The following is a 144,179-nucleotide window of genomic DNA, read 5'->3' on the forward strand; positions in this document are numbered from 1 at the left end:
CCAAATCGCCCAATACTCAAAACCCAAGCCAAATACATCCACAAGAACCTGAAGCAACCAATCCCAGCAAGAAAAACACACAAAACAACAACAAACAAGCAAGAACAAGGAAATCAAAGGCTTAGATTAGCCATGGTCATGCACTCACCTCTTTGCAGGAAGATTTGGACCAACAGCAACGAATCCTACACTCCCAACAACCTTCTAACACGTTCTTGGCGCTGGATCTTCACTCCCACAGCAAGATCTCACCAAAAACACCTTGAAATCCCACAAACTCTCTCAAGAACCTTTAGGAACTGTTTTCTCCTCTTTCTCTCACTCTCAAACGGCGAGACAAACACAAAAACACGACCCTAGGTCGTTTTCTCCCTTTAATATCTCGATTCAATGGTTTTCCCTAAACCAAACTGGTCCAAATCGATAATTAAATCAAACTGGTCAAACCAGAGAATATTGGTGTCGACCGACACCACCATGGTGTTGATCGACACCCATCCCAGAAAACCAATAATTGGTTCGCGGATGTTACAAATCTCCCCCACCAATATAGATTCGTCCTCGAATCTCGAATAACCATCAGCCAAGGACTCCCGTAAAACCGTCTCTACGGCCTGCACTCCTCCGACCGAACTACGAAAGGTCACCTCTAGGCGATAGAATCACGCTCCAGGCATTATTTGCTCTTAACTTTTGGACTTTCCTTTACTTAGAGGCCTAAACCTTGAGTTTTATTCGCTCCTCATCAGGCCGAAACCTGCATGCCATAATGTTGGCTCCTTATCAGGCCGAAGCGTGCATGCCATAATATATAAGGAAGTCCAATACTCGTCTCTCGGGTTGCCACCCTACAGCGCGCCCTCGAATCATCATCCGAAGTCGATATACCAACCATATTCCCAAGCCACAAAGTCTCAGAATATGGCAGTACTAGGAGAACCTAAGTCCCCCAAGAGTCACGAGCAAACAATTCTGAACACGTCTGAGTCCTATCCCTATCCATGTTCCCTTCCCGTGGTTCGCGTAAGACATCTCAATGCCCCACCAACCACATATCCCCTCACTGGAATACCTCATGACCTCACATGGATCATCTCACTTCCATAAGGCCAAACAAATGTCCTCAACAGGACCGTCACAAAGACCAAACAAATGTCCTAAATAGGACCGTCACAAAGACCAAACAAATGTCCTAAACAGGACCGTCACAAAGACCAAACAAATATCCTAAACAGGACCATCACAAAGACCATCTATCCCGAAGGACCGTCACAAAGACCATCTGTCCTGAAGGACCGTCACAAAGACCATCTGTCCCGAAGGACCGTCACAAAGACCATCTGTCCCGAAGGACTGTCACAAAAACCATCTGTCCCGAAGGACCGTCACAAAGACCATCTGTCCCGAAGGACCGTCACAAAGACCACACATCTGGCTAAACAGCCCGCCACAAAGGCCACACAATGACTAAAAAAGTCCGCCACTAAGGCCACATAAGCCCCTCCAAGGCTCTCTCCACTTAAATGAACAAATTTTAACTCACATAAAATTTTCCACTTTTACCACTTTCCACTTTTGCAAACTTTCCACTTTAGGAAACTTCTATTTCAGGAAACTTTCCTCCAAAAACCCCGCCTCACAGAAACTTTGTACCCCGAGCACCACCTCATCTTGTTACTTAGTCGCACAACCAACCACCCCAAGCGACCAAGTAAACAAGAGAGATGGGCTGGAATACTCCATTCCCGCTCCAGCCACGTATTACAGATGGGACCAGGCTAGACAAGCTCAAGTCGCGGCTTGCTTCTCATACCACTTCTTAAACCTTGCCTTCATCCTTGCCTCAGGATCCCAAGTCTGCTCCTCAACACCATCACAGTCCCAAAAGACTCTCATCAAAGGAATCTTCTTCTTCTGAAGTTCCTTAATCCTCCTCTCGAGAACCCTCACTGGTCTCGCCTCCAGAGTCATGTTAGGCTGAAGATCCTCGGGAATCTTAGCTAACAACTGATCATCCTCACAGGGACACTTCCTCAACATAGAAACATGGAAAACCTTATGGAATGCACGCATAACCTCAGGTAACTCCAGTCTATAAGCCACTGGTCCAACACGTTCAATCACTCTGAACGGACCCATATACCTCAGACTCAACTTAGTCTCAGTCAATGACCTGTTCGGACCCCGCAACATGGCCATCTTGAGGTACAATCTGTCTCCTATCTGAAACTCAAGATCTCTCCTCCTCCTATCGGCATAACTCCTCTGTCGATCCTAAGCCTCCTTCATGTTCAGCTTGAGAACCTGAATCTTCTCTGAGGTCTCCTGAACAAAATTTGCCCCGTAAATGCTCTCCCCCACCTGAGTCCAGCATAACGGTGTACGACACGACCTCCCATACAAAGCCTCATAGGGAGCCATCTTAATACTTGCCTGATAACTGTTGTTGTAAGCAAACTCTACCAAGCTCAAGTGATCCTCAGCAATCCAATACCCCACAGTGTCGATCGATGCCCAATTTGCTGGTGTCGACCGACACCAAGTGGTGTCGATCGACACTCCCTCTGCAATCGCGGTCCGCTCGAAGCCGAGAGTCGAATCTCGCTTCCAACCTCCTCCAAATCGCCCAATACTCAAAACCCAAGCCAAATACGTCCACAAGAACCTGAAGCAACCAATCCCAGCAAGAAAAACACATAAAACAACAACAAACAAGCAAGAACAAGGAAATCAAAGGCTTAGATTTGCCATGGTCATGCACTCACCTCTTTGCAGGAAGATTTGGACCAACAGCAACGAATCCTACACTCCCAACAACCTTCTAACACGTTCCAGGCCCTGGATCTTCACTCCCACAATAAGATCTCACCAAAAACACCTTGAAATCCCACAAACTCTCTCAAGAACCTTTAGGAACTGTTTTCTCCTCTTTCTCTCACTCTCAAACGGCGAGACAAACACAAAAACACGACCCTAGGTCGTTTTCTTCCTTTAATATCTCGGTTCAATGGTTTTCCCTAAATCAAACCGGTCTAAATCGATAATTAAATCAAACTGGTTGAACCAGAGAATATTGGTGTCGATCGACACCCATCCCAAAAAACTAATAATTGGTTCGCGGATGTTACAGTTTCTTAGAGTTCTTCTTGCTAGAGTTTTAAAGTTCTGAATCCTGATCATATTAATATTACAATTCTTCGTTTAATATGTCAACTTTGCACTATTTATGTGAATGTGAATCATGAACTTGTGAGAAACAGAGGAGTACAAGGTGTATATTTTCCAACAAATTTTAAAATCATTGTGAGAGGTAAGTTGCTCAGCTGTTACCATTCTGGAATCTTCATGGTTGAATTCAATTCATATCATGCTTAATTAAAGTATAGTTCAAATCTATCACAAAAACAAATTCATCCACAACGACATCGTAAAATACGAAGTCAGAACCAAAATTAAAACTAGACGACCTAACTAGGCACAACAATGCGTTCTTATGACCAACGTTATTTTTTTTTTTTAAAGAATTAAATAAACAAAAAGTCCAAAGAGAGGAAAGCACCTCTTCACAAACAACCATTCCCACAGGAACATAGTTTAAAGTTCTAAAATACTCAACTCAAATTTTCAATCGTTAGGCGCAATCTTACAAAGAAAGAAAAGCTAATAGCGATCTTAGGAGAAACAAACTACATCAACATTTTATAAATTTACTCACGCATCTTAATTGTTGTTTGTGGTGTGCAGGATTGTGACGTGGAATCATGGCAACAAGGAGGAGGATGATCTATGATCTTGGTTATTGTGTTATGGTTGTGTTTATATATTGCTGGAACCTTGTATATAAGTATGCTAGGTTATTAGATAAAATGGTTAGGAATAGTATCATGTTGGTGTTTATTGGAGTTGGTCATCAGTTATGTTATGTTTCCGCTGTAGATGTTGATTTGTTAATTATTAATTTATTATTTTGGTTATAATTAAAAATTAATGAGATATTTAATTATATTATTATTATTAAAATAAATGGATCGTGTTATTTCACAAATAACCAAAAGTGATCCTGAAGAAAGTAACGACCAAGCATTCTGATTCTGAGTCCATTGAACTGCACCCCAGAGGTAAGGTTTCGTAGCATTAAGTTGTTCTGAGAATCTTTGGCAGCAAAAATAGTTTGATTATCCCTATGGGATCAGGGGAGAATCTTACACAGACAGTGGAAGAGCAGGAGGAACAACTGACATATTTTATAATTATTAGCCAATTTTATAATTTTTCTCTCATTTAAAATTAGTTTATATAATAAGATTTTTGTTATTTCTCTCACAACCACTACCTCTAATAGCTATAAATTCCACATTTAACCATATATTTTAGATTTTTTCTTACCCTCTCTGGTCTAACCACGACGATAATTTTTTTAGTTTTTTTTTTATTTTTTCCAACTGTTATCTCAAAGTGCTAAATTTTTTTTTTCTTTTAATTTCTTCTTTTATAACGTAGTCAGATTTTGCTTTATAGAAAATTTGTACTAGCTTTTTTTTATTGTGTACTTAAATTGAACTATTTGCCATGGTAATTTTCAAATTCAAAGATTTGAACTAGTATCAATCAATCTTTTTTTTCTTTTTTTGAATGAATATAAAATTTTATTCACCAAAAAAACCATTTCTTACAACATGGTTATAAGTTTAATGAACAAAGAAGTTTTTGAGTTTCGAACAACCAGTTCTAAGTTCTACTGGAGAACCACAACACAAGGATGTCGGCATATTTCCTGTTTCCGGAGCGGAGGAGTAGCAGAAGTCTGTTTCTAATGGTTTTGTCGATTAACCGGTGAAGGCGAAGGGCAGAGATTGGGTCTTCACCGTGTCTACGGTTATTACGCTCTCTCCATATTGAGTGAATGGTTGTCTGAAAAGAGTATCTTAGAAAAAGCAGAGAGTGGCTGGCAAGCGAGGATCCTGAGATGAGTAGTTGAAGTTGATCCCAAACAGAAGTGGACTTTATATTTAGAAACTTTCAACAAATATTATTTGTCACACCAAATTTTCACTACAATGTTTAGAAATAAGCTGCCATACTTTAATACCTAGTCTTTATAAAATTTTAAATATTTAAAATACATATATTATATTTGTTTGTTATTTTGCTGTTGTTTTATTAAATTTTAAATTATATACCTATAACTATTTATTGAATTTACAGGACAATTTTAATGTTTATATATGATTTTAGATAAAATGATTAAGTTTTTTTTTGTTTTTTAATATAAATTTTACTATGTTATCTAAGTTTTGACCCGGAGTACACCGCTTGATTGTATTTTTATTTTTAATTTATCAATTACTCGTTTTATTGTTAGCATTTACTCGTTCTCTTTGTTATCCTTGTTTAGGAAATTGGAGATATTGTTTGTTTCGATTCTTGATTTTAAGCTAATATTATGTATATTTCTTCCATAAATGTAGAAAATATTAAATAGAAACTATTAATTAAGCCGAGATAATTTAGGAAAACTAACAGATTTTTTCTCTAAAGATCTATTAAAATAGGTTTGAAGATTTTTATGGGATTAAAAATTTAATGTGCAGAGTTGTTTGTGGAAAAATCGAAATGTATAAATGTTGTCCAGCTATTTATAGCAATAAACGTATCAAATTAGGTAGATTTAAATAGTTCCATTAATTGAGTTTCTACGAAATGTTATTTCAGAAAAATTGTTAGGAGTTAATATTGTAAATAAAACATATTAAATAAGCAAAACTTGAAAGGCATAAACCAAAATGTACTTCAAAAATAATAATATAGATTAACATAGTTTAATTTAGTAAAAGAATTTAGTAATTAGTTTTAACTAATTATATATCTGGTAAGAAATTGATATGAAATTTTGAACTCTAAGCCAACAATTTAACTATATATTCAAATATAATAACCAACACTTCAAAAAATCAACATTTACAAAATCTTCAATAAACCTTTTAAATCTAACCATATGTAAATCTAATATCACTAACCTTATTTTATAGAGGGGTGAATAAAGAGTTAGGGTTAACGAAGAGGTAGGGTGAATGAAGAACCAAGTATTGTCCACCCTCAAAACATTATTTGTATAATGTAAACATTATTTGTATAATGTGCCAATAAAAATTAGGGCCAAGCCAATGTGTCTCTCGAGTGTATCTCGAATGTATCTTGAGTGTAACTAATGAAGATAGGTTTCCTATATATGATTGACTCTCGATAAGGAATCTCACCTAAAAAAAGTGGGGAAATGCTCAAGGCCACTTAACCATGAACCATTTTTTAAGGCCAATTTCAAATATAATTTGATGGTTAAGGACCTTAAGGTTGTTTAATATGTCTCAAATATGTCTTATGCATGCTTTAAATCGATCCATTTCAATAACATTTCTCCCTCTTATATATTATTTAAATATCTGGCTTTGTATTGTTTTCTATATTTTTTTATAAGTTTTAAACTTTTGTTTGGTCTAAAATTTTAACTCTTCACCAACCGCTTTTGTTCAGTGTAAATTTAATTGGGATAATTGCATTTTTTACCTTTATTTGCATTTGAATGAAATCGTAGACCCTATATTCGATTTTCGAGAAACATAACCACTAAGGGTGATGAAATTACAGTTGACTCTCTTACAACCAAACAAAAAACAGAAGCCGAAATGACAGATGTAACCTGAGGAAGTCTGCAATAGATTTCTTTATGGTGGATTTCAAATTGATGTCGAATGGAAGACATAAAAATATGTCTACGCCTTAATTATAGTTTAAATTTTATATTTTAAAATTATAAAAAATAATTTGGTAAACCTATTGACCAAATAATAACCACATAGACTTCCTGCATTGAAATAAAATAAATTTACATATAAACTAGTCAAATTAAGGGAGGAAATGCTGATTAGGTTAAAATTATTTGATTTAGGGTTTGCTTAAGTAGACTTCTCTGCAGACTATTGGTGGTTGACTTTGTAATGTCATCAACTATTAATATTCTATTATTTTAATTTCACCGACAATTTAACCAAACCGATAGCTGAACCTAACTGAATGCGTACCGATTCTTTGATTTTAACCTAACCGGATAATTTAATTTAACCATATATATACTTCTCTCTCTAAGTCAACCCTAATTTTTTATGTGATCTCTCTCTCAAAAATTTCTCTCTCAAAAATTCCAATATTGTTGCTCTAAAAAATTCAGCTACATATACCCACAAAATATTTCGTGGTTACAAAGATAAATATGAAAACCCTAGATTCTCTTTTATTTTACTTGTCTCTCTCTCAAATATATCTTGGTTCTCCAAAAAAAAAAAAAAAAAAAAAAGTAGATCTAAAACTCCAATCTATCCTCTGTTTTCTCTCTTGTTTTTTTATTGAAGATGTTCTGCAAATGTGACTCTATGAATCTCCCTCCAGATCTGACCTTCATTCATATTCAAATCTAATCCCAAAGGTTTTGTTTTCATATCTACCTACCAAATCTAGGTTTTTAGTTTTATGTTGGTTGAATTTGGGTTCTACATGGGTTTTCTTATTTGGATATGAGAATTGTTATTGGGTAATCTGTTGGAAAAAGTTTAGTTCTTTCTTTTTCGAATTTGATCTCAACTTTTATTTGGATTTTTATGATTTAATTGCTTGAAGTCAGATTTTTTACCAAAGCTTGTTCTTGTCTTTAATTTTACAGGCAGAGGAGAAGATTAAACAGGAGATGGTGGAGGCCAAGAATTTTACAGCCGGAGGAGAAGATTAAACAGAAGATGGGACGGTGGAGCAGTGAAGGTGGAACAGAATTACCCAGAATATGTTTGTAAATAATTGAGATTTTGATTTTTTTATTTTATTATTAATTTAATTATTATAATAAATTATTTTTGTATTTTTTAAATAAAAAAATTGAGATTTGTAGTTTAAAGTACGATTTAGTTTTCCAGGAAGAAGTCTTCCAGATAAGTCTTCAGCATAATCATTACAAATATTAAATTGATTTGATTGATTTCCAGACGGTTCAGTTTCCCGTGCAGAAGTCTACCAGAGAAGTCGTCGACGTAATAAAAAATAAAATTTTTATAAAAATATGGCAGGTTTCTCTTCTAATTTGTCAAATTATCCAAAAACTGAAAAAAAAATCCTAGAAATTTGTAATTTCAATAAGATTTAGTGTAACAACTAATAGCTAAGAATACCCTTAATTGTAGTGTTAGAGACTGAAATCATTCACAGTTGGGTAATTCTTAAAAAGTTTATATATCACTTCATTTCATACTTATAATTGTAGAATTCTATATTCTTAGAAGAAGTCTTTTGGATAAGTCTTCAGCATAATCATTACAAATATTAAATTGATTTGATTGATTTGCAGACGGTTCAGTTTTCCGTGCAGAAGTCTGCCAGAGAAGTCGTCGACATAATCATTACAAATAAACCGGAATTGGTTTTCTAAAACCAGGATTATTATAATTATTATAATTTGTACCATATCTCGTTGAACTCTGTATTCTTCAACCCCGCCGCTTCATCTTCGCCGCCGTTTCATTTTCGAACTAAAAAATCAAAAAAATTCTTTTTATATTTTTAATTAAAGACTTTTTCAATTATACAGACTTCACACAGAACTCCCACACGTTGACTTCCAAAATAAGTCTAAGTTAATGACCTAACTGCCTAAGAAAACCAAAAACTTGATTTTTCTATATGTATAATATATAATCATTTCAAAAACATACAGAGGCAAGTACATATCATATATCAAAAAATACAACAAGAAAATCTTTAAAATTATTCACCCATTTGCAATAAATTGGTTTTCAAATTATGTAGACTTCATGTTGATGTCAACCTTGTAGACATAAATTGGCCTCTATGAAGATACTTTCCTTGAAATCTATTTTGTATGGTCTATTTTTGCAATTACAATTTAATAAAGCAGACATCGGATGAAGTCTACTAGGATAGTTGACTTCTTTTGTTGTCTTCCTTTGTTAATTTTTTGGTCAGTTTGCAATTAAAAACATAGTATAGAGTAGACTTCTTAGAAAGTTTCAACAAGTTAACTTCAATTACAGTCTACTCTGGTTATTTTTGCAATTGACCAAACCATTGACTTTGTAGTAGACTTCTAGCTAACAAGTAGACTTCATCTATCCGTTAACTAGAAAAGGTAAACTTCGTTGTCGTTAGTTTTGCAATTGACCAAGTATGTCTTTCGCCAAGTAGACTACATACGAAGTCTCCAGGAATGTTGACTTCGTTTGCAGTCTGTTGTGGTCATTTTTGGTGTTGACCAACATTTTAATTTTTTAATTAGTAGACTTCTTTTGCAGTCAACTAATTAATTTTATATCAATAATATTACGGTCAATGCTTAAATATTTTGGTCAATCCCAAAAATAATCACTATAGAAGTCTACTCTTTTATTATCATAAGAAGACTTAGTCCGGCAGTCATCACTAAAAAGTCAAGAATTTGGTCAATTGCAAAAATACACCTTAGTAGACTGCAAACGAAGTATCTGACGGAAAGATTATAATGCAGTCTGAATCATATTTTTTTGTTTTCAAATGAAATTAAGGAGACTGAAATAGGCTCGAAACTCGATAAATTTTTAATTGCAAAACTAACCACATAGTAGACTTTACATGATATTTTGACTGTTAGACTAACAAATGAAGTCTAATTTCACAAAAAAATCAAGAAAAATCACGAAATCTACCGGAAAATAACCTTATGGGTGGTTGTTTCGCAATATCAAGCAGCCAAGGACATCTTCTTTAGTCACCAAGGAAGAAACCCAACACCAATTTAATCACTATCCAAGAATCATGACATATAACAAGATGAACACACTTTCAAATTTTCTTGGATTAAAATAGAGAGGAGATGAAAGAAAATGAAGTTCTCATAGCATTAGATGTTATTTAAGCTCACAAATTCAGGTTGTTGAAGCATTAAGAGCTTCAAATTTGGTTGTTCATGGTTGTTGGAAAATTGATGGTGGTGGCACAACCGTAAATAAAAGAAAAAGATGAGGATATGGATGTAATAAACATTTTCGCAAGAAATTCAAATAAATTAGAAATAATGGTATTTTTGTGAATACAATAAACACATAAAGATTTAATTGGGAAAAAGTGGCAAATATTGGAGAGAAAAAAAAGTAGTCAGTTTTGCAATTGACTTAAATTAGGGGTCTAGTTTTGCAATCAGCCTAATTTTATTTTTCCTTGTTTGAGCAGTAAATTTCACCCCCAACTTTAAAACATACAAAGCGTGAGTATTGCCGTTTCAATTATTGGTCACTTTCAGAAAAATCAAAGATGTGAAACAAAAACCAAATTGAGAATCTTTTGCAAAAAATCGAACCTTTAAAACGTGATTTCATCCCTCTCTCTCTCTGTCTCTCTCTCTCTCTCTCTCTCTCTCTCACTGAAGCAGAGAAGCGCAAAGATGTCTTTTGGAGAGTTTGCGCCATTGAACGAGAAGTCTCTCGTAGAGTACATAAAAGCAACTCCTGCTCTCTCCTCCAAGATTGGTGGAGCTGCCGATGATGATTTGGTTATCAAAGAAGTTGGAGATGGCAATCTCAATTTCGTTTTCATCGTTGTCGGATCCTCTGGCTCTCTTGTCATCAAACAGGTTTTGTTTTGCTTCTTCTTATTTCATCAATCTAACCATTAATTATAGATTCGTATCTCTTTGCTTCACCCCAAACAAACCCTGGAAAAATATCTATGGATTAGGAATTTAGGGTTTATCTCTGTTGTCTGCAAATGCCTATCTTTGACCTAATTGTGATGAGATTGTCATTCAATTTGTCTCCCATATTTTAAGGGTTTTGCTTTACTTTCATCTAGAGGCTAAAATGAACAAGCTTTGACTTCCAAGTTTTGATTTTTCAAGAAGTCCTATTTATATATATGTGACAGGCACTTCCATATATTCGCTGTATCGGTGAGTCTTGGCCAATGACGAAAGAAAGAGCTTATTTTGAAGCAACAACTTTGAGAAAGCATGGATCTTTATCACCGGATCATGTTCCTGAAGTCTACCATTTTGACAGAACAATGGCTTTGATCGGAATGAGATACCTCGAGCCTCCTCATATCATTCTCCGCAAAGGACTCATTGCTGGAATTGAGTATCCGTTCCTTGCTGACCACATGTCTGATTACATGGCCAAAACTCTCTTCTTCACTTCGCTCCTCTTTCACGATACCACAGAGCACCGAAGAGCAGGTTCTTAACTCTTTACATGTTTTGATGTGGAATTATTACTATTCAACGTTTCTGTTGTTGCCTGAAAATGAGTGTATCTTTTGTGTTTGTGTAGTCACTGAATTTTGTGGTAATGTGGAGTTATGCCGATTAACGGAACAAGTTGTGTTTTCGGACCCATATAGAGTTTCCACTTTTAATCGTTGGACTTCACCTTATCTCGATGATGATGCCAAGGCTGTGCGTGAAGACAGTGCCCTGAAGCTCGAAGTTGCAGAGCTAAAATCCATGTATGTTTTTTGCCCATTTCCCCGGGATTTTTTCATTACAACTTGCTGTTATCTCTAAACCACCCCTTGTGTATTCTGTTGTTAGGTTCTGTGAAAGAGCTCAAGCTTTAATACATGGTGATCTTCACACTGGTTCTGTCATGGTTACTCAAGATTCGACACAAGTTATAGATCCAGAGTTTTCGTTTTATGGACCGATGGGTTTCGACATTGGAGCTTATCTTGGTAACTTGATACTAGCTTTCTTTGCACAAGATGGACATGCCGCTCAAGGAAATGATCGAAAAGTAAGCATTATATTCAGAATTCTGATTTCCAGTTTTTTTCTATCTTCTCATTGTCTACATGGTTGCAAGCACCTCGGTTTAAACCAAGCTAACTCTACAATACAGGAATACAAGAATTGGATCCTGAGAACCATTGAGCAAACTTGGGATCTGTTTCACAAAAGGTTTATTGCGCTATGGGATCAAAACAAAGATGGACCTGGTGAAGCATACCTTGCAGATATCTATAACGATGCCGAGGTTTTGCAGCTTGTTCAAGAAAACTACATGAAGAATTTGTTGCATGACTCACTCGGATTCGGCGCTGCAAAGATGATTAGGTGAGAGAATCTTACACCACGAGATTTCATTGTCGATCATATAAACTCGAAAATGTTGTTGACAGTGTTGTCTTGATATGTTGACAGGAGAATCGTGGGTGTGGCACATGTTGAGGACTTTGAATCGATTGAAGAAGATAAGGCAAGAGCGGTTTGCGAGAGAAGTGCACTCGAGTTTGGGAAGATGCTTCTCAAGGAAAGGAGAAAGTTTAAGTGTATCGGTGAAGTTGTTTCAGCAATTCAACAACAAATCTAAAAAGTCTTTTTATTTTGTTCTTCTTCTCAAGTACTTGAAAGCCTTGTTTTGATCTTGGTGGAGTTAATTGCCAAGAAAATTATCAAAATGCAATAATAAAATGGAGATTTTGAAAAGTAAAATGTAACACAAATTTTTAAATCCTTTGTGCCCCTATACTAAATACTGAATTTCTTGACTTTGAACGTTTAATTTAGTGGGTTTGTTTATGATGATGAAGATACCAAATAATGCATTTTGGTAAAATATATAAACAATGAAACTTTAAAGGTTATCTTACTTATCTTTATATAATTTGGCTTCTACAGTCTACTGGTTTACTGTTTGTGACCACTAATCAGCACCAATACCACGTGCACGGTCCAAGCTAGTGGCACAAGACATAAACCATTGCTTTAAAGCCAAACCTTAGCACAAGACATAAACCATTTCGATTCTTCTATAGTTGGAGACAAACATGAAATAAAAGAACAGTAGTTATAAATCATAATAAGGATCTTGTACCGTTGCATGCAATTAAATTAAATAATGGGTGATTTACTCAAATGTTATCCAAATTAGGTAATATTACCAGAATCTACAAACAAAGATTTTATTACTAGAATATTTCGGGTATTTTCAAAATACCCAGCATGCCTTTATTTTATGTTACCGAAAAAAACGTAATTACAAAAATGTCATTGCCTCGTCAGACGCCACGTCAAAAACGCTGACGTGTAACAATAACTCAGCCATAACGCGTTACAAAGGTATGTTGCGGCTGAGTTATAGGTATATTCCGGCTGAGCTATGGAAAAAAACATTTGAGTAAGAGCGGACGGCTGAGATAGAGCATAGCTCAGCCAAGCGTTACAGCTGACTTATTAAAATCTGGCTGACTTATCAAAATCTGGCTGAGTTAGAGCATAACTCAGCCAAGCGTTACGGCTGACTTATCAAAATCTAGCTGAGTTACGCTCTAACTCAGCCGTCCTGAGTTACGGCTGAGTTTTCACCCGATGGTTGAGTTGTTAAAATTTTGGCTGAGTTATCACTACGACACGGCTGAGTTACCATTTTCCGACTAGCTGAGTTATCGTACAACTCACCGTGATAGGCTGACTTATCGTACAACTCAGCCGTGATAGGCTGACTTATCGTACAACTCAGCCGAAATAGGCTGACTTATCGTACAACTCAGCCATTCGACGGCTGACTTAGTAGCAAAAGATTAATTACTAGAATGTTATTCAGTTACGACTGACTTATTAAACGATATGGCTGAGTTACATATTTTCAGTTGATGAAGCGGCTGAATTTGGCAGCAATTTTTTTGCTTTTTAATTACTGTAATGTTTTTCATGTTGTGACTTAGTTACAGTTTGTTTGATGGCTGAGTTTTATTTAGGCTGAGTTATTATTTGTTTGATGGCTGAATTGTCACGTCGGACGCAGCATCCATGTCAGCATTCCATGTCATCATTTTTTTCTCCGGAAATACGAAACGTCGTTCGACTCTTGTTCTTCAACTGGTTGATAAGTGAACTATTTACCTTCTTATTCTACTTGTTCTTCTACTTCTTCTTCACCTTGTTCTTCTACTTCTTCTTCACCTTCTTCTTCACCTTCTTCTTCATTTTTTTTCATAGATCCAGTTCCGGTTCTAGTTGTTTCCAGTAATTGGGTAAAGACACAGAGATATGTATTTAACACCGACCATAGAGGGTGTATAGTTGTGCAGATAGATGGAGGCACAACACACGATCATCTACGTCTCTGTGTAGAGTTTTCGGCAAAAGAGTCTACAGAAACTAGTGGAGCTAGAGGAAGTATGATTCGGCCAAGCAGTGACTCGAAAGTAGAATCTACATACGAAGTGTACGGTGGGGGATTTGAAGGCACTTGTTTTGATTATGGTAAGATCGTTGACAAAGAAAACCAAGAAGAAGAAGAAGTTGTCGAAGTAGCATCTGACGAAGAAGAAGACGATGAATTTTCAACCCGATATAATGTTTTCGACGACTCCGATATATCAGCCATTAAGGATTTATAAATCACTATAACTCAGCCATCACATGAATCGACGAGACCTTTCGTTTTCCCGTAAATATCATAACTCAGTCGTAAAGTCATATATATCAGCCATTTACTTTCATATTGTTTCTTGTGATAACTCAGCCATAAAACACTATAACTCAGCCGTAACATGAATTGACGAGACCTTTCGTTTTCCTGTAAATATCATAACTCAGCCGTCAAGTCATATATATCATTCATTTACTTTCAAATTGTTTCTTGTGATAACTCAGTCATAACTCACTATAACTCAGCCGTCACATGACCTTTCGTTTTCCCGTAAATATTATAACTCAGTCGTAAAGTCATATATATCATCCATTTACTTTCAGATTGTTATTTGTGATAATTCAGCCATAACTCACTATAACTCAGCCGTCACATGACCTTTCGTTTTCCCGTAATGATTATAACTCAGCCGTAAACCGATATTTTGGCGGGAAACCATCAGTTAACCTAATAATAGACATATTTCCATCCTAAATTTAACTTTTGGGTTATAATAATTTTAATATTCAATTGTTGGAGAAATACTTTTAGAAAAATAAAATTCTAAATTCGAATAATAATTATTTAATTATTTGCAATAATATCTTGTGATAAAAAACTCACTTGATGAATTTATTATGCGTGTGGATTTGAGCAGACACAGAATTAGTGATTTTTTGCGCTTCCCTAACAATACTTTTTGTGACATCGAGAGACGTTTTAATACTTATTAGGAATCTGACAGAACAAAAGACCCAAGAAAGAAAGAAGAATACGTTTTCATATTATTGAGAAGACCCCAACCCGACCAAACCGAACCGAACCGGAAATAATAGACATATTTCCATTCTAAATTTTAATTTTGAGTTATAATAATTTTAATATTCAATTGTTGGAGAAATACTTTTAAAAAAAAATTCTAAATTCGAATAATAATTATTTAATTATTTGCAATAATATCTTGTGATAAAAAGCTCACTTTATGAATTTATTATGCGTGTGGATTTGAGCAGACACAGAATTAGTGATTTTTCTAGCTTCCCTAAGAACACTTTTTGTGACATCGAGATACATTTTAATACTTATTAGGAATCTGATAGAACAAAAGACCTAGGAAAGAAAGAAGAATATGTTTTCATATTATTGAGAAGACCCTAAACGATAACTCAGCCATAATTTTACAATAACTCAGCCAACCCTCAAATTAGAATGACTAAATAACCGACCAAACCGAACCGAACCGGAAACTATTTTTTCCATTATTTTCGGTTAATTACGGTTATATTCGGCTTGCTATCGGTTATATTAAATTAATCGACCTAATTTGGATAACATTTGGATTATTTATGGTTATATATTCATCTAACCGACCCATAACCGGAAATAACCAAAAAGTAATTTCAAAATTTTTAAATTTTTAAATGGTTATCATATTAGTATATCCAAATTACCACCTTAAACCAAACACAATATAACCAAAACCAAACTGTTATATTAAAACCCATAATGTTAAAAATATGAACCCTAAACCTCAAACCCTAACCCTAACCCTAACCCTAACCATAACCCCTAAATGCCATGTTTTGAATGTTTTACACATTTTAGATCAGACTGTGTAAAAATCAATCTTTGTCTATAATTATTACTTTTTATTGCTTATAATGATTGTAATATTCATTTTTCATTCTATATTTTAATTATATTTCATAAGACAGCCGTTTTATGTTGATAACTCAGCCATATCAGTCAATTGTTTGAGAAATACTTTTATTAAAAAAAAAATTTAAAAACTAAAATTCAAATTTTGAATTCATTTTAAATAAAAAATCGCTAAAATCTTATTTATTACGCGTGTGGTTCTTAACAATAAACATAATTATTGTTTGCGTCTCCCCAACAACACTTTTAGTATTCTCGAGAAGGTATATAATAAATTAATATATCAATTGCATAACTCAGCCATAACTTTACTATAACTCAGCCAACCCTCAAATTAGAATGACTAAATAACCGACCAAACCGAACCGAACCAAAAAAAATAATTTTTCCAATTTGGTATTTTTGAATTGGTATGTTTGGTTAATTTCGGTTATATTCGGCTTACTATCGGTTATATTAGGCTAATCTACTTAATTACAAAATATTTTGAGTTATTTATGGTTATATATTAATCTAACTGACCCATAACCGGAAATAACCAAAAAAATTTTTAAACAATATTCAAATGGTAATAATATTAGTATATCCATATTACCACCTTAAACCAAACACATTAAAACACATTAGAACCAAAACCAAAAAAAAATAATGTTACTCATCTGAACCCTACATCTCAAACCCTAAACCCCAACTCTAACTCTAACCCCTAAACGTCATGTGTTGTATGTTTAACACATTCTGGTGAGAATGTGTAAAAATCAATCTTTCTCTATAATTATTACTTTTTATTGGTTATAATAATTGTAATATTCATATTTCAATTGTACATTTAAATATTTAGTTATAATAATATAAATTTACAAATATTTCATAAGTCAGCGGTGTAAGTATTATATGGCCTCAATTCAATATTATATAGAAAGATGGCAATTTGTATAAGCTGTGTTTCTTAATTAATTTATAGTTTTATACATACTCTATACAAGCACAACTAGCATGATGATGATACATACTCTATACAAGCACAACTAGCATGATGATGATATATGGAAGCAATTTAGGATCCCTACCGTAAAAAGTTAAACTAATGTTGTATAGGCACACAACTAATAGTCTTTTTTTTTTGACAATTGGCACACAACTTTTATTACCATATCTAGTCTGCTTGAATTCCTTAAGGTCCTCATATGACAGGCCTTGATAATCTTCAGGATACTGAACTCTGAACCAATGCAGACTTAGGAGCATACCAAAACCAAAAGGGAGACCTAGATTCGAAGAGCATAGGAGGATATGACGCAATTATTGATCCAAAGGAGGCGGAGGATATGGTGCCGAAAGTGAACCAAAATCTCAGTCTTCAGTTAGTTGACGCTAATAGGACTGAAGTGGAACTTCCCATCCACCTTAGACATGTACACCAAGACAGGCTGAAAAAGGAAAAGTAAGTAATTTTTAAGTGATTTACACAAACAAACAAATGATGAGCTGAGAGAAAAAGAACAAAACGCTGATATGAATATGGCTGTTTCACCAGGATTCTCAATATTCATATGATGAAAAAATATGTAAAAGAAGCAGGTGGTCAATGATGGAAGCTATGAAATACAGCTCTCGTATTTGTAACTAAAGTTGTCTTTGCTAAAGCCGCCATTAGAAGACTTGTCGGTTAATTGCAAAAATATGAAAGCAGATCGATGAAACTAACCTCAATTGACCTAAACGATCAGCTTAACAAAACATACCCTTCAGCCACGGAACATATTCTTCCAAACATTAGAAGAAAGTTAAGCAAATATTCATCGTTTCTGTGGAGTAAACAAAACAGAGTCAATAAGCAAAGTCCATCCAATCCGATCCATAAAGATTTAAAACAATAAGACGAAGAAGAAACAAAAGCAAAATATCTCAGTCTACTACACTACACTAAGGATTATTGAAACGAAATCACCTTAAGCGTTAAGTGTCTTCTTCTTCTACACCTTCAAAGTTCAAACCATTGCAGATCTGCACAACATAGAAGAAACCATCAACGTTAATTAACAAGAGTCTAAGAAATATAAACACTAAAAAAATTCTCAAACCAAATATTTAAACCCTAATAAAATCCCTAAAGTCTGAATTACATCGTTTCGTTATTATTCAAACCACGACCTGCAAATAGATATTAGAAGACAGTCAGTTAATCTGTAAGAGCCAAAATTGAAAACCCTAAAAATAAAAAATAAGTTTCAAACCCCAAAAGTAAACAACGCCAGCCCGCCTCCTCCTCCGCCTCCGAGCATCATCATATCAATCAATTGCGCCATATCCTCCTCCAGGTTATGAACAGTGGAAACTGTTTGATTTACCTTTTTTGACATAAAGTAGAAAAATTTAACTGTGCTGCTTCTGAAAAAAAACTGATTAATGACAGTGTAAAAAAAATGATGTATATTTTAATTTGCTGATGTGTATTTTTTTTTTATCTTTTTACTCAAAATCGAAAAATAAAATTCAAAGGGTAAATTGTAATTATCCAGAACACTAAACATTTGAATAATTTTCAAAATATTTATAGATATGAGTAATAAACCAACTTAACATTTGAATAATTCTTTCTTAAATAATCTGATTTAGTTATCTTTTTTGTTTCATCTTTTTGTAATTTTTCTTTACGAAACTATAAGTTTCTTTTGGTTTTATACTTGACTTATAACCATTATGTGAATGTTATTAAATATAACAAGCTTAAATAGGATCTAGAAGATTTATCATCGATCGACCGCACAAGTTGTTATACTTGACCAATCCAACGTCGTTGATACATGCATCCTCCGTCAAAACAGAGCATTCGCGGTGGAGTATCTTTTCAGGTGTATCCGAAACCAAAGCTGTCTTCTCCGATGTTGTTGGATCCATGGACATCATTCATCACACAGCAGAAGAACATCAGAGAAGTTTATGATTCCGTCTTTTTCCTCCGTTGTGCCTCTCATCAGTAGCCGATCCAGAAATTTTTTTTGTATGAGACACAAAATATCTATAATTAATAATAACAAAATTAATAAATAAATATTTAATAAATATAGCTATTTACTTCTAATGTATTTAAAATATGAAATTCAAAAGGTCATCAAACTTTTACAAAATATTATTTATATTAGTTTTAAATTATATTGTCCTTAACCGCATCAGCTCGATAATAGACTTATGCGACTCCCGCTACAATGAATGCCTAACAATGTGGTTCTCCACTCGATCATATACAAGATCTTTGACTATCGTTTTAACGCCACTATTTGTTTTAACGTTTTTTTGATGATAATTTATAAACTTAACGAAGTATTTATTATACAAAATTATTTTAATTGAATAATATTTTACATTCAAATAATAACAATAACAATAGTCTACATCTATTAGATATATTTAGAAAATTTTAGTTCCACAAATTTTCAGTTACAAATCACAAATTATATGTAATATTTTGAATTCACAAATCTAAATATATTGATTTTAATTCTAAAATATGAAATGAATTACAAAATAGATAATATATGTTTACTAAGTTACTATTAAATTAATGCTTGAAAAAATTTCGATAGTTAATTAATAAAAGTAAAAGTTAATGTACTGAAACCTAATAAAAGTTATTAAAAAAAAAACATCTTAGATCCGCTCTATCAAATTATCGACGTAGATCCGCTCCTGCCTCTCATCATAGAGCTTGGTCGTGGAACTGACGGAGATAGTAGTATCAATAAATGTCTTATTATGTACACTATCAATCTATCAATATCGGGTAAGTTCTAGTAATATATAAAGACTATGGCCGATTGATAACGACGGTATTGATAACGACGGTATTTTGTGGCTGTAGATATACAGTCCAATAGAAGGTCGTTGTAACTCATTTTATATTGTTTGAAATTGGAAATGTTGATGTGATGGATGGAATAAGCAATAATTTTGGATATATTTTAATTCGATAATTAAAAGTTTTGCTTCATTAATTCAATAAAAAAAATTAGGGGTTTGCCATCACAGCACAATCATGGTGACATCTTCGTATAACAGAATGATTTACAAAGCTTACAAGCAGTCTGGATGATCTAATCAAGCCACTCATTTTTTAATTACATTTAAGGGGTATAAAAAATAAAGATTAATGGCTTATTAAAGACGTCCAGACATATCGAATTATCTCTTAGGTTTAGTTTGTAACTTTGTATCTATCTCCATAATCCCCATAAGCATACAAAAGAGATGAATCCAATAACTCGTAAAATCAAAGAAAATAGTAGATATTCGATATAAAATTTATGAAAAAGATGGATCGATGAATAACAAGCATTCTATTTGCAAAAGCCTATCTTTAGAATCGATGAATTAAATCTTTTTTTTTGGTCTGCAAAATGTCATTTGCTTGCTAACAATTATTTTCATTTCTCACATTTAAGTTTTTTATCACGAAAACTTATGTAACCAAATATTAATGGAATAATTTGATAGTGTGTCCTAATTTTAAAATTAGAAGTAATTTGAAATCTACACTAAATTATTCAATTATTGGAAAATATCTTAATTAATGCACAAAATGACTTTTTGTCCTTAAATAACAACGAAATATATTTAAAAAAAAAAAATAATTTATTTTAAATGAGATAATTGTAATTTTAAAATTAATTTCAGATACTAATGAACTTATTTACTATTGATAACAATAACTATTAACTAAAAAATAATTTATAAAATCAAAATAAGATTAGCCAGAATATTTTTTTCTGGATTTATGTTAGTTAAAATTTTTTAGATAATGTTAGCTTAAATATAGGATTAAACTTTGTCTAACTTAGTTACATATTTAATTATTGAAACAACCCGACCCAATATTTTTTTTAATCCTAATATCTAGTGATCCCATACCGATGCAACCAATTCATGCCCAAAATCACATCATACAGCTCCACATGATTGATAACCAGATCTGCCGGCATCGACTACATCTCTAGCCCGTCCATAGACCTGGATAATCCTGCCTCCAGCAACCTTAACTTTACTGAACCGTTCTCCAGGATCTTCAAGAATGTTGCCCCTCTCGACACAATCTAGGGTAACGAAACAATGAGTAGCTCCGGAGTCGAACAACACATGAGATGGAAAAACTCCCACCAATAACCTACACAAACTTTATGCACTAAGAACCCTAACATTCATCATAGACAAACGTAAAATAAAAAAATAACAGAAAAACACAAAGTCAAGTTTAGAAATTATACCCGTGATCGCGTTAGAACTGGTTCCTCCCGCCTCCACTGTCGTGAATACACGCGGTGCCACTGGCAAAGGCAACATTGTATGTCCCGTCTGCTGCACTCCTGTCTGCATTGCCGCCACAGCCATCGGATGTAGCTTAGGACACGGCGATCAAAGATGCTCCGCCTCTCTACAGTGGTAAAACACTCGAGTCAATGGCGGTGCTGGCTGGTTGCCCCTTTGTGGAAAACTCGCCACCCTGTGCTCCAAACTCCCACACTAGAAGCATCTTGCACCACTAGACCCCGATCTCTGCATAGTATCAAAATTCCGCTTCTGCCCCTGCGCAGGCTTGCCGCCCTTGTTAGAAATAATATGAGACTGAGTCCGCTTCGGTTGCACCGGAGGACTGACCACCACTACCTGTGGCCTCAAGTCATCCTCTATCCCAGCTGCAGTCTCCACCAGCTGCTCTCGTAGCATAGCTCCTCACTCTGCACTGAATCCTCAAATCATCACGTAGAGCCAACAAGAACCTCCACACCTGAGCCGAATCTGGCTCCAAAGCCCGACCTGCATACCCCACAAGTCGACTGGACTCTGCGTCCAGCTCCCTCACAGTATGGTTACCATGAGTCAACCCCAAGAACCGCGTGATACGCCCAAATTTGAGGATCACTCAGCCGGATTAGAAAGGATAGAAACTCGCCAAAGTGCAAGGTGAAACAAGGGAGATTTGATGGATTGAGGGGTCGCACAACAGTTGTGGAAGGCTGCTGATATTCCCAACTCCAATGGATGCTAGATATGACTCACTAGTCCAGCAAGAGGATGTTGTTGCTTGGATGATCTCATGATCATATCATACCCCTCCTCTTGAAAAAGTTTCGTCCTCGAAACTGTAAGACCATGGGTTGGAAAGTATTGAAGTGATTCTGGTGGCTTCTCTTTGAGAGAATATATGAGTCCATATTGCATACCATGAAGCAGAAATGCACCCCTTTCTGTGAGACCTTTCTTTTTTCCTTCAAGATCCAAAACTTGCTCGTCTTACTTGACCAGAAGTGTACCGTTGACTTTTCTCTCTTTGTTGGTGCATTAGGTGAATCATCCATACTGCCAAGGTTGTTGATGAACATGCCTTCCTTTGCAGCTTCCTCACTCTGATATTTTCTGATCTCTTTCAGCCTTGGTTCCTCTGCTTCTGTTTTCTCACTCGATGAATTTATTATTTTCAACAGATTATCCTGAACTAGCAATTCCTTGCGCTCCTTTGGTGATGGTAACGAAACAAAAGCAGCTTCTTCTTCCTTAAAAACAAGAGACATCGTTTCTCGTTGGTAACTTGTCGTGACAGTAGACGCTCCATCAGTTGGTTTAGAAGTTCTCCTTAGAATATGATTTGAACCACGATGGTGATGGTGGGGAACAAATCGCTTCCTCAACATAGACTTCAATTCTGCCCAAGGGTCAATGGGGTGGTCTCCCTTTCTCCTCCTGCTTATCACCAACTGATCCCACCAAGTAATAGCATAATCACAAAATCCAGTGGCTGCAACTCGTACCTTCTTCATCTCACAATAGTTTTGACAACTTAAAGTTGACTCAATCTTTTTCTCCCACTCTAGATATGAATCTGGGTCGCTCTTGCCTTGAAAGGTAGGAATCTTCAACTTCCAAAAAACCCATGTTATCATCCACTCTTCCTCTTGCTTCTCTAGCACTTCTTGGTCTCATGTGACTCCCTCTTGAGGATTGACTACTGTAATAATCATCAGCCCTTGCTACTTTAGGTTGATCTATTTCTCTTCTATGATGCAACATTTGTGGTCGTCTCGGTTGTGCTTCCGCTTGAACTTCATCCAACCTTTTGTAGATGGCATTCATCTCAAACTTCCACGACTTTCACATCTCTCCCATAAGTGCTTGAAATTGTAGATTTGGAATCCCAAACACTCCATCTTCGATGATCCCATAATCTCGACAATCATTATACATTTTTTTTTCCTCTTTTTTTTTTGTTGTTTTTTTTTTCTTTCTTTTTTTTTTCTTTTTTCCTGTTTTTTTTTTTTTTTTTTTTTTTGTTTTGTTTGAAAGAAGATGAATAGATATAATATGAAAGAAAGAAAAAGATAGAAAAAGATAGAAGATGAAAAATAGATAGATGAGAAGATGAAACAGACAAATACCAGTTGAGTGGCTCTGATACCACTTGATACGCCCAAATTTGAGGATCACTCAGCCGGATTAGAAAGGATAGAAACTCGCCAAGGTGCAAGGTGTAACAAGGGAGATTTGATGGATTGAGAGGTCGCACAGCAGTTACGGAAGGCTGCTGATATTCCTAACTCCAATGGCTGCTAGATATGACTCACTAGTCCAGCAAGAGGAGGTTGTTGCTTGGATGATCTCATGATTATATGACTAAAACAAGCCCAAGAAAGCCCAAAATAATCACTTTATTTTGTTGTCAAAGAAGGATGACGAAAATGGAGTTCAACTCACCTAGGGAAGAGAAACATGCACCAAGGGTTGAATCTTTATTCAACTTACTATCTTTATTATCTTTTAGTTTCAAGAACAATTAATACTTGGCTTTGTTACCTAGTTTCTTATCAATATATAAACTCATGTAATCTCATTTGAGAATCATCAACCAATTTCCTTTTCATTTTATGAGTTTATCTCTTTGTGCTTTGTCTAAAATATTTCTTTGTTTTTGGTGTGTAATATCCAAGCAACAGCCTCCTTTTGCTGGACTAGCGTGTCATATCTAGCAGCGATTGGAGTTGGGAATATCAGCAGCGTTCCGCAACTGCTGTGCGACCCCTCAATCCAACAAATCTCCCTTGTTGCATTTTGCACCTTGGCGAGTTTCTATCATTTCTAATCCGGCTGAGTGATCCTCGAATTTTGGGCGTATCACCGCGCCTCCATACGATCAAGTGCCTCCTGCGGAAAATACTTGGCATTGAACTATCCCACAAAGTCCATCCAAGTCATCTCATGATGCACTCTCCGTTCTGTCACCGACCTCCACTAGACCCTCCCCCAAAAGGTAGTGCGCTGCCAAGTCTACCTGATATTGGTCGGGACACCGGAGCGACTGGAAGATATCTTCCATCCGCTCTCTCCACTCATCCATTGCACTCGGATCTGTGCCTCCTGGGAAAAATCCCGCACCCACATGTCGTAGCTGCACCAACATCGAACATACTGCACTCCAGCTATAGGTTGCACCACTGGACCTCGCCCACCAACCACTGGCGGCACTACTGGAACCTGCCCACAATCCACTAGTGGCACCACTGCTGGAAGCCGCAGTAAAACCTGAGCTAGCAAGCCCGCCAAGACATCCTCTCTACTTGGAACATTCTCCGCTTCAACCCCCACTCGCGGGGCAACACCGGTACTGACACCGGGCCCACCTGCCCTGCCAATACCACCAACAGCCTGGTCTCGAGATACACTACGATGAACCTGTGATTCTGCCACCTCCTCACTGGCCATGCTCTGGATCACATTCTCACTGACCTTAGGAACCTGTACCCGCCCACGCCCACGACCACAACCACGACCACGCCCGCGACCAGCAGCTCCCACACCTCTAACCATCTGTATCACCAAGAACAGAAGTCTAAGCAAACAAAACAACCCTAACTACACAAAGAACACAACTCACCGTGGAATCACAAAGTAGGCTCGAAGAGGATGTTCTAAGACTCCATGCCACACACAATTGACTAACTCACATAATCAATCAAAGCATGCAACCCCAACATCTACAGCACAAAACCTAGTGAACACTCAAACCTTGACCCATAAGGGCTCTGATATCAAACTGAAACAACCCGACCCGTTTTTTTTTTTAATCCTAATATCTAGTGATTCCATACTCACTAGCAACGTACCCCCAAACAACAATAACAACAGCGGATAACAAAATAATAAATCCAATAAAGAAATAACTTAACAACAATCCAATAGCAATCCAGAACATAAAACAAATCATAACCAACAATCATATCATCCGTTCTAGACCACTAAGTTCCACTTTAGCATCCTAACAAAGACACAAAGCAAACAATCGAGCCTCTAGAACATCCTCCTCTTCATCGCACTTTGCCTTTACCTGCGCCACAACACAAAAGAGAGGCATAAGTATTACCAGAAATACTTAGTGAGACAATCCTTCCATCTACTAGGCTATACACACAAGCAATAAGATCTCTCATGCCACAAACAATAACAATAAAACAAACCAGGAACATGCACAAAGCCACACAACATAAACCGGTCACTGCAGTAGGGTGTCGACCGATACCTGAAGGTGTCGACCGACACTGGTCATCTGGCTGACACCTGCTCGACACTCCCAAAAACCCTAACGGTGTCGACCGACATCTCCACATGGCGTCGACCAACGCTCGCTAAGTCCCCGAGTCGTCCTCGGGTTGGTGTCGACTGAAACCAATGCCGAGCAGCAATTCCCTACGATTAGAACCTCCGAATCTCGCCTCCAAGCTTCTCCTTTCCGTCCCAACGAACCCAAGAACGAATCCAAGCCTCCGGAGCTACGAAAAACTCACAAACAACCAAAAGAAACAACCACACAACACATAAAATCACAGAAACAGAGATCTTAGCTTAGATAAGTGATATGTGTATATTTTACATTCTTTCATCATGCATTCTTCATTCATTATGTTCTCTTAACTCACTATTTTGCATTGTTTTTCATCTCTTTTGCATAATATGCATATTTAGGTGGTCTTCGCATTGGTCTTGCATGCATCTTGCATATTGGAGTTATTTCATGTATTTTAGGAGATGTCCAAACCATCAAGAGCAAACAGAGAGCAGGAGAGCAGTCCAGCGGCTCGATCTACACTACCCAGCGTGACCCAATCTTCCACGTCTTTGATCGAGTCGAGTGAAGATTTTACTTTAAAATTCAGCCTTACCTGTCTCCATCAAAGTTGTAGAAAATTGAGTCATCTTTCCAATACCGTTGATTTCAAGCCAATCGGAGGAGTGTTTCAAAAGTTATCACCGTTTTAGTGGATGCACGTACGTTCTGAAATCCGACTCGACCTTCACACAAAGATGAGCTCCCACTCGATCGGACATGTTAGCAGCGACTCGACCAAGACGTCCCAGGAGGGCTCCTGAGCACCCTCTAGACGCGTCTCGATCAGCAGCTCCCAGACAACACATTTCAAGCAGCCTCTCGATCGATGTTTTCAAGCTGCCTCTCGATCTATGTTTTCAAGCTGCCTCTCGATCAATGATCTCAAGCTGCCTCTCGATCGATGATCTCAAGCTGCCACTCGATCTACCATCTCAAGCCGCCATTCGATCAAATTTTCCAGACTCCCACTCGATCGACACTCTCACGACGTGACTCGATCGACGCTCTTAAACCGACATCCTGGATTTGTTCTGAAGGCGCGTTCGAGAAGGGTTCCCGAACCGACGCTCTATCTTGTCGTTTTATGTTTTAGGGATTTCCATGTTTTACTATAAATACGTTTTGTTAAGTTTTTACTGAGACATCTCGTTTTTTTCCTTAAGGTTTACCTAGCCACCATTATACGTTCTCTGACTTTGTAATCCGACATCTGGGAGTTTATTGAGTATTTGCATTTGATTTCTTTTACAAGTTGTTCATCTCATTTTTATCTATCTAAGAATGCTTGTTTCAATGTTTTCTGGGTTTGCATCCTTGATGATGATTTTCGGATCTGAGTAGTGTGGTAGTTCTTGAGGATGGGATATATTAGGTGGAGGATCTTAGGATGTAGAGTGTTTAAGCTTTAATTTGTATGATCCCTTCTGGACTAGAGTTAGAAATACTAGTTTCTCTCTGATCAATTGGAGCTAGGTCTTAGACATTTCCACACCCAAAAGGTGTTTGATGAAATGTCTGGCCAACTAGTGTCAGAGATTTACGTTCCTAGCCTAAGAGATTAGTTGTCTAGGATGTTTGTTGACGTGAATGAACTTGTTTTTCATGCCATGCTTGATCATGTTTCTCTAGCGAGAGCTAGGTTTGGAAGTGGTTGAGTTTGAGTAGCTTCTGTCAAGAGATTGGATTAGCTAAGAAGTGATGTTCATTGTTTAGGGATAGTTTGCTTGTGGCATGTTAAACACTCTATAGACTAGGATACTCCACCGACATCAATTACCCCCATCCTTAGGACCTCTTTCCTTTTGATTTTTATTGCATTCCTGACACTGTTTCGATTCTTGTTGTTTAATTCTTGCTTAGACTCGTTTCTGTTTTCATTCATTTTCGCTTCTTGTCATGCATTTTCGTTTCTAGTTTTGTAACTCATTTCCGTTTTGTATTCTGATCATTTTAGGATTGTTAGAAAAACAATCTTTTTGAATTGGCTTAACTTGTGATTTCTTGATTGCATCCTGATTGCTAGCAACATCCCATTTGGATTGACACCTTCTGTACTACAACTGCATTAGGTTAATTGAGACCTGCTAGGATAGACACACAAAAATCCTATTATCAATAAGCCATGGTCATGCACTCACCTTTGCCAATCAATGAGAAAATCGACCAACCCACGACCAGAAACCTCCACAACAAGCTCCTTCCACGTCCTTAGCCTTAGATCTCACTTCCCAAGCACAAATATCTCAAAGAAAAGCAAGGAACCTCACAAAAACTTACTGGAAAGCTTCTCTTTCATTCTTTTTCTCTCTGCAACGAAACGGCTAAAGGATTAAGAAGAAGTCGACTTTTCCCATTTATAGTCGAGTTTAGGGCTTCCCCAAACTGACCACGTAAACCGGAGAATTAAAATTGAACCGATTTGACCAACCGCGAATGCTGTCGACCGACACCACAAGGAGTGTCGATCGACACCCCTACCAAAAATCAAATTATGAATTTTTCAGCTCTAAAAAATTATTTAAATTTGATTTGATTTTTAAAAATATTTATTTCACTAGATATTTTAAATTAAATACAACTTTTAAATATATATATAACTCACTAATTTTTGTCATTTTTGTTTGAAAAAGTGTAGTTATCAAATAATTATAACATTGAGTGTAATTTTCAAATTTCTTATATAATTTGGTATATTCTTAAAAATGTCCCAATATTAATAAAATACAAAATATATAATAATAACTTGTGATTATTATTATTATTATATTTTTCTCAGAGTAATCTGATAGAAATACAGAGCTAATGATGTGAATTAAATATGAAACAATAGATTATGTATTTATAATTGTAAAGATATATTTATTATATAGAGATTTATTTGTATTTATAAAGACATATTTATTTATTCCTAGAATATCTTCAAATCTTTGACTTTATTTAGTGATTAAAATTTTTTTAAGTGTTGTAAACTAGAGAATCGAATGAAGTAATTCTCTTGTTCTTATTATTGATAATCGAATAGATTACATATATATAGTAGAAGGCAAATCCTAAACCTAAACCGTCTATGATATGGCCATGGGCCTTACACATGGCCGATGGCCCTTACACAATAGGATAAGTAATGGGCCGGTTATGGAAGTCCACTCCAAGTGTTTTACAACACTCCCCCTTGGATGACATAACCGTGCCGATGCTGAGGGATCGATGCAATGTGCTTGGGGATGCTGCCTCATTAAAACCTTACCAGGAAAACCCAGTGGGACAAAACCGTGGTGAAGGAAAAAGAGTACAGCACACATCACTCCCCCTGTTCCAAGCATCACTCTAAGTCCTTAAGCCTCCGCATACCAATCTGGTGCATGAGCTTCTTGAATGTTGATGCCGGTAAAGATTTGGTGAAGATATCGGCTGAGTTGTCGCATGATTGAACTTGTACCACTTGAACTTCTCCGGCCTTTTGTAGTTCATGTGTGAAGAAGAACTTCGGTAAAATGTGCTTCATCCAATCTCCCTTGATGTATCCTTCCTTGAGCTGTGCGATGCAGGCCGTATTGTCTTCCTATATAACCGTTGCCTTCTTATCGTTGTCCATGCCACTATCGGTCCGAATGTGTTGAGTCATCGATCTCAACCAAACACACTCTCGGCTGGCTTCATGAATTGCTAAGATTTCCGCATGATTTGATGATGTGGCCACAATACTTTGCTTCATAGAACGCCATGATATCGTTGTACCACCGTGTGTAAAAACATAACCGGTTTGAGACCTTGAGTTATGTGGATCCGATAAATAACCTGCATCAGCAAAACCAACTAAACCTTCTTTGTTATGGTTAGTATAATATAAACCCAAATTTGTTGTCCCTTGTAGGTAACGAAATAAATGCTTAATTCCATTCCAGTGCCTTTGGGTCGGACAAGAACTAAATCTTGCTAGGAGGTTCACGGTAAAACATATGTCTGGTCTAGTGTGGCTAGCCAAGAACATTAACGCTCCTATAGCACTGAGGTATGGCACTTCAGGACCGAGAACTTCCTCATCGGCCTTCTTTGGACCAAATGGATCTTTATCCAAGTCAAGACTACTTACAACCATTGGGCTGGTCAATGGGTGAGCCTGGTCCATGTTAAACCTCTTGAGTACCTTTTCTGTATATGCCGTTTGATGCACAAGGATTCCATTATTTCCGTACTCAAGTTACAATCCCAAAAAGAATCTTGTCTTGCCTAGGTCTTTCATCTCGAATTTTTTCTTTAGATATTCGGCTGTTTGGGCGATTTCCCCAGAGGTCCCAAGGATGTTTAAATCATCCACATACACTGCTATAATAACAAATCCTTTGTTTGCAAACTTCTTTATAAATGTACATGGACTGATTAGGTCATTTTTATAGCCTTCTTTAGCTAAATATTCACTTAACCGGTTATACCACATTCGACCACTCTGTTTCAGTCCATAAAGGGATTTGTTCAGCCTAATGTAGTACTGTTCTCGAGAACCACTCTTATCTTTGAGCTCAAAACCCTCTGGTAATCTCATATATATTTCATTATCCAGTGGACCATATAAGTATGCGGTTACAACATCCATTAACCGCAAATCCAGTTTTTCTCTTATAGCCAGACTTATTAAGTACCTAAATGTTGTTGCATCCATCACAGGGGAGTATGTCTCCTCATAGTCTATTCCTGGTCTTTGAGAGAATCCTTGTGCTACAAGTCGTGCCTTATATCTCACGATTTCATTATTCTCATTTCTCTTTCTTACAAAAACACACTTATGTCCAACTGGCTTTATTTCAGGTGTTGTCCTTAAGATCGGACCAAACACACTTCTCTTCTTTAAAGAGTTTTACTCCACGTCAATGGCTTCTTTCCACTTTAGCCAATCTTTACTTTGAGTGCACTCTAATATATACGTGGGTTCATGATCCTCATTTATTTCAAGTGCTACCTTGTATACAAATATTTCATCGATGTCGACATCTTTACGGTTCCATTGAATTCCAGACATGATATAATTGATTGAGATATCATTATTATTAATACCTTCAGGACCTTGAGGTTCAGCGTCCCAAACCTCATTTGGTACCTTAGGATTTGCCGCGACCATGTCTGTATTTTTCTTAACCTCGGTTTCATTTGCACCTTTCTTAGATTTCCGAGGGTTCTTATCTTTGAAACCTAATGGTCTACCTCGTTTTAAACGTGGGTTAGACACTGTAGCAACTTGATTATTGTGTTCCTTCTGAACATCAATACGTACTGGTGCATTACAAGATGGTATGTACGATTTTGTTACTCTCTTTGGGTCAGCAAAGGAATCTGGCAATTGATTAGCTAGCTTTTGTAAATGAATAATCTTTTGAACCTCTGCATCACATGCTAGAGTTCGAGGATCTTGCCAATTTAAGGATGTTTGATTCCATGTTAATTCTTTAACCAGCTTGCTTGTCTCTCCACACAACATAGGAAATTTGGATTCTGTAAATTGACAGTCCGCGTATTTGGCCTTAAATAAATCTCCTGTAGTTGGCTCAAGATACTTAATAATGGTGGGAGACTCATATCCAACATATATTCCCATCGTCCTTTGAGGTCCCATCTTAGTTCTCTGTGGTGGAGCAATAGGTACATAAACGGCACACCCGAATGTTTTGAGATGGGATATGTCTGGCTCATGACCCGTTAATAGTTGGGATGGTGAATACTTATGTTCACTAGATGGCCTGATGCGTATAAGCTCTGCTGCATGTAAAACTGCGTGTCCCCAAGCCGACACAGGAAGCTTCGATCTCTTTAGCAATGGTCGAGCAATTAGTTGTATTCGTTTAATGAAGGATTCAGCTAATCCGTTTTGTGTATGGACATGTGCCACAGGATGTTCCAGACTCACCCCCATGGACATACAATAATCATTAAACTCTTGGGATGTAAATTCACCAGCATTGTCTAGATGTATAGTCTTAAGTTGAAAATCTGGAAAATGTGCTCTTAGTCTTATAATTTGAGCCAACAGTCGAGCAAATGCTAGGTTCCTTGTGGATAACAAGCAAACGTGTGACCATCTGATTGATGCATCGATCATAACCATAAAATATCTAAACGACCCACAAGGTGGGTGTATTGGTCCACATATATCACCTTGTATCCTTTCCAGAAAGTTTAAAGTCTCTTTAGTGACTTTTACTGGTGATGGCCTTATGATAAGTTTCCCTTGTGCACATGCTACAGACGTGAGATGTTTAGGGATAGCTTTTCTCTCTTTAAGAGTGTGCCCATTTGAATTCTTAATCAATTTATGCATCATGTTCGAACCCGGATGGCCAAGCCGGTCATGCCATAGAGTGAACTGTTCATTAAACATTTTATTCTTTGCCAAGTTAGCTTCTATCATGTTAATCTTAGCTTGGTATAAACCAGTGGCTGGTGCAGGTATAGTCTCTAGGACCTTCTTATGCCCATTCACAATTTCAGTAATGTATAGGAATTCTTTGTTTCCTTCACCCTTTGTTTCAACATGATAACCATTCAATCGAATGTCTTTAAAGCTCAATAAACTTCTTTTAGAGCTGGGTGAATACAAGGCATCACTTAGTTCAATATGTGTGCCATTAGGTAATAAGCTTGCTATACCCGCAATTGTACTAACATTGGCACTTTTCATTATGAGGTTTAGGCCTGGGCATAAAAACCGTACCCGAATACCCAACCCGGAACCCGACCCGAAAACCCGGGTTCGGGTTGGGTACGGGTTTGCCTATAAAACCCTATTGGGTTCTATTTTCTAATACATGTGGGTTCCGGTTAGGATCGGGTAATCCCCGATACCCGTTTGGGTACCCATTAAACCCGAACATATAAACATATTTATAATATTTATCATTAATATAATGCAATTACCCCAAAATTATGATTATAATTTTGAATATTTCATTTAGTTTTATACCTAAATATCAAAAATAATCAAAATATCTAAAATATTTTGTTATGTAAGTCAAAATTTAACTAAATTTATTTAAATTTAATTATATTTTTTCGGGTATCCGGTAGTTTGGGTACTAATCGGGTTCTAAAATTTGCAACCCAAACCGACCCGAACCCGATAGTACCCAAACCGAACCGAACCCATATATCTAAAAATACCAAATGAGTTCTATTTTTTTAAACCCGTTTACCCGAACCCGAATGGGTAATACCCGAACCCGAACGGGTTACCCGAATGCCCAGCCCTAATGAGGTTTATGAAATATCTTTTGTCTTTCAATATTGTGTGGCTGGATCCATTGTCCACCACTAGTACACTCATATCCTCAGCCATTTCTATAATGACAATAATTTTTGTTTTAATTTTCAATAAAACAAGCAAATATATATTGAAATAAAATCATTGAATTTAAACCAAAATAATTATCCAATACATAAACCGAAATTAAAACATAAAAGCATAGAAATTAAACCAAATCCATAATTAAAACTAGTTATCTTCTTTAAGGCAATCGGAAGTCTCATAGTCTAGTGAATCATCATTCTCACGGTCGAAGTCATCTTCACCATCGAGATGCACATAGTTGGCTTCTGGGTTTTCTTCAAAATCTCTTGTTATGCATCAATAAGATGTTTGGGTGTTCTGCAATTCTTGGCCCAATGGTTAGACATACCACATCGATGACAAACCGATTTAGCCTTGGATTGTGGTTTCAAGGACCCACAGCCCCTACCACCACGGCCACGGCCTCCACGGCCATAACCATCAAAACGGCTAGCTTGGTACTGTCCACGACCACCACGTCCTCTGCCACCACGGCCACGGCCATAGTGTCTTTCTCTGTGGACATAGTTGGTCTTCTTGGGCTCTTTAGGCTCTTGAGGGTTTTTCTTTGCTAAATCAACCTTGTGAGCTTCTGGTAACGGAGCTGTACCGGGAGGTCTCATTGCACTATTCATCATCAATAGCTCATTGTTCTGCTCAGCTAGCAGTAAACACGAGATTAGGTCTCCATAGGTTTTAAACCCCTTTTCACGGTACTGTTGCTGAAGCAGTATATTGTTAGTGTGAAAAGTAGAGAACGTTTTCTCTAGGAGCTCCTTCTCGGTCACCTCAGTACCACACAACCTAAGGAGTGAGACAATCCTAAAAAGCTCTGAGTTATACTCATCCACGAATTTGTAATCCTGGATCCTTAGGTTTTTCCAATCAAATGGAGCCTTTGGTAGGAGCACCGTCTGTTGGTGTCCGTATCTGCGTTTAAGCTCTGTCCAAAGGTCAAGAAGATTTTCTATGGTGAGGTACTGATTCTTGAGACTCTCAGCAAGGTGATGGCGCATATGCATAATGGCCTTGTACTTTACTTGTCAGTACAGTTAAAATCTTCCTCAATGCATTCAAACAAGTCCTTTGACTTTAGCATGATCTTAGTGTCCAATGCCCATTGCAAGTAATTGTCTCTAGAAGCATTCAAGGCGGCATAGTCTAAGTTGTTGAGCCTTGCCATCTGCATAACACAGAAATAGACAACCGATCATTAGCATGCGGTAATAATAGACCGATCCATGCAATAAATATTTAGGTCATGCGGTATTTGAGACCGAAACATACCTTAGGTCATGCGGTATTTGAGACCGAAACATGCCTTGCCTTTTGCTCATTATTTTTCGGTTTTGGTATGCATGGAAAACAAACAAAACTAGATAGAAACTAGCATGCAACAATTTCCTTTTATTAAGTAGTTTTGAGTTTTAGAAAATTTCCTTTTCTTAAATAGTTTTGAGTTTTAGAAATTTTCCTTTTCTTAAATAGTTTTGAGTTTTAGGAAATTTCCTTTTCTTAATCATTGGATAATAACAAAATATTTTAGGAAATATTTCTTAAACCTTTAAGTTAATAATTATAATTAATTTAGAAATTATCCAAATTTATTTTATGCAAACACATAATCATTTCCGATTTTAAATTCTTAGTTTTAGGGTTTGAATTTCTCAAACACCTAAATCGGATTTAATCCTAAGAACAATTAGATTTAAATTTCTTCTATGAATTTCGGATTTAATAGTTTAGTTTTAGGGTTCTAATGCAACAAACAATTAATTCAAACAACCCTAAACTTTTAAGTATAAGCAATTCGGTTTTTAGAATTTGGTTCTAAGGTTTCAAGCAATCAAAACAATCAACCAAATTTTAATCTTGATATAATTGTGTATGGTTCAATTCACAATCAATCTATCAACCCTAACATCCGATTTTAAAGTTTTATAGTTTAGGGATTTGAAAGCTTATGAACTTGTTTGTTTTGATTGTGTACTTATAAGTTTTAGGGTTCCAATAGATTTAAGAGATCAAGTTCGATTATATGGTTCCATAAGTTTCGATATTACCTTAACACCAAAAGGGGTCTGACCGGTTTTGATCTGGGAGCTAAAGACCTCAGACTTTCCCTTGATCACGAACCACAAACCTCGGCCTAGATAGGAGGAAAACCGATTCACGAGCAGGAGCTGCTTCACGAACGGGAACGGACCGCCGGACAGAACTCACCCCGGACAGCAGCGGACCACGAACACGGATGAACCACGAACAGAAACTGATCGCCGAGTTTAACTACGAACAAAGGAAGAAGGCGGCGGCGGTTTTAGGGTTTTAGGGTTTTAGGGTTTTAGGGTTTTAGGGTTTACTCAGTTGGACGTTAGAGCAAGTCGTGCTGATAACGTGTTGTAAACTAGAGAATCGAATGAAGTAATTCTCTTGGTCTTATTATTGATAATCGAATGAGGTTACATATATATAGTAGAAGGCAAAGCCTAAACCTAAACCATCTATGATATGGCCATGGGCCTTACACATGGCTGTTGGGCCTTACACAATAGGATAAGTAATGGGCCGGTTATGGAAGTCCACTCCAAGTGTTTTACAACATTAAGACATATATATACTTAAAGTCAGATTTCTAATTTATACATATAAATTTCTAACCTAAGTAAGGTTTTAAATCTTTGAATTTCTATTATGTTATATATACTATATAAAGACACATATATACTTATAAATATGGACACATATACACTCACATAGATATCAAGAAGAAGAAGAAGAAGAAGAAGAAGAAGAAGAAACTAGTCAAATTAAACAGTTATGAAAATGTCATCGCCTTTGACAATCCTTTTCATTTTTCTATCTTTGATCATGATCAACCATCTCTATGTGGTAAGTTCCACACAATGGTGTATAGCAACTCTGACCGCCACGAATGAGCAGCTACAAGATAATATTGATTGTGGGCCAATCCAACCAGGGGGATCCTGTTTCATCCCCGATACTCTTGTAAATCATGCATCGTTTGTGATGAATGCTTATTACCAGAGCCATGGTCAAATCATGAAGGCGTGTAGTTTTAAAAATACAGGCACACTTGCTGCTACAGATCCTAGTTATGGAAGTTGTGTGTATGGATCTTAAAAATATAAAATTGGCTCTGATTTATATGCATGATAGATAACTGAATAAATAAAATCATGATTTTTAAGTTTTCTTAGAGCTTTTGCAAAAACAAAACTTTCAAAGTCGCTAATTTTTGTAATATTATGTACACCCCCATCTCTAAAAAATGCAAACAATTTTACAAAGTCAAAAAGAATACGTAATAGAAAATGTTTTTCTTGTTGACTTATGAAATCGAAAATATAAATAATAAGAATATTAATGGGGATAAATCGGAACTTGTCCTTTTATTAACAAAGAATTGAAGGTGAGAGTTTACGGAAAATACAATCAAAGATCTAAGCATAGTTAATACGATAATAATTGCTCTTTTCTCTCTGATTGCCAAGATTTCGGAACCAGAGCTCTGACAATTACATCTTGTATTTATAGTGGGCCATCAACCTAGGGCTCCTTCTGTGACTGCCGCAAATGAAGATTTAACCCCTGCGGCCAGATGGGCCAGATCCATGACTTCAGACCCTTATCTTCTTAAGAGTCTTCTGTTTGGGCCTCCTAAAAAGTTGGGGGCGAAGTCCATATCCAACAATGGTCCCCCCTAGTCCGATGAGCAATGGCTTGCTTGAGTTCGTCGGGTGCAACTCCACGTCTCTAGGTCCGTCTTGCAGAGTGAACAGAAGTTTTTTAAGAGCTTGAAGATCTTCCAGAAGGTTCCTGGATGAATAGTGCGTTGCGCACTTTTTTCGAGGAATCCGGGGAGTTCCAGGATGAATAGTGTGTTGCGCATGTTTTTCAAGACATCCGGAATGAATAATGCGTTGCGAACGTTTTTCGAGACATCCGGAGAGTTCTGGGATGAATAGTGCATTGCACATTTTTTTCTAGGTGTGGTGGATTTTGAGCGGGAGTTTCGAGGGTTCTTTGTGTAGCCGTGTTTGTCGATCGGATCTCGTGGCTCCATCGTCACGTGTGATGATGATTGAAGGTACGAAGGTCTCGTCGTGATGATGGTCGTTGCGCAATGGCTTGTTGATTTGGAGACTTGTGAAACATTCAAGGCTCTGGCGCGTTGGATCGGTGACGCGTAATGTCTGAAGGTGTGCTAGTCTCGGTGCCTCGTCTCGTTCGTTTGTTCTCATCGGAGCCTTGGATTTGTTGAGCCTGTAATGAGTATTGGTGTGGAGCGGCTTGGTACAAGGCGCGAAGCTTGATACGGGGAATTAAGCGACTTGATACGAGGCGTGAAGTGACTTGATACGAGGCGTGGAGTGACTTGATACGAGGCGTGAAGTGACTTGATACGAGGCGTAGAGCTGCTTAATATGAGGCGTAAAGTGACTTGATATGAGGCGTAGAGCTGTTAGTCAAGGAGAGTTCCATGTGAAGGTGGATGGGGTTGTGGTGCCGCCGCTTCGTGAAGATGATCTCGAGCCTTTCCTGGAGTATGCTACCAGAGGTGCCAACGAGACTGCTCAAGAGTGACGCGTCTTTGTATTATCGTTTATTGCTTTTGTTCTTTTTTTTTTTTTTGGATTTTTTTCTTTTTGTTATTGCGAACTTGGTTGCTTTATGAACTTGGTAATTCATATTTTTATTGGTAACTCTCGCGCAAAGTTTGATTATTGCCGATTTTGGTTTCGATGTTATTCACATTATATGAATGTGAAGTTATCTTCAAAATAGAGAAGCGACGTTTTTGTTGTGTACAGGGCATATTTTGCAGTGCAGGACGTCTCATGGCTTATCCTCGAAATGTTGTTCCCCGAAACGTCTTGACTAGACAAGACAGGCTTGTCGTACGGTATTATGTGCGGTACGCATGACCGGCTTACCCTGTGGGTGATGCAGGAATTGCGAGAGTGTGCGAGTCGAGGTCTCGGCATACTCACTCTGATTCCTGCTAGTTCATTGTGAGTCTGGGCTTGGCTTAAAATATCCTACCGAAGTAAGGACGTGGATTATTTCACAACTACACCCATGCAGAGCGCGTTTTAGGATTGTGCGCCTGGCCAGGGCGTCAGCATAGGAGTCGATATATTGCTCATGAGTGTTTCTTTGTGAAACTTCTTTAAAAAAAAAAAAAAATTATAGTGTAGCTCCGGAGCTTAGGCGCGTACTTGCATGACGAATCGTACCAGTCAAGATGTGCGATTTTGAAGGGCGAAAAACGGAAGGCGCGCTGGATTCGGGTAGCGCCACGAAGAGTCTTGGCTTGATGACTCGAGGTGCAGCTTGGAAGAGGTCATATGTGTCTTTTAGAAGTGGTCGATCCGCGATGTGGAGTGGAGGTACACGGGAGCTCGTGACGCGTAAGGGTCTTGCAAGTGCTTGACATGGTGAGGGCGCATACGACACTGGCGTGATGGCGAGATAGCTTGTCTTTGTTGGATGTTCGGAGGCGTGCTTGATGTGGTCGTGTTTCGTAAGTCATGGAGATGGCGGGCCCAAAGGGGTGTTCGTGAAATACCTCCGAGGGTGGTAGGAGAATCGCGCAGATGATGGCGTGGAGTCATGGAACGACGACGGGCAATGTACAATGGCGTACTTAAGAATTTTCATCCTCATTGTTGTGGGCTCGAGAGCGCGAGATCAAGGGTGGCGAGCTCGAGAGTGCGAGATCGAGGGTTGCGAGCTCGAGCGAGAATTGTGAGATCGAGAGTGCGAGATCGAGGGTTGCGAGCTCGAGCGAGAGTTGTGAGATCGAGAGTACGAAATCGAGGGTTGTGAGCTCGAGCGAGAGTTGCGAGATCGAGAGTGGCGAGCTTGAGCGAGAATTGCGAGATTGAGAGTGCGAGATCGAGCGAGAGTTTGTCAAAAGAAAGGATTTTGTTGGCCCCATGGTGGGCGCCAAATTGTTGATGTATGAAATCAACAATATAAATAATAAGAATATTAATGGGGATAAATCGGAGTTGGTCCTTTTATTAACGAAGAATTGAAGGTGAGAGTTTACGGAAAATACAATCAAAGATCTAAGCGCAGTTAATACGATAATAATTGCTCTTTTCTCTTTGATTGCCAAGATTTCGGATCCAGAGCTCTGACAATGACATCTGGTATTTATAGTGGGCCATCAACCTAGGATTCTTTCTGTAACTTCTGCAAATGACGATTTTATCCCTGCGGCCAGATGGGCCAGATCCATGACTTCAGACCCTTATCTTCTTAAGAGTTTTCTGTTTGGGCCTCCTAAAAAGTTGGGGACGAAGTCCATATCTAAAATTACTTACTATCAAATTTATAAAATATTAATAAATAATATTAAAAGTCTAATATGTGATTGTGAAAACATTTACAAGAAACGTATAAGGTTTCCAGGTAATATATTTGATTTTGTGTGATAAAAGGTAACATCAATATATATATGTTAATATGGACGTAACTCATCTATAACTCATATTAAGATAAAATACCCTTGCCTTTTTTAATTTTACCCCGTTAGTTTTTTTCTCAAAGTCTTTATGGATACAAAATGAAGAGGGAAGAACGGTTGTTGAGTCAGGATGGCACATAATTAGTTATCGTTATTAAGAAATTGGCTCATTTCAATTGGCATAGCTCGAGAGAATTATTTATTAGAGAGCTGCATAATGTAGTAGAAAAGTCAGTTACTGATAATAGATTCATAATCTTCGGAACTGAAAGCCACACACTATTGATTGCAACTAATGTTCATGCCTTGTCTCAAACTAATTCATCATCTTTATCTCCTACTTTCCTACAAGACTTGTGACTTCTTTTCAATACTACAATGTATGAAGAAGATGATACTTCCTCTGTCTTACAAAGATTGATGTTTATAATTTTTTACACATTTTAACAAAACAATAATTACTGAATTTAAATATATTTTTTTCTTTGACTAAAGATATATTATTTAATTTTAAACCAATAACAATTCAAAATTTTAAATATTTTCAATGATTACTTCTTGAAGTTTACAAAATATCAATTTTTGTGAAACAAAAAAATATCCTAAAACATCAATCTTTGTGGGACAGAGGAAGTATATTCTTTGTCTGATTCTTTGTTCTCTATGGCTGACCTGATTTGACTTATAAAGACACCAAGCTTGATGGTGTATATAAGCATTGGATCAATACTTTTTTGCTTTTGAATCAATAATTGTACATCTTATACAAGCAGTCAAGCACACACTTCAAATGTGTCATGATTTTAAAGAATAGGAAAATATTTTGTTTATTGATGAGTTTATTATTTTCCAATTAATGATTTAATTAAATTACCTTAAAAAGAAACTGTTCCCATTCCTGCTCCATCAGCTCCTCCTGCAACATCACTTCATCATTCCTTTGCTCATTTCAAACACTCAATAAAAAAAACAAAAAAATGAGATAAAAAACCAAAACTTTTATCTTTTATCTTCTTCGCCCTATCTAAAAAACCCTACTTTCTCAATTTCTGTACTGCTTGCTTCTTCCTTCTTTTCGAGAAACCCAATATCTCTCTAATCTTGTACGGCAGCTACACTGACTCGACTTCCGACGATTCTTGATCTTTTCCGGCGCCGTTAAGCGACTCCGTTTCCGACATTGTGACATCTTCTGACAAGGTATGGCTCTGTTCTGTTTTTTTTTTTTTTTTTTTTTTAACTTAGTATTTACTTCGAGTTTGGTTCGCGTAGGTTCTTTTGTGTGATTAGGTCTCGGAGAATCGAGTCAGTGAGTCTTATGTTGTATGAGTTTGTCCTTGTGTTTGTGTAGACTTTGGAGTAGCATTTCGAAAAAAACAGAGGTTAAGACGAGTTTGAATGATTGTTATTGAGTTGATTCTGTGATGAGGTCTTAGTCGCTACAGAACCATTTTAGGCACTTACCTTGTAGACCCCTAGCTAGAAATTGTTTAACAAAAAGGCATAAATTTTTGAGTTGTTTTCCTGTTGGATTTGGCGTAGATGCGTATGTGAGTTTGAAAAAGGTTTTGTTTTGTAGATGTCTTCTCAACATAACGACAATGACATGCTTGATGAGGTTCAAGAACCGTCCTCTGACGTGGGAAAGAGATCAACTTATTCTGCTCTTGCTCGAAGATCTAGCAGGGAAAAAACCCAACTTTTAAAACCATGTCTTACCACCTCCGTTGAAGGGTCTGAGGCTATGGGTCCTAGTCAAAGTGGTTCAGCTCCTTGTTCTCAGTCAAAGGCTCTGTCTATGGGTGTTTCTTTCTATGGTTGGAGATTTGCGAACGAAGATTTCAAGCTTTGGGTTAAGAAGATGTCGGATGTGCACGAACACACTTGGAGAAAAGCTTGGATCTTTGAAGCAATCATGGCATCCACAGTCAGAATCCCTAAAGACGTAGATCTTGTTCTGGCTATCGCTGAGAAATGGTGTCCTGAAACCAAAACCTTCCTTTTCCCTTGGGGTGAAGCAAGCATAACACTAGAAGACGTTATGGTGCTTCTAGGTTTCTCTGTTTTGGGTTTGCCTGTTTTTGCTACTCTGGATAGCTCGGGAGAGATGGTTATGGAAAAGCTAAACAGCGAATGGTTGGCGATTAAACGCAAAGGTCATGTCAGTATTGTAACACAAGTGACATGGACGGAGAGATTCATGAATAGAGACGATGAGTATGAACATGTAGCATTTCTTGTCTTGTGGCTTAGTTATTTCGTTCTGCCATCACGCTACCCTCATGTCTGTCAAGAGGTTTTTCCAATTGCTATTCATCTTTCAAGGGGTACTAGGATTGCTCTTGCTACTGCTGTTCTTGCACACTTGTATGCAGACCTAAGTCTCTTGAAAAACTACATAACAGATTTCAAGGAGTCGACTACTACCCTCAAGATTGGTCTGACTGCCTTGTTTAAATTGGTCCAAGTTTGGACATGGGAGAGATTCAGGGAACTACAGCCAAAACCTAATCAAATGCAAAAGGGTGAGCCAAGATTGGCCCGTTGACATAAGCTGAAACAGGTTACAAGCAATGCAAGGGAGATTCACAACAACTCGAAGATGGTCAGTTTTGAGTTGCGTCCATACACACAAGCTGTGGAATGCTGGGAGTTTCCTCAGTTTTACCCTGAAGAAGCGATGATAGTTCCTGTTGGTCCCAGTCTTGATGATGAATATTTGTCTTTTGCTCGTTGCATCAAGGTGTCTGAGCTTGTTGGCATTGACTGTGTGGAGCATTACTTTCCTAACCGGGTGGCTTTACAGTTCGGGATGCTTCAGGATGTTCCTTCTCATATTAACCGGAGCAACCTCTCGAAGGAGGCAGCTTGGAATGATTATGATAAGCCTATTGATGATTTGACATTGTACATTCCTTCCCGTTCTGCAATACCTCGTGTTACTCAAATGTTCTGTGAGTGGCGAAGGGCGTTGTTTCTAGAATTCAAATGTTCTTCAGACGCGACGAAGCTTGTTGAAACAGCTCTAAAATTGCAAGCACGAAACGTCAAAGGTGATGATACTAGTCTTGTTCCTTCTGGCTCTAAGATAAGCAGAACAAGACCTGTTGGTGGAATCAAGATAGCTACGGTATCAACAAAGACGAGACGCCAGTACATGAAGCAAGCTCGTGACAAGAAACACAAGTATATGAAGCTAGCTCGTGACAAGAGACGGAAGAACATGAAGCGAGTTCCTAAGAACGATGAAAATGATATAGGTTTTTGCCAGACACAGGTTCGATTAGACAATGATAGCCTCACCTTTGCTTCTGAACCGCTTGGTAAAAAGAGTAGACTTGAGGCGGATAACAATGATTCGGAGACTTGTCAAAAGTTTGCTTCGATAAGATATGATGGAGATGAAACCTTACCACCACCAGAAATAGAACAAAGGAACGAAGAGACTGTAAACAAAGCAGCGATGGTTCCAAGCCCATTTAATGAAATCAACTCTTCAGATTCGCCTCTTGGTGCTAATCGAGAAGTAGTAGTTAATATCCTTGTGTCACCACCAGAGACAAGGCAAACCTGTGACGATGAGCTTGATGTACATGGTAGCTTTGCAGAGAAGATGACTATGATTGATGATTGCAGCAAGGAACCGGACCGGTTACTCCAAGAAGATGGTATCATAGCAGGAAAAAAGGCGAGCTCAGATGAGAGGTTGTGCAGTAGTGAAGCTGACAAGGTAGATGATGATGTTGATGATGACAGTTTGATCCAGAAAAAGCTTGCATTAGAGGAGCTAGCATTAAATGCAGACAACAATGATCCAAGCCCTCATCAAAATTTTGCCTCTGGATGCACTAATGGAGATGAAACAAGCAAAGCATATAAGAATAAGGTCCTGATCCCATCTGAGGAGTCAAACACTCACATAGCGGTACGGGAAGGAAGCCAGGGACAAGACTGTTTGTTTGACGTTGATAGTGCTTTCATTAGAAAGAGTGTTCAAGAGCTGAAGGCGCTGACATTGTCAATAGAGGAGCGTATTATTAAGGCACAACAAGATGTGGCATGGTTAAAAGAAAGGAGAGCCGAAAAACAGAGAAATATCGCAGAAGATAGTTTGATCTAGGCGTGTTGGAGGTTGTTTTGGGGCAGTCAAATGCAAGTAGAATATCAAATGATCATTTCTCACATGTGTTAGAATTTTTTTGCTTTAGTATCTTTTGAAGACTTGTGTTGCTTTCAAGTGTTCCAGTTGTATCTTTTGAACTCAGTTTGTATGTTTAATTCAGTTTAGAAAGCCATTGAAAGCCTGAACCTTTTCGATGCAAAAATGCAAAACACAGAAATCTATGTGGAACAACCACATCCTGACAAGTGGAGCATTAATTCCACGGAAGGATCATCAACAACGATGTGCGTATCATATCACACGTCGTGGCATTTTACAGAGGTCACACTAGAGAGGTTTGTGGTCTCAAGTGGTCAGGATCTGGTGAGAGACTAGCTAGTACTGGTGGCGACGACATTGTGGTACTCTATGACCTTTATGTTCAAATTTATGGTTATTAACCAATTGGTTTAATGGATATGCGGTGTGGTGTTGGTTGGCTCAGAAGTTTTTACTGATACCACAACCAAAAAACATGATACAATAGAGGCTCCAAAATTTGTAATGATATTGATAAATAAATTAATACACCAATATTGTATGTAATCAGGGCTGTTCTAACAAAAATGGTGGTCCAAACCGGAAATTTTTTCTTGAGCATTTTATAATTTACGGTATTGAAAATCACATATTTTTTAACTAAAAATCCTACCAAAAAAAACAAACAATAAAGTAGCAAATACTTTAAAGAAAACAAAAAAGCTACTTAATTTTCTTTAATATAACTCTTTAAAATAAATATAAACTACTCATTGTATTTATTTTTTATTTTTTTATTGAGTTTCAGAATTCTAACCAATTTAAAAAAAAAAAGAGAAAAAGAAAATAACGGTCTGCAGCCGCGTGTGAAGAGAGAACGTCATTCCAAAATTCATATAAGCTCTCTTTCTTCTCTTCTGTCTCAAAAAAAGAACAGAAGAAAGCAATATCACGATGATTAAATGGAGAGACCGATTTCAGAGACCAGTTCAAATCTAGAAGTCAAAATTGAAACCAAAATTTTTGATAAATTTGGTCGATTAATGCCCTTAAACCAACCGATTAATTTCTTCAAGCAGATAGAGTTAAAGATGAAATCTAACCAAATAATCAACAAATTTTCAATTCTTACTTTTAATCTCATTAAAATCACCTAGATATCCTGAAATTAAATTAATTCACCTAAATTTCACCAACTATTATAAACCTACATACAATCTTCTTAAATTCCTAATCCAATACACAACTTTATATTGAAGTATCTCCAAAAAAACACATATATAGGTGTGAATTTTTTAATCATTGTTTCTGAGTAAAAGTGGATGTAAAAATCTACTCAAATCCTTTCACAACTTTCTCAAAAAGAAAATATATTTTGAATCACAATAGATTTGTTTTAGTTTTATAAATTGTTGATTCATTAACATGAGATTTTAAGTGACTTCAATCAGTTTTATATAATTTTGCGTTCAATAACATAAGATTTGGTAAGACATTTGAAAATTATTAGTTGAATAACATGGGGTTTTAAAACAGCCACCAAATCTTTTAAAATTATATATCAAATACACCAGTAAAACATTATTTGTATAATGGGCCAATAAAGAGTGAAAAAATGTCAAAAAATCACCAACTTTCAAATTTAGAACGTTTTAATCACCAATTTCCAAAATGCCATTTCGAACCCACCACCTCAACAATATAACAACTAAACACTACCAACTAGCCAAAATATTTTATTGTTAATTCATCAACAAAGACAATTATATATGTTAAATACTCGTATAAATATTGATGAAAATGGTGAGATCTTGGATATATATGTCTTAATTGTTTTATTTAGATAATTGTGCAATTAGATTACATGGCAAATTTTGATTGGTAATTAAGAGTGAGTGAATAAGAGCTAGGGAATATTTTTTAATATGCTATTAATTCTATTGATCAAATAATATAAGCATGCATGTAACTGACTTTTAAATGCAATGGAAAGTGGAAATTACCAAACAATATTCCATCTTTTAATCTACAAATCTCTTACCAGAATGTATTTGCAATTATCCTCCCCAAAAAGAAGAGAATCAAATTACTCCATTTTTTTATTTGTTCAAATATCAAAAAAAGAAATAAATGAGTTAACATTTTGTATATTACTAGCTGGAATATTAATATAGTTAGGGTAGTTTTTGACGTAAGAAAAGGAAAACAAATACCTAGTAGTAACACACATTTCATTGTTTCTTTTGGGAAAATGGACACATCTTTCATTGCTTATGAATGGGGTAACTGTGGGTTAATCAACTGTAAAAGTAAGATCGTCAAGACATATTCTTTTAGTCAGGGTTTATTAAGGTTTAGGAGTCAAAAGACAATTCGAGTGTAATTGAGTAACATCGTTTTAAGAATCGGTGAATCACACATGCACACTAAAGTCCCTACTAATTTATTTGGCTTTGGGGGAGACATGTCGTGATGAATATATTTTATAGCAATAGTTTTGTTGGACCAAAAGGTTATATATGTTGTTAAATACGAATCATAACTTAGCTGTAACCACTTTTAATAACAATCGAAATCATACGTTAATGAGTTTTTTTTTCTTTTTCTTTTTTAATTTGGTTAAAAGAAGAAGGTTGTGTGTGTGTGTGTTTTCTTTTGTTTCTCGGCTCTATTGACCGTTAGAAGCGAGAACCTCGAAGATATTCACGTGGTATCTTGTTTAAGTTTAGTTTAATCACATGTTTCAAAGTGATTAAACTATCAATCACATTGGCCAATTATAATTTATTAACCTACCTTCTTGTTTTATAACCTATATAACTTCGATTTTATCACCGGATTAATTGAACTTTAACATTGTTGTGTATTTTATCAATGTATAAACTTACCCTAAATAACCGATATCTTAACATTGTATTAATTGAAGAACTTGTATATTACTAAATTGATTAATACTCCCAAGTCACTTACCATATACATATTTTATCCTTCATTACTTGACACGAAGGATTATAAGATGATATGATTGGACTCATTAAACAACGTTTGTCTACGTATCTTTAATGATCAAGAAAGTTTGTTTGATGATAGTGATGAGATTTAGTTCACGAGATAGAAGAAAACTCAATAAAGAAAACAATAATGAGTTAAATGATGGGAGAATTACTAGTTTAACCCAAATTGAGCAGTTAATTGCTAGATTAGCTCCTAAAATTTGAGGGTCAGTTGGGTTAGTTTCATACCAAAAATACCCTTTTTTGCTTTGTTAGGAAAAAAACAAAAGTCAATATTACCCTTTGTAAAAAATTCCTGCAATTTCGTTTTTTTTTTTTTTTTATATAAAAGTCTGCCATACATGTAATGGCAGACTAATTTGCAAGTGGCAGATTTATTGTTGATGGCAGTTTTTTTTTGGCAGACTTATTTTAGATGGCAGATTAATTTGCAGAATTTGACAGCAGATTTGTTTTATATGGCAGATTTATTTGAAGTGTGTAACGACAGATTTTTCATGGACAGCAGATTTTCTTAACACGACAGACTTATATATAAAGTTATGACAGATTTTCATTGTTTTAGTCAAATTTCTAGGAATTTTGTGGCAGATTTTTTATGATTGTTGCAACAGTTTTATTTTTTCACTTAAAAAATCTGTCACATTACGACAGATTTATATACGTAAAAATAATTGCTAGTTTGACATCTAGTGATGACAGATTTTTTTTTAGTTATGACTGACTTTTGGATTGAAGGGAAAATCTGTTGTTTGATAACAGATTTTCGAAAGTCTTTTAAAAATTGCTATATTGACCCACATGCACAATATATGTTGTGGCAGATTTTCTTATGTTATGACAGTTTTTTTTTTCTTACTAAAAAATCTGCTGCTTAATAACAGATTTATTATATATGAATACAATGATAACAGTTTTGTTTTTTGTTGATATAGTGACAGCAGATTTGTTATCTGTAATGACAAATCTATTATTTCGCATTTGATAACAGATTTTTTATAACAGATTTTTTACAGAGTAATGACAGATTTATTAGTGCCTTTGGTGACAGATTTTTTTTTAAGTTAAGCGACAGACTTTTGTAGCAGTTGCCATATATGGCGAGAATCTAGGGTTTACCCTTTTTTGGTCTTTTGTATCGTGCCTCCCCTCCCCTATATCGACTGAAATTTTTTTCTTTTTTTGGTTCATCTTATTTTTCCATAAATTCCTTCTTCCTCCTTTCCAATGTGGATTTAATCATGCTTTCTTCCTTTTGGGGTTCATAATCGACTTGTCTATTATTTTCCTTTTAAGGTGGTTTTTTTTTTTCATTTCCTCCTTCACGTTTTAGAGTAATTCACATTCAACCAAGAGAATATGAAGCAGGTGATTCTCGTTTGTGGTAATTGGATCTTTGACAACAATAAATGGTTGTTTGTTGTTGATAATGAAAGGGGTTCACGAATTCTACAATGTAACGATCAAAGCAGATTTGATGATTGCATTGGAATGGTTTATGAGGATTACAGGCTGGATAACAAGGTATTTGATGTTGTCTTGAGTTACAAGATCTCGAAGAGGTTATTGCAGGACTTACCCGGTGATACACCACCAGTTATTATTGATAATTCTCGTCAGTTGCACACTTTTCTGGGACAATTGGAAAGGGATACAGGTCGACTTTGTGTTGAAGTGAAGAAGAAAATACAGACTGATTTGAATCACATAGGTAAGAAACGAGGAAGAGATGAAAATGATCAGGTTGGAGAAGAGTATCTTGATATGGCCAGCGACACAAATGAAGAAGAGATGGATGAAGATGATAGTAGATTTGATTATTGTGATGATTCTGACGGAACAGATTCTGATGATGAGAATTTTACCCTGTATGGAATTCCACCAGAAGAAGAGGATCATAAATTGCCAATGAAGAAAAGGAGTTCATCTTTTTATATTGAAGAAAATAAGGAACCAGTTGATGTCTCAAAGGTAGACTTGTCTTCTGTGAATTTGGCTGTTGGGCAAATGTATGATACAAAGGAGCACCTAAAAACACGTTTGAAGATACTAACCTTGGTTCAAAGGTTTGATTATTATGTTTACAAATCGAGACCAACCTTATTGATTGTAAAGTGTTGGGTTAAAGGATGCAAGTGGAGGGTAACAGCTGCAACATTAAGACACTTTCCAAAGTTTGAGGTGCGTGTGTTTATTTCAGCACATACATGTTCAGTAACAGAGCGCTCTATGCGTGCCCGACAAGCAGATCATCATATTCTAGGAGAGTTGTACAAAGATTTTGTTGGTGGAGTTGGTCCCAAGGTACTGCCAATGCATGTTGCTGAAGCGTTGAATAAACGTTTTCATATCAAGGTATAATTTTTCTATTTATTTAGCATTATTTCGATTATTTTGTTTACCAGTAGTATTTTTCTGTTTTTTTCACAACAATGAAGAAAAAATATTTGTTGATGATAGATGGATTATTGGAAAGCATATCGAACGTTAAGGCATGCTCGCAAGTTGGTCAGGGGTAGTCCAGAGAGTGGTTATGAGCAGCTTCCTACATATTTGTATATGATAAAAAGGGCAAATCCTGGAACTTTTACACAGCTTGATGTTGATGAAGCTCAAAGATTTAAGTACTGTTTTCTAGCATTTGGTGCAAGCATACAGGGATTTCCGTTTTTGAGGAAAGTGGTTGTTGTGGATGGTACTTTTTTACAGGGAAAATACTTAGGGACACTACTGACAGCAACAGCTCAAGATGGCAATTTTCAGATTTTTCCTATTGCTTTCGCCGTGGTTGATACAGAGAATGATGAATCATGGGAATGGTTTTTCAAGCAACTCAGCTGTGTGATACCAGATGATGAAAGCCTTTCCATTATTTCTGATAGGCATCAATCAATTGGGAAAGCTATTAAAAAGGTCTATCCAAAGTCTAGTAGGGGAATATGTACATACCATATGTACAAGAATATTTTGGTCCGGTTTAAAGGTCGAGCAGAATTCGCTTTGGTTAAAAAGGCGGCGAATGCTTTTAGACTTATCGACTTTCAAACCACATTTGATCAGATAGAAGCCATGAATCCAGCACTACATGAGTACCTCGTGAGGGCTGATGTGCGTATGTGGACTCGTGTACATTTCCCAGGTGATAGGTACAACTTGCTTACAAGCAACATTGCAGAATCAATGAATAAGGTCATGTCACATGCTAGGAGCTTTCCTATTGTACAACTGTTGGAAGAAATAAGGTCTGTGATGACTAGGTGGTTTTCTGATAGAAGGACTGATGCATTGAAGATGACAACAGACTTGACTCGTGGTGTAGAGAAAATTCTCCAGGTCTGTTCGTTTCTATCCTTTCTTAGCAAGTGTGTATGTTATACAACTAAGTTTCTAATATAATGTCACAATTATTTTATAGGGTCGTGTGGACTATGCTAAGTTACTTACTGTCCAAGATATCGATGCACACCAAGTACAAGTAACAAGTGGAACATCTCTGCATGTTGTCAATTTGAAAGATAAAAAGTGTACGTGTTGCAGGTTTGACTTGGAGAAACTCCCTTGTGCACATGCAATTGCGGCCGGTGAATTCAGAAACATTTCTCGCATTTCAATGAGTCATCCTTATTATCGCAAACACTACGTTTACGCTTCCTACGAGAATGCCATCATGCCAAGGGCGCTTGATAAATCTGTTCCTGGACATGTGATAACGAAGGTATGTAGACCCCCGATTCCAAAACAACAACCAGGTAGACCAAAGAATTCAAGAATCAAATCGGCATTGGAAATTGCAATGGAAAAGAAGAAGCCAAGAAAACAATACACATGTGGTAATTGCAACCAAGTAGGACATAATCGCAAGACATGTACTCTATAATTTCCTAGTTTTTGTTGAAAGTTCTTTTATATTCTCGCAAGACATGTACTCATTGACATATAACTCGTTTTATTTGAAAGTTCTTTTATATTCTCTCATTCTTTTGTTATTAACAATTTAAAATTTAAAATGAGTAGCATACTCGTGGAAAAAATAAGAGCTTCACAATAAGAAGTAGAAAGCTTAAAAATTCACTACATGTCGTAAATAAGAGCTTCACAATAAGAAGTAGAAAGCTTAAAAATTCACTACATGTCGTTCAAATTTAAAATTTAAAATGAGTAGAAAGCTTCACGTTAAGCTAAAAATTCACTACATGTGGTTAAGCTAAAAATTACATGTCATTCACATTCAAATTCATATGCAAAAGAACCAGTTGTCAATGAAACAAAATAGTCTACAAGGACTCATCAAAATAGTCTACAATAAGAAGAAATAGTCTACAATGATAATGTTATAACAAAACATAAGGCAATAACACAAAATAGTCTACAAGGACTCATCAACTAGGGAAGGGATGATAATAGCTTTAGCTTGAGGATATGAATCAGTCATATTAGGTGGTATGGCTAATTCTCTGACTTCGTCATATAATTCCGCTGCAAGCTTAATCCGAAGACCCAACATGTTCTCATCGCAAAGCCCATCAAATGATTTCCCAAGAGCTAAACATTCAATGTACTTAAGAGCATACACACCACAATCACCTGGATTTTCATTCCGAGGAACATTTTTCTTCACCCTTCTCAATTCCAACATTGCTCTACTCTTCTTACGGATCGTCTCAGGAATCATGTCACTTAACATCGCTGGAATCATTCGCCTTAAAGGCAAACACTCAATGGCCATTTTATCGTCACTCACCAAGGTTGGTATGCTATCATAGATGTGAATCTTCTTACCCCGCAAGTCAATATCCAAAGCCATCCAATGGTTCTGATTGACAAAAAGACAAGCGTATAAGTTATCCACATCAATCCACCACTTCTTGTTCGTAGCTGACTCCTCAGGATATTCACCAAAAACGTGTTTCACATAGGAATCCCGAAACACAAAATTCTTAGGCCCCATATCAAACTGCATGTAGTCATTCTTCAATGTAGTGATCAGATCTTGGTCTAAGAAAGCTATGCGTTGTTTAGGATACGGACAAGGCTCACGCATATATCTTCGCCGGAACATAGCCATTGCACAACCCATGTGCTACATTCAAAAAAATAAAAACTAGAATAAGCGAAAATATAGTATAGAATAAACCTTATACTAAATTATCAAAAATAAACTTACATGGTCTGTCAACCATCCATAGTCAAAGCTTGGCCAATTTTCCCTTGGAGTCATAATTTTCCAATAGAATCTCACAGCTGCGTTGCTGGTGCTAAGTGGCTCTTCCCTGTGAATATAAGAAAGAGTTAGTACATATATAGATAATGATAGTAACTTTTATAAACGATTCAGAGTTGTTGATGTATACCTATCAAGGCTGAGAAAATCCAAAAGTGTCTGATGTTTCTCATCATCTACAGGCTTAAGATGGTCGCCTAACACATTATCACCCTCTGTAATGATCCGCTTGACTGTCGAGTTACCAAGGTAAGGATACTTCTGTGATTCTGCCAACTGGGGCACGCGTCTAGTAGTCTTCGAAGGTCCAGGTCCATCCAACCTCGTCAAAGCCTCTCCAAGGCGGTTTATTGTCATCTCAAGTTTTTTATGTACCAACTGATCCTCCTTGTTGGACCATGTATCTTCAGAACTTGAAGCTATTTTGAATTTAGCTTTCTGAACTTGGGTAGTTATATCCTCAACATCGTCAGAAGCTTTAGCAGTTATCTTCTTTTTCTTGGAAGTTTCCTTCTTCTCAACCTTCACAGATTCCTTCTTTTCAAAGAGAGGAAGTTTCTCTGATATCTCATCTTCTTCTTTCTTCTTATTCTTGACAGTGTAAACCTTCCTCACCACCCTTTGAACTGGAAATTCATCTTGTGATGTCTGCTTCATCTCAACAATCCATGACTGCAACCAAAAAAAACATGAAAGAACCGTATAAGTTTAAAACAAAAAAAAAAGAACATGAAAGTAAAACAGATACGCTTTAACAAACACAACTTGAGAAGTAAAAAAATAAACAGAACATAAGAAGTTTAAAAAAAACAGAACATGTGAAGTATAAAAATAAACAGAACATAAGAAGTTTTACAAAAACATAACATGTGAAGTTTTAAAAGAAAAAAACATGAGAAGGTTTAAAATAACAGAACATGAGAAGTTCTAACAAAACAGAAAATGAGAAGTTTGATATAAATATGAGAACCGTATAAGTTTAAAACAAAAAAAAAAGAACATGAGAAGTAAAATATGATACGCTTTTAAAAAACAGAACATGAGAAGTAAAAAAATAAACAGAACATGTGAAGTTTTAAGAAAACAGAACATGTGAAGTTTAAAAAAAACATAACATGAGAAGCTTTTAAAAAACAGAACATGAGAAGCTTTAAAAAACAGAACATGAGAAGCTTTAAAAAAAACAGAACATGAGAAGCTTTAAAAAAAACAGAACATGAGAAGCTTTAAAAATTCAGAACATGAGAAGCTTTTAAAAAACAGAACATGAGAAGCTTTAAAAAAAACAGAACATGAGAAGCTTTAAAAATTCAGAACATGAGAAGCTTTTTAAAAACAGAACATGAGAAGCTTTAAAAATTCAGAACATGAGAAGTAAAGGAAAATGTAACTTACAGGTGCTTTACTTGTTCCCTCATCATCGTTAATGGTGTGCGAAGTGGCATCATTCCGTACATCAGCTTCTTTTGGCTCTTTTCTTTCTTTCTCCAATGCTTTAATCCTCTCACCCATCTCCTCTTTGAACACCGTCATTTGTTTTTCAACGCATGTTTCAAATTTACTCTCCAAGACATCTATTCGACTGTTGAGTGTTTTGCCCAAGTCAGAAATAGTCTCATTCATTTTCTCAATCGCCCTCCAAATATCCAAAGAAATTGACGTGTCATCCTTACCATCCTACAATAACATGTTCATTATTATCATAATAGAGAAGACAAAAAATGTTAATCAATTACGGTAAAGAAAATGAAACCTTACCTCCATGTTGGTTACATTTTCTCCTTGTTCACATTTAGGATCACTATCTGTCCATCTTTTTTTCTTAGGATTGCACCCTCTGTTGTCATTCACCTTATCAGCTTCAGCTCTTCTTTTCTTCTTTTTTGAACTTATACCAACTGTCTTGCCACAACTCCAAGCATCTAGAGACAAACGGTTATGAATGAGATCTTTAATTAGCTCGTCTAGGTGTGGATCCGTATGCTCCTCTGAGTCAGACCATAGAGGATACATGTCTTCCTCTGAAACATGAATCATATGCCTAACACGAACCTACAAGCAATGAATAAAGTAAGTTTCAATTCACACAAATTATTAGTACATGTCAAAAAATAATTTTTTAAAAAAAAATAACAAACTACTAACCTGTCCGTGCAAATGCTTCTCTTTTTTGAAGAAGTCTGTGAAGTTGATACGTTTTCGTGATGATCGCCAATCAAGAAGTGGAACACCACTCGCTTCTGTCCTTCTAAACCCATAACTTTCTCCAATTCCAGGAACACTCTCATACAGCCAAATCAACATAGCATGAACGCAGCCGTGTATGGTGTATGAATCTCCGTCATAGTCAACTATCTTAACAGAATTCACTAAACTACTAAAAGCCACCCGACCCCATGGATGTTTTTCAAAAGCAACAGGATCTAAAACTCTCTTAGCAGTCACCAATGGGATTCTAGATGTATGATGAATTCCATGTACGCATACTGACAACAGACATAACCTACCAACCATCATCCTCTTATCAAAATCCCATGTTTTGTTAGAATCAATCACGTTTACCAACTCAGTCCACATAGGACCATCAAGGGTTGTTGGAATTTTCATTTCTTTCCAGAAATCATGGTGATCAACATCAAAGTTCTCTAAAGGGTCAAATGCATCACAATTTAACCTTGTTATCTCTGCAAACTCATTTAAAGAAAATCTAATTGGCCTATCATCGATCAAAGACCAAACCTCATGGATGTTGTTGATTCTCAGCTGATGTGTGAGTAGAAAGTGAACTCTCTGCGCAGCCCAAGTGTATTCCAATTCAGCAAACTTTATAAATACTCCAAGAGATGATTCCTTGAGTTTCTCCCAGACATCCACCCCTAATCCTTCTCTCAAAAATCCAATTTTGGACACAAAACAATTGTGGTTCATGCTCCTATGTTGGAGAGGCGATTTTCCATCTTCATAGAGTAGAGAAGGATATTTGATGCTCTTGCTTGAAGATGCCATTCCTAAAGATACAGAAAAAAAAAGAATCAAATGATAAGAAAATTCGATAAGAGTCCAAAGAGAATTCGATAAGCAGTAAATCAAAAATAAACAAATCAACACAAACATATATATAAATTCGACACAAAATTCTATACTATAAATAGACCCAAAATCATATCATAAAGACTAACCGGATTTAAGAAGCTATTGAGGATCCAAAGTTGATAACACACAAAGCTGAACGAATATAAACATAATCAACCGAACATAACAAATCCAAAAGATAAAAAGCTATTAAAAATAACACATAGCGGGCAAGAACATAATCAACCAGAGAAGGATGAGATTGCTGTTAAAAAGCTATTTCAAACAAAAAATAGAAACTTATAGAAACAAACAAAAAAAATCCTTTTCAGATATCACAGCCAAGCCATAAAACTGTGAATCACTTCACACAACATGAGCAACAACATCAAACGAGAATATAGCATAAGAGAATGAAATCTAAATACTCAACACTTAATGAAACACTCCTTAGATGATACTAAGATGAAAAAGAAAAAAAATAACACACAGCGGGCAAGAACATTTACAGGTTCTATATCAATTGTAACCAATACATGATGCAATTATTAGAACAAATTCTGATGCAGAGCAGAGGGTCAGAGAGACAAGCAATTCGATGTAACCAAACCTAACTGAGACAAGCTTTTTATCTTTTGGATTTAAGAAGCTATTGGAGACAAAATCATATCATAAAGACCCAAAACAAGAAGCCTAATCCTTTCTACCAATGCTTTCGAGGATCCACCAAACAATTAAAAAGCAAGACCCAAAACAAAAACAGGATTAATCGACAATTGCAATTAACAATTCTGTTCATACATAATAACCCATTAAAAAACTCACCACCGGAACAGAACAGAACAAAGAAAATCAGCCACCACCGAATGACACAGATTTTGTTTCGGCTTCTTCTCAAACAATCCTCTTTGTCACTGGCGTCGGTAACTGGCTGAAGAAGTGAAAATCAGTGTTTAGAGTTATTAATCGGGTTTTTTTTGGGATTGTAAAATCTCATTGTCGTCGGCGGAAGAAGCAAGGTTTGAAATTAAAAAGCAAGACCCAAAACAAAAACAGGAATAATCGACAATTGCAATTAACAATTCTGTTCATACATAATAACCCATTAAAAAACTCACCACCGGAACAGAACAGAACAAAGAAAATCAGCCACCACCGAATGACACAGATTTTGTTTCGGCTTCTTCTCAAACAATCCTCTTTGTCACTGGCATCGGTAACTGGCTGGAGAAGTGAAAATCGGTGTTTAGAGTTATTAATCGGGTTTTTTTTGGGATTGTAAAATCTCTTTGTCGTCGACGGAAGAAGCAAGGTTTGAGTTTTTTTGAGAAAAGGGAAAACGAATGTCGGACAAAAAAAGGTTTGAGATTTCATTTTTTTTTAATTACTCACTCATTTTTTATTTCACTTATTTCCTATTTTACTTTCTTTGGGCTTTTGGTAATTTGAACACAAATTTGTGTCATTCTAGTTTTTCCCTAAGGAAGGGTGTCAATCTAGCAATATTTTTCAAATTTTGTGTCAATCTGGTCTATTTTCACTTAAATGATACTATAATTAGGTCATACTCATAGAGTTAGTATAAAGTATAAACATTGACACATTCTAGTAGCGTAACGGCATTGTATCAAAAGTTTTAACTCTTCATCTAATTTTAGGGGAAAGAATTAATTATTTTTGAAGGTTGCGGCAAATTAATGCTAAATGTCAATTGTCAAATGAATTGAATTATTTCTTCATTTCTTTTTTTTTTGGTATCAATTGATAGAAATTTAATGGTATTATTTTTGGTATCGATTGTCAAATGAATTGAAATTTTGTTAAGAAAAAAAAAACAAGAAAAGAAAATAAGAGGTTTGGAACAGAAATGTCATGAATCTAAAGGCATTATCAAGGTTTCCAAAGACTTGAGCAAAAAATTCTTCTTTACTCTAACTAACGTAGATATATAGTATAAATTTAATGTCCAGTTCAACCAAATTGAAGTTGTGGAACTTGTCACGAAGATATGCCCTGTAAAAGGCTGACTGATTTCTTAGGAGTTACAAAATTTTGTAAAAAAAAAAATAAAATAAAATCAAAGACGATGCAAAATAGTCTACACCATCCTTAACGGCGCCACTTGCAAATCCCTCCTCACCCCACACGAAGTCAAATTCTCTCTCACAATTAGTCTCTTTCGAATACACACACTGACGTTTACTATGATGGGCACATCCTTTGATCCTTCTACCACATTTTTTCAGAATTAAATGATGAACACGAACACATTATCTACGGTTTCTTTTTTCCTATTCTCGTAAGTCGTAACCTCGATTTGAGGCCTCTTCACACCTAAACTAATCAAATCATCGCAAAAACTTAAAAGTTGATAACGAAGTAACGAAACGAACGCATTGACACAAAATGACAATGACAACAGCTTACTTAGCCGCGTTTTATATATCTGTAAAATAGCACTAGAGAGGGTAAAATAGTCATTTACCAACAAAACAATCCTCTCTCTCTCTCTCTCGCTTCTTCACACTCACTTGGGTCCTTTAAAAGTATCGTCAAAACAAACTCTCTCTCTCTCTCTCCGACTTCTTCTCATTCTCTCCGGCTTCTCTGTTTTTTTTTAGGGTTTTTCAGTTTCATTCAGTTACGAAGACGAAGAAGAAGAAAGAGTAAAGGTTGCATTTTTATTTTCATTTTGTAAGTAAAAAATGGAGAAGAAGCAAGGGTTTTTCTCAACACTGAGAGACGAAGTGGTAAGAGGCTTATCACCTTCTCGTTCCAGACCACCACGTTCTCGTTCCGCGAGCCCATCACGCTCAAATAACAACCCAACACATATGAAAGCTCTTCTCTGGGGTAGAAAGAAACTACTCGCTAGCTCCGGCGGCTGCAGCGGCGGCGGCGGAGGAGGTCTTTACTTGCCTCAACCGGAGCCGTTGATTGGGAGATCTGGTAGTTTAAGACCTGTCATGGAAGGTCCTGATCCGGATGATAACGGTGAAATGCCTCCTCCTGGTGGTGGGGATTCGAAAAGACTCGGGTCGGGTCTTACTCATTGGGTCAAAGGTCAGTGGTCACGTGCTCCCTCCGTGACTCCCAACACTCCGGCTTCTCGGAGGTCTGATCTGAGGGTTCTCCTCGGCGTTATGGGAGCTCCTCTCGCTCCCATTAGCGTCTCTTCCTCAACTCATCTCCTTCACCTCACCATCACAGATTCTCCCATTGTTAGTCTCTCATTCATAAAGTTTAAGTTTTTAATCCCCTGAATTCATAATAAATCTTTAGGCTCCAGATCTTGTTTGAGAATATGGGCATTTTTGTGATGCTTGTTTTATTGAAATTTTCTTAAATGTTTAGTTGATTTTTTGGATTGGTTGGTGGAGTATTGTCATTATCTGGTGGGGGTTTGATTCATATAATACTCAGATTTTGAGTTGTATATGAATTTGATTTACTATAATAATATAAAAATTCAGTTTTTTGTTTGTATTATTGTGTGATATTTGTGTTTCTGTGGGTGTGTTGTTTGTAGGAAACATCATCCGCGCAGTACATTTTGCAACAGTACACGGCGGCTTGTTGTGGTGGTCAGAAGTTAACAAACTCCATTAAAAACGCTTATGCTATGGGTAAGCTCAAGATGATCACTTCAGAGCTTGAAACTCCTACTGGAACTGTTAGAAACCGGAACTCCACCAAGTCTGAAACTGGAGGGTTCGTTCTCTGGCAGATGAATCCTGATATGTGGTATGTTGAGCTCTCTGTTGGTGGTAGTAAGGTTCGTGCTGGCTGCAATGGGAAGCTCGTTTGGCGACATACCCCTTGGCTTGGTTCTCACACTGCTAAAGGACCCGTCAGGCCTCTTCGCCGTGCTCTTCAGGTTTAATCCCCTAACCGCATGTGTTTTGAAGTCAATCCATTGGTTATCTTATTATGTTTAATGATCAATCAGGGACTTGATCCGAGAACTACTGCTACTATGTTTGCTGAATCCAAGTGTGTTGGAGAGAGGAAGGTGAATGGTGAAGATTGTTTCATTCTGAAGCTATGCACTGACCCTGAAACGTTAAAGGCGAGGAGTGAAGGACCAGCAGAGATCGTAAGACACATCCTCTTTGGTTACTTCAGCCAAAGAACAGGGCTTTTAGCTCAAATCGAGGATTCTCAGTTGACTCGAATCCAATCTAACGATGGTGATGCTGTTTACTGGGAGACTACAATCAGTTCGTCTCTAGACGATTACAAACAAGTCGAAGGGATCATGATTGCTCACTCTGGACGCTCTGTTGTTACCCTATTCAGATTTGGGGAAGTGGCGATGAGCCACACTAGGACAAAGATGGAGGAAAGATGGACTATTGAAGAAGTTGCTTTCGATGTTCCTGGTCTGTCTCCAGATTGCTTTATCCCACCTGCTGATCTTAGGTCTGGTTCGTTAACTGAAGCATGCGAGTACTCGGGTCAAGAGGAGAAAGGGAAAAGCTCGATCGCGTTGGCTGCAACAACAGCTCATAGAGCTAAAGTAGCAGCCTTGGAGAAAGGAAGGTTCCACGAGAATCCGGTTTGGCATATCGACGTCTGAGTTTTGTAGGGAAGATGCAATCTGTGCATAGTAATGCTTATAACAAGCCTTAATCCTTGAAATCAAAACTAACTAACCACTTTTGTTTAATAGCTTACATATTAGGAGTTTGATTACACAACTGGTTTATTTCAGTTTTCGTTTGTCTGTTTTTTTTCTTCTTTGTCACCTTCAATTTTTTTTGAGTAAGGTGATGGGATTGATTTGCAAAAACGGTGGCAACAAGAGAAGGAGAATTGTTGTTGCTTAAGTGATGAATTTGTCTCATTTTTTTTTTTTTGGTTGATAAATTTTCAATTAATGGAAAAGTAAGTTTCTCCATCTTCTATCAAATGTCCTGGTTTTAAACCAGACTAAACAGTTCCAAGTTGTTTGAATTTGAATCATATTAGATTTAAAGTTGTTAAAGACATGATGATATTGATGTGATATAAAAAAAAAGTTGAAACATTCTTAATGTATGTATAGTTAATTTTAGTGGCCAGAGAGTGAGGTGAGTTAGGTACCCAATAAAGAAAGTGATAGTTAGGAACACATAAATGGGATTTTATGGAAGGAATTGAAGATGATGATTATGAATTTATGAAGAAATGGGTCCATATTTGTATGCTTTTGTAGCAAAAAATAGCTTTTTGAACAACTAGTCTTCTCTTTTTTGCCTTAACTTTCTTTTAAAGTTCTTTTTTTTGAACATACAACTTTCTTGTTAAAGTTGTTATATATTGATTGCATCTTTTATTATTCGACTTCAATATGCTTAACATACATGGATGTATGAAAATGACATAGTTTTGGAAGACGAAACAACGCTGTAACCGCATAGCCTGATTGAGACGATGAAAGTTTCTGAAAATGAAAACGTTAAAGTTGTTGAGCGTTACTCAGAAGGATAACCAAATTGTTGGATCAAGATTTGGTAAAAAAAAAAAAAACGTCGCTTTGATAACCAACAAGACATTAAAAGAGAGATCTCAGAGAAGAAAACTAAAAAGATTCACACCATACAAAATCAACGCTCAATGGCACACAAAAACCGTTACAAACAAAAACACGTGACAGAACAACAACCAAAAACATTCAAATGGGCGACAAAACTCCAAGACCGATTTAAGGTTGTCTAGAGCTAAAACAAGGACGTGGCTATAGTTGGGTAAATGTTCTATTTACAAGTCTTATTATTCCTGAGCTATGGCTCTACGGCAATAAGGACAATCTCCACAAGCTCTTAGCCAAGGGTTTAAGCAAGAAGAGTGGATATAAACGTGTCGTCTTTAGTGAAACTCTCTAAACATATGCTATAATCTCTCTGATAGAGATTGAGTTACAGTTCTCAATCACCTATCACACCGTAACAGAGCACGCAAGCTCCCTTCTCACGCAGGAGAAGCTTCAACAACACACAACCTTCAACATGACTCACCAATGAATGCCACAACCCCTATTTATACTAAAGGTCCTAACATAGTTTGTTATGGAAACGTAACTAACTTCTTCTTCACTCCAGCTTCATTCTCACGTGTATTCTCGTTTGCACGTGTTCTCTTTTACCTCTCTTATACTCTTATGAGCTTATCAATACTCCCCCCTTTGAAATGCCGCTTGCCCTCAAGCGTTAGAAAAACAAAACCGCTGGAGTATATGGACATGTCTTCCTCCCAAGGGCCTGGAGTGACAATGAGCAGGGTAATTTGCAGCCCTTAGGAGTCTTCCTCTGTATCCGCTGAAAAGGCACAATGGCTGCTGTTTCTTTCTGTTTCCATCGGTGCCAAACAACACAGAGTGAGTTTCCAATGTCACATGCTGAGATGATCAGAAATCGCGCAAGGTCTCCATGAAAAGTGACGCCGCCTGAGAACGTATTGTACCCTCCTGATGCAAAATCCTTTGGAAAATCCATTTCAAGGCTGGAGAGAGTAGCTGGTTTATGCAAAATTTGAATTCTTTGTAATGGAGTCCTAGCTTGCAGCACACACTCGTTCCTCCAGTTAACTGATTCTAAGACCTCATCTCCAAGATCAGAGTGCAACACTAGTCTATCTTCTTCATCAAGAGTGTCACCAAACTGTCCCAATACATGTTTATGTCCCTCCGTATGAAGAACTACCATTTCAACTAGAGCTAGAAAAGTTTGGTGTATAAGGAACACTCTGTTTCCATGTTCTCTTTCACGTTTCTTGTTCATGAGCTGCATATACACGCTAAGAAGTTGTGGCATGCTTCTTGAATCCCATCTCAACATCCCTTTGAACCGCAACCTTGGCTGATGTGACTTGTTCTGCCGTCCCATTGATATGATCAAATTGTAATACCCTAATGGTACTAACAGCCTTGCAGTTGTAATACTCTAGGGGTCGAATCCACAGAGACTCTAGATCACACAATAGACTTATGAATCTTTTAATTATGCTAAATCAAAATATTAAACTAAAAACAATGCAAAACAGAATTTAAAAGTGTTGTAAATCAAAGAATTAAAAAGCTAGGCCTAGGAAATTTCTCAGGAATTTATGAAATATTAAATCAATCAATAAATTAGGATTCAAGCAATTAAGATCAGATCTAGAACTCTAAACTCTTGGTAAAATAAATCAATTCTCACTGCAAATATTATCTAAATTTAAAACCAGAAAATCCAAATCTCTTTGCAAAATTCTAGGTAATAAATCAGCTTTAAAAACAAGTTTAGATTGTTCACAAAATTATTAAATCAAATCTCTTTGCAGGAAATAATTTTGCTCATCAAAAGGTTTTATCAGGAAAATCAATTATATTCTCATATCAATTTATTTTCCTAGATATTAATTCTAGGTGATCAATCAAGAATTAATATGAAGAACAACCTAAGATGAAGATCTAGAAAGATAAAGAATCCTAAAAATAATAGATCTAATAAATCATAAAAACCCTATGAATAACCCTAAACCTAACAAGCGAACTACTCAGACATGTTTAATGAAGAACAAAACATCTTTTCTGAATAATAAGCAATTGAAATTTAAAGAGTAAAAGGGAGTTCAAGAATTCTTCTCTCAAAGCAGATCTCTCTCTCCAAAACTCTCAAAATCTCACAGGGTTGCTCTCTAAAAAGTTGCAGGAAAATTAAAGCTTAGGTCTCCACAATGACCATCAAAATCCTATATATTCCTAAAAACGTCCAGGAACTAATGATGCAAATATGGAAGACTTTGGGGCAGTTTTGTAAATCTTCAAAACTTGTGGGAAAACTTCCGATTTCTTCTTTGGTCCAGCATCGATCGACACTAAGGTAGCATCGATCGATGCATCCTCTGAATTTGTCTCCCAACTTCGTAACTTCAGCCTCAATGCTTGATTAAGCTCCAAATCTTCCTATTTAGCTCCATTATGCTCCCATCTATGTTAAATCCTATAAAGACTCTAAAAAATACCAAAAAGACTCTATAAATAAGACTTATATCATGGCTAAAAACACCTAAAAACCATGATATATCAACTCCCCCAGACTTAGCCTTTGCTTGCCCTCAATCAAAACATAAACTTAAACCTGTATAGAGGTTTGAAAACGCAGAAACTCATTTTCTTTTTAAAGTAATGCCATGATCATCCTAACCATAATCCATATGCTTAGCATATAAATCCAAATCGAACCACCATGTACTTCTCCGTTGACTTTCATAGCATCCCAAATTCAAGCCAAATTCCACTACTTCCTCCATTAAGCCTTCATCGGTGGGACTCATCAATTTGATCAATGTCAAGAACCTTCTAGACTCATTCCCGTACAATACCATAACAAGCAAGATATATCTTTTACAACATGTGGTACTCTTTCTCCCCCCCCAAGACTTATTCTTTTTAATCTTCCTTAGAGCTTTGCTTTATTATTTTTATCTTCTTCTTTTTTTTTCTCAAAGTTGTAGGCGAATAATGGGGTCATCGGTAATTTACCTACCCCTCACTTCCAAGCTTTGTGTGATCATTTGACTCAAGAGTAGAATAATGAGGTCACAGGTAATTTACCTACCTCTCTAAACTGATCAAAATCATCTCATCTTTTATTCTCTTTTTTTTTTTTAAACAAAGCTCTCAGGAAAAATATTTCAAACTTTAAATAAGGGAGAGGAGTACCATTTTTTTCTTTTGAAATCTTACTTGCCAGGTATGAACAAGGAGTCAAGCTCGATGAACATTAATCTCCTTGATGAGGTAAAAAGAAAAGCACAGAAATTACCTCAGGCTTTTGTGGATTCTGTTGGAAATTTGGATATTTTTGGTTCACTGGTCAGCCTTTGGATTTTTCATTAGTCGGATTCTGGATTCAATTTGCAGCATTAACCAACCAAGGCAGTACACTAAAAAGAAAAATCATAGTTCCCAACAAAATTTTGACTCAATAAAACATTTTTTTTTTCAAAAACAAAAACATAGTTAGTAACTGCCTCCCCCAGACTTAAACAACACTGTCCCCAGTGTTATCAAGTAAGAGATTGGCGAATAAAAATAAACAAAAATGAATAAGTATTGAAATTGTGAACAAAAACGTGTTACCAAACTGGATGTTCTGTGTCGACCGATGCTGATGGTGTGTCGGTCGATGCACACTGTAGATGCAGAGAATTCGAACATTACTCCTGAGTTAGCTGCGATCAATCTATGTTTCTCTCATTCCTTGGATGTTAGCACTGCTAAGAATCACTCAAACACAAGATTAAACGCAACATGATAGATAGAAGTTCATAATTCAATACAAATTCAAACTGACTCAAAGCAAGAATAAAAATGGCTCAAAGTGGAAAAAAAAACCTATGAGTGGGTTGCCTCCCACTAAGCGCTTGTTTTCAGTCATTAGCTTGACTGTGTCGGATTTCAGGCATCCGGTGGATTGGAACATGGCAATGAATGCTTCCGAGAGAATGTCCTCTGCATCTAAGGTGGTGTGTAGGCAGTAGGTGCATGAGATCTGCCAAGGATGTGAGGATCATGAGCAGGGCAGGACGGAGGAATGGGTGGCTTTCTTTTAAGTCCTGCAAAATCATCAACAGAAGAAACAAGCGCTCTACGATAATCTCGTGGCTTGGTTAACTGGAAAACAGTTTTTGTACCTTTGAAATTCTTATTGATGATAGGAGAAGATTTAGGTGAAGATGCATACCTTTGACTTACCTGTGGGTTCTTGGCTGTAGAATGATGAGATTTCAGCTTTACAACCGGTCTAGGACTTGCAGCTAAGGAATCAACTCGAGAATCTTCGGTTGTGGACAAGTCTGGTCGTTCTCGTGGAGGTGTGTCGATCGATGCTTGGTCTGCAACTCGTGTTTCTTCGACGATTCTGCAACTTTCCTCAGCAATTTTCTCAACAGTCTCCATCTCTTTGACATACCCAGCAGTAATGTCTTCATGAAGCTCTATATTCGGATCAGAAACAACCTCCACAGAAAATGTCTGACCATCAATAGTAGGAATTCTTCTTAGCTTTTCCATCTCAAAGTTCATGACCAAATCATCCACATTCAGAGATATGTGTCCCTGCCTCACATCTATGATGGCACCAGCTGTAGCCAAGAAAGAGCGTCCTAAGATGAGAGGATCATTAGGCTCTTGGTCATATTTCAGCACCACAAAGTCAGTGAGAATCATGCAATCTCCAATCTGAATCGGAATATCTTCCAAGACACCTTTAGGAATCCTTCTCGATCGATCAGCTAAGATAAGAGATATCTTAGTTGGCTTGAAATCTGACATCCCAAGTCTCACAGCAACGAAATGTGGCATCAGGTTGATACTAGAGCCGAGATCGCAAAGAGAATGAGCAAACCGTGCTGCAGATATAGAACAATCAAGCACAAAGCTTCTAGGATCTGGTAACTTCTCTGCAATCCTACTTTGAATCACTGCACTTACTTCCTGTGAGACAACCATTTGCTGCTTCTTTTCTTTCTTTCTCTGTGGAGGCTGCTTCAACAGAATTGAGCTGACATCCTTGGTAAGCAATGCTCCTTCCTCAGGACTCAAACCATTGGTGACCATTCTCTTGACATATCGCTTAATACCAGGAGAAAACTTCACTGCATCAACCAAAGGCATCTCTATCATCACCTTGTCCATCATAGCTTTGCATCTTGCTTCTTTAGTCTCCTGCTTAGACCTCCTAGGCTTAGGGAAAAGGACTTTAGGCTTGTACACTCTCTCAGCAACTGGAATTGGAGCTTTCATAACTTCCTTCTCGGCCTGGACATTGCATCGGTCGATGCTTGAGTTGCATCGGTCGATGCTTGAGTTGCATCGGTCGATGCTGTCTCGCAAATTCAACTCTTCTACGACCACTGAGGGTTGCGTCGATCGGTGCTTTGCAGCTGCATCGGTCGATGCAACATCCACTACCGTATCATCGTTTACTTCCTTCACCAAAATTGCATTACAAGCATGGTTGGGGTTCTCTATTCTTCTAGAAAGAAGTTTCTCTTGTCTTTTAACAGACCCAACAGTCTGCATCACTTGATTCTCCAGCTTCTTGACATGAGTGTTTTAAGCTTCAAACTTTCCAGTCAGCTCAGTGTATGCAGAATCAATCTTCCCATAGAAGTCTACTGTCAACTTCTGTTGACCTTGAAGAATCTGCTCAATCATTGATTCCATCTTGCTTTCTGAATTGGGTGGAGGGAGGGGTTGGTAAGAAGAAGATCCATAGGTCCTTGTGAAGTTGCTGTTTGGATTTCCTGAGAATGAATTCTTCTGACCAAATCTCTGATTTTGATACCCAGCTCCATTCACATAGTTGACATCTTCTGTAATCTCTGGTTTTGGCTCAAAAGTCTCAACATCTTCAGCAACATGAACAGACTTCTTTCCCACAAGAAGATTGTGGATTGTATCCAGCTTAGCATTCACCGCAGCAAACTGATTTGAACCATTACCTTCATGTGCTCTTCTCCGCTCTAAGTCTGCATTCTTGGTACTGTTGCTTGATGCTAGCCTCTCTATCAAATTTTCAGCATCATCTGGGTACCTTGTCTTGAAGTTCCCATCACTAGCAGCATCCAAAGCCATCTGATACCTCCAATCAATACCACTGAAGAAGATACTAATCAGCTGCACCTCTGAGAACCCATGATGCAGACAGTCTCTCTGGTATGCCTTGAACCTTAACCAAGCAGCTTTGTAAGATTCAGCAGGTCCTTGTCTAAAGGTAGAGAGCTTAATCCTCAGCTCATCAGACATCGCATCATCATAGAAGTAGTTCAAGAACGCCACCTTGATGTCATGCCAGGTTGTCAGAGATCCTGGTTTGAGCTGCCTTAGCCAATGAGAAGCTTCCCCAGCAAGAGAGTAGGGGAAAAGCTTGCAGTAGAGATAGTCCTCTGTGACTCCATTAGCCTTGATGCTGGTGACTATATCCTCAAAGTGCTCAATATGGTCTAGAGGCTTCTCATGCGGCAAGTTCTGGAATGGCCTTTGTCCAACAAGAGCGAAGTAGGCAGGCTTCAGCTCAAAATCATTCCTTGGGAATGGAGGAGGGACAATTGCGGAGCGGTTCTCATAGAATAAGTCTGGCCTATTGAAGTCCGCAAGAGTCTTGACAAGATCTCCATTGTCATCCTGTCGCCTCTGAACATTATCCGCATCGGCCCTGGCATTGCACCGATCGACGCTAAGGTTGCGTCGGTCGATGCCATCCAGGTTGCGTCGATCGACGCCATCGTTGCATCGCTCGACGCCACGTGCATTCTCATCGGCCACGACGAGTTCTTCCTGAATAACCCGTCCTTCAGCATCAAGTTTCTGGCCTTGCTCGTTGTACACATTGCCCTCTTGATCCTTCAAAACTCCAGCCTCATCAGGTCTCAATATGAGTGTTTTGACCATCTTCACTGACTTGGCTGCTTTTGTGTTATCACGCTCTAGTTGCCCTAACTCTTGGTTTGAAAGCTTAACAACTGGACCAGTAGGATTTTTCCTGGTGCTAGGCTTAGGCATGTACCTGAAACACACAAGTGAAAAGAAACAAAAGCGTGTGAGTAAAACAGAAAAATAAAAATCTAGACAAAATCAAAGATGTTAATCTAATGGTGAATCAAAAGAGTCCCCGGCAACGGCGCCAAAATTTGATATGATCAAATTGTAATACCCTAATGATACTAACAGCCTTGCAGTTGTAATACTCTAGGGGTCGAATCCACAGAGACTCTAGATCAAACAATAGACTTATGAATCTTTTAATTATGCTAAATCAAAATATTAAATTAAATACAATGCAAAACAGAATGTAAAAGTGTTGTAAATTCAAAGAATTAAAAAGCTAGGCCTAGGGAATTTCTCAGGAATTTATGAAATATTAAATCAATCAATAAATTATGATTCAAGCAATTAAGATCAGATCTAGAACTCTAAACTCTTGGTAAAATAAATCAATTCTCACTGCAAATATTATCTAAATTTAAAACCAGAAAATCCAAATCTCTTTGCAAAATTCTAGGTAGGTAATAAATCAGCTTTAAAAACAAGTTTAGATTGTTAACAAAATTATTAAATCAAAACTCTTTGCAGGAAATAATTTTGCTCATCAAAAGGTTTTATCAGGAAAATCAATTATATTCTCATATCAATTTATTTTCCTAGATATTAATTCTAGGTGATCAATCAAGAATTAATATGAAGAACAACCTAAGATGAAGATCTAGAAAGATAAAAAATCCTAAAAATAACAGATCTAATAAATCATAAAAACCCTATGAATAACCCTAAACCTAACAAGCGAACTACTCAGACATGTTTAATGAAGAACAAAACATATTTTCTGAATAATAAGCAATTGAAATTTAAAGAGTAAAAGGGAGTTCAAGAATTCTTCTCTCAAAGCAGATCTCTCTCTTCAAAACTCTCAAAATCTCACAGGGTTGCTCTCTAAAAAGTTGCAGGAAAATTAAAGCTTAGGTCTCCACAATGACCATCAAAATCCTATATATATTCCTAAAAACGTCCAGGGACTAATGATGCAAATATGGAAGACTTTGGGGCAGCTTTGTAAATCTTCAAAACTTGTGGGAAAACTTCCGATTTCTTCTTTGGTCCAACATCGATCGACACTAAGGTAGCATCGATCGATGCATCCTCTGAATTTGTCTCCCAACTTCGTAACTTCAGCCTCAATGCTTGATTAAGCTCCAAATCTTCTTATTTAGCTTCATTATGCTCCCATCTATGTTAAATCCTATAAAGACTCAAAAGACTCTAAAAAATACCAAAAAGACTCTATAAATAAGACTTATATCATGGCTAAAAACACCTAAAAACCATGATATATCACCCATTCTCATACTGTGCTGCAGTTTTGAACTTAAACATCGAGGTCTTGGGGGACAAATTTAGCTTCCTCTTATCTCGAAGTCTTTTAGGCCTGAGAGCAAACATTTGGTGGGCAGGAGGCTGCAATATATCAGTCTCAAGAAAAGATACCGGGACAACTTCTCCATAGGCAACAAATTGCTCATTAATTTCTTCCACAACTGGTGTTTTCGTCTGTGACTCCACTGGAAGGTATTGAACAGACTTTGAGTCATCATGACAGTACAATGCAGGCTTCTGAATCGAATCACTAATCAGACACAATTCCTCTTCATTAGACTCCATGGACCTTGCAAAAGCAATCATCTCCGATAAGGTTTGAGGCTTCTTCACATGCACCATTTCCTGCATTTCTTGTGTTAATCCACACATAAAAATCCCCTGAAGCTTACGATCATCTAACCCTGTGACTTGACAGATAAATATTCAAACTGATGCACATACTCAGCCATTGTGCCCTTCTATTTGATGCAAAATAAACGCATACTTGGACCTCTTATACATGGAGTACCAAATCGCTGAAACAATATGGATTTGAACTGACTCCAATTCTCAAATCTAGAGTTGTTAATCTGCCTAGTATACCAAGCTAATGCCTCACCCGCCAAATGTATAGAGACGAACTCCCATATCTCAACCTCTGAAAATTTCTCAATGCGAAAGTATTGTTCCACACACGAGAGACAGCTATATATGTATTCACCACGAAACACAGGCATCTCAACATTTTGCAACAAATTCTTACGAGATCCAGGACCTAACTCACTACGGCGTGGTTCCGCGAAAGAATTTGGTACCTGATCGTGAAATTTCTGAGAATCCTTCAATCACAGCTCCGGTGAATCGCGATTCGTATCTAACGGTGGAAGACGAAGCAGGATTTGATCCACTGTTTGTTGCATCGTCTTCGATCTCAGTCTTTCCTCGGAATAGGATCTTCATCGGACTCCGGCGAAACCTCTGATTGAATCGGCGACAACTGCGAATCGAGTATCATCTTGGTCATCTGATTGCGATTTCGGTCGATCGGTTGTCACTAACGCACCAATTGATAGAGATTGAGTTACAGTTCTCAATCACCTATCACACCGTAACAGAGCACGCAAGCTCCCTTCTCACGCAGGAGAAGCTTCAACAACACACAACCTTCAACATGACTCACCAATGAATGCCACAACCCCTATTTATACTAAAGGTCCTAACGTAGTTTGTTATGGAAACATAACTAACTTCTTCTTCACTCCAGCTTCATTCTCACGTGTATTCTTGTTTGCACGTGTTCTCTTTTACCTCTCTTATACTCTTATGAGCTCATCACTCTCATCTCAGTTTTAACTTCGGCTGAGCTAAAAGTTTGCTGGTGTAAACAGTTAATAGCATCCTGAGTAAGACCTTGCGGTTTCTTGTTACATTCATTGGTCACTTGAAGCCCTTCTAGTTGAAAAATTGGATCAACATCTGTAGAATGAAATGAGGACTCCCTTTGCTCAGCTCCCAATGATACTCTGTTGCTTCGACTGAATCAGAAAAAAAGACAAAGTTGACACCATACAACTTCAGTACCCCCAAGTTGTGAAAATAAGATCCTTAAAGATCGTTAAGTATACACGTAGTACCAACTAACAAGAATCCACAAATACTAATGTTCCCGCTAAAGTCTTAACCAATTCTAACAAGAATCAAGAGCAAATCAAAACCAGAATTGTGATCAGCCGAAAGCAATCATCTTTAGAAAAAAAAACTAAAATCGGACTCGAGTGCACACATCAAGTAAAACTCTAGAATTTTACAGACCTGTTACCAGACAAAGAAACACCTCTCAATCTTTCGAAAAGTCTTGCCCTTGCAAGCAGAACAGCTCCAGGAAGCCTCTCGGATCCACTTAGGTTTACAAAGCTGCCACTCTGAGTTTCAGTATTAGTACTACTGTCAGGATTCAAATACTGAGCGGTGCCTTGAACATCACAAATAGGTTTACGTTATTGAATTCAAATATTAGGCGAGATTTTAATAAATTGGATCAGATTCATTAAAACATTCATACGACTATTGAAACTACTCTTTGGAGGAAGGAAACTTAACAGTATGGTGACAGAAGCGTCGGAGACGTGGAGTGGGTCTTCGGAGAAGATCACAGCCGTCAGAATCATGATGTTGGTTATGGTGATGGGTACCGAGATGGCGATGATGATTGTGTGAGTGGTATCGATAAGAAGAAGTATCAGATTCTAAATCCGGGTCGGATCGACCTGGACGAGATCTTCGTGTAGAGAACAGCTCTGATGCGCTCGTCATGCACCGATCAATCACCGAATTCGTTCGTTAATATGATCTCTGAAACAAGTGCAGAGACGATGAGATAAGGAGGAGAGAGAGACAGAGAGCATTGCGGAAAAAAAGATGGCCAGCTACAAGAGGTATGCTGCAAAACATGCCACACATCCCAAGTTTAATAATGTGCTCCTAACTACACCAACTATATGTTTGGCATGCCCACATACATCAAGTATATGATGTTATGTGTTTTACATCATGGACATAAAAATCGGTTAACCATGTGATTTCCCCTGACAACGACCGGCGTTGACTCAACGAAACCATCACCGGACAAAACTGAAACCGACCCGGACTCCTGCGACCCAACTAAAAAATCCGACCCGGTGCAATTTTTGTTTTGGATCAATTTTTATTGGGCTTTTATCTGTTAATAAAACAGGCCCAAGATTGATTAATCCAATTTCTCATATTTTTTCCCAAATCAACAAAGATGGAATTAAGCTCGGAATCTTCTAGTAGCATGAGTAGCAGGTCTACTAGAGTGGGGCAAGTTTGTCACTGTGGATTGCCGGTGAAGATATTCGTATAAAAAACGGTGAGAAATCCTAATCGAAGGTTCCTCGGGTGTGAGCTGTACAAGGTATGTATTGCTTGTATTTCGAAAAATATTGAGGTGAGTAGATATGTTGATTTAGCAGTTGTTTGATGTGTGTATGAAGGTGGTAATGGTCATTGTAAGTACTTTAGTTGGGTTGATGAAGAAGAAGTGAAAGGCTGGGCGAGAACATCATTGGTCGAAGCTCAAGCAGAAATTAGTGAGAAGAATAAGATAATCAGTCAACTACCAACAACAATCATAGAGCTTAAGGGTGATTTAGAGACACATCAGCTGCAGAAGAAGAAGATTGATGATATGGAAGCATTGGTGTCTCGTCAACACATCTATATCACGTGTTTGACAGGCTTGCTTGTATGTGCAATTGGAGTCATCGTACTTGGTTGAGTTTGGTCTCAATAATGACTATGTATTTCATCGTATTTGCATCATACTTGGATAGGTGAAGTAGTTTTTATTGATGTTTGAAGTTGATTTGTAGGATTGGTCCTGTAATGGCTAGAAATGTAATGACTAAACTATGTAATCCTTTTTGTTTGGATGGTACAAGGATTACAACAGAATAAGCTTTACTGTCATGTTTTAATAAAACAAATTACCAAAAGGAAACCCAACAATACCCAATGACAGTTAATTAACAAGCTTAGCCGATTTAAGGGTTTTAGATAAACATACTAAACCCAATTAAACCCAATGACAATGTTTTAATATCCAAATAACTGCTCCTTGCAATCTCAGTTACCAAATCAGAAACTAACAACTTGACTTCCTTGTGGTGCTGTCGATGACACATCTTGCACTTCAACAACATCTTGATCTTGATTCTCCATGGCTACCAATGCTGCCTCCATTGCCGCCTGATCTTGATTCTCTATGGCTGCCAATGCTGCTCCCATTTCCGATTGGTCTTGAGCTTCCAATAGAGGGGTCGTCTCTGTAAGCTTCCTTCTCTTTGCCCTACTCTCCGGAGACAAAAAAAAAAACAAAAACAACTGATTATCCATATGTACCAAAATGTAAACAAATCAAATGGACATCACGAATACCTCATGAGGACACTTTCGTGAATTACGTCCTGGTACACCACATAAACCACAATGCACTATTCTTCCTTTTCGATCAACCTTTGTCTCACTCTTCTTTTTGTGAGGTGATTCATTTAGTCCCTTGATCCTGGCTTTTCCCTTTGGTCTCCCTGCAGGGCGTTTATAAGGAGGTGCAACGATTCGTGGTTTTCCAAAATCTTCCTAAACTTAACTCCATTCACAGGCCGCAGTCCTCTTCTATATGTTCCCTTCCATTTCTCCCTCAAATAGTAGTCTGATATATAGTCTTCGACTTCCAGACTCAGTTCTCTGATTGCACATACGGCATGACGACAAGGTATACCCGTTAAATCCCATTTCCTGCATGCACATTCATGCTTGTTCAAACTCACTGCATATCCAATCCCAAATTCAACAATCTCATACTCTCCACCAGTGCTAGAAATCAATGCACAATATTGAGCTTTTTCACAAGATTTCTCCAGCTCTTTCCTTGCTTTTTTGTGAATTTTGCAGCTTCTTTCTCAGTAATGATAGACCGGTTCGTAACCCTTTGCATAACATCCCTTCTTATAAGCTCTAACATCTGGACAAACGGCTTCCTCCTTGCAATCTTCAAAGTTCTATTATACGACTCAGTGTGATTGTTGTGTGTATCCGCACAACAACAACCAACCCTAAAAAATGCTCGACACCATGAACTTGGATCCTTTCATAGTAGAGTTTTATAAGCCTGCGGATTGAACTCCTTGAATATAGCCAAATTTTCTTTATAATCCGCTTTGTTGTAACTGCTTGCACCTCGTCAAAACAATGGCTTCAACATGTTTGTCTTGTGATCTCTCTTGATGGCTCCATATATGTGTCTAGCACAAGCACGATGCTCTGCCATTGGCAACTCCGTAGCAACACCATGAATCAATCCGTTATGCATATCTGAAATCAAGGTGATGTTCTCACCTAACCCCAAGCTCAAGTCTTCTTTTAGTTTTCGAATAAACCATTCCCAATTGGGATTGTTCTCACAATCAACTACAACCCATGCTATTGGAAATATCTGATTATTAGGGTCCCTTCCTATGGCAGTAAGCATCATCCCTTGCGTAGCGTTCTTCAAGAAGGTACCATCCAAACCAATGATTGGTCTACAATACTGCTTCCAAGAACTCCTCAATGCCTCAAGAAAAATATATATTTGATGAAATGCCTCACTGCCATCATCCCTATTAGTCGTATTAATCTCCACCGTAGTGTGTAGATTGCTAGTCCATAGTTGCAGCTCATAGTCCCTTAACCTTGAAAATTGCTCATCACACTCAGCTTGCAGCTTATCAAATATCTTCCTTCTTGCAACTTTAGCTTGGTTTGGTGAGATAATGATGTTGTACCTCCTCTTCATCTCATCTTTTATTTCTGGACCACTCATCTCTAGATCTCTTCTAATATCTTCGAAGAACAGATAGGCGATTATAGGAGTCTTTATCGTTTCACACCTTCCTGTTGGATGATAAAGATGCTCACTATTGTAACGCTTCACCATCCACTTGCCAACCGGGTTCTCTATAGAACAATAAATGTTCCAAGTACACCCTTTTCCTTTACAAACACATTCAAGCTTGTCCTTCTCCCACCTAGAATACACCACATTACGCCTTGTCTTCAAAATGTATCTGATGATGTTCTTCTTAAAGTCACTTCCACTACAAAAGACCTGCCTCAAACTAAACACACCATCAGGTAAGCCTTTCTTAACCAATCTCTCTGCTTGCTCTTCTTCATCGCCAAATTCATCATCCGTTGCAGGATATACTTCATCATCATCCGAAATTTGTTCCTCATAATTTTCATTGTTGAATACTTGAATATCCTCCTCTGCAATACCAGCATCATCGTCCACAATCTCATCTTCATCATCTGACTCATCCGGTTCGGATAAACCTGCATCCGATTTACCATCCTCACTATCATCACCACTCTGATTATCTGGAAGAACTATCTCAGCATCTACAATGGCTTTTTCTTTTTCTTTTTCTTTTTCTTCATGTGCCTTTTCAAAGAAGATGTCCACCTCTCCCATCCAACGACCTTTTGACACCAATTTATTCTTATTGCTATCAACATTCTCCCACAGAGGCTGCTTATCTGATACTTCTTCGAATGGTAGCTTGTACCACATTCTCCCAAGGTTGTTGACTCTTTTCGCAAGCATTTTTAGCAATACGTCTTGAAAAATTGTCACTGAATCAACCTCAAAAACTTCAATAACTCCATCGATGTACTTCAACACTCCATTGTCTGTTGTGAATTGGCCCGAATGATGGCAATTCACTTTCACTGTGATTTTTTCACTACAAAAAATGATATATAATTCAGAGACAAACGAGACATGTTGTTATAAACAATGTAACTAAGGCCACACAGCCAGACAACAATACTCGACAATAACCAGAGATAACCCGACAATAACATATAAAGGAGAATCTTTCCGACAACAACTCCACTTTCCCACTTGTTCCCACTTATTCAAAACAACATAAAAAAAGTTAAAAATCAACAGCAAACATCCAAATTTACCTCATTGGGACGAGAATCAACAGCCGATTCCTTCTTTATTTAGATTTCCAGCAAATATTTCACTGCATTTCGTACCAGTAAAAACCCTAATTGAAAAGGGGATCTCTTCGACACTTCTTCGATTTTGAGGATAAAACTTTTTAACTTTTTCTGTTTCCGTCGATTCTCATTTTTACCAAAAACAATGGAATTAATCGATCATGGGCCTGTTTTATTAACATATAAAAGCCCAATAAAAATCGATCCAAAACAAAAATTGCACCGGGTCTGATTTTTTAGTTGGGTCGCAGGAATCCGGATCGGGTTTCAGTTTTGTCCGATGATGATTCTGTTGAGTCAACGCCAGTCGTTGTCGGGGAAATCACAAGGTTAACCGATTTTTTATGTCCATGATGTGAAATACATAATGTCATATACTTGATATATGTAGGCATGCCAAACATATAGTTAGTATAGCTAAAAGTACATTATTAAATTTCAGATGTGTGGCCATGTTTTATAGGATACCTCGTGTAACTGGAAACTGCAGTGAAAAGATGACGTCATCCCACTCGTTGTTGTCTGAAGGAAGACATTTCTTCAAACGGTGTCGTCGTATCGACAAGTGAGGTAAGAAGCCCAAATAAGTTTGGGCCTATTCAGTTGAAGTCCATTAATTGTTTTGTCAGTTAACTAAGTCAATGTACTAGTTGCAGTTTACAAGTTGGTTTAAGATAAATAAAAATTTCCCACTTTGTTAATGAACTCATCTTTTGGTTGTTATCGAGTTAATGAGTCTGACAGACAGTTAATAATCCAACTATCAATCTCCATAAGCAACTCTTAGAAGGCTGAAAGGTTTCTAATATATACTCCTTTTGAAAATTAAGGGTGATAATGGATATAAATACGGATATCACAATCGGACTAGATAATAAAACTACGCTAGTGCATGGACAAAGAAATGGCTCCACTGTGGAAGGTTTTTATCTAAATTCGGCTACACGAGAAAGGTCTTGACTTCCAAATTTGGTATCAATGAAAAAGGTCTTGACTTCCAACTTGTATTCGTAGACTGGATTGCTGGTGAATCCAAAACCAAAACCTTTCTCCCTACTCTCAATGTATAAACAAACTCATACATAACTCTTAACTATTACATCTACCAGATTTAACTTCAGGTGTATGAATGACTACCATTAATTTCCTTCCAATTTTTGCAGCCATTAGGTGAAGTCCCGGTTCTCGAAGATGGAGATCTCAAACTTTCTGGTATTAATCTTGTCTCCTATTCTATAATTTTATTTTAAATCTTGGATTTGAATGGTCTAGCGGTTTTTTTATGGTTTTGCAAAAAATTACATGTTCAATACATTTTTAATATATTTCTTTGTTAGTCTTATAGCTAAGTTTCGAAACAATAATTTAAAAGGAAAATTTCTTAAAAAAACTTCAACTTATTTTTATTTGGACGTTTAATACCCAATAGTTTTTAATTGGAACAAAAATACACGATATATTAAATTGTTGTCAAATAAAACTTTATCTTTAAATCGTTAGTAGATTTCAACCCGAGACTTAACAGCGTTAAACGGCCGTTACAGAATTTCTAACTGGCCTTAAATTTCTACGAGACGTGTTTAAACATATATATTGATCAGTTAAAAAACGTAATTGAATTGGTTGATGTAGCCTAGTTTCCATACTTGGCGGGCGAAAGCTTCACTTTAGCAGATCTTCATCATCTTCCGCTGATTGATTACTTGTTGAACACGGAAGAACAAGAGCTGAAAAACTTGATCTATTCGCGTCCCAATGTAGCCGCATGGGTCGAGAAGATGAAGTCGAGACCCGTTGGCTAAAAACAGTCGTCATGAAAAACCGCATCGTTGACTTGATGAAGCATCGTCGTTTACCTAAAAGCTTAGACTCATCGTGTCATGAATTAACAACTATTGTTGCTCAGGAAAAAACTGCATTGGCTAAGCACCGATAGTCTCAGTGAGTCATTTATGCATGGTATTTATTTGTATGAGTCAATTTGTAATGAATTGAAGCAATTTGTGTGTTTTCTTTGGGTTTTCCAAACATATTATGTGTTTGTATCAAAATAATCCAACATGCGAATATGCGATTTAAGTTCTTACTCTTTTTTTTTTCCTTCTAAATCACTTTATTAGTTTGCGTTGACATAATCATTGTTTACAAGAGTAGAGAAGCCAGACAATTATGGAACAAAGACCATTAAAAATTACATGAGACTGCTGTTTTAGCTAATAAATCAGCACAAGAATTTTGATGCGATTTAAGTTCTTAATCATGGGAATATGGATGGAGGAGTATGTAAATTTTGTCAAATATAACTAGATTTAAAATTTTTTTTTTTTTATAGTGTTTAAGATTGTATAATTTTATTTTGATTTTTAATTTTATGATTTAACCCCCATGACAATTTATTTTTTACATAATTGTAATTTAATCAACTTAATTAGACATGTTTGAAATTGCTTTATGTTTATACAAATTATTAATTTTATTTGGAATTTAATCAATCAAAATTAGTTGGTGTGAAAGTAAACATATATTGATATGGTGGTCTGTATTGTGTTCCCAATAATTTGTTTTCATTTGAGTTGTTGTATTGCGTATAAGGAGCCTAAACTGATATTTTCTCATCTTGGTTCCTCTTGAGCGGTGATTTCCTCGTTTTTGATTGATTACATTCTTTTAAATTGTGAACTAAATTATTAGTGCTGGAGGTTATGATTGCTTCATTGGTGGTGTTAATTTCTTCAATGCCGTTTGCAGATGGATTACATAAACACTTCACATCCAAATTTTAACTGGTGGAACAAGGCCGTGGAAGTTGCAATGCAACAAGTGAAGTCTTCGAGGATTCTCATCCTTTGGCACGGCCAAAAGTATGAAGTACTCTGAGCACGTACATTAAAATTTGGTTTGTCTACTGGTAACTCTTATACCTCTGTGAACACCTTTCTGGAAATTTTGATTGGCTTGGTAACTTTATGAGCTTTTTGTTCTTGTTATGGGTTTTTTTTCTTGTTATCGTCTCAGTCATTGAAATTGATACTAAACTTTTGGTCATTTTCCTTTTCCTAGGTCCACATTTCAACCCTGATGGTAAAACACACGGTGCCCCAGAGGATGCTAATCGACATGTTGGCGACCTAGGAAACATCACTGTTGGAGACGATGGTATCCCTTCTCAACATCTCTATCCCTCATCTCGATCTTTTTTAGACATATTTTTTGCTACTCTCTCTCAATTGTGCTTCTGCAGTCTTACTTTCATAGTTGCGTTTTTCATCTATCACCAGCTTTAGTGTTCATGGAGTTACATATAGTATTTTGTTTTTCTTTTCCCAGGAACTGCCACCTTCACCATCACTGACTACACATTTTGTTCACAACTGCTCTAGACATTTTTCAAAGAGGGGGTATTGAACTTGTATTTTAGAGGATTTGGTGGGATTTTAATATTTTGGAATTTTGAAAGATTTGGGTGAGAGTTTAGAAGATTTGAATAGTTTTTAGAGTTTTCTATAAAAATTAAAGAAAAGAAATGTGATTCTGTGAGATTTTACTAATAAAGTTTAGGTGATTTTAGAATATTTTACAACACAAGAAAAGGAAATTTGTTTCCAATGATCTCTCAAGTCATCCTCGTTCCCAGCACAAAATTCACATGATGACGTGTCTCATGGCCCGATTATTATTAGAGCGTTCTCCATCGGCCTTCGGGGTTCGGGGTCAACCCATAGTTTTTGTTTAAAAGATGAAACAAATCACAGCTACTGAAAACATATATCTAACATGGAAATCAATCGTTTAAAGATGATTAAACACAAAAAAAAATGAGATCGGAGTGAGATGAGATGTATAAACTCGGCCACGTACGTCGTTATCTATCTTATTGTTTGTCCAACTTACAAAAAATAATATGTATATGATCATCACATGCACTAAAAACATAGCCAACAAAAAAAAACTGCACATACGTGTTTGATGATCATCACAAGGATAAGAGAAACGGAAGATTTGGGTGCATATTATTTTTTATGCTTGTTGATTATTGTGTACTAAGATCTTGAGCCTTATTTTAGTGGTGCAGCGGGTGGATTAGCAGCACCTTTAGTCGAAGTCTTATAAAAAAGGGGAAGAGGAAGAAGATCTTTGAAATCTTTCAAAATTCTATCTCAAAGGGTGTTATTCTCTTGGTCACATTTTTCAACTAAAAAAAACAATTGTCTTTCAAATCCTCCAAAGTAGCAATTCTAAAAAGTTTATGATATTTTGAATAACAATGGATTTTAAGTGAAATTTATAAATCATTGATTGAATAAAAAGAGATTGTGAATTATTTTATATGATTCTACTTAAATCTCAATTTGAATAACATAGGATTTCAATAGATTTTTAAAAATCATCAATTGAATAACAAGTGATTTGAAGAATACTCCAACATCTTCTAAAATACCAAATTCAATACCCACTTTGTGTTTGTTCCAAAGATTCCTCTTACTGGACCAAACTCTATTGTTGGAAGGGCTGTTGTTGTCCACGCAGACCCTGATGGCCTCCGAAAGGGTGATTACATTTGTCTAATGTTTTTTATGGAGATTTTTTTTTGTTCTAGTTCCCTTGTTATGTTAACTGAGTTTAAAGGATATCCAGTCGACATCTACTGCATCTCGCTTATGACTCAACATGTATCCTATGAACACACTTTAACCTGAACTCGTTTTGTTTTTTACTTTTTTAGGAGGCCATGAACTCAGCTTGGCTACCGGAAACGCAGGCTGTCGTGTTGCCTGTGGTAAGTAATTTTAATCCACATTTTACTCTCATGTCCTGTGGAAAATTAATCTATCAGAAACTGGGTCATTACCAGCACTCCCATCTTGAACTCCATTGATTCTCTGGCAGCTCAGGGGTTCATCTTTGTTTTATATATCATCTTGCATTTTGGGGTTTGGCCGAAAATCGATAACCCTATTACATCATCTATGTCCGAAAACGCAGTATAGTTTCTGTCTGTTTCGGGAGTGACTTGAGATTGACTTTAGGCTCGTGAGATTCCACACAACTACAGTTCCTGATACTAAGTTTCATTCCTAATGTAATAGACCCGCAGAGGATCAACTGACTGGCCTTACGTCTACCATTTTGCAGGTATCATTGGTCTCCAGGGCTAAAGCTGTTCTGTTTCCAAAGAAGAGATTGATGTAATAAGGAGGTCCAACTTTAGACCCTGATTTGGTATTATTTGGGTATCTTTTGGTGTGTGGCTATAACTTCTGACCTTAGTTGCTCAAAGCATTTGTAGTTCAGACAGAAAACAGAGAAAATTCCATACTTTTACTATCTATATACTATTAAAAGGGAAGTAATATACTATTAAAAGGGAAGCATTTTTAATAAGTAGACATAGATTAAGAGATTATTACATAAAATGCCACTGAAAACAGAATAAGGATATATATAAATCATGTATCCAAACATAGGAACCAAACAGATTGATATTAATAGTATTAGCCAAACCAAAATTTAAAATATAACACTAAAAAATCGGGTGCAATTTTTAATGTTTATGGGAATTGAAATTATCTAACTATAACAGTGCAATCAACAAGATAATAACTATCTAATGTTTATGGAAATTGAATTTAAAATAATAATAATTACCTAATATTTAAGGAAATTATTTAAATTTGTTGGACTCTTAAATTCGAAATTACATATATGTAAATATATTTAATTTTCTAATATATTTTGAGATATTTCTGGAAACAAATATTTAATTTTAATATAATGATAACTATTTAATTAGGTAAGAAGTAGTCCAAATTAATTTGTTAACATAAATAATGTGGTTAATTAAAGAAAACAAATATTAAATTATCAAAAATGGAAATAAATAACGTTACTTTATAGCCCTCTTTAACTTACAACAACTATTTTTTAAATCTGTTCAAAAAAAATAAAATTATTTTTATGAATTAAAACAATAATTACAAACATGACGATAATAACCAGTGAAAAATATAAACAGAATATGTTCTTTTCTATTGATTTCAAAATGATTAATAAGAAAGTATTTCAAAAATATATTCAACTTATAGATAAAAATAAATTATTTTTAAAAAATTTATGGAATATATAATGTTTAGTAAAATAGCAGATCTACTAAATCCTAATTTCGTGAAAATTATAATTTTACAAGAAAATTTAAAATAAATGATGAAAAGTATAAATTCAAATCTATAATAATTTTTCATTGATTATGGTTTGAAATTAACGGAAGATAATTTAAGTAATTAGTAACTGATATTGAATTTTTGATATTCTAAAATTTTAGTAAGATTTGTTTAAAATATAGATTTTTTTGGTAAGGTTAAAACCTTTTATTTTAGTCATAAAACAAGTATTAAAACAAGATATGGGCAAATATATGGTGGCGAAATTTGTGGACGAATAATTAGGAAATTTATACAATGTTTTGGGCAAAAAATATCTTAACAATAAATGAAAAATCACAAACAGATATTCAACTTATCCCATACCATTTTCCTATATATAACGAAATATTTGTGTTTAAATCCTAGATTCAAAAGAGCAGGAAGAGTTGTTCATAGAACATGGATCCTCAAAGCAACTCATCGAGCTGTAATTATTTTTGTTAAACAATGATGCAATTTTGTGGTTAGTATTGAGTTAGATGGTGATTTTTGTGTATTATTAATTTGTGTGCTTTGTTTTTGTAGATGACAAACTTTGGTTCAATAATTTGGATTTGGGAATCAAACTCATAGGTATGTAATACACATAAACATAATTAAGATTCTAATTGTTGTTAATTTTTAATGTTTTTTAAATTAGCTAATAATTTGGTTGTGTTTATGCAGGGTCAAAGGTCAACATTGTCGAGAAACCTATGAAACTATCTTTTTTTCTTTTTCAAAACGAAATTGTCTTTTAATTTCATGTTAATAAATCTTTATGTTCATATAGAGAATAAATGACTATTAAATCTGAAAATTATATACAATTCTAACTTATCCTAAGAAAATCATTTTAAAATAGTTTGGCTGCATTCATCAAACGCACATAAGGATGTCCATATTTTTTTTGTGAGATTAGTAGTAGGTCTAAATATGGAATAGTAAAATCAATGGACTTTATTTATGACGTGAAGAATATACTTCACTTGTGATTAATTTTATTGTATTTAGTCTTTTCAACAGGCAACAACATGTTGTATAGAAAATTTGTGCATCTATCCACAATATAAGATATATATGTGTGGTATAAAATATAAAGTGTTTATTAATATATTTTACAAAGAAATTGTAAATTCACATTTTTTGTTTTCTATTTTATCAAGTGTATAATAATATTATTGAATGAAGGAAAAAAAATCGACTCCTCGAATATCAATAGTTTTATACCCAATATTTTTGAAAATCATTTTTAAAGTTTCCGTAACATATCAAATTTATTAAAATCGATATTCTATATATGTAAACTTATTTAATTTGATGGTATATTATTTGTTATTTGCAAAACCGAGCATCTAATTTAATATGTTCAAAAAAACATCATCATTTATTTTTATTTCAAAAAAAAGTTTAACAAAAATACTAATTAATTCTGATTATAATAAATATATTAAAACCAAAAAAAATGAATTTTAAATTATATTTTTTCAATTATGAAAGCAGTTATTATATTTGTAGTATATAATTTAACCACGATTTACTATTTTATAAAATAGTATATTCTTTATATAAATTTTGGATTTTAGATTCATCAGTATCTAAAAAAATTAAAAAATTACCGTTTCCAAAATATTAATTCAAAATATATACAATGTTGAAATTTTGCCGATTTTGGTTCATAAGTGAAAAAAAAACAATTTTTCACCGTTAAGAATAGTTTTAGTGGATTAATATCATAACTGCTACGGTTCTAATAAATTCTATGGTGAAAGGATTATTATTTCATTCTCACACTTTTATAGCAAACTAATATAATTTTATGTTATAGATCTTATACAACTAAATATATCTACAAATAAAACCCACACATATGTGAGGATCCAAAATACTTACTTATTTCCCTATTTGATAAACTAAAATATATAATATGAAATGTGTAGATTTTTTTTAAAACCACAGTTATGTGATGAAAAATCATATCTGGGACGGGATATTCCACTTTTGTTTTACTATTTTCTGTCCTGAAATCAGTGTTCAAGAAAGCGGTCTAGGCGCTCAGCAGATGCCTAGATGACCGCCTAAACCGCTTAAAATTACATAAATTTAATTTTAATATTTCTTTTTGATTATTAAATTAAATATATTTAAATTATTCTGTTTTATATTTTTTTTTAATGTAGTTATCTTTACATATGATAAAAGACAAACTGGTCACTTTTTTCATCTAAACCAAATTATAAACAAATCGAATACTTAACTAATAACTGGTATGAGTTCAGTTATATGAATGTTAACATTCCTAAAAAAATATGTCTACAAACATAACTCCACACATATATAATATATTATAAATCTAATAGTAAACTTAGTTTTTGAAATCAATTCCGCATGTACGTGGGGGTCTGAATCTAGTTTAATGAATAAAAGAGAGAGTTGGTTTAATGATTAGTGGTTGTTTCTATGCTAAACTTTGATCAAATATGTCGCCTTTTGTCTTCTTAGATCAGTTTGTCAATCATAGAAGATAATTTATATCACTAATTTTTTAAACAACCATCTTCAAATTGCTTATTTATAAACCCCCCATCTATATTAACATTTTTACAGCACTTTTGGTAAAGAAGGCTTTAGAGTTGAAACCAGGAACTGCATCGACCGATAACAACCATGCATCAATCGACACCAACAAGGGTTGCATCGGCCGACGCAAGCTTGCATCGACCAATGCAAGACTAACCTGCATCGACCGACACTAACACTGCATCAACCGATGCATGCTCAACATTGCACGAAATCCCAAATTACATCGACCAACGCCTTCGCATGGCATCGACCGACGCCTCTTCATGGCATCGACCGACGCTCCTAGGTCAAACATGCCGTCCTCGCATTACATCGATCGACGCACAAAATGCATCGACCGACGCACGTGCCGAGCATCGTTTTTTCCCCAAAACTTCTCGCCGAATCTCCATTCCTACAACCATAAAACTCGATCCCAAGCCACAAGAAAGCTTCAAAAAGCCTAAAACAACGTTCTAACAAGCTAAACAACACATAAACAAGCAGATCAGAGAAATCTCATGCTTAGATAAGCCATGGTCATGCACTCACCTCTTCCAAGGAGATTCTGAACCTCAAACAAGCAAAACAATGCTCCTAGGAAGTTCCCACAATGAACCCAACTACAGATCTCTACAGGAACAACCTCAAATCTTCCAAAAGCCTCAAGAACAACAAGAACTCCTTTTTCCTCTTTCTTTCCTCTCAAAAGCGGCTAAACTCGTTAATGACGACAAAAATCCCTTTTCACCACGATTTAAGGGTTTTCTAACCCAAAACGCAGCGTTTAACTTAAACTCGTCCGCAAAGTGCATCGACCGATGCATCCCTTAAACCGAGATTCTTGTTCGCGGATGTTACAATTCTCCCCCACCAACATAGATTCGTCCTCGAATCTTGAACAACCATCAGACAAAGACTCCCGTGCAACCATCCCCACGGCTCGCACCCCTCCGACCGATCTACGAAAGGTCACCTCTTGGCGATAAATTCACGTTCCAGGCATTATTTGCTCTCAAATTTTGGACTTTCCTTTACTCATCAGGCCTAAGCCTGCATGCCATACTGTTAGCTTCTCATCGGGCCTAAGCCCGCATGCCATAATATATAAGCAAATCCAATATTCGTCTCTCGGGTTGCCACCCTACAGCGCGCCTCCGGATCTTCATCCGAAGTCGATATACCAATCATACTCCCAAGCCACAAAGTCTTAGAATATTGTAGTACTAGGAGGACAAAAGTCCCCTAAGAGTCGCAAGCAAACAATTATGAACACGTCTGAGTCCTATCCCTAACCAGGTTTCCTTCCCGTGGCTCGCGTCAGACAACACAATGTCCTACCAACCACATATCCCCTCTCTGGAATACCTCATGTCCACACAAGAATCATATACATGCCACAATGGCCACCACAAAGGCCAAACCAATGTCCTAAAAAAGACCGCCACCAAGGCCAAACATATGTCCTCAAAAGGACCGTCACAAAGACCACTTGTCCCGAAGGACCGTCACGAAGACAATACATCCCGACGGACCATCACGAAGACCACTCATTCCGAAGGATTGCCTCAATAGGCCACACGTCCCGAAGGACCGTCACGAAGACCACACATAGCGAAGGACCGCCTAAACAAGCACATTGGCTAAAAAACACACCAAAAAGGCCAAACAATTGGCTAAACAGCCCGCACAAAGGCCACACAATTGGCTAAACTTCCCGCCACAAAGCCCACACAATGTCTCAAAAGACAGCCACACGGGCACAATGACTCAAAAATCCGCCACGAAGGCAACACAAGCCCCTCCAAGGCTCACAACCCCTAAAAATGGACAAATTCTAACTCTCATAAAACTTTTCATTTTTAGAACTTTCCTCTTTCGAAACTTTCCACTTTTGGAAACGACAATTTCAGGAAACTTTCCCCCAAAATACCGCCTCACGGAAATTTCGTACCCGAACACCACCTCATCTTGTTACTTAGCCGCACAACCAACCACCCCTAAGCGACCAAGTAACCAAGAGAGATGGACAGGAATACTACATTCCCACTCCAGCCACGAACTACAGCTGGGACCAGGCTAGACAGGCTCAAGTCGCGGCTTGCTTCTCATACCACTTCTTAAACCTTGCCTTCATCCTCGCCTCTGGCTCCCAAGTCTGCTCCTCAAAACCCTCACAGTCCCAAAGGACTCTCATCAAAGTAACCTTCTTCTTCCGATGTTCCTTGATCGTCCTCTCGAGAACCCTCATTGGTCTCGCCTCCAAAGTCATGTTAGGCTGAAGATCCTCAGGAATCTTAGCCAACACTTGATCATCCTCATGGAGACACTTCCGCAACATAGACACATGAAAAATATTGTGGAACGTACGGATAACCTCAGGCAACTCCAGCCTATATGCCACCGGTCCCACCCGCTCAATCACTCTGAATGGACCCATGTACCTCAGACTCAAATTAGTCTTAGAAAATGACCTGTTCGGACCCTGGAACATGGCCATCTTGAGGTACACTTTGTCTCCCACCTGAAACTCAAGATCTCTCCTCCTCTTATCGGCATAACTCCTCTACCTATCCTGAGCTTCCTTCATGTTCAGCTTGAGAATCTGAATCTTCTCTGAGGTCTCCTGAACGAAACAAGCACCATACATGCTCCTCTCCCCCACCTGAGTCCACCATAACGGTGTACGACATGGCCTCCCATACAAGCCTCATAAGGAGCCATCCCAATGCTCGCCTGATAACTGTTGTTGTAAGCAAACATTACTAGGTTCAAGTGATCTGCCCAATGGCCACCCCAATCCAACACACACATCCTCAGCAAATCCTCCAGCGTCTAGATCGTCCTCTCTGACTGTCAATCTGTCTGGAGATGATAAGTTGTACTCATATGCACCTTAGTGCCCATCTCTGCCTGAAATGCCCTCCAGAACACCGAAGTGAACTTAGAATCCCTATCACACACTATACTAGCTGGCACCCCATGCAATCTGACTATCTCCTTCACATACTTCTTAGCCAAGATCGCTGCTCCATCAGTCTTCTTAATTGCCAGAAAATGTGCCGACTTAGTCAACCGGTTCACAATAACCCATATAACATCAAAGGTCCAAAACACTGGAAATCCTACCACGTAGTCCATCGTGATCATATCTCACTTCCACTCTGGAATGGGTAGACTTTTCAGTAACCCGCTCGGAAACTGATGCTTAGCCTTCACTAGCTGATACACATCGCACCTCACGACCCAACTAGCTACATCCTTCTTCATCCCGACCCAGTGATAGTACCTCTTGAGGTCACGATACATCTTAGTCGCTCCTGGATGAATAGAAAACATGCTCACATGAGCCTCTCTTAGGATCTCCTGCCTCAACTCCTCATCCTTGGGCACACAAATCCGACCATGCACCCAAAAGTTACCATTAGCCGAGACCTAATACTTCTGAATCAACATCTTTAGAGACATTCACCAGCCCCGCATCCTTCTCTTGAGCCAACCGCACCCTGCTCAGAAGATCTGCTCTATCAGCCGCCTCCAAACTCAACGGCTCGTGAGAAACAACACATAAACTCAACGCACTGATCTCTCCTACCAGAGACTCCATCTCCTGCTCCCGAGCCGAAGCTACCCTCTTCCAACTCAGAGCATCTGCAACCAAGTTAGCCTTACCAGGGTGATAGGCTATCTCCAAATCATAATCCGCCACCGCCTCTGCCTCAAGTTTAGCTCGGGCTGAGTGAATATGTACTTTAGGCTTTTATGATCTGTAAACACCAGTACATTTGCACCATAAAGATAAAATCTCCAAATCTTCAAGGCAAAAACTATAGCGGCCATCTCTAAGTCATGAGTAGGATAGTTGTCCTCATGCTTCCGCAACTGCCGCGAAGCGTAGGCAATCACCTTCCCATGCTGCATCAACACACACCCCAAACAACCTCTGGATGCATTTGTATAAACCGTATAGGGTTCTCCCTGCTCAGGCAAAGCTAGAACTGGCGTAGTAGTCAACATCTTCTTAAGGCTTGCAAAGCCCTCCTCGCACTCTTGTGACCAAACAAAAGGAACATCCTTCCCTGTCAACTTAGTCATCGGTCTTGTTCTGCTCACAAACCCCCGCACAAACCTCCTGTAGTAACCTGCCAAGCCAAGAATACTTCTGATCTCTATGGCATTCTGTGGTCTAGGCCAATCCCTGATAGCTTGAATCTTGCTCAACTTAGCAAACAACTTCTGCTCTCGTAGCTTCTCCAGAACTGCCCTCAAATGTACTGCATGCTCCTCAGGACTCCTAGAATAAAATATCGTCGATGAAAATGATGACAGACACATCCAGAAACTCCTGAAACACGCTGTTCATCAATCTTATAAACGCTGCTGGCATGTTAGTTAACGCAAACGGCACCACCACAAACTCATAATGCCCATACCTCGTCCTGAATGCAGTCTTCCTCACATTTGCCTCATCTATCAGAATCTGATGGTAACTCGGCACCAGATCTACCTTGGAGAACCAAGTAGCACCTCTCAACTTATCCAACAACTCATCGATCATAGGAAGAGGGTAGTTGTTGTTCACAGTGACCCAGTGAAACGACCCGACCCATTTTTTTTAAAATAATAAATAATAAATATGTAAATATAATATAATAATAAATAAACTACAATTAGTGGTCCCATACCCACTAGCCACTTAACCACAATCACAATCAACAGCGGAAATAAACAATATCATTATCCAATAATATCCAATAATAATACCAATACTATAGCATAAGCAATATCCAATAATCAAACAACAGGAAACATAGAACCAACAACCTAGCAATGTTCTAATGACACAACTCTAGCAACCTCGCAATGCCAGACAACATCCAATCGAGTCCCTAGAACATCCTCCTCTTCATTGCCTTGATTCCACGATCACACTTTGCCTTTACCTGCACCACAAACACAAATTGAGATGCATGAGTATTTTATAAACACTCAGTGAGGAAATCCTCCCATCTACTGGGCTATACACACAAGCACTTAGTGACGATGTTCCTTTGTGTGTATAGCCCAATAGATGGGAGGATTGCCTTACTGAGTGTTTATAAAATACTCATGCATTGAAATTTGTGTTTGTGGTGCAGGTAAAGGCAAAGTGTGATTGTGGAATCAAGGCAATGAAGAGGAGGATGTTTTAGGGACTCGATTGGTTGTTGTCTGGCATTGCTGGTTGCTAGAGTTGGGTCATTAGAAACATTGCTAGGTTGCTGGTTCTATGCTTCCTGTTGTTTGGTACTTGGATATTGATTATGTTATAACATTGGTTATTATTTGATATTTATTTGATATTTATTGGATATTGGTATTGTTTATTTCCGCTGTTGGTTGTGATTGTGGTTAGATGGCTAGTGGGTATTGAACCACTAGTTGTAGTTTATTTATTATTATTATTTATTATTAAAAAAATGGGTCAGGTCATTTCAGTCTCTAATTGGTAGCAAAAGAGTGACAAATTAAGATAGTCTTAATATAGTGACAAATCAGTCGCAGTTTGAGACCAATTTAAGACTACCATATATAGGTCACAAAATAAAAAGCTTGAATTCTACCCATTATGATCAAAACTGTTTATATAAATCACTTAGTTAGACTCATAGTAGTATTATAAAGTACATGTTATAGTAAGATTTAGTAAAACATTGTGTTCATCACTTAGTTTTCAATATTTTATTCATTGCAACACATTCTCATAAAAGAACATGTAACAGTTAAGATAAACTTTGAACTTATGGATGTTTAGTTTATAGTCATTGAAATTTAATACTTTTAGAAAGTTATTATTGATAACGTAGAGCAAAACAAAACATAAACATCAACTTAAACATTTAAATGAATCTCAAATGTGAAATTTCAAAATAAAAAATATTGAGAATGGGTAAACAGTCTTAAAAGAGTAGCTAAATCAGGTGTTAGTCGCAAAGTCTTCAGATATCCGTTTTTTTAATAATAATAATATAAATAATATAATTAAATACCCCATAATATTTAATTACAACCCACCATAAACCAACAACAAATGGACATGCACTGCGGAAGACAAAAACAAACCATCTCCAATTTATTATAAATACCATATCAGTTATAACCAATTAAAATCATCATCCTAACATGCTTCTAACAAGGTTCCAACAACAAATAACACAACACAACAACTAAGACCCTAGATTCCACGCTCTTTTTTCAACCAGTCAAATATGAACTCAACCTTGTCGCTCTTTTTTCTTTCCTCGCGGACGCCATGATTTCATGCTACACATTCATTACCTGCACCACAAACACAATGGGATGCGTAAGTATTACCAGAAATACCCAGTGAGGCGATCCTCCCATCTACGAGCTATACACACAAGCAAATCAAGAGTACAACCACAAATAGAACATAACAAACCAGTCATTGAACAGGTCACCCAATAACACATTCACCACACCTACATATCATCACACAAAACAAGTCATACAACCTAATCGCTCAGATAAGCTCATGGTCACGCACTCACCTTAACAAGTAATTCTAACAACATATATAACCAGGAGAGAGTCTCCACGCGCCTGAAAAAGTCCAGAAACGTCCTACAACAAGTCACACAACCAAAAGCAACTTTGAAGCAAAATGGACAGAAAAATCAGAAAAGAACAGTCACAAAGACGAAACTCTAAAACAAAAACCAACCGTCAACTACTAAATCCCTCCGGTGAAAAGCTAGCCATAGACGTCACAAAGCTTACCACAAAATCTTCGTCTAAACTGCTGGGCTAACCGTCACTACCTGTGCCCGGATATCCTCCTCAATATCTGCTGCAATCTCAACCAACTCTGCACGCGTGACATATCTCCGTCCTCTACAATGAACCCTCAGATCCTCCCGAAGAGCCCTGATAAACCTCCTGATCTGGGCCTCCTCAGACTCCATAGCCCGACCCCCATAAGATAGAAGTCGACTGAACTCCAAGTCCAACTCTCTCACTCATTGTGTCTCCTGAGCTAACTGAAGGAACTGTACCTCCAACCGGTCTAATGCCTCTCTCGGAAAATACTTGCGGTTGAACTCCTCCACAAAGTCAGCCCAAGTCATCTCTCGCTGCACTCTCCTATCAGCCACTAATCTCCACCACACCTGAGCATCACAAACCAAATTGTAGACCCCTATGTCCACCCAAAACTCCTCAGGACATCTCAGAGTCTAGAAGTTACGTTCCACACTCGTACTCCACGCATCTGCAGCGATAGGATCCGTACCACCCGAAAACCGCGCAGTATCAATTTTATGCATCTCCTTCAGCATAGACAAATAACGAGCATGAGCTCTCATATCCGCAGCCACTAGCTGCTGCTCCTCCGCCACCACTGGTGGCACTACCTGAGCCTGAGCCTGACCCACTCCTTGTATCCGCTCCAACAGCTGTGTCAACAAGCCCGCCAGGTCCACACCTCCCACAGGGGCTCTACATGCTGGGATTCCCACACCCGGAACCCTAGCACCACCGGCCACTCGGGCACCGACACAGCCCGCACCAACCCCCTTAGTGCCTACGGTCCTATCAGTACCACCACCGGCCACACTCATGGACCCCTCCTGGAAGTCTTGCGACTCGCCGACACCCTCAGCTGTCACACTCTGCTCAACAGACTCACTCACTGCTGGGACTCTGCCCCTACGACGACCACGACCATGACCGCGTCCATGACCACATCCGCGTCCACGACCAGCAACACCTCCACCCTTAACCATCTACACTACTGAGAACAGAAAGCTAAGTACATAATTCAGAATTGCACACAAACACACATCTTACCGTGGAATCTCATTGAAGGCTCGAAGATGATGATACTAGGACTCCATACCACATGCAAATTGACTAACTACTCATAATGATTTCCATCACACAACATCATGCATCAAACAAAAGGAAAATGATTCATCAAATTAAATTCCTAACCGCTCTAACCATCCACTTAACCATTCTAGAACCGTAAAGGCTCTGATACCAAACTGAAACGATCCGACCCGTTTTTTTTAATAATAATAATATAAATAATATAACTAAATACCCCATAAGATTTAATTACAACCCACCATAAACCAACAACAAATCGACATTCACTGCGGAAGACAAACCAAACCATCTCCAAATTATTATAAATACCATATCAATTATAACCAATTAAAATCATCATCCTAACATGCTTCTAACAAGGTTCCAACAACAAATAACACAACACAACAACTGAGACCCTAGATCATCCTCCTCCTCATCGCCATGATTCCACGCTACACATTCATTACCTGCAACACAAACACAATGAGATGCGTGAGTATTACCAGAAATATCCAGTGAGGCGATCCTCCCATCTACGAGCTATACAGACAAGAAAATCAACAGTACAACCACAAATAGAACATAACAAACCAGTCATTGAACAAGTCACACAATAACACATTCACCACAACTACATATCATCACACAAAACAAGTCGTACAACCCAATCGCTCAGATAAGCTCATCGTCACGCACTCACTTTAACAAGTGATTCTAACAACAAATATAACCAGAAGAGACTCTCCACGCGCCTGAAAAAGTCCAGAAACGTCCTACAACAAGTCACACAACCAAAAGCAACCTTGAAGCAAACTGGACAGAAACATCAGAAAAAAACAGTCACAAAGACGAAACTCTAAAACAAAAACCAACCGTTAACTATTAAATCCTTCCGGTGAAAAGCTAGCCATAGACGTCACAAATCTTACCACAAAATCTTCATCTGAACTGCTGGGCTAACGGCCACTACCTGTGCCCGGATATCCTCCTCAATATCTGCTGTAGTCTCAACCAACTTTGCACGCATGACATATCTCCGTCCTCTACAATGAACCCTCATATCCTCCCGAGGAGCCCTGATAAACCTCCTGATCTGGGCCTCCTCAGAATCCATAGCCGACCCCCATAAGATAGAAGTCGACTGAACTCCAAGTCCAACTCTCTCACTCACTGTGTCTCCAGAGCTAACTGAAGGAACTGTACCTCCAACCGGTCTAATGCCTCTCTCGGAAAATACTTGCGGTTCAACTCCTCCACAAAGTCAGCCCAAGTCATCTCCCGCTGCACTCTCCTATCAGCCACTAATCTCCACCACACCTGAGCATCACCAACCAAATTGTAGACCCCTATGTCCACCCAAAACTCCTCAGGACATCTCAGAGTCTGGAAGTTACGTTCCACACTTGTCCTCCACGCATCTGCAGCGATAGGATCCATACCACCCGAAAACCGCGCAATATCAAGTTTATGCATCTCCTTCAGCATAGACAAATAACGAGCATGAGCTCTCACATCCGCAGCCACTAGCTGCTGCTCCTCCCCCACCACTGGTGGCACTACCTGAGCCTGAGCCTAAGCCTGACCCACTCCCGGTATCCGCTCCAACAGCTGTGTCAACAAGCCCGCCATGTCCACACCTCCCACAGGGGCTCTACTTGCTGGGATTCCCACACCCGGAACCCTAGCACCACCGGCCACTCGGGCACCGACACCGCCCGCGCCAACCCCCTATGCGCCTACGGTCCTATCAGTACCACCACCGGCCACACTCATGGACCCCTACTGGAAGTCCTGCGACTCGCCGACACCCTCAGCTGTCACACTCTGCTCAACATACTCACTCACTGCTGGGACTCTGCCCCTACCACGACCACGACCACGACCGCGTCCCCGACCACGTCCGCGTCCACGACCAGCAACAGCTCCACCCTTAACCATCTGCACTACCCAGAACAGAAAGCTAAGTACATAATTCGAAATTGCACACAAACACACATCTTACCGTGGAATCTCATTGAAGGCTCGAAGATGATGATACTAGGACTCCATACCACATGCAAATTGACTAACTACTCATAATCATTTCCATCACACAACATCATGCATCAAACAAAAGGAAAATGATTCACCAAATTAAATTCCTAACCGCTCTAACCATCCACTTAACCATTCTAGAACCGTAAAGGCTCTGATACCAAACTGAAACGATCCGACCCGTTTTTTTTAATAATAATAATATAAATAATATAACTAAATACCCCATAAGATTTAATTACAACCCACCATAAACCAACAACAAATCGACATTCACTGCGGAAGACAAACCAAACCATCTCCAAATTATTATAAATACCATATCAATTATAACCAATTAAAATCATCATCCTAACATGCTTCTAACAAGGTTCCAACAACAAATAACACAACACAACAACTGAGACCCTAGATCGTCCTCCTCCTCATCGCCATGATTCCACGCTACACATTCATTACCTGCAACACAAACACAATGAGATGCGTAAGTATTACCAGAAATACCCAGTGAGGCGATCCTCCCATCTACGAGCTATACACAAGCAAATCAAGAGTACAACCACAAATAGAACATAACAAACCAGTCATTGAACAGGTCACCCAATAACACATTCACCACACCTACATATCATCACACAAAACAAGTCATACAACCTAATCGCTCAGATAAGCTCATGGTCACGCACTCACCTTAACAAGTAATCCTAACAACATATATAACCAGAAGAGACTCTCCACGCGTCTGAAAAAGTCCAGAAAAGTCCTATAACAAGTCACACAACCAAAAGCAACCTTGAAGCAAACTGGACAGAAACATCAGAAAAGAACAGTCACAAAGACGAAAATCTAAAACAAAAACCAACCGTTAACTATTAAATCCCTCCGGTGAAAAGCTAGCCATAGACGTCACAAATCTTACCACAAAATCTTTGTCTGAACTGCTGGGCTAACCGCCACTACCTGTGCCCGGATATCCTCCTCAATATCTGCTGTAGTCTCAACAACCTCTGCACGCGTGACATATCTCCATCCTCTACAATGAACCCTCAGATCCTCCCGAAGAGCCCTGATAAACCTCCTGATCTGGGCCTCCTCAGACTCCATAGCCCGACCCCCATAAGATAGAAGTCGACTGAACTCCAAGTCCAACTCTCTCACTCACTGTGTCTCCTGAGCTAACTGAAGGAATTGTACCTCCAACCGGTCTAATGCCTCTCTCGGAAAATACTTGCGGTTGAACTCCTCCACAAAGTCAGCCCAAGTCATCTCCCGCTGCACTCTCCTATCAGCCACTAATCTCCACCACACCTGAGCATCACCAACCAAATTGTAGACCCCTATGTCCACCCAAAACTCCTCAGGACATCTCAGAGTGTGGAAGTTACGTTCCACACTCTTCCTCCACGCATCTGCAGCGATAGGATCCGTACCACCCAAAAACCGTGCAGTATCAAGTTTATGCATCTCCTTCAGCATAGACAAATAACGAGCATGAGCTCTCACATCCGCAGCCACTAGCTGCTGCTCCTCCGCCACCACTGGTGGCACCACCTGAGCCTGAGCCTGACCCACTCCTTGTATCCGCTCCAATAGCTGTGTCAACAAGCCCGCCAGGTCCACACCTCCCACAGGGGCTCTACATGCTGGGATTCCCACACCCGGAACCCTAGCACCACCAGCCACTCGGGCACCGACACAGCCCGCACCAACCCCCTCAGCGCCTACGGTCCTATCAGTACCACCACCGGCCACACTCATGGACCCCTCCTGGAAGTCTTGCGACTCGCCGACACCCTCAGCTGTCACACTCTGCTCAACAGACTCACTCACTGCTGGGACTCTGCCCCTACCACGACCACGACCATGACCGCGTCCCTGACCACGTCCGCGTCCACGACCAGCAACACCTCCACCCTTAACCATCTACACTACCGAGAACAGAAAGCTAAGTACATAATTCAGAATTGCACACAAACACACATCTTACCGTGGAATCTTATTGAAGGCTCGAAGAGGATGATACTAGGACTCCATACCACATGCAAATTGACTAACTACTCATAATCAATTCCATCACACAACATCATGCATCAAGCAAAAGGAAAATAATTCACCGAATTAAATTTCTTACCGCTCTAACCACCCCATAAGATTTAATTACAACCCACCATAAACCAACAACAAATCGACATGCACTGCGGAAGACAAACCAAACCATCTCCAATTTATTATAAATACCATATCAATTATAACCAATTAAAATCATCATCCTAACATGCTTCTAACAAGGTTCCACTAACAAATAACACAACACAACAACTGAAACCCTAGATCATCCTCCTCCTCATCGCCATGATTCCACGCTACACATTCATTACCTGCAACACAAACACAATGAGATGCGTGAGTATTACCAGAAATATCCAGTGAGGCGATCCTCCCATCTACGAGCTATACAGACAAGAAAATCAACAGTACAACCACAAATAGAACATAACAAACCAGTCATTGAACAAGTCACACAATAACACATTCACCACACCTACATATCATCACACAAAACAAGTCATACAACCCAATCGTTCAGATAAGCTCATGGTCACGCACTCACTTTAACAAGTGATTCTAACAACAAATATAACCAGGAGAGACTCTCCACGCACCTGAAAAAGTCCAGAAACGTCCTACAACAAGTCACACAACCAAAAGCAACCTTGAAGCAAACTGGACAGAAACATCAGAAAAGAACAGTCACAAAGACGAAACTCTAAAATAACAACCAACCGTTAACTATTAAATCCCTCCGGTGAAACGCTAGTCATAGACGTCACGAAGCTTACCACAAAATCTCGTGCCGATCAGGAACCAGACGAGACCACTATCTCAGTTACAATCCCCGATGATTCCAACTCGCGTCTGAGAAAACGTGTCTCAGGAAACTGCCTATAACTCATGGTGTTTAAATCCAAATCTACTTCTGTAAAAATTAGAATGACGATGAACGACTTGGCAATAAGCCTACCAAATTTCATTACCTTTGAAAACGATTTGATATGTCGAAACTGTTTCCTCCCAAACCCTAACGATTCTGCTCCTTTTTGCTTTGAACACTAAAATCAAGTTTGATCTCCCTTCTCTTCTTCTCACACGTGAATGAGCACTTCTTCTCTTTTTTTTTCTTTCAGTCATACATGAAAATAAGAGGGAGGCGTCCTCTAATTAACAAAAAGAGTTTTTGGGTTTAATTAAATTAAACCGAGATTTACCTAAACCAGAATTTAATTAAACCATCATTTGATTTAATTAATAAATCGACCAGCTTAGTAAACTAACCAGAAACTAAACCGATTTCACTCCAATTCTCGATATAAACTTCAATATTTCATATTTTTCTCTGGACACGGACGTTACACATACCCACTAGCCACTTAAGCACAATCACAATCAACAACGAAAATAACTGAAAAAACCCGATCCGTTTTTTTTAGTAATAAATAATAAATATAATAATAATTATAATAATCTAAGCTAGTGGTCTCATACCAACTAGCCCTAACCACATACACAACCAACAGCGGAAAGAAGAATATCAATAAATAACCAATAACCAATATCATATAACAGTATAATTTCCAAAACCATAAACTAACAATCCAAACAACATGAACCATAGAACCAGCAACCTAAACCACATTCTAATGACTCAAATCTAGCAACCTAGCAAGCCAGACAACATCCAATCGAGTCCCTAGAACATCCTCCTCTATATTGCCTTGATTCCACGATCGCACTTTGCCTTTATTTGCACCACAAACATAAATTGAGATGCATGAGTTTTTTATAAACCCTCAGTGAGGCAATCCTACCATCTACTGGGCTATACAGACAAGCATAACGGTGTACGACAAAGCCTCCCATATAAAGCCTCATAAGGAACCATCTTAAAACTCGCTTGATAACTGTTGTTGTAAGAAAACTCACACATCCTCAGCAAATCCTCCAGCGTCTGGATCGTCCTCTCTGACTGTCCATCTTTCTGGGGATGATAAGCTGTACTCATATGCACCTTAGTGCCCATCTCTGCCTGAAACGCTCTCCAGAACACCAAGGTGAACTTAGAATCCCTATCAGGCACAATGCTCGTTGGCACCCCATGCAACCTGACTATCTCCTTAACATACTTTTTAGCCAAGACCGCTGCTCCATCAGTCTTCTTAATGGCCAGAAAATGTGCCGACTTAGTCAACCGGTCCACAATAACCCAAAAAGCATCAAACATCCTATACACTGGCAAACCAACCACGAAGTCCATAGTAATCATATCTCACTTCCACTCTGGAATGGGAAAATTCTTCAGCAATCCACCCAGTACCTGATGCTCAGCCTTCACTAGCTGACACACATCGCACCTCGCAATCCAACTAGCCACGTCCTTCTTCATCCTGTTTGAGACCAATTTAAGACTACCATATATAGTTCACAAAATAAAAAGCTTGAATTCTACACATTATGATCAAAACTGTTTATATAAATCACTAAGTAGAACTCATAGTAGTAGTATAAAGTACATGTTATAGTAACATTTAGTAAAACATTGTCTTCATCACTTAGTTTTCAATATTTTCTTAATTGTAACACATTATAATAAAAGGACATGTAACACTTAAGATAAATTTAGAACTTATGGATGTTTCGTTTATAGTCATTGAAATTTAATACTTTTAGAAAGGTATTATAGATAAGGTAGAGCAAAACAAAGCATAAACATCAACCTAAATATTTAAATGAATCTCAAATGTGAAATTTCAAAATAAATAATATAGAGAGTGGGTAAACAGTCTTAAAAGAGTAGCTGAATAAGGTGTTTGTCTCAAAGTCTTCAGATATCAGTCGCAATATAGTCGCAAATTGTTGTCTCTAATTGGTAGCAAAAGAGTGAAAAATTGAGATAGTCCTAATATAGTCGCAAATCAGTCGCTGTTTGATACCAATTTAAGACTACCATATATAGGTCACAAAATAAAAAGCTTGAATTTTATACGTTATAATCAAAACTGTTTATATAAATCAATAAGTAGAACTCATAGTAGTAGTATAAAGTACATGTTATAGTAAGATTTAGTAAAACATTGTCTTCATAAATTAGTTTTCAATATATTCTTCATTGTAACACATTCTAATAAAAGGACATGTAACACTTAAGATAAGTTTTGAACTTATGGATGTTTAGTTTATAGTCATTGAAATTTAATACTTTTAGAAAGTTATTATTAATAAGGTAGAGCAAAACAAAGCATAAACATCAACCTATACCTTTAAATGAATCTCAAATGTGAAATTTCAAAATAAAATATATAGAGCGCGGGTAAACAATCTTAAAAGAGTAGCTAAATCAGGTGTTTGTCACAAAATTTTCAAATATCAGTTGCCAGATAGTCGCAAATTGTGTCTCTAATTGGTAGCAAAAGAGTGACAACTTTAGATAGTCCTAATATAGTGGCAAATCAGTCGCAGTTTGAGAACAATTTAAGAGTACCATATATAGGTAAAAAAATAAAAATCTTGAGTTCTACACATTATGATCAAAACTGTTTATATAAATCACTAAGTAGAACTCATAGTAGTAGTATAATATACATGTTATAGTAAGATTTAGTAAAACATTGTCTTCATCACTTGGTTTTCAATATTTTCCTCATTGTAACACAATCTAATAAAAGGACATGTAACACTTAAGATAAGTTTTGAACTTATGGATGTTTAGTTTATAGTCATTGAAATTTAATACTATTAGAAAGGTATTATTGATAAGGTAGAGCAAAACAAAGGCATAAACATCAACCTAAACATTTAAATGAATCTCAAATGTGAAGTTTCAAAATAAAAATATAGACACTGGGTAAACAGTCTTAAAATGGTAGCTAAATCAGTCGTTAGTCGCAAAGTCTTCAGATGTCAGTCGCAATATAGTCACAAATTGTATCTCTAATTAGTAGCAAAAGAGTGACAAATTGAGATAGTCCTAATATAGTGGGAAATCAGTCGCAGTTTGTGACCAATTTAAGACTACCATATATGGGTCACAAAATAAAAAGCTTGAATTCTACACATTATGATCAAAACTGTTTATATAAATCACTAAGTAGATGAAACGATCTGACCCATTTTTTTTCTTTTTTTTTAAATAATAAATAATAAACTACAACTAGTGGTCCCATATCCACTAGCCACCTAACCACAAGCACAACCAACAGCGGAAATAACAGATACCTAGGAACCTACCAATGCCAGACAACATCCAATCGAGTCCCTAGAACATCCTCCTCTTCATTGCCTTGATTCCAAAATCACACTTTGCCTTTACCTGCATCACAAACACAATTTGCAATGCATGAGTATTTTATAAACACTCAGTAAGGCAATCCTCCCATCTACTGGGCTATACACACAAGCAATAGAGATACTCTAACCATCAAGCAACAATCAACAAACAAACCAGGCTCTGTATCGACCAACACAAGGCTTGCATCGACCGACACTAACAGGGACAAGCATCGACCGACACAAGGTATGCATCGGTCGAGACAAGGTTCACTTGCATCGACCGATACTTCCACTTGCATCGATCGACGCATACTCGACAATACGCGGAAACCCTAGTTGCATCGACTGACACCTCCACATGGCATCGACCAATGCTCCTAGGTCAAGCCGCGCCGTCCTCGCACTACATCGACCGACGCACATGCTGAGCATTGTTTTTCCCCAAAGCTTCTCGCCGGATCTCCGTTCCTGCAAACACAAGAATCGATCCCAAGCTACAAGAAAGCTTCCTAACGCCTCATACGACATTCTAACAAGCCTAACAACACATAAACAAACAGATCAGAGAATATCCAGCTTAGATAAGCCATGGTCATGCACTTACCTTTGCCACAGAAGAAAATGACCCAAACACAGGAAAAAACGACCCTAGGACGCTCCTACAACGATCCCAGCTACAGATGTCTATAGGAACAGCTTCCAACTCCAAGAAATCATCAAGAACACTCAAGAAAACCAAGAACTCTTCTTTTTCTCTTTCTTTTCTCTCAAAAGCGGCTAAACACGCCTAATGAGACAAAACTCGAGTTTAAGGGTTTTCCTAACCCAAAACGCTGCGTTTAACTTAAGTTAAAACGCAGAAACTCAACCCTGCATCAACCAATGCACAACCAACATCGACCGATGCAATCCCTAAACCGAGATTTCGGTTCGCGGGTGTTACAATTGTCCCCCACCAAACTAGATTCGTCCTCGAATCTTGAACAACCATCAGCCAAGGACACTCGTGCAACCGTCTCCACGGCCCGGACTCCTCTGACCGAACTGCGAAAGGTCACCTCTAGGCGATAAACTCACGCTCCAGGCATTATTTGCTCTCGACTTTTGGACTTTCCGTTACTCATAGGCCTAAACCTTGAGTTTTTATTGGCTCCTCATCAGACCTAAGTCTGCATGCCATAATGTTGGCTCCTCATCGGGCCTAAACCCGCATGCCATACGGTATACGGAATAATCCAATACTCGTCTCTCGGATCGTCACCCTACAACGCGCCTCCGGACCGTCATCCGAAGTCGATATACCAACCATACTCCAAAGTCGAGAACCAGAGTCCCCCAAGAGTCACGAGCAAACAATTCTAAACACTTCTGAGTCCTATCCCTATCCAGGTTTCCTTCCTATGGCTCGCGTAAGACAACACGATGCCCTACCAACCTCATGACCACACAAGGATCATCTCACTGCCCAACAGGCCGCCACAAAGGCCAAACAAATGTCCTAAACAGGACCGCCACCAAGGCCAAACAAATGTCCTCAACAGGATCGCTACCAAGGCCAAACAAATGTCCTAAAAAGGACCGCCACCAAGGCCACTCGTCCCGAAGGACTGTCACAAAGACCATCTGTCCCGAAGGACCGCCTCAACAGGCACTCTCGCTAAACAGCTCGCTACAAAGGCTTCACTTTGGCTAAACAGCCCGCCACAAAGGCCACACAATGGCTAAACAGCCTGCCACAAAAGCCACACAATGGCTAAACAGCCCGCCACAAAGGCCACACAATGGCTAAACAACCCGTCACAAAGGCCACACAATAACTCAAAAGACCGCCGCACACGACGCAAAGACTCAAAAGTCTGCCACTAAGGCCACACAAACCCTCTCCCAGGCTCTCTGCCACTAAAAAAAGAGACAAATTCTAACTCACATAAAACTTTTCATTCTTAGCACTTTCCACTTCTGCAACTTTCCACTTGTAGGGCTTCCAAAACAGGAAACTTCCCTCCAACACACTGCCTCGTGGAAACTTTGTACCCTAAACACCACCTCATCTTGTTACTTAGTCGCACAACCAACCATCCCAAGCGACCAAGTAAACAAGAGATATGGGCTGGAATACTCCATTCCCGCTCCAGCCATGGATTACATATGGGACCAGGATAGGCAAGCTCAAGTCGCGGCTTGCTTCTCATACCACTTCTTAAACCTGGCCTTCATCCTCGCCACAGGCTCCCAAGTCTGCTCCTCAACACCATCACAGTCCCAAAGGACTCTAATCAAAGGAATCTTCTTCTTCCAAAGTTCCTTAATCCTCCTCTCGAGACCCCTCACTGGTCTCGCCTCCAAGGTCATGTTAGGCTGAAGATCCTCAGGAATCTTAGTCAACAACTGATCATCCTCGCGGAGACACTTCTGCAACATAGACACATGGAAAACCTTATGGAATGCACGCATAACCTCAGGTAACTCCAGTCTATATGCCACTGGTCAACTCGCTCAATCACTCAGAACGGATCCATATACCTCGAACTCAAATTAGTCTCAGTCAATGACCTGTTCGGACCCCGCAACATGGCCATTTTGAGGTACACTCTATCTCCAACCTGAAACTCAAGATCTCTCCTCCTCCTATCGGCATAACTCCTCTGCCAATCCTGAGCTTCCTTCATGTTCAGCTTGAGAACCCAAATCTTCTCCGAGGTCTCCTGAACAAAATCTGCCCCGTACCTGCTCCTCTCCCCAACCTGAGTCCAGCATAACGATGTACGACACGACCTCCCATACAAAGCCTCATAAGGAGCCATGCCAATACTCGCCTGGTAACTGTTGTTATAAGCAAACTCTACCAAGCTCAAATGATCTGCCCAATGACCACCCCAATCCATCAGACACATCCTCAGCAAATCCTCCAACGTCTGACTATCCATCGGTCTGGGGATGATAAGCTGTACTCATATGCACCTTAGTGCCCATCTCTACCTGAAATGCCCTCCAGAACATCGAAGTGAACTTGGAATCCCTATCAGACACAATGCTCGCTGGCACCCCATGCAATCTGACTATCTCCTTCACATACTTCTTAGCCAAGACCGCTGTTCCATCAGTCTTCTTAATGGCCAGAAAATGTGCCGACTTAGTCAACCGGTCCACAATGACCCAAATAGCATCAAACGTCCTGGACACTGGCAACCCAACCACGAAGTCCATAGTAATCATATACCACTTCCACTTTGGAATGGGAAGGCTCTTCAGCAAACCACCTGGTACCTGATGCTCAGCCTTCACTAGCTGACATCGCATCTCGCAACCCAACTAGCCACGTCCTTCTTCATCCCGACCCAGTGAAAGTACCTCTTGAGATCTCGGTACATCTTAGTCGCTCCTGGATGAATGGAGAACATGCTAGCATGAGCCTCTCTCTGAATCTCTTGCCTCAACTCCTCATCCTTGGGCACACAGATCCGCCCATGCACCAGCATAATACCATTACCTGAAACCTGATACTCATAATCAATATCCTTTGAGGCATCCACCAGCCCCAAATCTTTCTCTTGTGCTAACCGCACTCTGCTCAACAGATCTGCTCTATTAGCTGCAACAAAACCCAACGGCTCCTGAGAAACCGCACACAAGCTCAACACACTGATCTCCCCTACAAGAGACTCCATATCATGCTCCTGAACCGAAGCCGCTCGCTTCCGACTCAAGGCATCTGCAACCAAGTTAGCCTTACTAGGATGGTATGCTATCTCAAGATCATAATCCGCCACCAGCTCCATCCACCGCCTCTGCCTCAAATTCAGCTCGGGCTGAGTGAATATATACTTCAAACTCTTATGATCTGTAAATACCTGTACCTTTGCACCATAAAGATAAGATCTCCAAATCTTCAGGGAAAAAACTACAACACCCATCTCAAAGTTATGAGTAGGATAGTTGTCCTCATGCTTCCGCAACTGCCGCGAAGCATAGGCAATCACCTTCCCATGCTGCATCAACACACAACCCAAACCAACTCTAGATGCATCTGTATACACCACATAGGGTTCACCCTGCTCAGGCAAAGCCAACACCGGAGCAGTAGTCAACATCTACCTCAGGCTTGCAAAGCCCTCCTCGCACTCCTGTGACCAGACAAAAGGAACATCCTTCCTTGTTAACTTAGTCATAGGGCGTGCTCTGCTCGCAAACCCATGTACAAACCTCCTGTAGTAACCTGCCAGACCAAGGAAACTCCTGTTCTGTGTGGTATTTTGCGGTCGAGGCCAATCCCTGATAGCCTGAATCTTCTCCGGATCTACAGAAACCCCATCTGCAGACACAATGTGGCCCATAAAACCCATCTCACGCTGCCAGAAACTAAACTTGCTCCGCTTAGCAAACAACTTCTGCTCCTGCGGCTTCTCCAGAACTGCCCTCAAATGTACTACATGCTCCTCAGGACTCCTAGAATAAACCAGGATGTCGTCGATGAAAATGATGACAAACACATCCAGAAACTCCTGAAACACGCTTGTCATCAATCTCATAAACGCAGCTGGTGCGTTAGTCAACCCAAACGGCATCACCACAAACTCATAATGCCCATACCTCTTCCTGAAAGCAGTCTTACTCACATCCGCCTCATCTATCGGGATCTGATGATAACCCGATGCCAAATCTATCTTGGAGAACCAAGTAGCACCCCTCAACTGATCCAACAACTCATCGGTCCTCAGTAGAGGGTACTTGTTCTTCACAGTGACCCGATTGAGACCTTTGTAATCAATACACAAGCGAAAACTCCCATCCTTCTTCTTAACGAATAACACCGGCACTCCCCACGGTGATACACTAGAATGGATGAATCCCATACTCAACAAATCCTCTAGCTCCTTCTTCAGCTCTGCCATCTCTGCTGGAGCCATCCTATAAGGAGCCTTGGATAGCGGTGTCGTCCCTGGTTCCAGTTCAATCGTAAAGGATCAGACCGAGAAGGTGGTAATCCCTGCAATGATTGGAACACATCCTCAAACTCCTCTACAACCTGAATACCGCTAACCATAGACTTCCCCATTGACTCTGGCATAGATATAGTAATCAAATAAGCCTCACGACCCTTCTCGATCATCTTCCCAGCCAAAACGACCGAGATCACGAGACTCCCCGAAGTCGGTCTAATCTCCTGATAAACCAACTTCCCTTCGGAGCGCTCAAACTCCACTCTACCCCGATGACAATCCAGATGAACCATATGCCGATGAAACCAGTCCATCCCCAAGATAACGTCATACAGCTCCACTGGGCTGATAAGCAAATGCGCAGGCCACGACTCCATTGCGATATGAATATCAATTCCTCTGGCTCGTCCAATAACCCTCAGGAACTTGCCTCCCGCAACTCTGACAACTCGTGTACGCTCCCCGGAATCCCTTCTGATCCCGTGCTCTCTGCACACTTCGGAGTAATGAAGCTATGCGAAGCTGCAAAATCAAACATAACATGGGAGTTAAACCCTCCCACCAACAAGGTCCCTACACAAACCTCATGTGTTGAGAACCTATCACTTTATCACAGGACAACATAAAAACTGAACTTACTAAGACTTCACAAAGATTAAGTACCATAAATTATACCTGTGATCGCCCTGGTACTGGTTCCACCAGTCTGTACAGTCGTGTAAACCCATGGCGCCTGCTCAAACCGTGCCACCTGCTGCCCTCCCGGCTGCACATGTTGCAACGCAGCCACTGCTACCGGCTGCAACTTGGGACAATAGGGTCTGATGTGTCATGCCTCCCTGCAATGATAGCACACACGATCTGCTGCCGTCGGAACACTCCTCTTGGGACAACTAGCAACCTTGTGATCCTTGCCTCCACACCTGAAGCAACTCGGACCACCCGGCCTCTGCATAGCCTCCCATCTCCTCTTGGTTCCCTGTCCAGGCTTGCCGCCCCTGCTAGAACCTCCCTGATGCTGAGCCTTGCTAGACTGGACTGCTGGGCTAGCCGCCACTGATTGTGCCCGAATATCCTCCTTAATCCTTGCACGCGTAGCATAACTCCTCCCTCTACCGTGAACCCTCAAATCGTCACGTAGGGCCCTCAAAAACCTCTTGATATGAGCCTCCTCAGACTCCATATCCCGACCCCCATACCTCAGAAGTCGACTGAACTCCAAGTCAAGCTCCCGCACTGACCGAGTTCCCTGAGCTAGCTGAAGGAACTGCACCTCCAACCTATCCAGTGCCTCTCTAGGGAAATACTTGCGGTTGAACTCCAAGAAGAAGTCAGCCCAAGCCATCTCCCTCTGCACTCTCCTGGCTACCACAGAACTCCACCACAACTGACCATCACCAGTCAAATGGTGGACCCCAATGTCCACCCAAAGCTCCTTAGGCCATCTCAGAGTATGGAAGTTACGTTCCACACTCGTCCTCCACGCCTCCGCAATGGTAGGATCAGTACCTCCCGAAAACCGCTTGGTACGAATACAACCCATCTCTGTCAGCATGATGATATAACGAGAATGGACTCCCACATCCGCATCCATTGGCTGGCTCTCCTCCGCCAACACTGCTGGCACTACCTGAGCCTGAGCCGGTGCCACTGGCGGCAACCGCTCTAACAATTGTGCCAGCAAACCCGCAAGGTCGACACATGGGACTCCAACCACTGGGACACCTACACCTGGGGCCCTAACATCACCGGATACTGGAGCATCAACACCTCCCACTCCGACCACACTCATGGAATCCCCCTGAACACCCTGCGACTCGCCAACACCCTCTGCTGTCACACTCTGGTCCTCGGTCTCACTTACCACTAGGGCTCTACCCCTACCACGACCACGTCCGCGTCCACGACCACGTTCGCGTCCATGACCACGACCAGCAACAGCACCACCTCTAGCCATCTGCACTACCATGAACAGAAGACTAAGCAAACAATTTATTCTATAACACAGAAACATAAACTCACCGTGGACTCACACAGTAGGCTTGAAGAGGATGTTCTAGGACTCCATGCCACACACAATTGACTAACTCACATAATCAATCAAAGCATGAAATTCCCAAACATATACAGCACAAAGCCTAGTGAACCCAAACCTAGAACCGTAAGGGCTCTGATACCAAACTGAAACGACCTGACCCGTTTTTTTTTTTTTTTTAAATAGTAAATAATAAACTACAACTAGTGGTCCCATACCCACTACCCACCTAATCACAAGCACAACCAACAGCGGAAATAACAGATACCATTATACAAATAATAATCCAATAACTAATAACCAATAATCAGATATAACAATACTCCAATATCAAACAACAGGAAACAAGGAACCAACAACCTAGCAATTCTAAAGACCCAACTCTAGCAACCTAGCAATGTCAGACAACATCCAATCGAGTCCTTAGAACATCCTCCTCTTCATTGCATTGATTCCATGATCACACTTTGCCTTTACCTGCATCACAAACACAAATTGCAATGTATGAGTATTTTATAAACACTTAGAAAGGCAATCCTCCCATCTACTGGAATATACACACAAGCAATAGAGATACTCTAACCATCAAGCAACAATCAATAAACAAACCAGGTTCTGCATCGACCGACACAAGGCTTGCATCGACCGACACCAACAGGGAAAAGCATCGACCGACAAAAGGTATGCATCGGTCGACACAAGGTTCACTTGCATCGACCGATGCTTCCACCTTCATCGATCGACGCCTCCACATGGCATCGACCGATGCTACTAGGTCAAGCCGCGCCGTCCTTGCACTGCATCGACCGACGCACATAGTGCATCGACCGACGCACATGCCGAGCATCATTTTTCACCAAAGTTTCTCGCCGGATCTCCGTTCCTGCAAACAAAAGAATCGATCCCAAGCCACAAGAAAGCTTCCTAACGCCTACATTCTAACAAGCCTAACAGCACATAAACAAACAGATCAGAGAATCTCCAGCTTAGATAAGCCATGGTCATGCACTTAACTTTGCCACAGAAGAAAACGACCCAAACACAGGAAGAAAACAACCCTAGGGCGCTCCTACAACGATCCCAGCTACATATCTCTACAGGAACAGCTTCAAACTCCAAGAAATCACCAAGAACAATCAAGAACACCAAGAACTCTTCTTTTCCTCTTTCGTTTCTCTTAAAATCGGCTAAACACACCTAATGAGACAAAACTCGAGTTTAAGGGTTTTCCTAACCCAAAACGTAGCGTTTAACTTAAGTCAAAACGCAGAAACTCAACCCTGCATCGACCGATGCAATCCCTAAACCGGGATTTCGGTTCGCGGGTGTTACAGTAGAACTCATAGTAGTAGTATAAAGTACATGTTATAGTAAGATTTAGTAAAACATTGTCTTCATCACTTAGTTTTCAATATTTTCTTCATTGCAACACACTCTCATAAAGAACATGTAACACTTAAGATAAATTTTGAACTTATGGATGTGTAGTTTATAGTCATTGAAATTTAATATTTTTCGAAAGGTATTATTGATAAGGTAGAGCGAAACAAAGGCATAAACATCAACCTAAACATTTAAATGAATCTCAAATGTGAAATTTCAAAATAGAAATATAGAGAGTGGGTAAATCAGTCGTTAGTCGCAAAGTCTTCAGATATCAGTGGCAATATAGTCGCAAATTGTGTCTCTAATTGGTAGCAAAAGAGTGACAAATTGAGATAGTCCTAATATAGTGGAAAATCAGTCGCAGTTTGTGACCAATTTAAGACTACCATTGTACCATCCGTGTTCCAGGATTAGAGTTTAGGATGTGTTGAGTAAACCAATGGAGTGGATTTTAATTGATTTTGGTTTAATTAAATCTTGGTTTAATCTAATTAAACCAAAAAGCCCTAATTTTCTCTCATGTCACGCCTCCTCTCTTCTTTTGTGCTTTTGTCGACATTAACATTAAGAAAGAGGGGGAGAAAGTTTGAGAACCCTTGGTTTTATGTTGTAAAGGAGGAAGAGAAGGAGATCAAGCTTTTTCCTTAGAGCAAAGAGAGAACCAGAGCTGTTAGGGTTTGGGAGAAAGTGTAATTGCATGACCATGGCTTATCTAAGCTGGAGATTTCTCTGATCTGCTTGTTATGTGTTGTTAGACTTGTTAGATTGTTATATGGGACGTTGGGAAGCTTTCTTGTGGCTTGGAATCGAGTTTTGTAGTTGTAGGAACGAAGATCCGACGAGAAGATTTGGGGGAAAACGATGCTCGGCATTGCATTGGTCGATGCACTATGTGCGTCGACCGATGCAAATGCAAGGACGGCGCGTAAACTCCAGGGTTTTTGTGCTATGTCGAGCATGCGTCGGCCGATGCAATGGCAACATCAGTCGATGCAAGTTAACCTTGCATAGGTCAATGCATATCTGGCGTCGGTCGACACAACCTCCAACTGGTGTCGGTCGATGCATGTTGGTGTCGGTCGATGCTGAGTCCTGGTTTGTTATTGTTGATTGTTGATTGTTTATTTATGGTTAGAGATGTCTCTATTGCTTGTGTGTATAGCCCAGTAGATGCGAGAATTGCCTTACTGAGTGTTTATAAATACTCATGCATTGCAATTTGTGTTTGTGGTGCATGTAAAGGCAAAGTGTGATCGTGGAATCAAGGAAATGAAGAGGAGGATGTTCTAGGGACTCGATTAGTTGTTTTCTGGCATTGCTAGGTTGCTAGAGTTGGGTCATTAGAAACATTGCTACGTTGCCGGTTTTATGTTTCCTGATGCTTGGTATTTGGTTATTGCTTATGTTATAATATTGGTTTATTATTGGATATAGTTTTGGATATTGGTATTTGTTATTCCGCTGTTTGGTTCTGATTGTGGTTAGGTGGCTAGTGGATATGGGACCACTAGTTGTAGTTTGTTTATTATTATTATTATTATTATTTACTCTTTATTTAAAAAAAAAAATGGGTTGGGTCGCTTCAGTTTGGTAACAGAGCCCTTACGGTTCTAGGTTTGGCTTCACTAGGTTTTTGTTGTGATGTTTGGGATTGCATGTCTTGATTGATTATGTGAGTTAGTCAATTGTGTGTGGCATGGAGTCCTAGAACATCCTCTTCGAGCCTTCAATGAGATTCCACGGTGAGTAATTGTTATGTTTCTTTGTGTGGTTTTGTTTTGTTCTATGCTTGTTAGCCTCTGTTCTTGGAAGATCAGTGGTTAAAGGTGTTTGAGTTTCTGTTCATGGATGTGGGCGTTGTCGTGGTCGTGGTTGGGCGAGTGCTTGAGGCGAGCGAGTGTGTGGTCCTGAGTTCCACGAGGAGGTACGTCAGAGGGTCACAAGCGTATCAGGAGGGACCAGAGGGGGTTAGCCGGTGAGCGTGTCGGGGGTGCTGGGAAACCAGGTGTGGGGTTGCAGCAGGTGGAGCCCAGGGTCGAGATAATCGCTTGGCGGATCTGTTGGCGTACCAGTGCAGGCTCCAGTTGTGCCGCATGTGGCGGGGTGCAGCCGAGGGCTGCGGATGTTGAGGACTTTCCATCTTATGTTAGGAGGATAGAGCAGTGGTAGATCACCGGTGTGAGATTCTTCGCGAGAGGTATAGAGCCTAGAGAGGCAGATAGATGGACATATGTAGTTGGAGAAGATATTTCTCTGTTTGGTGGGTAATCCAGTTGGATATTAGAAGTTGTGTGGGTAGGTGTAACATTGTAATGTTATACTCGTACCACGGGTAGTACCTTTTGTCGAAAGATGTTTATAGTCTTTAAGGATTGTTGCTTCTGAAGGGATGGTGGTTTTCCCAGAATACCGATAGCTCTGAGGGGTTGTGGGCTCTGAGAGTGGCAAAGGGGATGATGTTCCCCTGATGGGATGAGTAGTTCCCCTGATACCGAGATCTTGAGGATTGTGGTCCAAGAGTGAGACGGTATAACTCAAAGACGCTGGTCTGAGAGTGAGATCGGTATGGCTCGAAGGTTGCGACCTAAGGGTGGGAGAGTTGGGAGCAAGCAATGCCTAGGACGTGAGTATAAACATAACGACTAAATGTAGACCTCGAGAGAGTGCTGGTGGTTTAATCTTGGGTTTTGGATGTGTTGCCCAATGGGTCAGGTTTTATGACTGGAGCGGTCATGAATGTGTGGCTGTTGCACCAAGATTGTGCGGCCGGTGGTGCTGGAGTCCCGGTAAGGGGAGTTGGAGCAGGTATGAGCCAGGAAAGACATGTTTGCCAGGTACATAAGTTCACGAGAAGCCTTCATGGCAGGATAAACTAAACGTTGCAACGATGTTGGATGAAGTTCATTGGAGATGGACAGGGTTGCTGGATTCAAGTTTTTGGTAAGCTTTATTGGAGGGAATAAGTCAAGTGGTTTGAGTTAGCGACCTGCAAAGCATTTGATGCGGTGAATCAGAATATGCGAACGTATGGTACTTGTTTGTTTTATTACGCTCGTATTGATAATTTGTTGTGGAGAATTGCTAAGCGGAAAGTTAATTTTGGATTAAGCCATCTTAAGGAAGTTTCCCTTAGAGGCAAGTTAATCGAGGTTCTTGGACTGGCAAGAGGGGATGATTTTCAGATGGTGGTGAGTTGATGTCAGCATACTTGATTATTAGTCTAGTAGAGCTGATGAAGTAAATAGAAGATTCTTTCGTCTTATCACTTCACCGTGGGGGGCGTCGGTGGTGTTCGTCAAGTAGAAGGACGAGGTATGGGTTTATGAGTTTCTGGTGTTGCCGTTTGGGTTGACTAACGCACCAGCAGCGTTTATGAGATTGATGAACAGCGTGTTTTAGTTGTTTCTGGACGTGTCTGCCATCATTTTCATCCTGGTTTATTCTAAGAGTCCCGAAGAGCATGCAATGCATTCGAGGGCAGTTCTGGAGAAGCTACGAGAGCAGAAGTTGTTTGCTAAGTTGAGCAAGTGCAGTTTTTGGCAGCGTGAGATGGGTTTTATGGGTCATACTGTGTCTGTAGATGGGGTTTCTGTAGACTCGGAGAAGATTCGAGATATCAGAGATTGGCCTAGACCGCAGAGTGCCACAGTGATCAGGAGTTTCCTTGGTCTGGCAGGTTACTACAGGAGGTTTGTGAAGGGGTTTGCGAGCAGAGCACGTCCATTGACTAAGTTGACAGGGAAGGATGTTCCTTTTGTTTGGTCACAGGAGTGTGAGGAAGGCTTTGCAAGCCTCAAGGAGATGTTGACTACTACTCCAGTGTTGGCTTTGCCTGAGCAGGGAGAACCCTATGTGGTTTACACAGATGCATCCAGAGTTGGTCTGGGGTGTATGTTGATGCAGCATGGGAAGGTGATTGCCTATGCTTCGCGGCAGTTGCGGAAGCATGAGGACAACTCTCCTACTCATGACTTGGAGATGAGTGCTGTAGTTTTTTCCCTGAAGATTTGGAGATCTTATCTTTATGGTGCAAAGGTACAAGTGTTTACAGATCATAAGAGTCTGAAGTATATATTCACTCAGCCTGAGCTGAATTTGAGGCAGAGGCGGTGGATTATGATTTGGAGATAGCCTATCATCCTGGGAAGGCTAACTTGGTTGCAGATGCTCTGAGTCGGAAGAGGCTAGCTTCGGCTCAGGAGCAGGAGATGGAGTCTCTGGTAGGAGAGATCAATGCTTTGAATTTGTGCGCTATTTCTCAGGAGCCGTTGGGTTTGGAGGTGGTTGATAGAGCAGACCTTCTGACTAGGGTGCAGATAGCACAAGAGAAGGATTTGGGGCTGGTGAATGCCTTAAAGGAGGTTGGTTCTGTTTTGGTGCATGTTTCAGCTAATGGTACTATTTTGGTGCATGGGCGGGTTTGTGTGCCCAAGAATGAGGAGTTGAGACAGGAGATTCTGAGAGAGGCTTATGCGAGCATGTTCTCTATTCATCCAGGAGCGACTAAGATGTACCATGACGTCAAGAGGTACTATCACTGGGTCGGGATAAAGAAAGATGTGGCTAGTTGGGTCGCGAGGTGCGATGTGTGTCAGCTAGTGAAGGCTGAGCATCAGGTTCCAGGTGGATTGCTGAAGAGTTTTCCCATTCCAGAGTGGAAGTGGGACATGATTACTATGGATTTCGTGGTTGGTTTGCCAAGTTCTAGGAAGTTTGATGCTATTTGGGTCTTTGTGGACCGGTAGACTAAGTCGACACATTTTCTGGCCATTAAGAAGACTGATTGAGCAGCGGTCTTGGCTAAGAAGTATGTGAAGGAGATAGTCAGGTTGCATGGGTGCCAGCGAGCATTGTGTCTCATAGGGATTCTAAGTTCACCTTGGTGTTCTGGAGAGCGTTTCAGGCAGAGATGGGCACTAAGGTGCATATGAGTACAGCTTATCATCCCCAGATAGATGGACAGTCAAAGAGGAGGATCCAGACGCTGGAGGATTTGCTGAGGATGTGTGTGTTGGATTGGGGAGGCCATTGGGCAGATCAGTTGAGCTTGGTAGAGTTTGCTTACAACAACAGTTATCATGCGAGTATTAAGATGGCTCCTTATGAGGCTTTGTATGGGAGGTCGTGTCGTACACCGTTATGTTGGACTCAGGTGGGGGAGAGGAGCATATACGGGGCAGATTTTCCAGAGACCTTAGAGAAAATTCGGGTTCTCATGCTGAACATGAAGGAAGCTCAGGATCGGCAGAGGAGTTATGCCGATAGGAGGAGGAGAGATCTTGAGTTTCAGGTAGGAGACAGAGTGTACCTCAAGATGGCCTTGTTGCGGGGTCCGAACAGGTCATTGATTGAGACTAAGTTGAGTCTGAGGTATATGATTCAGCGGGTGGGACTGGCAGCATATAGGCTGGAGTTGCATGCGGTTATGCGTGCGTTCCATAAAGTCTTCCATGTTGCGGAAGTGTCTCCGTGAGGATGATCAGTTGTTGGCTAAGATTCTTGATGATCTTCAGCCTAACATGACTTTGGAGGGTTCTCGGGAGGAGGATCAAGGAACTTTGGAAGAAGAAGATTCCTTTGATAAGAGTCCTTTGGGATTGTGATGGTGTTGAGGGAAAGGTTTCTTGAAATAGAAGTTTCTAAAAGAGGAAAGATTCCAAAAGTGGAAAGTTCTAAAAATGGAAAGTATTATGGGAGTTAGAATTGTCCAGTTTTAGTGGTTGTGAGCCTTGAAGGGGCTAGTGTGGCCTTTGTGGTGGACTTTTGAGTCATTATGCCCGTGTGTGGCGGTCTTTTGAGAGATTTTGTGGCCTTTGTGGCGGGCTGTTTAGCCGTGTGTGGCCTTTGTGGCGGGCTGTTTAGCCAGATGTGTGGCCTTTGTGGCGGGCTGTTTAGCCAGATGTGTGGCCTTTGTGGCGGGCTGTTTAGCCAATTGTGTGGCCTTTGTGGCGGGCTATTTAGCCAGATGTGTGGCCTTTGCGGCGGGCTGTTTAGCCAGATATGTGGCCTTTATGGCGGGCTGTTTAGCCAGAGTGCCTGTTTAGGCAGTCCTTCGGGACAGATGGTCTTTGTGATGGTCCTTCGGGACAGATGGTCTTTGTGACGGTCCTTCGGGACAGATTGTCTTTGTGACGGTCCTTGTGGACAGATGGTCTTTGTGACGGTCCTTCGGGACAGATGGTCTTTGTGACGGTCTTTCGGGACAGATGGTCTTTGTGACGATCCTGTTTAGGATATTTTTTTGGCTTTGGTGGCGGTCCTGTTTAGGACATTTGTTTGGCCTTGGTGGCGGTCCTGTTTAGGACATTTGTTTGGCCTTTGTGGCGGCCCTTGCGGCATGTATATGATGCTTGTGTGGTCATGAGGTATTCCAGTGAGGGGATATGTGGTTGGTAGGACATTGTGTTGTCTTACGTGAGCCACAGGAAGGGAACCTGGATAGGGATAGACATGTTCAGAATTGTTTGCTCACGACTCTTGGGGGACTTTGGTTCTCCTAGTACCGCCATATTATGAGACTTTGTGGCTTGGGGGTATGGTTGGTATATCGACTTCACATGACGATCCGGGGGCGCGCTGTAGGGTGGCAACCCGAGAGACGAATATTAGACTTCCTTTATATATTATTGCATGCGGGCTTAGGTCCGATGAGGAGCCAATATTATGGCATGCATGTTTCAGCCTGATGAGGAACCAATAAAAACTCAAGGTTTAAGACTGTGAGTAAAGGAAAGTCCAAAGGTCGAGAGCAAATAATGCCTAGAACGTGAGTCTATCGCTTATAAGTGACCTTTCGTAGATCGGTCGGAGGAGTGCGGGCCGTGGAGACGGTTGCACGGGAGTTCTTGACTGTTGGTTGTTCGAGATTCGAAGACGAATATATGTTGGTGGGGGAGAATTGTATCATTCGTGTTCCAGGATTAGAGTTTAGGATGTGTTGAGTAAACCAATGGATTCGAAGACCGACACTGGCCTTGGTGTTGACCGACACTACTCCATAGAGTCGATCGACACTACCCCACAGTGTCGATCGACACTCCCTCTGCAACCACGATCCGCTCGAAGCCGAGAGTCGAATCTCGCTTCCCAAACTCTTCCAAATCGTCCAATACTCAAAACCCAAGCCAAATAAGTCTTTAGGAACCTGTAGCAACCAATCTCCAGCAAGAAAACACACAAGAAAGAACAAGGAAATCAAAGGCTTAGATTAGCCATGGTCATGCACTCACCTCTTTGCAGGAAGATTCAGACCAACAACAACGAATACAACCTTCCTAGCAAACTTCTAACTCCTTCCTAGCCTTGGATCTCTCAAGAAACATCAAGGAATCTCACCAATCTCCCTCAAAAGCTCAAGAACAATGTTTTTTCTCCCTTTTCTCTCAAAAACAACAAAGCGGCGACATAATAAACTCCAAAACCACTTATGTAACCTGGTTCAATGGTTTCCTAAAAACAAATCGAACCAAAACGATTAAAAACTCAATCTGGTCGAACCAGAAAACCTTGGTGTCGACTGACACCAACATAGGTGTCGATCGATACCCACCCCCAAAACGCAGAGTTTTGGTTTGTGGGTGTTACAATTCTCCCCCACCAACATAGATTCACTCTCGAATCTCAACCAACCATCAATCAAGGACTCCCGTGCCACCGTCTCCATGGTCCGCACTCCTCCGACCGATCTACGAAAGGTCACCTCTAGGCGATAGACTCACACTCCAGGCATTATTTGCTCTCGTCTTTTGGACTTTCCTTTACTCAGAGGCCTAAACCTTGAGTTTTTATTGGCTATTCATCAGGCCGAAGCCTGCATGCCATAATATTAGCTCCTCATCAGGCCGAAGCCTGCATGCCATAATATATAAGGAAGTCCAATACTCGTCTCTCGGGTTGCCACCCTACAGCGCGCCCCCGGATCGTCATCCGAAGTCGATATACCAACCATACCCCCAAGCTACAAAGTCTCAGAATATGGCAGTACTAGGAGAACCTAAGTCCCCCAAGAGTCGCTAGCAAACAATTCTGAACACGTCTAAGTCCTATCCCTATCCAGGTTTCCTTCCTGTGGCTCGCTGGAATACCTCATGACCACACATGGATAATCTCACTGCCACAAGGGCCAACAAATGTCCTCAACAGGACCGTCACAAAGACCAAACAAATTTCCTAAACAGGACCGTCACAAAGACCAAACAGATGTCCTAAACAAGACTATCACAAAGACCAACAAATGTCCTAAACAGGACCGTCACAAAGACCATCTGTCCCGAAGGACCGTCACAAAGACCATCTGTCCTGATGGACCGTCACAAAGACCATCTGTCCCGAAGGACCGTCACAATGACTATCTGTCCCGAAGGACCGTCACAAAGACCAACAAATATCCTAAACAAGACCGTCACAAAGACCACACAATATCTCAAAAGACCGCCACTAAGGCCACACAATGACTAAAAAGTCTGCCACTAAGGCCACACAATGACCAAAAAGTCCGCCACTAAGGCCACATAAGACCCTCCAAGGCTCTCTCCACTTAAATGGACAAATTTTAACTCACATAATACTTTCCACTTTCACCACTTTCCACTTTTGGAAACTTTCCACTTTAGGAAACTTCTAATTCAGGAAATTTTCCTCCAAAAAACCCCGCCTCACGGAAACTTTGTACCCCGACCACCACCTCATCTTGTTACTTAGTCGCACAACCAACCACCCCAAGCGACCAAGTAAACAAGAGAGATGGGCTGGAATACTCCATTCCCGCTCCTGCCACGGATTACATATGGGACCAGGCTAGACAAGCTCAAGTCGCGACTTGCTTCTCATACCACTTCTTAAACCTTGCCTTCATCCTCGCCTCAGGCTCCCAAGTCTGCTCCTCAACACCATCACAGTCCCAAAGGACTCTCATCAAAGGAATCTTCTTCTTCTTAAGTTCCTTGATCCTCCTCTCGAGAACCCTCACTGGTCTCGCCTCCAAAGTCATGTTAGGCTGAAGATCCTCAGGAATCTTAGCTAACAACTGATCATCCTAACGGAGACACTTCCTCAACTTAGAAACATGGAAAACCTTATGGAATGCACGCACAACCTCAGGTAACTCCAGTCTATAAGCCACTAGTCCAACACGCTCAATCACTCTGAACGGACCCATATACCTCAGACTCAACTTAGTCTCAGTCAATGACCTGTTTGGACCCCGCAACATAGCCATCTTGAGGTACACCCTGTCACCAACCTGAAACTCCAGATCTCTCCTCCTCCTATCGGCAAAACTCCTCTGTCGATCCTGAGCTTCCTTCATGTTCAGCTTGAGAACCCGAATCTTCTCTGAGGTCTCATAAACAAAATCCGCCCCGTAAAATGCTCCTCTCCCCGACCTGAGTCCAGCATAACGGTGTACGACACAGCCTCCCATATAAAGCCTCATAAGGAGCCATCTTAATACTTGCTTCATAACTGTTGTTGTAAGCAAACTCAACCAAGCTCAAATGATCTGCCCAATGGCCTCCGCAATCCAACACACACATCCTCAGCAAATCCTCCAGCGTCTGAATCGTCCTCTCCGACTGTCCGTCTGTCTGGGGATGATAAGCTGTACTCATATGCACCTTAGTGCCCATCTCTGCCTGAAACGCTCTCTAGAACACCGAAGTGAACTTAGAATCCCTATCAGACACGATGCTCGCTGGCACCCCATGCAACCTGATTATCTCCTTCACATACTTCTTAGCCAAGACCGCTGCTCCATCAGTCTTCTTAATGGCTAGGAAATTTGCTGCCTTAGTCAACCGGTCCACAATGACCCAAATAGCATCAAACGTGCTGGACACTGGCAAACCTACCACGAAGTTCATAGTAATCATATCCCACTTCCACTCTGGAATGGGAAGACTCTTCAGTAACCCTCCTAGAACATGATGCTCAGCCTTCACTAGCTGGCACACATCGTACCTCGTGACCCAACTAGTTATATCCTTCTTCATCCCGACCCAATGATAGTACCTCTTGAGATCACGGTACATATTAGTCGCTCCTGGATGAATAGAAAACTTGCTCCCATGAGCCTCTCTCAGGATCTCCTGCCTCAACTCCTCATCCTTGGGCACACAAATCCGACCGTGCACCAAGATAGTACCATTATCTGAGACCTGATACTCTGAATCAACATCCTTTGAGGCATTCACCAGCCCCAAATCTCTCTTCTGAGCCAATCGCATTCTGCTCAGAAGATCTGCTCTATCAACCGCCTCTAAACGCAACTGTTCCTAAGACACAGCACACAAACTCAACGCACTGATCTCTCATACCAGAGACTCCATCTCCTGCTCCTAAGCCGAAGCTACCCACTTCCGACTCAGAGCATCTGCAACCAAGTTAGCCTTACCAGGATGATAGGCTATCTCCAAATCATAGTCTACCACAAGCTCCATCCACCGCCTCTACCTCAAATTCAGCTCAGGCTGAGTGAATATATACTTCAAACTCTTATGATCTGTAAACACCTGTACCTTTGCACCATAAAGATAAGATCTCCAAATCTTCAGGGCAAAAACTACAGCACCCATCTCCAAATCATGAGTAGGATAGTTGCCTTCATTCTTCCGCAACTGCCGCGAAGCGCAGGCAATCACCTTCCCATGCTGCATCAACACACATCCCAAACCCACTATGGATGCATCTGTATAAACCACATAGGGTTCTCCTTGCTCAGGCAAAGCCAACACTGGCGCAGTAGTCAACATCTCCTTCAGGCTTGCAAAGCCTTCCTCACACTCCTCTGACCAAACAAAAGGAACATCCTTCCCTGTCAACTTAGTCATAGAACGTGCTCTGCTCGCAAACCCCTGCACAAACCTCTTGTAGTAACCTGCCAATCCAAGAAAAATCCTGATCTCTGTGGCATTCTGCGGTCTAGGCCAATCTCTGATAGCCTGAATCTTTTCCCTATCTACAGGATCCCCGTCTGCAGACACAATATGACCCAGAAAGCCCATCTCGCGCTGCCAAAAACTGCACTTGCTCAACTTAGCAAACAACTTCTGCTCCCGCAGCTTCTCCATAACTGCCCTCAAATGCACTGCATGCTCCTCAGGACTCTTAAAATAAACCAGGATATCATCGATGAAAATGATGACAGATACTTCCAGAAACTCCTGAAACACACTGTTCATCAATCTTATAAACGCTGCTGGTGCGTTAATCAACCCGAAAGGCATCACCACAAACTCATAATGCCCATACCTCGTCCTTGTGACGGTCCTGTTTAGGACATCTGTTTGGTCTTTGTGACGGTCTTGTTTAGGACATTTGTTTGGTATTTGTGACGGTCCTGTTGAGGGCATTTCTTGGCCCTTATGGCAGTGAGATGATCCATGTGTGGTCATGAGGTATCCCAGTGAGCGGATATGTTGTTGGTAGGAGGACTGTGGACCGTCGAGACGGTTTCACGAGAGTCCTTGGCTGATGGTTGTTTGAGATTTGAGGACGAATCTATATTGGTGTGGGAGAATTGTAACGCCCGCGAACCAAAACTGTGCGTTTTGGGGGAGGGTGTCGATCGACACCAAGGGGGGTGTCGGTCGACACCACTAATTTCTAGTTCGACCAGATTGAGTTTTTGATCGTTTTGGTCCGGTTTGGATTAAGGAAAACCACTGAACCGAGGTTTAAAAGGGGGAAAACGACCTAGGGTCGTGTTATTGTTGTCTTACGCCGTTTGAGAGTGAGAGAAAGAGGAGAAAACAGAACCTAAAGGTTCTTGAGAGAGTTTGTGAGATTTCAAGGTGTTTTTGGTGAGATCTTGCTGTGGTAGTGTAAATCCAGGGCCAGGAACGTGTTAGAAGGTTGCTGGGAGTGTAGGATTCGTTGCTGTTGGTCCAAATCTTCATGCAAAGAGGTGAGTGCATGACCATGGCTAATTTAAGCCTTTGATTTCCTTGTTCTTACTTGTTTGTTGTTGTTTTGTGTGTTTTTCTTGCTGGGATTGGTTGCTACATGTTCTAGGGACTCGATTGTAGGTTGCCGATTTCATGTTCCTGATGTTTGATTATTGGATTGTTGTTATGGTTATTTATTGGTTATATTATTATTGGATATTTATTGATATTGCTATTTCCGCTGTTGTCTGTGGTTGTGGATAGGTGGCTAGTGGATATGGGACCACTAGTTGTAGTTTATATTATATTTATATTTATTATTTATTAATCAAAAATCGATTTTTATATGACAACCCGTCCTGCAGACCCCACTAGCCCACCGCTAGCTGCCCAACGGACCGTCCGTGGACCCCACTAGCCCACCGCTAGTCGGCCCAATAGACTCCAAGCTGGCCCTGCAGGGCATCGATCCTAACCCATCACTGTGGATATCCAAATCCACAGGAGGTTATTGGTGCACCAGACGTTCCTCGAACCCTGGTCCCCACCCTTTAACAACCTTCCCACAGGACAATTTGTCACCAATTGATCTACAGGACAATTGGTGAAGGCTTGTCCTGTGGGAAGGTTGTTAAAGGGTGGGGACCAGGGTTCGAGGAACGCATGGCGCACCAATAACCTACTGTGGATTTGGATGGATAGTTCCATTTGCCATGGTGAGGGGTTAGGATCGATGCCCTGCAGGGCCAGCTTTGGGCTTATGGGGGCAAGCTAGCAGTGAGGCTAGTGGAATCAACGGGACGGGTTGTCATAAAATATCAGTCGCCAGATAGTCGCAAATTGTGCCTCTAATTGGTTGCAAAAGAGTGACAACTTCAGATAGTCCTAATGTAGTGGCAGATCAGTCGCAGTTTGAGACCAATTTAAGACTATCATATATAGGTCAAAAAATAAAAATTTTGAGTTCTCCACATCATGATCAAAATTGAACTCTCATAGTAGTAGAACTCTCATAGTAATAGTATAAAGTACATGTTATAGTAAGATTTAGTAAAACATTGTCTTTGTCACTTAGTTTTCAATATTTTCTTCATTGCAACACATTCTCATGAAGAACATGTAACACTTAAGATAAATTTTGAACTTATGGATGGTTAGTTTATAGTCATTGAAATTTAATATTTTTAGAAAGTTGTTATTGATAAGGTAGAGAAAAACAAAGCATAAACATCAACCTAAACATTTAAATGAGTCTCAAATGTGAAATTTCAAAATAAAAAAAATATAGAGAGCGGGTAAACAGTCTTAAAATAGTAGCTAAATCAGGTGTTTGTCGCAAAGTCTTGAGATATCAGCCGCCAGATAGTTGCAAATTGTGTCTCTAATTGGTAGCAAAAGAGTGACAAATTGAGATAGTCCTAATATAGTGGCAAATCAGTCGCAGTTTGAGACCAATTTAAGACTATCATATATAGGTCAAAAAATAAAAATCTTGAGTTCTACACATTATGATCAAAACTGTTTATATAAATCACTAAGTAGAACTCATAGTAGTAGTATAAAGTACATGTTATAGTAATTTTTAGTAAAACATTGTCTTCATCACTTTGTTTTCAATATTTTCTTCATTGCAACACATTGAACTTATGGATGTTTATTTGTAGTCATTGAAATTTAATATTTTTAGAAAGTTATTATTGATAAGGTAGAGCAAAACAAAGCATAAACATCAACCTAAACATTTAAATAAATCTCAAATATGAAATTTCGAAATAAAAAATATAGAGAGCGGGTAAACAGTCTTAAAAGGGTAGCTAAATCAAGTGTAAGTCGCAAAGTCCTCAGATATCAGCCGCCAGATAGTCGCAAATTGTGTCTCTAATTGGTAGCAAAAGAGTGACAAATTGAGATAGTCCTAATATAGTGGCAAATCAATCGTAGTTTGAAACCAATTTAAGACTATCATATATAGGTCAAAAAATAAAAATCTTGAGTTCTACACATTATGATCAAAACTGTTTATATAATCACTAAGTAGAACTCATAGTCTTATTATATAAAGTTTGATGTCAAAATTACTAATTAACAAGATCTTGACACGTGCCAATTATATCATTCAGATGTTGACACATGTTAATTCTAAAATTATTAAATTTTTAGAAAATAAAAATTTAAAAATTCAAAAATATTATATATAAGGAAATTATATATATATATATCAAAAATTCGAAATTTTTATACTGTTTACTTATTTTAATTTTAACTTGCTAATTTTACAAAAAACAATATTACTTTTTATAGAAGATAAAATAATATGATTGTGAAAATTATACAACTAACTACTGTTTCTAGAAAAATGTAAATATTCACCTTCATAAAGAAAGAGATTGTTGACGCAAAAAATTTAAAATAAAAATAGATAGTTTCATATTTTTTCACCAATCAAATAATTTATTTAAAACAACTGCTATTGTAACATGATGAGGAGTATATAAGACTAACATATGCGTTTTTGTAACTATAAAAAGGTTAAAGTGAAGAGACATATAATAGGTTATTTAATATTTTCATAAATACAATTTGTTGGTAGTAGTAACAAATAATGAGTATATTTTAACAGTAAAATATATTTGTGTGTACAAATACACTTCAAGTGGTAATGTAGATAGTAGATTTGTAAATGGATATACATTAGTGTATTATAGCAAAAAAAAAACAACTATTTTCTATAACTAAAAGTTTATCTCTTTACTTTTATACATTGTTTTTACATACGAAAGGAATTAAATAAATATATATTCTTTGATAAATTTAATTTAATTTTAATAAATTTGAGCTCATCTACAACTATTTACTTAACTAAAAGTGTATCTTTTTACTTTTTTTTTCATGCAAACAATAAATTAAATGAAAATTCCTTGGTTAGTTGCCCAAGCCAGAGGGAAGGGGTTTACAAAAGAAACTTCAGAGATAAGAAAACGTGAAGCACAAACAAGACAATTCACCTTCGTATTTGACGCACGCGGGATCCAAGAGATGGAGAATAGTTGGAAGGACTCCAGCGAGTTGAACTCATCAAGCATGTTGGAGAAAGACGGTCAATCTTTAGGGGACTGGACCATAGTGAGTAACTCAGCACAATCAGTCTTGAAATGTTAACAAGCGATCCCTACAGTACGTATCCGCTACATGGCCCAGTACAACGCTTCTAACTCCAAATGCAGGGGGAAGGGCTCCTTCTTAGAGACTTGGCCCCCAAAAACAAGGTTCTCTCCTCACCATCGCAAAACGACCAGTCCAATCTTGAATGATCATTGGTTGCTTTCCAAGAACCATCAATCTGACAACAAGGTGAAGAAATCTGGACATCCGAAGACGGAGATGGAGCTGACATGACCGCCATAAAAGAGAGCGCCTCTTCCCAGACTAACTTATCGCCTAAATCCTGAGAAATTATATCATTCACCTCGATCTCTAAACCTTGAAAAACTTTTTTCTTTATGCCCTTCCGGATGGAAGAAGTTGATTAGGATCACCCTGTTGAAAGGCATCCATACATAAAACAAAATCCTAATTCCAGTACACCGACTCATATGGAAAACATGTACAAAGTAAACTGTGCTTGAACCTTACGTAAAGACCCGAACGCGAAGCACGAACAAGAAAATTCACCTTTGTATTTGACGCACGCGGGATCCAAGAGATGGAGAATAGTTGGAAGGACTCCAGCGAGTTGAACTCATCAAGCACGTTGGAGAAGGACGGCCAATCTTTAGGAGACTGAACCATAGTGAGTAACTCAGCACAATCAGTCTCAAAATGTTGACAAGCAATCTCTGCAGTACGTATCCGCTCCATGGCCCAGTACAACGCTTCTAACTCCAAATGCAGGGGGGAGGGGCTCCGTCTTAGAGACTTGGCCCCCAACAACAAGGTTCGCTCCTCACCAACGCAAAACCACCAGTCCATTCCTGAATGCTCATTGGTTGCTACCCAAGAACATCAATCTGACAACGAGGTGAAGAAATCTGGATATCCGAAGACGGAGATGGAGCTGACATGACCGCCATATAAGAGAGCGCCTCTTCTAAGGCTAACTTATCGTCTAAAGCCTGAGAAATTATATCATTCACCTCGATCTCTAAACCTTGAAAAACTATTTTATTTATGGCCTTCCGGATTGAAGAAGTTGATTAGGATCACTCTGTTGAAAGACATCCATACATAAAACAAAATCCAAATTCCAGTACACCGACTCATATGGAAAACCCTCTAACGAGACAAGATTCAGAGATGAGATAAATCCCAAACTTCACAAGAGCGAGGGTATTCAAAGAAAACGTGACTAATAGTCTTAACCACAAAATCACACATTATACACCAAATATCACACTGGACACTTCAGTGTATCTATTGACTTTTATAGATAATTTTTACTTATTAAAAATATTTATTTTAAATTCTTTGTTAAATTTAGTTTTATTTTAAAAACTCTAAACCCGCACATCGGGCGGGTCCCTGATCTAGTATTAGTATAAAGTACATGTTATAATAAGATTTAGTAAAATATTGTCTTCATCACTTAGTTTTCAATATTTTATTCACTGCAACACATTCTCATAAAGAACATGTAACACTTAAGATATATTTTGAACTTATGGAAGTTTAGTTTATAGTCATTGAAATTTAATATTTTTAGAAAGTTATTATTGATAAGGTAGAGCAAAACAAAGGCATAAACATCAACCAAAACATTTAAATGAATCTCAAATGTGAAATTTCAAAATAAAAAATATAGTGAGTGGGTAAACAATCTTAAAAGAGTAGCTAAATCAGTCGTTAGTCGCAAAGTCTTCAGATATCTGTCGCAATATAGTCCCAATTTGTCACTCTTTTGTCTCTAATTGATAGCAAAAGAGTGACAAATTGAGATTGTCCTAATATAGTGGCAAATCAGTCGCAGTTTGAGACCAATTTAAGGTCAAAAAAATAAAAATCTTGAGTTCTACACATTATGATCAAAAATGTTTAAATAAATCACTAAGTAGAACTCATAGTAGTAGTATAAAGTACATGTTATAGTAAGATTTAGTAAAACATTGTCTTCATCACTTAGTTTTCAATATTTTCTTCATTACAACACATTCTCATAAAGAACATGTAACACTTAAGATAAATTTTGAACTTATGGATGTTTAGTTTATAGTCATTGAAATTTAATATTTTTAGAAAGTTATTATTGATAAGGTAGAGCAAAACAAAGGCATAAACATCAACCAAAACATTTAAATGAATCTCAAATGTGAAATTTCAAAATAAAAAATATAGTGAGTGGGTAAACAATCTTAAAAGAGTAGCTAAATCAGTCGTTAGTCGCAAAGTCTTCAGATATCTGTCGCAATATAGTCCCAATTTGTGTCTCTAATTGATAGCAAAAGAGTGACAAATTGAGATTGTCCTAATATAGTGGCAAATCAGTCGCAGTTTGAGACCAATTTAAGACTATCATATATAGGTCAAAAAATAAAAATCTTGAGTTCTACACATTATGATCAAAACTGTTTATATAAATCACTAAGTAGAACTCATAGTAGTAGTATAAAGTACATGTTATAGTAATTTTTAGTAAAACATTGTCTTCATCACTTTGTTTTCAATATTTTCTTCATTGCAACACATTGAACTTATGGATGTTTAGTTTATAGTCATTGAAATTTAATATTTTTAGAAAGTTATTATTGATAAGGTAGAGCAAAACAAAGGCATAGACATCAACCTAAACATTTAAATAAATCTCAAATGTGAAATTTTAAAATAAAAAATATAGAGAGTGGGTAAACAGTCTTAAAAGAGTAGCTAAATCAGGTGTTAGTCGCAAAGTCTTCAAATATCAATCGCCAGATAGTCTCAAATTGTGTCTCTAATTGGTAGCAAAAGAGTGACAACTTTAGATAGTCCTAATATAGTGGCAAATCAGTCGCAGTTTGAGACCAATTTAATACTATCATATATAGGTCAAAAAATAAAAATCTTGAGTAGTTTTCATCACTTAGTTTTGAAACGACCTGACCCGTTTTTTTTTAAATAAATAATAAATAGTAATAATAATAAATAAAACTACTACTAGTGGTCCCATACCCACTAGCCACCTAACCACAAACACAACCAACAGCGAAATAACAAAAACCAATAACCAATAATATCCAATAATTAAATATAACAATATTCCAATATCAAACAATAGAAAACAAGGAACCAGCAACCTAGCAAGTTCTAAAGACCCAACTCTAGCAACCTAACAATGCCAGACAACATCCAACCGAGTCCCTAGAACATCCTCCTCTTCATTGCCTTGATTCCACGATCACACTTTGCCTTTACCTGCACCACAAACACATATTGCAATGCATGAGTATTTAATAAACACTCAGTAAGACAATCCTCCCATCTACTGGGAGCAATAGAGTCATCTCTAACCATCAAACAACAATCAACAAACAACAGTAACAAACCAGGACTCTACATCGACCGACACCAACATGCATCGACCGACACCACATTGGGATGCATCGACCGACACAAGGTTGCATCGACCGACACAAGGTTGCATCGACCGATGAAAGTCACACTTGCATCGACCGACACTCGCACTGCATCGACCGACGCATGCTCGACATAACGCGAAAACCCTAAAGTTTTACGCGCCGTCCTCGCACTTGCATCGACCGACGCAAGATATGCATCGACCGATGCAATGCCGAGCATCATGTTTTCCCCGAAGCTTCTCTCCGGATCTTCGTTCCTGCAACCACAAGACTCGATCCCAAGCCACAAGAAAGCTTCCTAACGTTCCATTTATCAATCTAACAACTCTAACAATACACAACAAGCAAATTAAAGAGTTCTCTAGCTTAGATAAGACATGGTCCTGCACTTACCTTTGCCAAGACGATTCTGAACCTTAAACACGCAAGACAACACTTCTAGGAAGTTCCTACAACGATCCCAGCTACATATCTCCACAAGAACAGCTTGAAATCTCCCAAAAACCTCAAGAACACCAAAACTCTTCTTTCTCTCTTTCTTTTGTCTCAAAAGCGGCTAAACACGACTAATGAGACAAAACTCGAGTTAAGGGTTTTCCTAACCCAAAACGCAGCGTTTAACTTAAGCCAAAACGCAGAAAATTGAACATGCATCGACCAATGCACCATCTGCATCGACCGATGCAATCCCTAAACCGGGATTCCGGTTCGCGGATGTTACAATTCTCCCCCATCAATTTAGATTCGTCCTCGAATCTCGAACAACCATCAGCCAAGGACTCCCGTGCAACCGTCTCCACGGCTCGTACTCCTCCGACCGATCTACAGAAGGTCACCTCTAGGCGATAGACTCTTGCTCCAGGCGTCATTTGCTCTCAACTTTTGGACTTTCCTTTTTACTCATAGGCCTAAACCTTGAGTTTTTATTGGCTCCTCATCAAACCTAAGTCTGCATGCCATAATGTTTGCTCCTCATCGGGCCTAAGCCCGCATGCCATAATATATAAGGAAAAATCCAAACTCGTCTCTCGGTTCGTCACCCTACAGCGCGCCTCCGGATTGTCATCCGAAGTCGATATACCAACCATACTCCCAAGTCACAAAGTCTCCAAATATGGCAGTACTAGGAGAACCAAAGTCCCCCAAGAGTCGCGAGCAAACAATTCTGAACAAGTCTGAGTCCTATCCCTAACCAGGTTTCCGTCCTGTGGCTCGCGTAAGACATCTCAATGTCCTACCAACCACATATCCCCTCACTGGGATACCTCATGACCACACAAGGATCATCTCACTGCCACAAGGGCCAAACAAATGTTCTACACAGGACCGCCACCAAGGCCAAACAAATGTCCTAAACAGGACCGCCACCAAGGCCAAACAAATGTCCTAAACAAGACCGCCACCAACGCCAAAATAATGTCCTAAACAGGACCGCGACCAAGCCTATCTGTCCCGAAGGACTGCCTAAACAGGCACTCTGGCTAAAGAGCCCGCCACAAAGGCCACACATCTGGCTAAACAGCCCGCCGCTAAGGCCACACAATGTCTCGAAAGACCACCACTAAGGCCACACAATGACTTAAAAGTCCGCCACTAAGGCCACACAATAACTAAAAAGTCCGCCACTAAGGCTACACAAGCCCCTCCAAGGCTTCTTTCACTAAAATCGACAAATTTTAACTCCCGTAAAACTTTCCATTTTAACCACTTTCCACTTTTGGAAACTTTCCACTTTAGGATAACCTTCTAATTCAGAAAACTTCCTCCAAAAATCCCGCCTCACGGAAACTTTGTACCCCGAGCACCACCTCATCTTGTTACTTAGTCGCACAAACAACCATCCCAAGCGACTAAGTAAACAAGAGAGATGGGCTGGAATACTCCATTCCCGCTCCAGCCACGGATTACAGATGGGACCAGGCTAGACAAGCTCAAGTCGCGGCTTGCTTCTCATACCACTTCTTAAACCTTGCCTTCATCCTCGCCTCAGGCTCCCAAGTCTGCTCCTCAACACCATCACAGTCCCAAAGGACTCTCATCAAAGGAATCTTCTTCTTCTTAAGTTCCTTGATCCTCCTCTCGAGAACCCTCACTGGTCTCGCCTCCAAAGTCATGTTAGGCTGAAGATCCTCAGGAATCTTAGCTAACAACTGATCATCCTCACGGAGACACTTCCTCAACATAGAAACATGGAAAACCTTATGGAATGCACGCATAACCTCAGGTAACTCCAGTCTATAAGCCTTTGGTCCGACACGCTCAATCACTCTGAACGGACCCATATACCTCAGACTCAACTTAGTCTCAATCAGTGACCTGTTCGGACCCTGCAACATGGCCATCTTGAGGTATACTCTATCTCCAACCTGAAACTCAAGATCTCTCCTCCTCCTATCGGCATAACTCCTCTACCGATCCTGAGCTTCCTTCATGTTCAGCTTGAGAACCCGGATCTTCTCGAGGTCTCCTGAACAAAATATGCCCCGTAAATGCTCCTCTCCCCCACCTGAGTCCACCTTAACGGTGTACGACACGGCCTCCCATAAAAAGCCTCATAGGGAGCCATCCTAATACTGGCTTGATAACTGTTGTTGTAAGCAAACTCTACCAAGCTCAAGTGATCTGCCCAATGGCCTCCCCAATCCAACACACACATCCTCAGCAAATCCTCCAGCGTCTGAATCGTCCTCTCTGACTGTCCATCTGTCTAGGGATGATAAGCTGTACTCATATGCACCTTAGTGCCCATCTATGCCTGAAACGCTCTCCAGAACACCGAAGTGAACTTAGAATCCCTATCAGACACAATGCTCGCTGGCACCCAATGCAACCTGACTATCTCCTTCACATACTTCTTAGCCAAGACCGCTGCTTCATCAGTCTTCTTAATGGCCAGAAAATGTGTCGACTTAGTCAACCGGTCCACAATGACCCAAATAGCATCAAACGTCCTGGACACTGGCAAACCTACCACGAAGTCCATAGTAATCATATCCCACTTCCACTCCAGAATGGGAAGACTCTTCAGTAACCCTCCTGGAACCAGATGTTCTGCCTTCACTAGCTGGCACACATCGCACCTCGCGACCCAACTAGCTACCTCCTTTTCATCCCGGCCCAATGATAGTACCTCTTGAGATAACGGTACATCTTAGTCGCTCCTGGATAAATAGAAAACTTGCTCCCATGTGCCTCTCTCAGGATCTCCTGCCTCAACTCCTCATCCTTGGGCACACAAACCCGATCGTGCACCAGAATAGTACCATTATCTGAGACCTGATACTCTGAATCAACATCCTTTGAGGCATTCACCAGCCCCAAATCTCCCTCCTGAGCTAACCGCACTCTGCTCAGAAGATATGCTCTATCAACTGCCTCCAAACCCAACGGTTCCTGAGACACAGCACACAAAATCAACGCATTGATCTCTCCTAACAGAGACTCCAGCTCCTGCTCCTGAGCCGAAGCTACTCTCTTCCGACTCAGAGCATCTGCAACCAAGTTAGCCTTACCAGGATGATAGGCTATCTCTAAATCATAATCAGCCACAAGCTCCATCCACCGCCTCTGCCTCAAATTTAGCTCAGGCTGATTGAATATATACTCCAGGCTCTTATGATCTGTAAACACCTGCACCTTTGCACCATAAAGATAAGATCTCCAAATCTTCAGGGCAAAAACTACAACACCTATCTCTAAATCATGAGTAGGATAGTTGCCTTCATGCTTCTGCAGCTGCCGCGAAGCGTAGGCAATCACCTTCCCATGCTGCATCAGAACACACCCCAAACTAACTCTAGATGCATCTGTATAAACCACATAGGGTTCTCCCTGTTCAGGCAAAGCCAAAACTGGCGCAGTAGTCAAAATCTCCTTCAGGCTTGCGAAGCCTTCCTCACACTCCTCTGACCAAACAAAAGGAACATCCTTCCCCGTCAACTTAGTCATAGGACGTGCTCTGCTCGCAAACCCTTGCACAAATCTCCTGTAATACCCTGCCAACCCGAGGAAACTCCTAATCTCTGTGGCATTCTGCGGTCTAGGCCAATCTCTGATAGCTAGAATTTTCTCCGGATCTACAGAAACCCCATCTGCATACACGATATGACCCAGAAAACCCATCTCTCGCTGCCAAAAACTACACTTGCTCAGCTTAGCAAAAAACTTCTGCTCCCGCAGCATCTCCATAAATCCCCTCAAATGCACTGCATGCTCCTCAGGACTCTTAGAATAGACCAGGATATCGTCAATGAAAATGATGACAGATACATCCAGAAACTCCTGAAACACATTGTTCATCAATCCCATAAACGCTGCTAGTGTGTTAGTCAACCCAAAAGGCTGCTACTTGGTTCCTCACATCTGCCTCATCTATGGGTATCTGATGATAACCCGACGCCAGATCTACCTTGGAGAACCAAGTAGCACCCCTCAACTGATTCAACAACTCATCAATCCTGGGAAGAGGGTACTTGTTCTTCACAGTGACCCGGTTCAAACCCTTGTTCAAACCCCGGCATCGTCCCTGGTTCCAGTTCAATCGTAAAAGGATCAGACCGAAATGGTGGTAATCCCTGCAACGACTGGAACACATCCTCAAACTCCTCCACAACTGGAATACCGCTAACCGTAGACTCCCCCACTGACTCTGGCATAGATATAGTAACCAAATAAGCCTCACGACCTTTCTCGATCATCTTCCCAGCCTGAGTGGCCGAGATCACGAGACTCCCCAAAGTCGGTCTAATTCCCTGAAAAACCAACTTCCCTCCTGGACGCTCAATCTCCACTCTACCCCGATAGCAGTCCAAATGCACCATATGCCAATGCATCCAATCCATCTTGATAATAACATCATACAGCTCCACTGGACTGATAAGCAAATCCGCTGGCCATGACTCTCCAGCGATTTGAATATCAACTCCCCTAGCTCGCCCAATAACTCTCAGGAACTTGCCTCCTGCAACTCTGACAACTACTGTACACTCCCCGGGATCCCCTCTGATTCCCGCACTGTCGGCACACTACGGAGTAATGAAGCTATGAGAAGCTCCAGAATCAAACATAACGTGGGACTTAAACCCGCCCACCAACAAGGTCCCTACCTTAACCTCATGTGTTACGAACCTAACACTTTATCACAGGAAAAATATAAGATCTGAACCAACTAAGAATTCACAAAGTTACAGTACCAGAAATTATACCTGCGATCGCCCCGGCACTGGTCCCACCAACAACTGTAGTCGTGTAAACCCGTGGCGCCTGCTCAATCCGTGCCACCTGCTGCCCTCCAGGCTGCACCTGCTGCAATGCTGCCACTGCCACCAGCCGTAACTTGGGACACATAGGCCTGATATGCCCCGGCTCCCTGCAATGATAGCACACACGATCTGCTACCATCGGAGCACTCCTCTTGGGACAGCTAGCAACCTTGTGGTCCTTGCCTCCACACCCAAAGCAACTCGCACCACTCGGCCTCCGCGTAGCCTCCCACCTCCTCTTGGTTAGGCTTGCCGCCCCTGCTAGAACCACCCTGCTGCTGAATCCTACAAGGCTGAACTGCTGGACTAACCGTCACTGACTGTGCCCGGATGTCCTCCTCAATCCCTGCTATAGTCTCAACCAGCTCTGCCCGCGTAGCATAACTCCGCTCTCTATAGTGAACCCTCAAATCGTCACTTAGGGCCCTCAAAAACCTCCGGATCTGAGCCTCCTCAGACTCCATATCCCGACCCCCAAACCTCAGAGGTCGACTGAACTCCAAGTCAAGCTCCCACACTGACCGAGTTCCCTGAGCTAACTGAAAGAACTGCACCTCCAACCTATCTAGTGCCTCCCTAGGGAAATACTTGCAGTTGAACTCCAAGATGAAGGCAGCCCAAGACATCTCCGTCTGCACTCTCCTGGCTGCCACAGAACTCCACCACAACTGAGCATCACCAATCAAATGGTGGACCCCAATGTCTACCCAAAACTCCTCATGACATCTCAGAGTATGGAAGTTATGTTCCACACTAGTCCTCCACGCCTCCGCAGCCGTAGGATCAGTACCTCCCGAAAACTGCTTGGTACGAATACGGCCCATCTCTATCAGCATACTGAGATAACGAGAATGGACCCCCACATCCGCAGCCACTGGCCGCCGCTCCTCCGCCACCACTGCTGGCACAACCTGAGCCTGAGCCGGTGCCACTGGCGGCAACCGCTCTATCAACTGTGCCAGCAAACCCGCAAGGTCAACACCCGGGACTCCACCCACTGGGACACCCGCACCTGGAGCCCTAACATCACCGACCACTGGAGCATCAACACCGCCCCCTCCGACCACACTCATGGAATCCCCTGGACACCCTGCAACTCGCCAATACACTCTGCTGTCACACACTGGTCATCGGTCTCACTAACCTCTAGGACTCTACCCCTACCACGTCCGCGTCCACGACCACAACCACGACCAGCAACAGCACCCTCTCTAGCCATCTGCACTACCATGAACAGAAGACTTAGCAAACAATTTATTCTATAACACATAAACATAAACTCACCGTGGAATAACACAGTAGGCTCGAAGAGGATGTTCTAGGACTCCATGCCACACACAATTGACTAACTTACATAATCAATCAAGACATGCAATCCCAACATCACAACAGAAACCTAGTGAATCCAAACCTAGAACCGTAAGGGCTCTGATACCAAACTGAAACAACCTAACCCGTTTTTTTTTTAATAATAAATAATAAATAATAATAATAATAATAAACTACGACTAGTGGTCCTATACCCACTAGCCACTTAACCACAAACACAACCAACAGAGGAAATAAAAGATACCAATATCCAAATAATAATCCAATAACTAATAACCAATAATCAAATATAACAATTTTCCAATATCAAACAATAGGAAACAAGGAACCAGCAACCTAGCAAGTTCTAAAGACCCATCTCTAGCAACCTAGCAATGCCAGACAACATCCAATCGAGTCCCTAGAACATCTTCCTCTTCATTGCCTTGATTCCACCATCACACTTTTTCTTTACCTTTGCCAAGAAGCTTCTGAACCTTAAACAATCAAGAACACGCTCCTAGGAAGCTCCTACAACGATACCAGCTACAGATCTCTACAGGAAACACCTCCAAACACCATGAATCACCAAGAACACTTAAGAACACTTTTTCTCCCTTCTTTTCTCTCAAAAACGGCCAAAGTCGTCTAATGAGACAAAAGGAACGACTTAAGGGTTTTCCTTTTCCTTTTTTCCCAAAACGCAGCGTTTAACTTAAGTCAAAACGCAGGAAAAAGAGTTAGCATCGACCGATGCTCCTCCAGCATCGATCTATGCACATCCCAAACCGGGATTCCGGTTCGCGGACGTTACAATTATACACATTATGATCAAAACTGTTTATATAAATCACTAAGTAGAACTCATAGTAGTAGTATAAAGTACATGTTATAGTATAATTTAGTAAAACATTGTCTTCATCTGAAAAAACCATTCCCGTTCTTTTTTTTATATATAATAAATACACTTTATAATCAAGCATCCCATACTACTTCATTATACCAACCCAAACCACAACTCAACATTACACCATCAATAACCATTAAGCACAGCGGAAACATACCAATAATACAAAACCAATACAATAACATTTCTAACCATTCTATCCAGCAACCTAACATAACTCTAACCAAGGTTCCATCAACATATCCAATAACACACAAACGAGACTCTAGATCAATTGGTGGCAACTTGTCCTGTGGGAAGGTTGTTAAAGGATGAGGACCAGGGTTCGAGGAACGTCTGGCGCACCAATAACCTACTGGTGGATTTGGATATCCACAGTGATGGGTTAGGATCGATGCCCTGCAGGGCCAGCTTGGAGTCCGGGGGGGCGGCTAGCGGGGGGCTAGTAGGGTCTACGGACGGTCTGTTGGGGCGGCTAGCGGGGGGCTAGTAGGGTCTGCAGATGCAAACTGCATGAACACGAACGTCGATCCTCTGTTTCAAATCATCTCGGAACCGTCCCAAACTCACCCAAATGCCTCAAGAACATATGGGAAACCCGAAAACAACAAACCCAAGCAACCAAACACCACAAATAGACAAAGAACAGCCAAACAAAAGAGACATCAGGCTTAGATCAACCATGGTCAAGCACTCACCTCTTCTACAGGAAGATTTGATTGAGAAACGGTGGAAACAACACCTTAGGAAACTTCTCCTTCGCTCCCAACAACAGCTCTCCCTTCTAGAGCTACATATCTCACCTAAAACCTCCAATAACAAGTCAAAATCTCTCAAGAACACAAACTCTCTCTTCTCTCTCTTTTCTTTTGCAAACAGCGAAAAACATCCAAAACCCTCGACCTGGTTCGCTTCTCCATTATATTCTCGGTTTAGACAAACCAATTAACCCAAACCAACCCAGAATTCGCGAATTAAATCAATCTGGACAAAACAGAAAAGTTGGTGTCGATCGACACACCCTTGGTTATGCTACGAGGACGGAACTGGTGGAGACTGCAGCGGAGATAGAGGATGACTTGAGGTCACAGGTAGTGGTGGTCAGTCCAACGGTTCAGACAGAGGAGACTTTAAAGCAGAACAATCCGAGGAAGGGTAACAAGTCGGCGCAAAGGCATAAGAGGAAGCGGGAAGACACGTCAGGTATGCAGCAAGGTGGGCGAGGGTGCTTCGGATGTGGAAGCAGCAACCATCGGTTGGCAGACTGTCCCAAGAAAGGTGATCTATAGGAATATTTTCGATCGTGTTACCATTGTGGGGAGGAAGGGCACATCAGGCATTTCTATACTAAGTGGAGGCAGATGATGGAGGGTGCGGCAGAACCGAAGGGAGGACCGGCTGCTCAACCCGGAGTTTAGTTGGCTTATGTTTCTTTTCATTTCAGCTATGTATTTTAGTTTGGATTTCATAAACGTTTATTTCACTTGAGGATTTAATAAAATGAAGTTATTTGGTTTTTGGAATTTGTGGACCTTGTGAAAAAGGAAATCACTTGGTAGTTCTATAAATAGAAAGTTTCCATAAATAGAAAGTTTCTAAAAATGGAACGTTTCTAAAAATGGTAAGTTCTATGAATAGTTAGGACTTGTCTATTTTTGGAAAGGGGATGTGAAATGCCGGAGTGGCGGGAATGCTTAGAGGTTGACCTGCAGAGTGGTCGCAGATGAGATGATCAGTTCCCTAGGAGTTTTGATTCGATTGGGGATGTCACGGTATTAATAGAATATGCGGGTTCTAAAAATAGGAAGTTTTATGGATAGTTAAAGCTTGCCTATTTATGGAAAGTGTGTTTGCAAACAAATAGAAAGTTCTGTGACAAGTTAGAACTTGTCTATTTTTGGAGAGGGTGTTTATAAACACCGAAGTGTTTGGGATGTTTTGAGTGAGGTCTGGGGGTGGCCATGGTAGTGATGATATTCTGGGAGAGAATATGGTATTAGTAGCACATCGAGATGGTCTACGCGGATCACGGGGGTGGTTCTGGTTGGAGAAATGCTTATAGATGTTATGACCATTTGTTAGAGGGACGGGGTCCTGAACAACTCATGAGGAGATGGGGGTTCTCCTGAGGGGATGGGGGTTCCCTAGATACCGATAGCTCGAAGGAATGCGGTCGTGAGGGTGGCAGAGGAGATGAAGGTTCTCCTGAGGAGATGGGGGTTCTCCTGGTACCAAGATCTCGAGGGTGACGACCCAAGGGTGAGACGGTATGGATCGAAGACGGGGGGTTTGAGAGTATGATCAGTATGGCTTGAAGGTTGCGACCTAAGAGCAGATGAGTTGGTGGCAAAAGTGTCAAGGACGTGGGGATAAGCATGGTAACCAGATGTGGATTTATGAGATTGATGGGGGTTCAATCTCAGGGTTACGGTTGAGATCGGATGCGGAACTCGGGGTTGATGGGGGTTCAATCTCGGGGTTTTCTATGTGTTGACCGGGAGGCCCAGGTGTATGCTGGTCGGGGGGACCAAAGTGGTGATGATTGGGAGAGTATTGTTTGGATTTACCGGTAGGGTCAGGATGGTGTGGACCAGTGGTATCATGGTTGCGGCAGACCAGATGGTTGGATGGTGCGAACCGTTTCGGCGGTGGTTGGATTAGTTTTGCGGTCTAGTGGCGGTGTGTTGCAGATTCGAGGACGAATCTTTTGTTAGAGGGGGAGAATTGTAACACCCGCAAACCAGTTTCTGGTTATTGGGAAGGGGTGTCGATCGACACCATGGGGAGTGTCGATCGACACCATCAATGTTTGCAATTGTTTCAGTTTAAGTTTGTTAAGATTGCATCTGTTTTTCGTAGAAACCCACTCGACCTAGTCACTCGATCAGTCACACGGTCGAGTGCTTGATCGAGCACCCTCGGGTTGTTTATTTACTTTCTGTTCTATTCTAATTCTGCACCTTTCCTGCTTTGTTTAGTGCTTTTACTTCTGTTAGTTTAATTTCAGCATTGCTTACCTTGTTTACTTGCATTTGATTTCTGTTCTTAGTACTTTACATTTAGCATTTTATAATTGTCATTAGGTTGATAGATTAAAACCATATTGATACTTGGCTTAACTTGGATTACTGTTCATATTCTGATTGCATGCACATCTCACACTTTATGGATTGACATCGTTTATGCTACAACATCATAAGAGTATTGAAACACCTTGCATTACATTCTGATCATCCATACTTATGTCTATTTGTTTGATTGCATCCTTCATTCATTCATAAGTAGATACTTGAAAAATATTTTGTTTCAGTTTGCCATACAGATTGCAATTCTTCTTTTGGTATAACAAGATTGTTGGCAGCTCCCTGGTCAAACCCAAAAAGTTCAGCAATCTCTGCAAGAGAAAATTCATAACTCTTTCCCCTGATTGAGAAAGTGATGTATCCAGGCTCTTCTTCTTGCTCCATTCTGTCTTCATAGCTATGCCTTTGGAGAGTTGCTAAGAATTCACAGCTCATCTCCCTGTAACCCTCCATGTGCATTTCCATGAATTTTGCTATGTTGCACTTGTTGAAAAGAAACTCCACATCCTCAGCTATACCAAGTTCCAACATAGTCTCCTTGTGTGAATATCTTGTCCCTTGGAACTTCATGCTCATGAAGGCTTCATAGAGTTGGGTTGTGGAGAACTTCCCAGAATCTTCTTCTACCTCTTCTTCATCATTCTCTTCTTGATCATTCTCTTCTTGATGTGGCTCCTTGGCTTATGGTGGTTCTTCAGCTGGTCTTTTCCCTTTTGAAATGTTCCTCCTATGCTCAGAAAAATCGAACACCAATTCGCCTTCTTCCTCACTCATGACCCATTCTTCTTCCTCAGGTTGACTCTGCCGCATTCTCCTACTCGACGAGGTACTCGACCGGCCACTCGACCGTGTGCGAGGTAGAGTTCCAGGTCGAGTGTCTTCCTCCGCTTCTCTTGGATTGTATGGAACCTTTTGGAAATCAGGAAAGCTGGTAGCTACAAGCTCAGCGGCTGCTCGGCTAGCAGCAGTTCTTTCTTGTGAAGTCATTTCAAAAGAAACTTTGGAAGAAGAAACTCAAAACTCAAAATCAATAGGTTAGTGAACCAACAAGATAGAAAGCAATGATCTTTTAGCTTTAAAAAGAGACTTCAATCAAGAATTTGAAGTGTTTATGCAAATGAGAGAGTGTAGAGGACTTAGAGTCGATTTCTCGTGCTTATAAAGAGGTGGAGGGGACAAAGAGACAAGGGTGGAGCGTGTATACCATTCAAATTCGAAATTAGAATCTTTGACTCATTTTGGCACATGCTCGACCCCACCACTCGACCCCACGTGGTCGAGTGCTTAACCAAGTTTGAAATTCAAATTCGCTTCTCCCTCCATTCGATCGAGTGGGTTTGGGCTCGATTGGGCACTCGATCGTGTACTCCTTGGTGGGCTGGTCGAGTGGCCTTAAAATTGCTTCCCATTGAGTCCAAACCCACTTAAGTCCATGTACAAGCCACATATAAAAGCCTACCCAAAACAAACATAAAAGAAAAACATCAAAAACACAAGGGAAATTAAACTTATATACAAAGATACCTTAGGGACTTCCTCCCTAGTGAGCTTGTTTAAAGTCACTGAGCTTGACTTTTGGTTCCTCCTTAAACTTGGTTTGGAGACCAGAGAGGTGATGAGTTCCCCCCCTTGTTCAAATTGATCACCATGGTCCTTGTTGTTGGTCAAAATAGTCACTGCTCTTGCAGCTTGTTTACTCTTGATCTTGAGTCTAGGTCTAACCTTCTTCAAAGACCTCTTGATAAGTTGATCCAGAAGATTCTTCACTAAACCAGTTAACACTTGAACTGAATCCTTGAGCTCTTCAATAGTCTTAGCCTGTGCTGAATTTTTAACCTTAGGGTCCTCTACATCCTCAAAAGCTTCCCAGCTAGCTTTTTTCTCTACCACAAAGTGCTGACCTTAAATAGTAGGTTGATGTGTTGGATTCTTGATGTCAAACTTCATAGTGAAGTCCTTAGCAAGGTGGAGATTGATGGTTCCCATCTTAACATCTATTACAGCCCTAGTTGTGACTCCAACCACATCCCTCCTTGATCCATCTGCTAGGCCAATATAGAGATTGCAGGGCTTGAAATACTCATACCCTAACTTCTCAGCCACTGAGTATGGCATTAAGCTTACTGAAGCTCCTAGGTCACATAGACACTTGTTGAAGTGCATATAGCTGATGGAACAAGGTAAGTTAAATGACCCTGGATCTTCAAGCTTTGTTGGGATAATAGCTTTCCCAATCTCTTCCAAATCCTTGGTGTCTTGATCCTGAGCATTTTGTTTGGATAATTCAAGAAGCATTTCCTTGAGGAAAGGATGTTGAGCATATTTTTCCATAGGGGGTCCTCTCTCTTCCTCTTTCTTCTCAATGACAACCTCTTGCTGTATGGCCATCGCTTCTCTTTTCTCAATGATCTCCCCGAGTTCTTTCAGGTTATGTGCCTTGAAACGTCCGGGGAATGGCAGAGGTGATTTATAAGCTGGAGGAATGTACTTGATAGGTGCAACAGACTCGTTGGAGTCTACTCGACCACTGGCTCGATTCGGCACCCGATCGTGTGCCTGATCGTGTGCGAGGTCGAGTGCACTGTCGAGTGCCTTTCTTTCTTGGTATCCTTCTTCATTCTGAGCTGAAACTTGTTGAATACCCTCCCCATCTTGAATTGCACTGTCCTCAGTGATAACATCCTCTGTAATAAAGATAGCCTTGGCAGTGAACTCCCTTGGATTTTGAATTGCCTTTCCAGGCAGTTGATTAGGTTTTGGAGCTGAAGTAGAGGCCATAGTGCTCTCCATGAATTTAACCTTGGAGTTAAGGCTTTCAAACTTGATATTCAGGTCATTGTAAGTGGAATCTATTCTCTAGTTGATCTCAGCAAACTTCTTGGAGGTTTCCATCTGACCAGTGGCTTGGTTAAGCAACAGCTGCTGCATCAATGTTCTTAAGTCTTGTTCCTGGGCTTGGGTGGTCTGAAACCCTGGTGGGGGACACATCTCACCCTGGTAGCCTTGATTCTATTGTTTAGGCACAAAATTGTGCTGCTGATGTGCTTGTTGTGGTGGATAGACTTGGTCCTGTTGATTGACCACATTTGTACTCCTATAAGACAGATTGTTGTTCTTGAACTGGTTATAGGGTTTTAATCCTCCTTGGTTCTGGATGTAACATAGTTCAGATACCTCATTCTCCCCCTCTTGAATTGTTGTGTCTTCCTCAGCAAGAAAATGAATGTTTTTTTGTTGACTGAGCAGAATGTTGTCTAACTTCTCATTCATCAGCTTCATATCCTTCTTGTATTTCTCATCTGGGGTTGAATCCACAAATCTGACAGTTCTATCATAGTCTTCATTATAGTTGCCATCTGACTGGGCCAAATTTTCTACCAGTTCCCATCCTTCATCCACATGTTTGTTTAGAAAATTCCCATTTGATGCAGTGTCCAACAACATTCTGATCTTTGGTAGAACTCCTCTGTATAGTGCGCTAAGCAGGGACTCATTGCTGAACCCATGGTGTGGACACTGAGTTTGATAACCCTTGAACCTTTCCCAAGCTTCACAGAAAGATTCATTGTTCTTTTGTGCAAATCCTAAAATTTCATTCTTTAACCTTGCTGTCCTTGCATTGGAGAAGAACTTAACTAGGAAGACTTTCTTTCATCCATCCCATGTTGTGATGGCTCCAGTTGGTAATGTCTTCTCCCACAAGTGAGCTTTGTCTCCACGTGAAAAAGGAAACAGTCTGAGTTTGAAACTGTCTTCACTTACTCCATTTATCTTGGTTAGGCCACAGAGCCTGTCAAACTCATCAAGGTGGTCTAAAGGATCTTCCATGGGCAGACCATGGAACTTGTTAGATTTAATCATTGTGATGAGCCCGCTCTTTATCTCAAAATTATTATTAACTACTGCAGATGGAACTATTCCTGCCCTTTTAGTGTGAGTGTTAGGAGCATCTCCTGCTCCAATATGTCTTGTTCTCTGCATTGGTGGATCCATCAGTACTTGTTGCTCTTGTTCTTGAAGGATCCTGGTTTTCTGCTGTCGCAAGTCCCTTGGTAGGCGATTGATGTGATCTATGTACTTCTGCAGGTTCTGATTTCCTTTTGGTCTTGTCTGCATCAACTAACTCGACCAGCTGCTCGGACTTGCACTCGATCGTGTGCTTGGTTGAGTGGAGTGGTCGTGTGCTAACTGACTAACTTGTACTCGATCATTGTGTTGAAGGTCACTCGATCGAGTGTATGCTCGAATGGTGTACCTGAAACTCAAAATAACCAACCAAAACTGTGACAGTGGTGAAAAATTAGTAACAGAACTTAATCTTGGAGCAATGTAAATCCTAAATGAAACAAATCAACACACTAATGGCAACAGCGCCAATTGAAACATATATTTTTTCAATCTCAACCTATGAATGAATGAATGATGCAATCAAACAGAAGTTGCTGGAGAAGTTGCTGAAGCAGAAGTTGTCTGTCAAGTTGCGCAAGTACAGTTTCTGGTAGTGTGAGATGGGTTTTCTGGGTCACATAGTTTCTGCAGATGGAATTTCTGTAGATCCAGAGATGATTCAGGCTATCAGGGATTGGCCTAGACCGCAAAATGCCACAGAGATCAGGAGTTTCCTTGATTTGGCAGGATATTACTGGAGGTTTGTGCATGGCTTTGCTAACAAAGCACGTCCTATGACTAAGTTGACAGGGAAGGATGTTTCTTTCGTTTGGTCACAGGAGTGCAAGGAGGGCTTTGCAAGCCTGAAGGAGATGTTGACTACCGCTCCAGTTTGGCTTTGCCTGAGCAGGGAGAACCCTATTTTATTTATACAGATGCATCCACAGTTGGTTTGGGGTGTTTGTTGATGCAGCATGGGAAGGTGATTGCCTATTCTTCGCCGCAGTTGCGGAAGCATGAGGGTAACTATCCTACTCATGACTTGGAGATGGGTGTTGTAGTTTTTACCCTTATGGTGCAAAGGTACATGTGTTTACAGATGATAAGGGCCTAAAGTATATATATTCACTCAGCCCGAGCTGAATTTGAGGCAAAGGCGATGGATGGAGCTGGTGGTGGATTATGATTTGGAGATAGCCTATCACTATGGTAAGGCTAACTTGGTTGCTGATGCTTTGAGTCAGAAGCGGGCGGCTTCGGCTCAGGAGCAAGATATAGAGTCTCTCGTAGGAAAGATCAGTGCATTGGGCTTGTGTGCGGTTCTCAGGAGCCGTTGGGTTTGGTTGTAGCTGTTAGAGCAGATCTGTTGAGCAGAGTGCAGTTGGCTCAAGAGAAGGATTTGGGGCTGGTGAATGCCTCAAGGGATGTGGAGTCAGAGCATCAGGTTTTGACTAATGGTACTATTTTGGTGCATGGGCAGATTTGTGTACCTAAGGATGAGGAGTAGAGGCAGGAGATCCTGAGAGAGGCTCATGCGAGTATGGCCTCTATTCATCCAGGAGCGACTAAGATGTACTATGATCTCAAGAGGTAGTATCATTGGGTCGGTATGAAGAAGGACGTGGCTAGATGGGTTGCGAGGTGTGTTGTGTGTCAGCTAGTGAAGGCTGAGCATCAGGTACCAAGTGGTTTTCTGAAGAGTCTACCCATTCTAGAGTGGAAGTGGGATATGATTACTATGGACTTCATGGTAGGTTTACCAGTGTCCAGGACGTTTGATGCGATTTGGGTCATTGTGGACCAGTTGACTAAGTCGGCACATTTTCTGGCCATTAAGAAGACTGATGGAGCAGCGGTCTTGGCTAGGAAGTATGTGAAGGAGATAGTCAAATTGCATGGGGTGCCAGCGAGCATTGTGTCTGATAGGGATTCCAAGTTCACTTCGGTGTTCTGGAGGGCATTCTAGGCAGAGATGGGCACTAAAGTGCATATGAGTACAACTTATCATCCTCAGACAGATGAACAGTCAGAGAGGACGATCCAGACGTTGGAGGATTTGCTGAGGATGTGTTTGCTTGATTGGGGTGGCCATTGGGCAGATCATTTGAGCTTGGTAAAGTTTGCTTACAACAACAGTTACCAGGCGAGTATTGGCATGGCTTCTTATGAGGCTTTGTATGGGAGGTAGTGCCGTACACCGTTATGCTGGACTTAGGTGGGGGAGAGGAGCATTTACGGGGCATATTTTGTTCAGGAGAGCTCAGAGAAGATTCGTGTTCTCAAGCTGAACAAGAAAGAAGCTCAGGATCGGCAGAGGAGTTATGCCGATAGGAGGAGGAGAGATCTTGAGTTTCAGGTTGGAGATAGAGTGTACCTCAAGATGGCCATGTTGCAGGGTCCGAACAGGTCATTGATTGAGACTAAGTTGAGTCCGAGGTATATGGGTCCATTCAGAGTGATTGAGCGAAATGGACCAGTGGCATATAGACTGGAGTTACCTGAGGTTATGCGAGCAT

At 39.5% G+C, this 144,179-nt stretch overlaps 7 protein-coding genes, 2 long non-coding RNA genes, 2 other non-coding genes and 5 pseudogenes across 13 annotated transcripts; 10 read left to right on the forward strand and 6 right to left on the reverse strand.

Moving 5' to 3' along the window:
- Window positions 1-10,277: 10,277 nt before the first annotated feature.
- LOC104742519 (methylthioribose kinase) lies at window positions 10,278-12,511 on the forward strand. Its single transcript, XM_010463532.3, has 6 exons — window positions 10,278-10,663; window positions 10,954-11,263; window positions 11,358-11,532; window positions 11,618-11,819; window positions 11,925-12,139; window positions 12,227-12,511. Exons 1-6 carry the CDS (start codon window positions 10,475-10,477, stop codon window positions 12,393-12,395), a joined length of 1,260 nt encoding a protein of 419 aa, XP_010461834.1. The 5' UTR covers window positions 10,278-10,474; the 3' UTR covers window positions 12,396-12,511.
- Window positions 12,512-17,027: 4,516 nt separating this feature from the next.
- LOC104742520 (uncharacterized) lies at window positions 17,028-18,415 on the reverse strand. 2 transcript variants are annotated; one of them, XR_015580967.1, is made up of 5 exons: window positions 18,335-18,415; window positions 18,224-18,251; window positions 18,049-18,104; window positions 17,806-17,905; window positions 17,028-17,527 (listed from the first exon to the last, which is right to left on the reverse strand). It is a non-coding gene; the product is annotated as an uncharacterized LOC104742520 (long non-coding RNA). The 2 variants fall into 2 exon arrangements; XR_760547.3 differs by lacking the exon at window positions 18,224-18,251 and having other exon boundaries at window positions 18,335-18,409.
- A 5,816-nt stretch (window positions 18,416-24,231) lies between these two features.
- On the reverse strand, window positions 24,232-27,795 carry LOC147928763 (uncharacterized). The gene is made up of 3 exons (XM_087486612.1): window positions 26,389-27,795; window positions 25,660-26,299; window positions 24,232-24,950 (listed from the first exon to the last, which is right to left on the reverse strand). The coding sequence occupies exons 2-3, from the start codon at window positions 25,684-25,686 to the stop codon at window positions 24,411-24,413; spliced, it is 567 nt and encodes a 188-aa protein (XP_087342738.1). The 5' UTR covers window positions 25,687-26,299; window positions 26,389-27,795; the 3' UTR covers window positions 24,232-24,410.
- Window positions 27,796-33,226: 5,431 nt separating this feature from the next.
- On the reverse strand, window positions 33,227-34,244 carry LOC147928764 (uncharacterized; annotated as a pseudogene).
- A 1,599-nt stretch (window positions 34,245-35,843) lies between these two features.
- LOC104743996 (major pollen allergen Ole e 10 pseudogene) lies at window positions 35,844-36,211 on the forward strand (annotated as a pseudogene).
- A 4,925-nt stretch (window positions 36,212-41,136) lies between these two features.
- Window positions 41,137-43,865, forward strand: LOC104742521 (serine/threonine-protein phosphatase 7 long form homolog). The gene has a single exon (XM_019235766.2). The coding sequence runs from the start codon at window positions 41,137-41,139 to the stop codon at window positions 42,103-42,105; it is 969 nt and encodes a 322-aa protein (XP_019091311.1). The 3' UTR covers window positions 42,106-43,865.
- Window positions 42,160-43,865, forward strand: LOC147928765 (uncharacterized). Its single transcript, XM_087483157.1, has one exon. The coding sequence runs from the start codon at window positions 42,160-42,162 to the stop codon at window positions 43,675-43,677; it is 1,518 nt and encodes a 505-aa protein (XP_087339283.1). The 3' UTR covers window positions 43,678-43,865.
- A 3,208-nt stretch (window positions 43,866-47,073) lies between these two features.
- Window positions 47,074-50,687, forward strand: LOC147928766 (uncharacterized). The gene is made up of 3 exons (XM_087483398.1): window positions 47,074-49,067; window positions 49,422-50,045; window positions 50,128-50,687. The coding sequence occupies exons 1-3, from the start codon at window positions 48,072-48,074 to the stop codon at window positions 50,587-50,589; spliced, it is 2,082 nt and encodes a 693-aa protein (XP_087339524.1). The 5' UTR covers window positions 47,074-48,071; the 3' UTR covers window positions 50,590-50,687.
- A 224-nt stretch (window positions 50,688-50,911) lies between these two features.
- Window positions 50,912-56,395, reverse strand: LOC147928767 (uncharacterized). 2 transcript variants are annotated; one of them, XM_087483437.1, is made up of 8 exons: window positions 56,124-56,395; window positions 55,831-55,936; window positions 54,079-54,941; window positions 53,692-53,985; window positions 53,329-53,610; window positions 52,064-52,605; window positions 51,877-51,982; window positions 50,912-51,792 (listed from the first exon to the last, which is right to left on the reverse strand). In XM_087483437.1, exons 3-8 carry the CDS (start codon window positions 54,937-54,939, stop codon window positions 51,079-51,081), a joined length of 2,799 nt encoding a protein of 932 aa, XP_087339563.1. In that variant the 5' UTR covers window positions 54,940-54,941; window positions 55,831-55,936; window positions 56,124-56,395; the 3' UTR covers window positions 50,912-51,078. The 2 variants fall into 2 exon arrangements, with proteins under 2 accessions (XP_087339563.1, XP_087339565.1); XM_087483439.1 differs by lacking the exon at window positions 56,124-56,395 and having other exon boundaries at window positions 55,831-56,053.
- Window positions 56,396-57,400: 1,005 nt separating this feature from the next.
- LOC104742522 (uncharacterized) lies at window positions 57,401-59,905 on the forward strand. The gene is made up of 3 exons (XM_087482917.1): window positions 57,401-58,226; window positions 58,535-58,882; window positions 58,955-59,905. The coding sequence occupies exons 1-3, from the start codon at window positions 57,711-57,713 to the stop codon at window positions 59,582-59,584; spliced, it is 1,494 nt and encodes a 497-aa protein (XP_087339043.1). The 5' UTR covers window positions 57,401-57,710; the 3' UTR covers window positions 59,585-59,905.
- A 6,760-nt stretch (window positions 59,906-66,665) lies between these two features.
- LOC147928768 (small nucleolar RNA R71) lies at window positions 66,666-66,772 on the forward strand. The gene has a single exon (XR_015581178.1). It is a non-coding gene; the product is annotated as a small nucleolar RNA R71 (small nucleolar RNA).
- Window positions 66,773-70,208: 3,436 nt separating this feature from the next.
- On the reverse strand, window positions 70,209-71,055 carry LOC104742523 (putative E3 ubiquitin-protein ligase RHY1A pseudogene; annotated as a pseudogene).
- Window positions 71,056-72,544: 1,489 nt separating this feature from the next.
- Window positions 72,545-75,423, reverse strand: LOC147928769 (uncharacterized; annotated as a pseudogene).
- Window positions 75,424-75,954: 531 nt separating this feature from the next.
- On the forward strand, window positions 75,955-77,393 carry LOC104743997 (glutathione S-transferase F14-like; annotated as a pseudogene).
- A 2,556-nt stretch (window positions 77,394-79,949) lies between these two features.
- LOC104743998 (uncharacterized) lies at window positions 79,950-80,650 on the forward strand. Its single transcript, XR_002035104.2, has 3 exons — window positions 79,950-80,005; window positions 80,181-80,234; window positions 80,591-80,650. It is a non-coding gene; the product is annotated as an uncharacterized LOC104743998 (long non-coding RNA).
- A 60,624-nt stretch (window positions 80,651-141,274) lies between these two features.
- On the forward strand, window positions 141,275-141,381 carry LOC147928770 (small nucleolar RNA R71). Its single transcript, XR_015581119.1, has one exon. It is a non-coding gene; the product is annotated as a small nucleolar RNA R71 (small nucleolar RNA).
- Window positions 141,382-144,179: the final 2,798 nt, after the last annotated feature.

Source organism: Camelina sativa, chromosome 14, assembly GCF_030686135.1.
Source record: "Camelina sativa cultivar CO46 ecotype springtype chromosome 14, ASM3068613v1".
In the NCBI taxonomy this organism is placed as follows: domain Eukaryota; kingdom Viridiplantae; phylum Streptophyta; class Magnoliopsida; order Brassicales; family Brassicaceae; genus Camelina; species Camelina sativa.

Coding starts and splice junctions, on each gene's coding strand:
- LOC104742519 (XM_010463532.3), top strand. CDS start 10,475: ATGTCTTTTGGAGAGTTTGCGCCATTGAACGAGAAGTCTCTCGTAGAG. Junction 11,264..11,357: donor CACAGAGCACCGAAGAGCAG/GTTCTTAACTCT, acceptor GTGTTTGTGTAG/TCACTGAATTTTGTGGTAAT. Junction 11,533..11,617: donor GTTGCAGAGCTAAAATCCAT/GTATGTTTTTTG, acceptor TTCTGTTGTTAG/GTTCTGTGAAAGAGCTCAAG.
- LOC147928763 (XM_087486612.1), bottom strand. CDS start 25,686: ATGACCAGTGTCGGTCGACACCTTCAG. Junction 24,951..25,659: donor GTGTCGGTCGACACCTTCAG/GTATCGGTCGAC, acceptor TTGGTGATACAG/ATGGTTAGAGGTGTGGGAGC.
- LOC104742521 (XM_019235766.2), top strand. CDS start 41,137: ATGTCTTCTCAACATAACGACAATGACATGCTTGATGAGGTTCAAGAA.
- LOC147928765 (XM_087483157.1), top strand. CDS start 42,160: ATGGTCAGTTTTGAGTTGCGTCCATACACACAAGCTGTGGAATGCTGG.
- LOC147928766 (XM_087483398.1), top strand. CDS start 48,072: ATGAAGCAGGTGATTCTCGTTTGTGGTAATTGGATCTTTGACAACAAT. Junction 49,068..49,421: donor ATAAACGTTTTCATATCAAG/GTATAATTTTTC, acceptor ACTTTTTTACAG/GGAAAATACTTAGGGACACT. Junction 50,046..50,127: donor GTGTAGAGAAAATTCTCCAG/GTCTGTTCGTTT, acceptor ATTATTTTATAG/GGTCGTGTGGACTATGCTAA.
- LOC147928767 (XM_087483437.1), bottom strand. CDS start 54,939: ATGGCATCTTCAAGCAAGAGCATCAAATATCCTTCTCTACTCTATGAA. Junction 53,611..53,691: donor AAAATGTAACCAACATGGAG/GTAAGGTTTCAT, acceptor ATGTTATTGTAG/GATGGTAAGGATGACACGTC. Junction 51,793..51,876: donor ATGGATGGTTGACAGACCAT/GTAAGTTTATTT, acceptor TTTTGAATGTAG/CACATGGGTTGTGCAATGGC.
- LOC104742522 (XM_087482917.1), top strand. CDS start 57,711: ATGGAGAAGAAGCAAGGGTTTTTCTCAACACTGAGAGACGAAGTGGTA. Junction 58,227..58,534: donor CCATCACAGATTCTCCCATT/GTTAGTCTCTCA, acceptor TGTTGTTTGTAG/GAAACATCATCCGCGCAGTA. Junction 58,883..58,954: donor CTCTTCGCCGTGCTCTTCAG/GTTTAATCCCCT, acceptor ATGATCAATCAG/GGACTTGATCCGAGAACTAC.